This window comes from Amblyomma americanum, chromosome 6 (assembly GCF_052857255.1).
Source record: "Amblyomma americanum isolate KBUSLIRL-KWMA chromosome 6, ASM5285725v1, whole genome shotgun sequence".
Lineage (NCBI taxonomy): Eukaryota > Metazoa > Arthropoda > Arachnida > Ixodida > Ixodidae > Amblyomma > Amblyomma americanum.
The window spans coordinates 101279552-101423730 of record NC_135502.1 but is presented as its reverse complement, the minus strand read 5'-3'; the positions used below and the strand labels follow the sequence as shown (position 1 = coordinate 101423730).

The following is a 144179-nucleotide window of genomic DNA, read 5'->3' as shown; positions in this document are numbered from 1 at the left end:
AGGTCGTACACTTTAGCAGGTCTTCAATACAGTCTTTATCTGCTGACCTGCACAAAATACCACCCCTGCCGAACTGCCGGACATCGGTAATGCGCATGAAGTTCTTCGATGTTGACTGAAGAGCCGCTTGTACTGCCTCCGGGTTGTTCAGTCGGATCGCACCTACATCGGAAGGCACTAGAGCGACCGGTATGCTCGAAACTCCACTGCGGAAAAAGAGATCAATTGGGAGCTGGCCTTGAGGAAGAGATGCCGACCAAGGGGAATACCCCCGGCCGGGAGAAGAAGTAGACATTAAGCTCTCGTCCCGAGCCCAATCACCCCAGAAAAGGAGCAAGCAGGCACAGACAAAAAGAAGGAGAAATTCAGCAAGCTAGTGCAACACCGCCAGGTACTTAGCCGCTGCCCCGCAGCCTGGGTTGCTGGGAGCCTGCAACAGCTTTCCCTGCTTCGTTCTTCTCACAGGTGCACCTGTGAGGGTATTACATTTTGTTCCTCGAGACAAGCGGCGCGTTCTGTTCGCTTTCATCTACTAAACCTAACAGCTAACGCTCGTTACTTCGTCTTTCAGACGTGGCGGCCTTTTTATGATTACAGGAAAGGTGTGCCCGGTAGTTAAATGGTTATGGTGTTCAAGATTAGGGTAAAAGAAATTCGTGGAAAAGAGAAAAAAAGAAAAAAAGGAAAGGTGAAAAGTGAAATCAACCATACACAACTCTCGCGCTCTCAGAAACACACCGGACCATCAAAGCGTGTCTCAAACCCATGTAAATAAGATAAATTAATCCGGCTTTTCTCCCGCGAGCAGTCGAGAGCGCATCCCTCCAGGGCCCACCGACATGCCCAGGCACAGGGCGGCTCCCTGCCGTGGTCCTGAGAGATTTTACCGCAGTGAACGATTCTAACTATGCCATTAAACTTTAAAATTGCGATGATGAAGAAAATTTAGCATTTTGTAATGAGGCATCTAAGCATGATACGCTGCTGACATTGCTTCCATCTGAGATCGGGTCGTCGTTGGCAGCCGATGCAATTGTAAAGCCTATGTCAACTTAACCAATATTCCAAACTTATTGACAAGACGTGGAAAAAAATCGGCTGTGTTGACGGCCGGCGGGGCCAATATATTCCCACTCGCGTTTTATTTTATTGGGTTCGTACTTATGAAAAAAAGCAAACCTTCATGTGAAGCCCATATAGAAGAGCTGATAACCAAGCGCATCCTACTGTCATGCAGAGAACTTGATCAAGGAACAAAAATTATTTTTGCGCGACTTCATGAAGAACGCATCCTAATCCACCATAGCTGATATTAAAATTTGATTGTTCCATTCTGTTGTCAGACAAGGCACATATGTCCTCCATTTAGCTAAGTCGAACGATAGTGCCTCTGTGGCCTATGGGTAGCGTGTGACTCAAGATCCAAGCAGCATGGGTTGAGTTGCCATGTCACCCCAATTTTGTTTTCAGGGAAAAAATAGTGTACTTCACATTCCCAGATGTCATAATCATGTTTGAGTAATGTTGCCACCTTGTATCCACAATTTATGGCATTTTTTAACGCGAGAGCGTTAAGGAGCTCGTGTTGCAGAAAAACCGGTGTCATCGGTGCCGGACGTGAGCGAAAAATTCCTCCTCTTTCCCGTAAGCGAAAAATCTCTCCTCCTCCTCCTCGCAATGCACGCCACTGCACCAACAGATGGCGCGCGACGGCAGCGCCTCCAGGTCGTCTCGTTCGAGCGCAGTGGGGCCTTGCGGGCACGCAGGAATCACGCGGTAAGCGGCGAACAACGCAGCGCACATCCAAAACGCGTTCACCACGAAGCTTGCGGCTTGCTGCCCGTGCAATCGGCGCGGAAGCTATGCTGGCGCTCGTGGCATCGGGTTTATCGAGAACGATGTGCCGACGAACTACGTCTGCAACTTGAGTACCGCGCGTTTCGACAAGGCGCCTGGCAGCGCTTCTACATGGTTTGCCGCTCCACGCGTCCGTTTCATCATATGTAGCAGTGCGTTTCGTCTAATTTGCAAGGCGTCCAGGCGATGACGTTCCGTGGACTCCCTGGCAGTGCTGCAGCACGCTGTTGAGTTCCACTCTTAAAGGCGAAACTTAAGCGTCCACCAATATTTGGTTTTAATGACATTTCAAATCCCCCACTCCACGTTTGACATCAATACCTTTTGGATCAATCCGTAAACTTCTAGCACGCCGGCGACGACGCTTTCTTCGCTGAACCGAGTCTATAATAATAACGCGTTATTACTACTACTGCAAACAGAATCGCGAGATATACACTCACGAATGAAATGTAACGATACTTCTTCCGCCTATACGGCATCCATAATGCTGCATTACATTAAGACTAAATGAATGTGCAGCTTTCTCAGCAAAAATTTTAAAAATTGAAATATTATAAGACACTTCCGGAAATATCAAAGTTAACGGTCCATTATTGTGATATGTAGCAGAAATATTAAGTAGCACTTTTACAGTGCTTCCATCAATCGCATCGAACAGTTACGAATGCCATAGAAAACCAATGCGGAACTCTTTTGATGATAACCAAATCGTGAATATAGAAAAGAAATGCAAGACTGCTGACTGGTGATCTGCGGGTTATTATATGAAAAAAATTGCGTTCATAAAAGGTTTCTCACTAAAAAATGCTTTTTTCTATAATTGCTGGATATGATGGAAATTTCAGAGCGAGACATCAAAAGTAGTCGCAGCCTAGGCCAGTGATCGTTTCAGCGGATCTTATATTCTTCGTCATAAGGCCCCGCGGATGGTGCTATAATGCTATTTGCGTCGCTTTCTCCACTGCTGGCGTCAGGGGCGACGTATTCGTCTGCAGCGTCCGTCACAAGTGCTCCGCTGATGTTTCTGGGAACTGGAGGCCGCGGAGGCACCGGAGGACCCGGTGGTGCCGGAGGTTGAGGTCCAGGAGGATCCGTCCGGAGGTGCAGGAGGTGCCGGAGGACCCGGAGGTGCAGGAGGTGCCGGAGGTGCCGGAGGACCCGGAGGTGCAGGAGGTGCCGGAGGTGCCGGAGGCTCCGGAGGTGCAGGAGGTGCCGGAGGCTCCGGAGGTGCTGGAGGTGCAGGAGGCTCTGGAGGCGGCGCAGGCTCAGTAGGTTCTGGAGCCTCCGAAACCTCTGTAGGTGATGTCGCTGCTCCTCCCTCAGGTCCTGGAGGCTTTGCAGGGGTTGGTTTCGGTGGTTCTGTCGTGTATTCCAACGTTCTGTTGAACTTGTAGAAGATCGCCGCCGTAGTTCCAAGGAGGGCCAGGAATACGAAGGACAGAATCAGCAGTGAGAATGGCAATCCACGACCCTGCGGTATAACCATCCCGAGATATTCATCGTGCATAAATCTATAAAACTTATATGTTATGACTAGATCTTAATGAGATTTTAGTCCTCTCGAAACTGTGTTCTTGTCATCTGCAAAACAACTTACAACTAACTGAAAATTGGTGTTCTAATTAGTTAATGTCTTTAAATGCTAATAAGATAATTCTTGTAACATTTCATTGTAGTCAGTCGTATCAATCATAAAATTACAGCATATGCGGGGGCGCAATAGCAAACGCACTATCATACAAATACCTAGGAACCAGCCTCACACACGACTTGACTTGTACCTCCCGTGCACATTATGAATATAACTAATGATGTTAACCGTGTATTACAGACTATAGACTTTAGTTAGGCCGAAACTTCAATAAGCATCTGCCATCTGAGACCCACATCAAGTCGACTTACCAAAGCCTTGGAATGCGTACAGAACTGCGCTGTGCGTTTCATATATTCCGATTATTCTTGCCTCACCAGCGTTAAAGCACTAAAATCTCGCGCCCACCTCCCCTGCCGCGAATGGCGCCGAAAGATTGAGTTTTTCTTCATCCTAAATTCTACTAATCACCCCTGAGCACTTCCGTCATCACTCCAGCCCACCGTTATTCACGCCGTATTAACCCCACGAAAGCCGTGAATCCTCCTCGAGTATCCACCTCTGCCCATCTCAAGTCATTATTCCGCCAGACTGCCAGAGTGGAACAACCTTTGAATGGAAACTGTACTACATAACACCCCTGACCACTTCAAAGCATGAATCGAAGAACTAATTACTTAATACGTATGTCAGCCGACCCATAATGTAATTCCGCCTGGCGGGCATTTGAGAAAATAAATACAAAAATGCTGAGTCACGGAAGTTGCTTGTCCAGTCTCTGTCTACTTTGTGAACATACCAAAACTGAATTATTTATCGCCAAATCTAGGTATAAAGTCCACACACCATGTATGACGTGAAGTTTCAGGTTTGCAGGCCTGCTGAAAAAAGAAAATGAAGGAAATTGTTGCACCCCAAGAACCTGTCTTATTAGCTTCGGCTGGAGTCATTGATTGTTTACACCTTACGTACGCGTATAAGCCTGCCGCTTTACTAGTGTTTTTTTCAGAGAGATGACAGATAACGTAGCGGAGCACGGCGCTTCGTGCGGAAAGTGCATACTGAAAGGCCAAACGCAGCCCAGTAATAGCTGGTAACCTATGCGGTATAAGCAGATATTACAGAGCATTTTGCGTGCTGTTGAGACGAATCTTTGTTCGGCTGGTTGGGGTGGCATGTTAGTGGAGAAAAAAAATAAATAATTTTTTTTAAATAAATAGTTTCTTTTCAATTTATATGAAATAGAAAAAGCATGAGCAGAGGAAACCTGCCTTCATTTTCTGTAAACTTCGCTTTGGTCGTGACGTGGACCCCGACGATAGCAACCAACAGGAGGTGAACACACATACAAGCCATCACAGGTACAGCTAGATCTGGACGCGGCGATGTCACTGGACACCCTGCTGCCGCCCCATGTGGACTAGGCATGCGGCAGGGACTATGGCTCTTGAATTCTTCGCACTGCCACGGCAAACCTTATTCGCGAGACAGGTGGTGAGTGTCGGTGATACAAGTGGCATCATTCACATGCTTATACCACTACCAGTGTTAAGTCATCGCTCAGGGCCTGTGCCAGCGAGAGTAGCAACAAATGGCAGAGCACGAATAAAAATAAAAAAATCGATGAAACGTAACAAAATGCAGCCCCTTGCAGCTCCGGTTGCTATATATGTGGCGTGCGGGGTACATGTATGCCCCAGCCCGAAAGGAAGCCAACAAGACTAACCTGTCGGGCAGGCTGGGGTCGGAAGAGCTCCTCTACCTCGTCCTCGTCGTCTTCGTATACCTTGGCGGGAGCGACTTGCCCCGGAGGCACGACAATGCCCACCGCAGTCGGCCCGCGTTGAGGGTCGGCGCCGAAGTCGGTAGCAGCGGTGAGCGGAGCGGCCGACGCTGCCGTCATCCTGGTGTCTTTCTTCTTCCTCCTTTTTGCTGCACGCCGTCGGGGTGCCTAGGCTGGACGGCGCTATATTTATTTTTATTATTCATACATGCATATACCTGGAATCGTCCATGCGACATTATTGCAGGGCGTTTACGACAATGGTGTGTCATATAACACCAACAAAGTGACCAGTAGGCGCAGTTCATAAAATTGATACGCTGAGTACAACAAAACTCGCTGATCAGACATCTCACATGATGCCAAGAAGAATACGGTGGAAGAAACATTGATTATTCTGTCATCCGTGAGATTGCGCGCTAACTTACTGCAAACCTAATGAAGGAATCGGCAAAGCATTCGTGCGTCACGTAATCTTTCAAATTGCTCTTGCATGAATGCTTCGCGGAAGAATACAGTGAAGGACCTTCAGATAAATATTCTTGGCAATGCCCGTGTCGCTAATAAATTCAATATGAAAAAATTTCAATCTGAGCGGCTTCCTTCTTTTATAAAGATGGTGCCATCCGGAATGGCTTTTAATCCTTGTTAAGCTGAAACCAAAATTACAGCTCTTAGAGACAAAACCGCCAGCAGTTTTTTGTGTTGTAGTTTCTTGATTACCCCGTCATATGTTCTCTTTATATTGAACATGCATATTCAAGATTAGGGCATATATTAGTGACACAGAGGCCTTCATTGATGGTCAGTCGAATAGATCTAAAGTTACTTTTTTGAGAAATTTATTACAACAGTACCTTGGCTAGTTAAGTATACTGCAGTCTTGTTCCACGCTCAGTCGGACCAAAAATATACGCTTCAGCACAGGCACTTAAAATTATCAATATGGACAAGGAAGTAGCCAGTAAAATGGTATTGCGGGAGAACAGGATGTCACTTTCCTGCTTACCTTACATAAACTATATTTGCGCTTAGGCGCATTTTCCTCGTATCAGACCATGGCCCCTCAAAATGAACATCAATTTGCAAAATGTTAACGGCCATTCGACGACGGATGCATCTATATATAACACAGGCGGCGGCATAAATCCGCGCATTAGACGAGATTTCTTCGGCTAGATCATTGATTTACATCGATAATATCAGCGGCCCTAGAAACGACCAAATTGGCACAGCCCAAGTCACATCAACAAAGGAGCAGAATGCGGACCTAACTATGGAAAAAAGCTTTCTATTCGACAAGTGGTCCTGTAAGCAGTGCAAAATAGCGAAAAGTAGGCCAGGAATTGACAACTGGCACAGTAAAAGATCACGGGCAACGGTATCGAACGCCTTCTAAAAGTCCGGAAATACTGAATGAAATTGTAAACTTTCTTGATTGGAAACCAAATTGTCATCTAAAAAACGAATGACAATCCGGACCTAACAGCCCGCTCGTCTTGCGCGATAAACTTGGTGCCTTCTAGGTGATTTATCGCAGTAGTATGAATTATATGTTTCAGTGATCTGCAGCACGCACTAGCCACAAAGATGGGAAGATAATATTCGCGGACTGTTTAGGGGCAGAGTTGTGAATCGGTGAAGAATTGCACACTGCCGTTATGAGGGTAGCTGATCTTCCTATAGCAATTTGTTAGGTGATATGTCAACAAGATATTTTAAGTTTGCTCTGCGTTATCTATAAACACGCTTAAAAATCCTGTATGGCCCTCAGTATACAACAGAGGACACAATGAGGCGCTCAAGTCTACAAAATACTACGCGTTATGAGGTCACTTTATCAATTTCATCAAATAGAGTAGTTCGCACCTGAGAAATGAAGGGAATGTGAAGCTGATCTTTCCTGTGACTTCACACGTGACTGTAACTCCTGCTCAGTTGAATTGCAAAGTCAGTCTTTCGCCGCTCCGTTTCTCTGGGCGTTCCTTCATCTCCGTTCCACTTGACACGGCGCATGCGCACAGCTATTGCAGCTCGGTTTCGCCGGCGACGCGCCGCGCTGCCGGCAGCAGCGCTGCTCCGCACCACGTTACTAGAGACGTGCCTGGTCACCTGACCAACCACGCCGCCGCGCCGCCGGCAGCTGCTCCGCACCAAGTGACCAACCACGTGACAGCGTGGCGGCGCCGCCAAGCTGAAAGCTCGAAATCCTATCGTAATGTAGCTATCGCTACAGAAATACATTTTCTTTCTAAGATGCTGGGAATTTATTCAATCACGCTCAGATTTCGAGGCGAGCTCGCAACACACAAGACACGAATGTTTGCTCTTTCAAACATGATATTTATTACGATGAAGCAACGCGTTAATTCTTGGCGAATAATGGTGAACCTAGTGTGTGCGGTTCCTTGCAACTGAAGAATATGTGTGTCTTTAGAAAGGGAGGAATCTGTAATGAACCTCACAAAAGAACGCACGATGAGACAATGCATTCGCAATGAAGGCATGTAAGCGGCCTTAAGTGCCCTCTGTAATTTTATTGATTATAACCCGTACTAGCTTACGGCACCACGATTTATTTTTTCTGCGTTTCCCTCTAATCATTTTAATCACAAGGCGACTAACACAAGGAACATGCTTAGACATCAACATTTTCGAGTGGCCTAGTAACCACAAAAGAGCAAAACTCTTTAAACCAAGGTGGAAACGAGGACGCGTCATGTTATTAAAAACCACACTATAACACAAAAGACCCTGCGCGGTTTTGGGTTTAGAGAGAATAATACAGATAACCTCTTAATCACTAATCTAAGCAACTGTACTAGTGACTGAAATAACAAGCGCGGCAGTATGCAAAGCACAAAATCAAGAATAATAGCGCATGTGTGGCTCAATACCGTAGGTGAAGTCGCAAACTGGTGACGCCCATAAGCGCATAAAAGGTTCCGTGCGATATGGACTCGCTGGCTGAAGCTGGTAATATACTAGGTGTTTCAGCAACGGTGAACGAAAATTTTTTTAATACGCTTTTCAGGCATGTAGGCGGCTTCTGCGGCACAATAATACCTGTGTTGCCGGAAATCAGGAAACATGTAAATTATGTTAACTAGCTAGCCGCTTAACTAATTTGTGATAACAAACTTTTTAAGTACAACAACTAAGCTTCTGGTTGCAATTAGAGACTTGTAGCTAGTCGTTAGTAATAGCCATATCACTTTAGAATTTCTAAAACACGATCACCCTCTGTGGCTCGACAAAATTTGGCTTTCCCGACTACTCACGTGCACCGGATGAGTTGCTTTTTTCTGGGCTCTTCTTTTTCATTCACACTTTTATATCAGTTACCAACAACTTGCATCACTCGCTCTTCCAAGCGAAGTAATGCCTCCTGCTCCCATTTAATGCGGCGAGTTTGCTATTTTCGTTGAAGCTCACTCCGAGTTGCGGTGACTTTATTTTAACTATGCAATAATGTAAATTTTGCTTTCAAAATTCCGCTTTAGTTTTTAGCTTAGTGTTTAAGGCTAGATTCCCAGTCGCATTTCGGGCTTGATGCCATAGGAAAGGCCGTCCCCTGGCAGCCGGATAGGTCCTCCAAGCTCGCCGACCAGGCTCAGCTGCGCAACACTCTTGGTAAGAGGAAGAAAGCCATTCCCACAGCGATGCCGGCCAAATGCCCGTGCGCCCACATAAACGGCATGAGCAGCTGCAAAGTGCCCGCTTCCGTCGCGGCGCCAACCAGAACCGGGCATGGTAGTAGGAACCACAAGAACGGGTAGGTAATGGGAGCGTTCGGTTCATCGTCGTCCAGGGCGTCTGTGTACTTGGCGAGTGAAACCTGTCACGAAGGATAAACACCGAAGAGGTAAGTCTTCCAAAGAGTGCTACGCTGAGTAGACTGAGTGTACCGAATGGCGCCGTGCGCAGATATTCAGTGGTTTAAGGACGCATGGACCCGACTTAACGTTACAGTAAATTACATTAAACGCCTTGTGGAGTCGTCGCCCTGGTGGCACATATGCTCACATCACTACGAATAATATGCAGTATCACTGAAAATGAATGTACGAAATACATCGGCAGCCGTTGAAATTCGCATGGCCGGCTGTGGCCACATGATGCCTGCATGATTTGAAAGGTCCCAAACACACGAAAACAGGCTACTCTTAGCTTATACATTTGTGGAAACAAAATATTCATGTTTCTGCACAGCATCATCATTGCTAATTACCCACCACAGAAGCCACGAAGGAACTAAAAGCGAAACAAACTCGCGAGAAACATGTTAATGCTGTCGTAATTGAAAAGAAAGTGTTTTGTTAGACGGGAAATAATGAAGACTGGCTGCCTGAGTTTGACGCGTGATTGGCTCTGAAGGATCTAAGACAGGCCACGCCTCAATCCAGGATGCACCAGCATTGAGAAAGCCGACAAAGTTCGCACATTCTATTGAACATACCTCCAGGAACGTCGTGCGCACGTGGCATGTGCTCCTGAAAATTACCAAAGCAAATTTCTTCGGAGCGCATGATGAAAAGGCGATTTATTGTTCACTCGTAGCATACTATAAGAGACAAAATCTTAATTACAAAAATCCCTCACGCATGGCCTAACAGTCTGAAGGAATAATGGTAATTTCACGTAGACCGTGCTAGCACAAATTCAGCGTCAAGAGAGCGGAAAGCTCGAAGACGTGGTGTAAAATTTTTATAATGCCAGTTATCTGCTTAAATGTACAGAGTAGATTAAAATTTAGGATATAAATTTTTGGTTCTCTAGCGATCGCGAATGCAAGAATATTCTTGCACATTACTAAATGAACCCCACAATTAACTGCCCTTTAGAAGAGCCAGAACAACTCTGCAAAACAAAATGGCACCCGGGGATGCCTGTTTTCGTGGCAGTTTGCCACGGTCGCATTTCTGCCGTATATACTGTCGAGAAAAAAGGTGAAACTTTTTCTGTGCCAAGCTAACTTCTTTTGCAGCAATAAGCAAAGGTACTTTTGGATGAAAGAGTCTTATGTAAAACAAGCGGCTGCATGGTTCTCTTGTCTTGTGGAGCCATTTGGCGCTTGCACAAAGCTGGAGCACCGCGAACTGAAATGAACGGAATGACATTCCTCTGGATGAAAACGGCCACTTCCTCATATCTCTGGACAGTATGCAGTGTTGGGAAGTTGCGCGGCAATCAAGTCTGTCCAAAGCTCTTCAGTTATAGACAAATTTTGCTCTCGACAGTACGACATTTATTGTTGAATACTTGCACGTTACGCCGTGCTTTTCTTACCGCGGTTGAGGCGCAAGATTTCTTTTTTGTTGCATCGTAATATTCAAAACTTGCTAATTCTTGGACACTAAGCAAACCGGCGAGAGGCCATTTGAGCCTTGTATTTCTACATGTTCGACACTAATAGCAATCCTAGTCCTGGGCTATGCAGAAAGACCCGGCAATTATCGAGGGTACACATTACAAGCGCGCGGTCTTTGGCGAACAATGCACGGTTGGATTATGAGGTTTCACCAAACAAATGGACGGAGGCTCTAAGGTACGTGGCAGTTCAGAGCTGTAGATAATTTCGACCACCTAGGGATCTTTATTCTGCACTGACATTGCACACTACACGGGCCTCTAGCATTTCGCCTGCATCGAAATGCGACGTCCGCGAGCCGGGGTCGAACCCGCGTCTTTTTGGTCAGCAATCGAGCATCAAAACCATTGAGCCACCACGGCGTCTCGTACAAATGCACCATCAGTTGAGTTGTTTGCTCTGTAAAGTTCGTTTTTCAGCAACTGTTTCACTCAGAGCTTCTCGAGGTGTGTCACCACGAGCCAATCCAAAATTCTAACGTATCATTTAACGTCTTCTGTGAGTGCGCACCATTGAAGGTCTTTTTTTAGAATGCACATCTCCCAATTACCATGTCAGCCGGGCTTTAAATACGGTTCCTACCAAATCATCTATGCTACCCCATCGTCGCAATGTGCCCTTCCAGGGCAATAAACCCAAATCTAAAAGGCATTTTCTACTGCACTTTGCTGAAAAATGTCAATACTAAATAAGCCACCCAATTTTGCCCAAGACAAAATCTACTGCAACCATGGTACATCCCTGCACTACACGAACACATGCTACAAGAATACTTCGCGCTGAAAAAAAAAAGCGTCACTTACATCTAATTTTATTAAGGCGTCTGAAAAAACGGCATGCACCTCGGGAATTCAGTAATACAAAACAAATGGGAAAGCTCTTATGCAACTGCAACAGTATCTTCAATTTCTTACCGCTAAGTGTAAAGCTGTCTACGTAGCTGCAGAAAAAAAATTAAATCAGAACACTGAAGAGAGAAATATCTGCACTGCTTATCCGGACGTGTGCACAGTACTGCACTCCATAAACGCTATATATTTGTTAACAGGAGCCACCATACAAAAAACAAAACTGCGAAAACACAAGAAAATGTAATGAAAAACTGCTCGTCGTCTGTTACGTCGGTATTAGTGACTACGTAAGAACTAAACAAATGCATCTGTTGGAACGAGCCCCTGGTGGTAAAAAAAAATAAACGTGCCTCATATTAAAGGCTTCACCAAATCTGACACAGCTAACTGGGAGCTAAGCCGTTTGCTGCATGTCAGGTCGAAGTAAGCAACAAACTGCACTTGGCTGAGGTGATTCTTGAAGAATAAAATACACGTAGATGTCAAGAACGCTACTTCGTAGTTAATTTTTGCACCCTTGCACCTGATATACGCATCTCACATACTGAATACTCATGACACAAGACAAGCCCGTATGTAAAGTATGTAGACAAGTGGTTCAGATACAGCACATGTTGGTTTTGTGGTTATAACTTGATAAAGTAAGAAAAGCCATTTTTTTACGAAGATAACGTTCTCTTCCAATCTTGCTTGCTCTTGGCAGGAAATGAACCTCTTCAATTCTCGTGCCTCTCTGCGTTGTTAAAGGAAGCGAACATCGTAAATAAAATAAATGGTTTTCGAAACACTTAATTGTGTCCGTTTCCACAAAAAGAAACATTATTTATCGTACGTTTGGCTCATGAAATCATTAGCCGCTTTTGCTCCATAAAACCCAACCCAGAACCACCATTTCGAACGCAGCCTTCATATACTCAGTGATACCACAATGCGTCTGTGGTATTGCTGAAATAATTGTGCTGTTGAGTGATGTACAAACCAGTACAAGCCACAAGGAAGCCCACAGGAGAAAATGATAAAAAAGAAGCGTACATTTCACACTGGCACTGACTGCGTCGCTACTATATGTTTCAATGTACACGGGTATGTGGGTTTTGCGAAAAAATTAGGTATTCAAATGCTTTCTTATTGCCATCCAATTTTTCCGGTAGTCATGTGTTTGTTCATTTTACCTATTTAAAAAGGAGAAAGAGAAGGCAGATTCTTGTCACTCTTACCTAATAATGCATGAAAAAAATAGACTATAATTATAGCGTATATCTTTCTACGCTGTAGGCTTCTCTACTAGAGGCTTAGTCTGTTAAGACAGCAAGAAGTTGTGGTTTCGAAGGATAGAAAAAGCTAATTGTAATCTTTTGATAAAAACGCATTTTCATCAGCCGAAGGAAAACAGAATGGCGAACAAAAGAAACCCAGATGAGCGTTTAATTGTACTTGTCCCTGCAGCTGCCCTTAAGAATGTTTTAAAATACATAGAAAGTACAGGGCTCGCACTATGCCCTGGAAACCCGCCACGATGCTGAAAGCAAAGTACAGAGGAAAACACCTTCGTATCGAAAAGAGGCGTCAGAGTGAAGATCAGAAGGGCTGAAAACTTCGAGCCTCACCCGAAGAGACGGAGTTAAAAAAACATGAACACTCAAATATTTTCCAACATCGAGGATTGGGACCTCTGTGTCCAGAGACACGACGCCGGACCTCCCGTTTGTGAAGAACGACGAGAAGGCCGGTATCTCCTGGCACAACCTGGGGTGTGAGCTCGGTAGCGACCACTACATCGTAGAGGTCATCATACCAGAGGAGATCAAGGCCTCGCAGGACACCAAAAAACAGAAGCTTGCGGAAGCGCAACAGACTGCCCAGCTGGAGCGGCAGCTGGAGCGGCTCTCTATGACCGAGGCTGGTAGGCGTATACTTCATTACTTGGGCTTCACGCCCAGGTTGAAAAAGGCCACTAGTGACGTTCCTGTTCCTGACGGGACCCGATGCCGGATTCGGGTAGACCTCATCCCGAGAAACATGAACCCTGAGTTTAATAAGGAGCGAAGAGCGGCGAGGGCCAAATTCCTCATCGACTTTCATGCCAAGGATGCGCACGCCAGGTTCGTGGATGCGGCTGAATACCAGGGAGACCACACGGCGTTCGTAGCTACTGTCATCGATGCGTCATCAGGCGCCACGAGGGCAGCGGCAAGCTTACGGGTCCCAGAGGCATGTCAGGCGGAGGAGGTAGCCATTGCCTTGGCCATTGCCGACCCCGGATGCCAAACGGTGCTGTGTGATTCCCGAAGTGCAGTGCGGAATTATGCCAAGGGCAAAGTGTGCGGTGAGGCTGTGCGCGTTCTGTGCTCGACTGACCTACAACGGGAAGAGAGGTATGTCAGACTCAGGTGGTTCCCGACGCATGCGGGCAACGATGCGTCGGAGAAGCACGCTAACCATAACGAGACGGCACATGCAGTGGCGCGAGCGCTAACAAACCGCGCCGCTGCAACCGACCGTCCGACGTGGTGCAGTGCCAAAGACCACATGACAACATTCAATCAACTTACGCAGTTTTACCGCCTCGCTCGAAGGACTTTCCCACCCCCACACCCGGGACTGAGCCGAGCGGAGGCGGTGCTGTTTAGACTACTACAAACTGGTTCTTTACCAACCCCGGTGTTAATGACTCATCTATACCCAAACTTATATGAAAGTGATGTGTGTCGCGTGTGCCAGCGGGAGAGGGCAACTCTGACGCACATCCTATGGGACTGCACAAAATTCCCCGACGAGGCTTCTAAAAGCATAACGATTCCGCCTCGACTCGCGGCTGCGGCGGAATGCTCTGACCGTGACGTGCAAACCTGGGCCGTCCAGCAGGTCTCGGCGGCTCTTGAGCGACAAAGGCCTCAGATCCTCAGCTGAGTTGCCGCCTGGGCCCCCGTCACGGCGCCATTAGGTCATGATGCCATTAGGCCATGACGTAAATAAAGTTGTTCCTCCTCCTCCTCCTCCAACATCCTTCACCCCCGGTGCACCAGGGGAAGGCGAGGCCAGCATATATCAATACCCCGCGTATGCTACACGAGATTCACTGTGAATCGCGCTTACGACGTTGTTTACGTGGCAGTTCTCACCTTCATTGCAAGCAGGACGGCGGTGGGGCCAGTGAAGCACTTGTACCCCATCTCGAAGGGAAACACGCCGTCCACATCGAACACGCCCAGAGAAGCCGAGGCCAGCAAGCCTGCTGTCACACAGTAGAGCAGCCCAGTGGCGACGGTGAGCAGCAATACGTGAAGGGCGAACCGCGCCGAGCCCAGGTGCCTCTCGAAGCGGCAGCCCAGGCACAGCAGGGAACAGACAACGTAGGTGGCGTGCATAAAGCTTTGCGTGTGCAGTGGTGACAGGAAAAGGAGCTTCCAGTTGCCCCTGGGAGGCACGTAAGATCGGTAAGGCCGGAAGTATTCAGGAAAATTCAAGTCCACCCATAGAGAAGCAGAATCTGCTTTTCCCAAAGAGCCTAATCGGAAGGCTTGTCCAACATTCTTGGAAAAAAATTTTATATTAACAAATTGTAAGTTACTGTTATGAAAACAGTGAAGGTAATGGTTCATTCTTCCAATGTGTAGCAAAATCGGCCTCTGAAAGTTTTTTCATCGCTCGCCTCGAGCAATTAAGATTGCCTTAGAAAACCAATGGGCAAGGGTTCTGACGATATCAAAAGCGTTACTAGCAAAAAATGGGAGCCTGCCGATGGGAGATTTGCTGTTATATTGAGTCTTGTAATTAAATCTTAGAATATATACAAAAATATGTTCATAAACGGTTTCCCGCTCAAAAATGCTTTTGTAAAGAATTGTTGGGTATGTGTTGCATTATCATGCGCGCTTTTCAAATAAGAGAGCTTACCAGAGGCAACCTTCAATACATGTTATTTTATTAAGGTGTAAGCACTAATCCGATGGCTACCAACCCCAAGCAAAATCGTCAGTTGTCTGTTCGCATTGTGTATTCGCCAAGCTTGAGCGCTACGTCCCGCGGCAATGGCCGCTCTTTGTCGTCTTCTACTCCGAAAAAAAAAACGGTGCTTGCGCACTGATTCCAATGTAGTAAACATTCTGTGTAGATTTTGTGTTGCTTGACCATGAATAATTAAGTAAGCCAAAAGTCCCAACACGTCCAGAGCAGTTTAAACCTTCAAAGTGATCGCTTGTTATTTATTATTGTTAGCTCCGAAGATGTACTGCTGCCGGAGTTTGAAGACCATTTTTTATAAACTATCTGGCTCCGTAAGGAGGTAATTCATCAAAGTTAATTGCGCTCTCTTTTCGACTTTATCCTTTCATGGTCTGTACCTTTGCTGGAAGATTTGAGGCGCTAGGCAGATCTAGCATTAATCATTGACGTTACGCGCAGTGAACAAAAATCTTGTTGTTTACACGGCTCCAAAAGGTCCCTATTCCGTGCACTACTTCACACTTCCAGTGTGAAAAGTCCCTGCATTATCCCTTTTTATTTTATACAATTCTCAATATTTCGTTGACGTTGTTCGCAATCAGGCCACAGTGCAGGTATTTCCCAAAATACTCATTTCGCGCATCAGTTTTTGCTTTTCCCGGCTCCACTACTCAATTGTACTTGAACCAGGGGTGACCGGTGAGAAAAGTTAGCCGCCATCGCCATATGAGGCTACATTTTAAAGGAAGTAGTTAATAAGGATCCAGTTTACAATTTCAATCAATCCGCACCAAAATATTCAAGTGCATAAATTACGAGCAGAGACGGGCAACGCGCACATAGCTTTTAATATTCAGGTTATTTTCAGTCCAAGATAAACTATTCTCTTCGCAAATTGCTTGACTGATATAACTACTCTGCACTCGACATCATGTATATAGAAAGAATGAAGTGGCGGTTTCTAAGCTGCATAGCTAGGCCACCTAACGAAAGCTCCCTGAACCTATAACGTGCCATTTATGTAACCAGCCCAGGGTATCGCATAGTGCTGAGGCAGCACTGCCGGGAGAACGGCATCATCGAATACAGAGCTGCATTTACGTCCAGCGCAAAGGAAAGGGTAGACACGCAATATAAACGCGAAACTTTGTTCGTTCTTAATTCTTCTAATCATTCTTGTTTGTTTGTTTCCCTGCCTGCCTGCCTGCCTGCCTGCCTGCCTGCCTGCCTGCCTGCCTGCCTGCCTGCCTGCCTGCCTGCCTGCCTGCCCGCCTGCCTGCCCGTCTCCCGCCCGCCCGCCCGCCTGCCCGCCTGCCTGCGTGCGTGCGTGCGTGCGTGCCTGCGTGCCTGCGTGCCTGCCTGCCTGCCTGCCTGCCTGCCTGCCTGCCTGCCTGCCTGCCTGCCTGCCTGCCTGCCTGCCTGCCTGTTTGCCTGCCTGCCTGCCTGCCTGTCTGCCTGCCTGCCTGCCTGCCTGCCTGCGTGCCTGCCTGCCTGCGTGGCTGCTTGCTTGCCTGCTTGCTTGCCTGCTTGCTTGCCTGCTTGCTTGCTTGCTTGTTTGTTTGTTTCTTTGTACATACTGCACATCCCATTTGGAATTGTAGCAATAGGCGCATAGCTGGGGTAACAAGATAGCGGCCTATAATCCACAAAAACATTCAACTGGTGAGCATGTCAAAGAAAATCACCAAATGCTAATGCGCAAATAAAACAAAGCTACGGCGCAAACAATGAAATAGAACATGAAATAAGGATACTATTGTTAGCATTACCAAAATAACAAAATCTAGAAAATAATGATACATATTAAAATATTCACACAGGGAGTATAAAATAACTCCACGCACACTGAAAGGGCGTGAACATTTCATATGGATAGGTTTTGTAACGCTGCATAGATGGAATCAAAATTTAAGCATGCAAGAAAAATTGGTTTACGCATCAATTTGTGACCCAAAATATAACGAGGTTTATCTCCAATGATCGCGGCAGCACGCTGCTGCTTTCACACTGATCGGTATTCTCGTAGGTTATTTCCGCGCATTATCTCGGCAGTTCTTTGTCCACGTTACATTGAGCGCGGCAGAGGGCCGCTCACGATCGCCGAGCACACTTGTTGGTACCGGCACAGACAACTTGTTCGGTTCCTTTTCTCGGCGCGTCAGCCTAGTAAAGAGTCTGAATTCTGCGCCAGTCTACTCATTAATGGTTCTTAGCGTTGTTACTGCCACGTAACAATATACAGTACTGCATAAGAGGGGACCAGAAATGGTACCACATTATTTTTGTTCCATAAATGCTCGGTAGTCAACCTCAATGTCCGCAGCACCATCTATATGATACATTTTTCAACATGTGCCCCGCGTCCTAAGCGTAGGACACTGCTTTTCGGCGCAGTAACACTAAAGTTTATTGTGTAAAAGCTTGCGCTCGCTAGCAAAACTTCAAGACGCTCAAAACTTTTCCCTCACAAGGGTCGCGCTGTGCACGCTCATTTTTTTTTTGTACGTTGTGTGCAACCTTTCTCTGGCGGCTATTTTTCAAATTCTGCAAAAAAGAATGTTTGCGTTTTGTCATTAGAAATTCATGGCGAATGTTGAGAAATGCGTTCTTAAAGTCGATGTAAAATATTTGAAGCTTCACCATACACAACAGGCAGTGAATTTTGTAATATCCTACTTTGTAGAGCGCCTTTAAAGCCGATGCTGAGAAAAATAATTCTATTAATAAAATCACAATTCTGAATTCTAAAGTGAAATCAACATTTTATATAATAAATTTTTCATTTGAAGTTTCTGCATATATGGGTTAGCAGCAGTAAGTTACCCAGCCAATTTTTAATGTCTGAAGTGAGGAAAATTTCTCTGATTACTACAATTTAAAATGCAGAGAGAAATCCTCAACCTGCTATTTGCTCTCAGGGACAATTCTTTAAACAAAATTCTCCAAAAAAAATAAAATTGCCCGAGTTTAATATCGCAGCCATGCATGCAAAACGGACATTTACGGCATGCAATGTTGTCGTTGCTGGACACGATGCGAGCAGATTAGCCTGAAAAAGCGCAAAACACAGCAACGTACTCTTTTAGAACCAAGCCGGCGCTGAGGCAAGGACCGTGCAGCGCAGCTTGCCAAGATGCGGGCAACACGTCGGCGCGAAGTATGAGGATCATCGCGGAAAGCAGCGCCGCCACAGGAGTCAGGGATGTGTCGGATGGGCCACGCGGAAATCCGAGGATGCATCCCTTTATGACCAGACTGATGGCGGCGAAGCCAAGCCAGTCGGTGCTCGTCTTGAGATTGCTGGCCAAGTACTTGTCTATGACCAGGAACCATTCATGCCAATCAGACATGACGCAGCTCGCGTGTACCTAGCAATGCTCACTGTGCTGGCCTGCCAGGGGACGAAGCGAGCCGCTCTTCTTGTGCCCTAAGCGGAGTTAGCAGAAGGCCCCGATGTGACACCTCGTTCTCTTCTTCTTCTAGCAGTGTCTGTCCCATTTTTTCGTATTATACGTTCTTCTGGTGCATATCCATCAAGCGGGCAAGCTGTATCATGCGAAAATTAAAGTGATGTCTCTCTCTATGGCCAGTTCTCTAGTCGGTTGTCAATAACTCCATGGCATAATTAGAAGATGTGCTTTTGAGCTCAGCTTCAGCTAACTCTGAATTATCTCCAACGAAACAGGGCAACGTGCGCTACTATGGAGTATAGAATACATGGTGAGACCCTCAGTCCGGGGTCCCATTGGCATGACCTGCTGCCCGAGCTCGGCGAACCACCCGGACCTGATTCACCTCACGCGAGCTAGAAGGGCAGTCTCCCAGGTCTCAAATGTGGGATGGCATATTGGGGGAAGGGGAGGAGGGAGATTGGGAAAGGCTGTACGTGCCCGGATGGTGTGAAACAAGCACCGAGATGCGCCACAACGCAGGCTCAGTGCAGAATATTCAGGGAGGAAGAATCGATAAAAATGGCTAAGTGAGGGCATGTGTAAGCCTACTGTTGCTGCCAGGTCACAGCATCCTAGTGGAAGAGATATTTAGTGCGCTAGAAATTAAAGTGGCCATTCCTCGCATATCGGCGCTGTGTTCGTCCGTTTGTCTGAACCCGGTCTTGTGGCAGGCTGCTTACCTGCCCATCGGGGGGTGGGCAACCTGCCCACCGTCTCAGGCTGGAGCCCATTTAATCGTGATAGGTTGATAGGTAAGAGCAACCTGGGTCACAACCCAGCCCCAAGCAACCAAAGTCCCACCGAGTGCACCAGCTGCCATAGCCCCGGCCTTGTGCCACTGCGCCAGTGTTAACCTGCCCACCGGATGGCTTACTTGCCAAGGCGTAGCCGGTGGTAGCCAGGCGAGAACCTGGGCGCTAATTAGCCGGCACCACCCCTAAGCGCGCGGAAGGAGCAAATAGCAGTTACAGGAGGAGAGCGTGTGTCGAATGATACTTGCACAGTAGCTAAACGGAAGAAGTGGGTGGGGTGCAGGGGCGTAGCCAGGGGGGATGGGGGGGGGGGGAGGGGCTTGTTGTGCTTCAGCCCTCCCCCCCCTCCCGAAATTTTTTCGAACTGTCACGCACCGCTGACCAAAACAACCACCGGCGCCGGAAGGCATTCTGGATTTTGCCACATACAGTGTCTTTTTCAGACTAGAAAAAACAATTTGGCGCGAACGTTGGACTCGGGTTGGATTTCGTGGCAACTCCCATGCACCTGGAGTCATGCAACGCAAGGGGCCCCATCCCAGTACAAACTTTCCTGGGTCAATCAATGGCTCGCTGATGCGTCTAAAATTTCGGTTCAAGTACTCGCAATACATGACCGCTGACGACTGCTGCTGCTCTGTACACTTGAACGAAGGACAGCGTCATTGAGGTTTTTGCCTGGCCGCTGCACATGTACAAAAATGTAAAGGTTTTTGAACGACAAACATTGATTAAAATATGTGTCCTCTACTTGCTAATGTCATGGCCTTTACGTTTTTCATATCAGCGGCATGCTCTGATTTGCTAGTTCCGAACCGATATAGTTCTAGACTTTGTGTGATATTTTCTTTACTTAATAAATACGCAAAAGCATGGAAGCATTGGGACCAGTTATGTCTGCCACGAGTGCATGATAAGGGAATAGTTCGTACGAAATGACTGCAAGACATAAAACTGAGCAGAGGACAAGATAAGAAGAAAAGCAAACAGGATGAGCTCGCCCTGTTTCCTCCTCTGATGTGTCTTGTCCCCTGCTCAGTTCTATGTTTTCTAATCATGTCTGCCACAATTCTTAAGACGTACGAATACATTCTTTTACTTTAAAAAATGCATAGTTCACTTGTATAGAGAGTGCGTAGCGTTATCAAATGCCCAGTGGCATTGTCAATGGCAATGCAGTTATTATTGTTGCGTTTGATCCTTCCACAAATTCTATGAAGAGGCCCCGCTGCAAAGTGACCCCCCCCCCCCCCCCCCCACTCCGAACAAAATTTCTGGCTACGCCACTGTTGGGGTGGTATTTAGAGGGTAGCCAGGAACAAAAATGAACTCCTGTGTTCTGCCTATTAGGCAAGTCGAATATGTGTTTGGCAGCTGCCTGCGCACTGTGTCTAACCTGATTGGTCCAAATTCTGTGCACATTAGCCGTCGCAATATACTAAAGGAGAGAAGTAATGCGCTGTGGAAATTTCGGCGCTCTCGGAGGCCCCGTAACGGAAGTAACACTGCTTGCTATTAACCAATCCGTGCATTAATAAGTAATTAAAGCATGCGAAAAGACGCACACTGGAAAACTAAGAAAGGGGAATATAGGAAAGAGGCTGGTTCCTAGCCACCCTCTTTCCTTTATTCCTTCTTCTTTTTCTCAGTTTTCCTGTGAGCGTCTTTTTACTGGTTTAGTTTATTAATGCAATGCACCAACTAGCCCCACAACGTGTTTTACTCGATTACCAATCTGCGCCTGAATGGTATTGAGGCCAGGTTGTAACACTTGATATGTGAACACATTTTTATGTGCGAGCAGTTGTGCGCGCAATGAATAAAAGCTGGTGAAAGAATGCCAGAGTTTAGAAGTTTTCAAAGGTTTTATACGCGATCACGAACCAAGCACGCTAAGAACTTGGCTGTGATTTCGTTTATCAACATTGTAATGTCGCTTTATCACTATTTGCGACGCGAGACACGAGAAAAGTTTTTGTGCCATCATCTTTGAGACTGCTCTCGAGTAGCTTTGCCGACTGAAGCAGTCTTCATCGCATCTCTCAGCGTGTCAGTTGCGGGCGTAGTTCGTTAAGAAGTCCAGTAAGTGTTAGGCGTCTACCAACCCTCAGCGTATGTCCTGCGCCACAGCAGTGCCCATGCAAAAGCGCGAGCGAAGGTTTCTTGAAGAGAGAAAGCTGCAGGCGCTCCTCGTCTGCGCTAAGCGTTCCCCGCAGCTTCGGCGCCCTTTGGGGCCAATTACCATCCGGTGCTTTTGTCACCTCAACCATACCGGCAACTCTAGCCACGCCTTTTCCGTACCGACGCCCTACTCATCGGGATTACTGCGACGCTGTAGTTCATCGCTCCCTTTCGAGTTCTCTTTTCTGCGGACTAGGCAACGGTTTTCGGCCGGTTCGTCGAATCTGAAAGAAGATACGCACGCCTCTTCTTCCCAACCAGGCTCGGACCTTACGGTACATGATATCTGGTGCCCTCTTCAGAGCGGTATCTTTTGCTACAACCTGCTTCTCTCTTCTCGCTTCTACTAATCTGCCCGGTGCCAGCCTGCCACCCCCTAGACAGTCCGAGTGAGTGAGTGAGTGAGTGAGTGAGTGAGTGAGTGAGTGAGTGAGTGAGTGAGTGAGTGAGTGAGTGAGTGAGTGAGTGAGTGAGTGAGTGAGTGAGTGAGTGAGTGAGTGAGTGAGTGAGTGAGTGAGTGAGTGAGTGAGTGAGTGAGTGAGTGAGCGAGCGACACTTATTACAGTAAAGGGTAAGTTCATGCCGCGGGACTGGGAGTGAGGCCCTCAGTCCAGAGCCCCAACAGCCCTCGACTTTGCTTCAGCCCGGCGAAAGAGCAGACGCTGGTCCTGCAGGCCGGGTACGCGAAAAGCGCTCTCCCGGTCCGCTGGGTTTCGCATTGCTATACGAGAGGCCGCTTGACGGAGTTGGCAGGCGTACACGGGGTGGCACAGGGTTGCGAGAGTTTCGATAGGGGGGTCACATAGAAATGCGCGCACATACGCGCACGCACACCAGCGTGTGTTTGCTTCCTACTGGGGGTTATGCGACTATGCGCAGGACAGTTGCCGTCCTTACACGCATAACAAATAATTTGTATGGGGAGTGAGCGGTGACACGAAGCGCATATCAAGCAGCAAAAATAAAAGCACAAATGCATTGCACTATGCTAATATCAACTAGAGATTAGAACAACCTTAAAAATTTATGTTAAGACGGAATACATTTAATGCGATAGCACTAGGAAAGCCATGAAGGCGAAAACTGTCCTGCGGCATCGGCGTGTGAGTGAAGCCTCCAGCTACTAGGTAGTGTATAGGTGGATTTGCCTCTCTCCACCTGCCTGCCACCTGTCAACCGTACAGTTCTCTTTCTGCCCTTCTCACCGTCTCCACTGGCAGGGAAGATGAGGCGAACACCAGACATTAAATGACTCAGCAGAAGCGAAAATGACTACGAAAAATATAACTGTGATAACAGCAGGCCTACGTGCAAAGTATGCATCCTTCTAATGAGGTCTGCGAGAGCTAGGGCTTCTCGCATTGCTGGGGAAGAAAAACAGGGGTCTCACAAGATCCACCGGTGGCTGTTAGAATTAGCCAACTGTCACTGCGCTTGTGGCTGCATTAACACTCGCCGCGGTCTAACAGTGCAATAGATTTAGCATAGTTGCGCAGTCGGAGTTAGAACATAATAAGAATCGGAGTACTTTGGGGAGTGAAAGAAAACTAATTCATACCTGGAATTTGAATACAATCAAATCTTAATTCAATATAGCGCCGAGTTAAAGAAGCATGCTATAGTAATTTATCCGCAACAAACAAATTGATCGCCACTAAATTTTTTCTCCTGGTATCAGCCATACCTGCAGAGAATATGCGAAAGAAGGAACTTATAGACGTTTGAACAGAATAAAAAATGCTAATAAACTAAAGTGAGCTTACGAATTGTTATATGAAATTGTGTCATTTTGTTTACTGGAGTACAACCACATGCAGTCAGGACGAAGTAGAACTTGCGACCGTTGGTTTTTTTTAACGAACATTATCCACTACGCGGTAATACAGGACGTACTACGTCCGCCTCTATGCACGAGGTGAACACTTGCACGGTTCAGTTACATAAATGGCCCCGAAAGCTGCGAGAGTAAACTGAATGACGTAAGCCACCGGTATCGCCCTCCTTCCTTGGATGACATTAACTAAGCAGGCAGCATGTCCGGCGAGCAATTTCGCGTATTCGGAGTGCTGTCATACTGAGCGGGGGCACTAGCAGGCTTACGTTACGTCAACCAGTTTACGCGCTCAGCCGGGGAGCAGCGGTCAGCGCTGAAGATAGCAGGGCCGTCGCTCGGCTGCAAGCCCGCGCCCGCGGCCGGCACAGCCGTTCGGTTTCCTTTGGCAAAGGAGCTACGTGAGCGTGCCCTTGAGCAGCAAATCGTGAGGCAGTGCGTGGGGCGCCGATGAGCCAGGTGGCGATCGTCGGAGATCAAAACTAGTCAGGAACACGCTGAGGTCGTCCCAAGGTAACCTCGGCTAATGGAACAGTGCTGCCTGATTGCGTTCTTCACCACGAGGATCGATGGGGAACGAGAGGTAGTGCGCATGACGTGAACATCAGCCACCGCAGAATGACGAAGTAGATTCTTGCGACCGCGGACGCCATAAATAACCTGCTTCGAAGGTTTCAAACAGTGAAGACAGCGAAGCGTTGGGTTCTCAGCTCGTTTCTCTCTTCAGCGCAGTGTAAGTGAGGGTTCAGCCATGCTTCCGGTTCTATTATTTCGTTGGCGTCGTCTTGTATTTACTATGTCCGTGATGAGGGAATTGCTGGCTGGGATGGAATTTGGCGGAAGACCAAAGAACGTCCTCGTCAAGTCTACAAAAGAGTTGGTGCTTGTTTTAATTTGCTTACTTTGTTTTTGTGTGCGCCCATGAAAATGAAAAATAAAATATAACTAGTTCCATTATTTTTGGAAGTAATTCTCATTTAATGCCATTGGATCATGCAAGCAGTAATTGGTAATGTAATTAATTTACATTCCCGTGATTCTCAGGAGAGTAATCAGTATTGTAAGTTCATTTTCAAACGTCAATTTTACCAGGTTTGGCGTAGACCTGCCGTAGCTTGCATGTAAAGCGTATTGCCACACTGTCAGCCATTAACTGGCGCTTCCATTAGGTATGATAGCACACGCACCCGTCTTCCTCCCCTGCTCGAGCGAGGGTTTGCTGAGTGTGCCTTTGTGCTAGTCCTGGTGTGCACCTCTGCCCTCCTTCAAACGCTTTCGGTGACAATATCACACAACAGTTAGAAAGGCTCCCCAGTTTACGCGAATTAATACTCGTGTTTTTCTCAGTTCTTTAGGTGGCTTTCGCTTGTTTCGACAAAAAGAAACTTAAAAAGAACAGCGCGCACGAGTTGAACGGCGCGAAGGAAGAAACACGACGGAGCTCGTGACGCGAGCCTTTCTAATCAGTTCAGCCATCTTGTTCTTTGTGTACGGCCGCTGCATTTTGTGTCTCCGCTAGCCTTGCAAAAGTCATCTGTGGCTACACTGACCTTCGATTTTTCGGCGCTAGAACTTCCTTGGTCGTCGCTTCACCTAGCGTCGCCGTCTTGTCTCCAGCTGAGGTGAGCATAACGCTGTTTCTGCCCTTTGTAGGTATTAGACTTGTCGATTCAGGGCGTCTAGACGGCAAGGCCAACAATATCAGACCATGCTTACTGGCGCTAGAATGTTTTCACTTCTAAAGAATCGTGTTCGGCCTGAACTTGCAGCAGCCGAGTGGAATATATGAAGCGAGAAATGGGACGGTGGTTGGCTACGCGCTCGTAGAATGAGCACCAGGGATATTCGTGAATCAATGAGGGCCTGCCTTGAGAGCTTTAGGCAGTCAGCCATGCAGTTTTATTTTTTATATTTTGTCCTATATGTGTTTTCTGCAGTGACGACAAAAGAAATGGAAGCGCCAGAAGAACGGGCCACAAACACGGGGGGAGCTCGATAGCAGCTCACCATTCGTTTCATGCCTCCGCAGGATATTCTGTGCGAGGTCATCAACGTTACCCGAAAATTAATGAAAAGTCCTAAAATTTTAAGACAAAGTCACAGACCTGAGCTCTTTGTGGGAGAAAAATATTCTCTAATGTGCAAGGCACAAAGTTAGCGAGAATAAAAGATTTATCCCGGCTTTCCAATTTCCTATACTTTAAACATCTCTTAATTTGAGCATCATGCGTACGCAAGGTGCGATATTTATGGAAGAACTACGCCGGTTCCAGTAGCAGTTGCGTGCCAAAGAGGTCCAAACTGAAGCCCCTGCGGTATAAGTGATGACGTTCTGAAACTGAATTTGTTGCGTTGGAACATTCGCCTGTGCTCTTTTATTGTAACCGTGTCAGCTAAATTTTAATTTCATTCACAACGAATATTTCGCTTGTGTTGCTTGCCATAGAACTGCAGATCTTTACTCTAAACACTTTATAGCTTCCACAACATAGGAGTGCGCTTATGGCGAGAAAATGAATGCTTTAAAAGCGCCCGCTCTGTTTCTAACCATGTTTTCAAAGTTAGTTACACAGTGGACCACGCCGTCAAAGCGGCTCTGAAGCCAGCGTACGCGAGGGTGTTTATAAGCATTGGGTGACTAAGAAATAACGAAGAATTTTACTTTTACATATATAGCAAACAGCATAGATAATATAGCAGTTCGTCTTCGCTTTGCTGCCCTAGTAAACAACCTGAAATTAAACAGGAAGCCAATCTTTAGATATACTGCAAGCTGTCGGAAATCCGCGAGTGCGTTCTAACTCATTCCACAACCACCGATGCCTTATGGGCGCAATCTGCGCTCCCTCGTTCGTGTTAATATTAGCAAGTGTCTATGAAACATTGCATGTTGCCTGCATTCGTTTACCTGCTGTCAGTCTGATTGGTAGAGCACGGCAATTTTGCGGCCATAACTTTCGGGTGTTGGCCCTTAAGCACAGGTTTTGGCGGCTTCTCTACTGTCTAGGGTCACTTCCAGCTATCCTTGACTGCAGCTTCAAAGCCGAGGCTGAAGATCATCGTTGCTATACCAGCAGCCATCGTCTGAAGCAACATCACAATGGGTGAGCATATTGAAGCCTTAGCTGTTTCTTGTTATTAATCCGTATCGTTTTAATTTCTGTGCTCAGACCTTTTGCTTAGGACGAAGCAGGGAGGGCATAGAGATATAATAAGCAATACAAAAGCTATCAGTTCTGGGTAAAACACATGCACGACAAATAAAATTGAAAATTATTCGTATACAGTATCTAAAATACATAATGATGTGTTTTCAGAAAGTGACCAACGGCTATCACACACTCAGTCAGGGCATTCCAGTCGGTAACCGTCCTAAAGAAGAAAACTTAAAAGCCTTGGTTATCTCGAGGTATGGCGCTAAGCTATGATCGTGGTGATGACGAGTTCTATGCATATCGAAAAACTTTACATACTAGGTGGGAGAAATGCCTTGTTTGCCATGAATTATTTGATCAAGAAAAGATAGGCGGAGAATCTTAAGTCGTACAGGAAGAGCCATGATGTAATTTGCCGTCAGTAATAAAGATAGAGAATCAGTTACTTTGTACTTTTTGTATTAAACCGTGCGGCGATGTGCGAGTTTGATTTGCGCGTTCGATGTGGTCTTTCCATTTAAGTTGCGAGTTAAACACCAAGATATTTGTAACTTGGTACTACTTTAACTGAACCGTTGTTAATAAAATAGCTGAAATGAAACAGATTTTTTCTTTTTGGTCATACGTAACAACACTTATTTCTGGGCATTTATTTCCATGCCACTTTTATCACACCAGGCTAGGGCACTGAGCAGAGCATCGTCTAGATGTTGCTGGTCGGAAACAGAAGGTATTGGTGTATAGACAAGCGTCATGTTTGTAAACAAAGATCGACAGCCACGCGGGGTGTAGGCAAAAACGCAGCGCGCCTACACTGCGCCAAGCGACGCTGCCTTCGAAACCAACTGGTGTATGCGAATATTTCAAAGCCTGCACGTCGCTTGTAGTTAAAAACATTTTTGTTGATACTCGAAGAGTAGTTCTGCAATTTTTAGTCTGTTCGCCGCTCCTAGTTGGCGACAAGTAACAGCGCAGCGCTACGGCGGGTAAAAGTGCATGAGGTATGGGGAGGAACTAACCTGTAGCAACACAGCAAAGTGGGCGAGTTGGTATTGCATCTTACAGTGCAACTAACACGAAGGACCAGGAAAAGAAGAATACACCTGTTTTTCGATTAAAACATTAATCGGTTTTACGATTAAAACAGACAGTTGTAAGTCAGCGCGTGTCGGTGTTTCTTTTTTTTGCTGGTCCTTCGTGTTAGTTGCGCTGTTTTGTACCTTAAGGAACTAACCGTCCACTACTCTCGACTTATGGGTCGATAAAGCATATTCGATTGCTAGTGCAAGACAGGACGACGTGTTGCTGAACGCGAATCAGCGTTCTCACACGTCGAACCTTGTAATGTGCTTCTATATTTTCACTGAGCCGCTTCACTAGGGAGACCTTGGAAATCAATGAACACTTTAGCTGCTTTGAATAAGGCAAATGCGATCCGAGAGCTCCACGAGCGCATGCACAGACATTTCCTTCGAGCTCCAGACGAAATTTACGCTGACTCTCCTAAGCTATAACATTTTGCGTCTTATTTTAGAATTTAATAATGTGTGCACATTCTGCTTGATCGGAGTGGCTTTTGGCGTGGAATTTGCTGTGTTCGCCAGTTTCAGAACGACCTACAATGTGAAAATTCAAATAATTTGGGAAATAACACTGCGCGACTTTGTCGAGATCCTAGCCTCGTTGGACCGGTGTTGAAACGACACATTGTCGAAACTCGCGAAAATGAAAACAGAGAAAGAACCGTCGTGCGTGCTGCTACCCCGGTCCGGTGCTTCTTCAAGAGCGGCACGGTGTGAACGCTGAAGGCGAATGGCGGCAGCTTTTTATGTTTTTTTTTGCGCGTGAAGTGATGCTCGGGACGTTGTCCGGATGATAAGCATCTGAAAATGATCCCCAGCGTTCTACTTACGATCCCAAGCACACGGAATATCGCGCCTAAACTTATACTGAGAGCACGACAGAAAGAGATCAAGTTGCAGGCGTTACTTAATTTTTCCACTGTTCAGCACACGACCGAACATCAATGATGCGAAGTCCAAGACACGAACCGACTTATTAGATTTGAATGCAGTAGCTCAATATAATAACCCAAGGGGCGAAATGAGCTCAGCGGTAATAATTAGTCGCCAAGCCGATCCGTCGCCAAACTTGTACGTTTTCCTCCTCGGCCCCTGCCCGTTGCTTTCGCGCCTATCTCACTGCAATAAACTTGCGGAAAGTTATGCCGCTTCCTTACTTCTGCATTGCGGATCAATCAGCCGCACCACAATTTGTCGGCACGCTGTGAATTGTGCCAAAAGACACGCAAGCGTGGCTCGCCCAGTGCGGAAGGTCCCGCTTTTTGACTACACAACGAAGGTCACTGCTGACGCCAGCGCCGCCGCATCTCTTTTAAGTCACGGTCTGACGCTTGTCTATACAACGTATAGTCATCAGCAAAGAAACCAGTTTGAGAGCCGGATTAATAAAGAGAAGTAAATTATTTATATAAATCAAGGAAGATAGGGTGCCAAGCACACTTCCATTGGGGACCCCGAAAGTTACAGGGAGTAGTCCTCTTTTGTAGATCAGCTGCAATACAGACAACGAGGAATGGAGGTACACGCATTTGTTTTAATTTGACAAGAAGCTTATTATGCGCCACCTTGTCAAAGGGTTTGGTGAAATCTAATATTAAACATATATTTGTTCAGATTTGTCCAAAGCTGCACTGAAATTGTAAATGTCTGTTACCAGTACAGTATTAGCAGAGAACCCCTTCCTGAAGCCGGGTTTACCAGAGTTAAGTGCATGATTTGAATGTTATGTTGCAGGAATATAATTCTTCATTATATTTTTGCTAAGTTTGCAACAGCAATAGGTTAGAGAGATTGGACATTAGTTGTTTATACAGAAACGGCCGCCGTTCTGGTGAATATTAATGATTTTAACTTTGAGCCAGTTATTCAGAAAAGAGCAAGAAGGAAAAGATGCACGAAAATTTTTTTATATAAAACGAGACAATCACTGTGTATATCGGCGAAAATGCATTAGTAATGCCTTTCAGGCTTGGTGAATACTGAATTCTATCGAGGTAGCATTTAAATGACACCCTCAACCGAAGTAACGTCAACGGGTTCAAACTAATGAGAAACAAACTCGTCAAAATTTTTCGTATTCCTCAGTTGAGAACCAAGAGTAAAAATAATCATTAAAACATGCGACAATACTCTTTCGGCCTTCAGTGGCAGTCCCATTCATGAAAATTTGGTCTGTCACCATATCTTATTTTTAGAAATAAGCTTGCATAATTTTTTATCGGCTGTAAAATCGCACCTTCAACATCATGTTTATCAAGATTGCTATGCCACCACCGCGGCTGCCCCCATCTCGCCTGAGGAGTTTGCAAGAGGGAGGAAAATTAGTCATAAATGACGGCTATATCCGTAGCCCCACCCCTTATGTAATACCCCTGAATTGGGGTCTTTAAGGAAATAAACTGAACTGAACTGAACTGAGATGACGGCAGAGCGAAGCCAATATACAGTTAGGACAGGTATGTGTGGACTATGGATCATTCGTGAGAATTAGAGCAAATATGTTTTATTCACTATACTTTGGGCATTCAGGCTAAGAATAATGAAGCGCCGACAACTCGGAAGCGTGGGAACTGGGCGTCAGTTGGTTTTCAGTGTAGGATGGGAGATGATTTTGGCACTGTGAATCGATGCGTCATTCCAGACAAACGTCTCCTTATTTACTATTAGTCTGTCGCGAACTAATTTCACTTTATGGTGCCATCATTCTGCCTTCGAGCCGACTACCATGGCAGCTTACGTTTCCGTAATATATCTAAGGAGTAGTCGCTCTGAATGTAAATGTCAGTGCCTTTTAATTTCCCAACATTTTTAATCACAGCTTTCTTTTTTTAAAAATCGTTGAAATGAATTACAATGGCCTCTTTTTTTGGTTGCTTTACGAAGCTGATTCACACGACTTAAATAGGAAGAGATGTCAAGGTGTTTGTGCAATACGTCATTAAGATTTTTTTTGTTTTAGCTCTTCTGTTCCTTCGGCGTTTTCTGAACAATATTATGTTTGCGCGCCTGTTAGTGTATTCTAAACCCAGCAAATTTCGGTTCTGTGTGTGCAGAAACACTCGAGCGGAATTCGAGTGCTGCTTCAGTGGGGCGGTTGCTTTAAGGCTGATGCGAAAATCGACAGTTTTTTCAGCGCACCTCCTTCGTTCGTGGATTGACAGGCGTCTGCCCGGTGTAACGGAGTGCGAGGGTAGAGCGGGAGGCGCTCTTTCCCGCTGGCGCGTCCCAGTGCAGGGCCCGGTCCTCCTCTTTTCGCGATCTTTTCGCGACCGCCTATAGAGGAGATCATTGCCGCCGACGAGAAGACTGACGTTTGCGTCGCTGAAGCACGAGCTCTTCGCTGCCGCCGATAGGACCATGCCGTTCGCACCGCTGATGCAGGAGCTCATCGACGCCGATGAGAAGACTGACGTTTGTGTCGCTGAAGCACGAGCTCTTCGCTGCCGCCGATTGGACCATGCCGTTTCCACCGCTGATGCAGGAGGTCATCGACGCCGACGAGAAGACTGACGTTCGCGTCGCTGAAGCACGAGCTCTTCGCCGCCGCCGAGAGGACCATGCCGTTCGCACCGCTGATGCAGGAGGTCATTGACGCTGATGAGAAGACTGACGTTTGTGTCGCTGAAGCACGAGCTCTTCGCTGCCGCCGATTGGACCATGCCGTTTCCACCGCTGATGCAGGAGGTCATCGACGCCGACGAGAAGACTGACGTTTGTGTCGCTGAAGCACGAGCTCTTTGTTGCCGCCGATAGGACCATGCCGTTCGCACCGCTGATGCAGGAGGTCATCGACGCCGATGAGAAGACTGACGTTTGTGTCGCTGAATCACGAGCTCTTCGCTGCCGCCGATAGGACCATGCCGTTCGCACCGCTGATGCAGGAGGTCATCGACGCCAATGAGAAGACTGACGTTTGTGTCGCTGAAGCACGAGCTTTTCGCTGCCGCAGATAGGACCATGCCGTTCGCACCGCTGATGCAGGAGGTCATCGACGCCGATGAGAAGACTGACGTTTGTGTCGCTGAAGCACGAGCTCTTCGCTGCCGCCGATAGGACCATGCCGTTCGCCCCGCTGATGCAGGAGGTCATCGACGACGATGAGAAGACTGACGTTCCCGTCGCTGAAGCACGAGATGTCCGCTGCCGCCGATAGGACCATGCCGTTCGCACCGCTGATGCAGGAGGTCATCGACGCCGATGAGAAGACAGACGTTTGTGTCGCTGAACCACGAGCTCTTCGCTGCCGCCGCTAGGACCATGCCGTTCGCACCGCTGATGCAGGAGGTCATCGACGCCGATGAGAAGACTGACGTTTGTGTCGCTGAAGCACGAGCTCTTCGCTGCCGCCGATGGGACCATGCCGTTCGCACCGCTGATGCAGGAGGTCATCGATGCCGATGAGAAGACTGACGTTTGTGTCGCTGAAGCACGAGCTCTTCGCTGCCGCCGATAGGACCATGCCGTTCGCACCGCTGATGCAGGAGGTCATCGACGCCGACGAGAAGACTGACGTTCCCGTCGCTGAAGCGCGAGCTCTTCGCTGCCGCCGATAGGACCATGCCGTTCGCACCACTGATGCAGGAAGTCATCGACGCCGATGAGAAGACTGACGTTTGTGTCGCTGAAGCACGAGCTCTTCGCTGCTGCCGATAGGACCTTGCCGTTCGCACCGCTGATGCAGGAGGTCATCGACGCCAATGAGAAGACTGACGTTTGTGTCGCTGAAGCACGAGCTCTTCGCTGCCGCCGATAGGACCATGCCGTTGGCACCGCTGATGCAGGAGGTCATCGACGCCGATGAGAAGACTGACGTTTGTGTCGCTGAAGCACGAGGTCTTCGCTGCCGCCGATAGGACCATGCCGTTCGCACCGCTGATGCAGGAGGTCATCGACGCCGATGAGAAGACTGACGTTTGTGTCGCTGAAGCACGAGCTCTTCGCTGCCGCCGATAGGACCATGCCGTTCGCACCGCTGATGCAGGAGCTCATCGACGCCGATGAGAAGACTGACGTTTGTGTCGCTGAAGCACGAGCTCTTCGCTGCCGCCGATAGGACCATGCCGTTCGCACCGCTGATGCAGGAGGTCATCGACGCCGACGAGAAGACTGACGTTTGTGTCGCTGAAGCACGAGCTCTTCGCTGCCGCCGATAGGACCATGCCGTTCGCACCGCTGATGCAGGAGGTCATCGACGCCGACGAGAAGACTGACATTCGCGTCGCTGAAGCACGAGCTCTTCGCTGCCGCCGATTGGACCATGCCGTTTCCACCGCTGATGCAGGAGGTCATCGACGCCGACGAGAAGACTGACGTTTGTGTCGCTGAAGCACGAGCTCTTTGTTGCCGCCGATAGGACCATGCCGTTCGCACCGCTGATGCAGGAGGTCATCGACGCCGATGAGAAGACTGACGTTTGTGTCGCTGAAGCACGAGCTCTTCGCTGCCGCCGATAGGACCATGCCGTTCGCACCGCTGATGCAGGAGGTCATCGACGCCAATGAGAAGACTGACGTTTGGGTCGCTGAAGCACGAGCTTTTCGCTGCCGCAGATAGGACCATGCCGTTCGCACCGCTGATGCAGGAGGTCATCGACGCCGATGAGAAGACTGACGTTTGTGTCGCTGAAGCACGAGCTCTTCGCTGCCGCCGATAGGACCATGCCGTTCGCCCCGCTGATGCAGGAGGTCATCGACGACGATGAGAAGACTGACGTTTGTGTCGCTGAAGCACGAGATGTCCGCTGCCGCCGATAGGACCATGCCGTTCGCACCGCTGATGCAGGAGGTCATCGACGCCGATGAGAAGACAGACGTTTGTGTCGCTGAACCACGAGCTCTTCGCTGCCGCCGCTAGGACCATGCCGTTCGCACCGCTGATGCAGGAGGTCATCGACGCCGATGAGAAGACTGACGTTTGTGTCGCTGAAGCACGAGCTCTTCGCTGCCGCCGATGGGACCATGCCGTTCGCACCGCTGATGCAGGAGGTCATCGATGCCGATGAGAAGACTGACGTTTGTGTCGCTGAAGCACGAGCTCTTCGCTGCCGCCGATAGGACCATGCCGTTCGCACCGCTGATGCAGGAGGTCATCGACGCCGACGAGAAGACTGACGTTCCCGTCGCTGAAGCGCGAGCTCTTCGCTGCCGCCGATAGGACCATGCCGTTCGCACCACTGATGCAGGAAGTCATCGACGCCGATGAGAAGACTGACGTTTGTGTCGCTGAAGCACGAGCTCTTCGCTGCTGCCGATAGGACCTTGCCGTTCGCACCGCTGATGCAGGAGGTCATCGACGCCAATGAGAAGACTGACGTTTGTGTCGCTGAAGCACGAGCTCTTCGCTGCCGCCGATAGGACCATGCCGTTGGCACCGCTGATGCAGGAGGTCATCGACGCCGATGAGAAGACTGACGTTTGTGTCGCTGAAGCACGAGGTCTTCGCTGCCGCCGATAGGACCATGCCGTTCGCACCGCTGATGCAGGAGGTCATCGACGCCGATGAGAAGACTGACGTTTGTGTCGCTGAAGCACGAGCTCTTCGCTGCCGCCGATAGGACCATGCCGTTCGCACCGCTGATGCAGGAGGTCATCGACGCCGACGAGAAGACTGACGTTTGTGTCGCTGAAGCACGAGCTCTTCGCTGCCGCCGATAGGACCATGCCGTTCGCACCGCTGATGCAGGAGGTCATCGACGCCGACGAGAAGACTGACATTCGCGTCGCTGAAGCACGAGCTCTTCGCTGCCGCCGAAAGGACCATGCCATTCGCACCGCTGATGCAGGAGGTCATCGACGCCGACGAGAAGACTGACATTCGCGTCGCTGAAGCACGAGCTCTTCGCTGCCGCCGATAGGACCATGCCGTTCGCACCGCTGATGCAGGAGGTCATCGACGCCGACGAGAAGACTGACGTTCGCGTCGCTGAAGCACGAGCTCTTCGCCGCCGCCGAGAGGACCATGCCGTTCGCGCCGCCGATTCGCGCCGCTGAAGCACGAGCTCTTCGCCGCGGCCGAGAGGACCATGCCGTTCGCACGGCCGATGCAGGAGATCGTCGCCGCCGGAAAGTATACTGACGTTCGCACCGCCGAAGCACGAGCTCTTCGCCGCCGCCAATTCAGGAGATCGTCGCCGCCGACGAGAAGACTTACGTTCGTACCACTGAACCATAAGCTAATCCCCGCTGCCGAGAGGACCCTTCCGTTCGCGCCGCCGATGCAGGAGATCATCGCCGTCGACGAGAAGAGTCTTACGCCCGCGCCGCCGAAGCAAAGCTCGTTGCCGCCGCCAAGAGGAACCTGTTGTGTGCGCCGCCTAAGCAGGCAGATGTGCGCTGAAATTTCGCATTAGGGGTATCGTCATCGTCCTTAGAATTTTTTTTCATCTTCAGCTATTCGGTCAAAGAACTAACAGCATTATGTAGATAATCGTTCATAAATTTAAGATCTAACACGTATTTGTTCTATGCACTTTTGGCTTTGGAAAACCTTTTGAAACATGGCTTGAACCTGGGACCCGGGTTACTTTCAGTGTCTCCGCACAAGCGGTGTTTACAAATATATAGACACATATTCTAAGCAAGCAAGATGCAGTGGGCCCGGCAGGACTAATAGTAAAGGGTCATTACTTCGATAAAAATAACTGACACTGACCTGGTCAAGCAAAAACCGAGGCATGCTTAGTGTCAAGTTTCTCGCCTACTGAGGATGAAGCGATGCGCGTCTTTTATAGCAGTGAGTGAGTGAGTAAGAACTTTATTTTCCACCGATGTAGGAGACCCCCTACTCCCCATCCCCGGCACGCAGGCCTGGAGAACGGGGGCCGGGGTCTCCGCGACTAAAGACAGGCGAAGCGACAGTGTTTCTTCGCGGCTTTAGCCGCCAGGCGGATGGCTTGCTGCTGGTGGGCGAGGGACTCGCTTCGCAGCATCAGTTCCCAGGCTTCTCTACTTCTTATGTTCTCCTTGGCGCCCGGGGAACCAGGGCATTGCCAGATTATGTGGTCTAAAGTACCCCTCTCTCCACATGTCGCGCATTTATCGTCGGCTCTTTCCTCCACTTGCGTGTGGTAGAGCCAGACGGGGTTCGGGAAGTTCCCAGCTTGCAGGCGCCGCCATGCGACTGCCTCCCTGTTTGTTAGCGCTCGGTCCGGTGGTGGCAGGGACCGTCTACCAAGTCTATAGTGCTCTATGATCTCTTTGTATGTCTGCAGCCTCTCGTCCATCCCTTCGCAACCAGGCGGCTCTGCGGCTGCCCGGAAGTAGAGTGCTCGGGCTAGCTCGTGCGCCGCCTCGTTGCCGGGGACGGATTCGTGCGCGGGGGTCCAAATTATTCGAACTCGTCTATCGAGTTTTCCCTTTTCCAAGATTTTGACTGCCTCCTTCGAGACCCTCCCTTTTCCAAAGTTCCAGACTGCTGTTTTGCTGTCGCTAATGATCGTACTGGCTTCCGTGCCAACGCAAGCGAGCGCTATTGCAACTTCTTCGGCCGTGTCTATGTTTCGACTTCTAACGGAAGCGGCGGCGACGGGTACGCCGCGGCCGTCAACGACCGCAGCCACCGCCGCCCCCAACTTTCCGCTAGCCGCGTCCACGTAGGCGACTCCTTTCGGCCCTATTTTGTCCGCGTTTTTTGCGAGAGTCTCGGCCCTCTTCCGTCTCCTCTCCCCGTTGTATGTGGGGTGCATGTTTTTAGGTAGCGGGGGCACTGTTATGTGTTCGCGGCATCCTCGTGGAATGTCCGCGTGTTGGCATGTCCCCCTGTCTGACTGCAGCCCCACCCAGCCAAGGATGGTTCTGCCCGTGGTAGATTTGCTTAATCTTTCCAGTTGTGCCATGCGCACAGCCTCCGCTAGCTCCGTCCAATTATTGTGCACACCCATTTCGAGGAGGCGTTCAGTAGAGGTCGAGATGGGGAGTCCCAGAGCCCTCTTCACGCATCGTCTGATGAGTGCGTCTATTTTCTGCTTTTCGTCCGATCTGATGTTTAGGAATGGTGTGGCGTAGCATATGCGGCTAGTGATCTAAGCAGAAGCCGTCGATGACGTCACAAGTCGAACTATGTGGCCAGCATACGGCTTACCCCGGGCTGGTGCGTCATGTTCAGATGCCGGCAAGCCGAGAGGTGACAGCCATGAAAGGCAGTCAATTAATGCACGTGTTGCTGTTTATACCAGCGAAGTCGAATAGACGAGCCTGGACAAGCAAGAACGGAGGCATGCTTACTCCCATGTTTCGGCGCGGTCCACCATGCCCACTGAAGAGGGCCTTGACGGTGTCGTCGTCGTTGACGTCGAGCTGACCACGAGCTGACCACGTGCTGTCAGTCGTCACAACAAAGCATCTCTGAAACCTCGTCCTAGCAGGGGTGCTGTGGGGCACCGGTCAACAGTTACAGAGGAGAGCGGGCTGGAGCCACTGCCGAAGGCTTTGGTCGCCCAGGTTGCCGCAGTCCCCCAATCCTTTATTTGTTCACTCCCACTTGTCCCATCTACTTCTATGCTCCCGCCGTTTCACCCATAATAAAACATTGTTTTCCGGAATTCCTACTTTTTACCGCGGCAACTAACGCTTAGTATTCGGGTTACGGGTTCGCAACCGCCCTATGAGATTTTTTTCTGATTTGGGGGGGGGGGGGGGGGAGGGACAGGGTGGAAAGGGATGTCTGTGGGAGTGGGGGAGTGGGGTGATATCAGTGCCTGTAGACTAGTTGCATTTCTTCAAATATCTTGCGAAGTGCGCTATTACAAAATATCTTCTAGAACGCAACACAACCTGGAATGGGCTGAAATCAATATTAATGCCACTTCACACTTGTCTCTCGTAGCAGATGCAGGGTCGAACGTCTACCTCGTCACGACAAGCTCGCAGGATCTATCCCGATTATCTGGTAAGTACGGAGGGCTTAGGTTTAACAAAGATGGACATAAAGCCCTTCAGTCCCCATCGCGTAGAAAGCTCTTCTCAAGGGGGATGTTGAGGTTGCGATGCTAATTATAAGCGGTAAAATTATCTAGACACCGCTTTCACATTACCTTTGACACGTTAGTCTTCACGCGTTAGACCCCAATGACTGTCGCTAATCTCATGCTAGCATTGCAATGGCAGACCGAAGTGACAAGAGGAGCAAAACACTGTCGACCACTCAAGTCGTTAGCTTCCGTGCCACCTTCGTATTTTTCTGTTCTTAAATCACAGTCGCTGCCAATTGAAGACAGGGCGGAAAGTACTGGTTAATTTCCCCTGCGCATCACAATACAAAAACAGAATTTAAATAAAAGGAGAATTTAATTTATGGCTACAGTTAGCTTTGTCCTGTTGTACAAAAATGACGCTCTTGCAGGCCATTCTGCATGTGGATTACGCCTTTTTAAATTAAAGTGCTTTAAACGCTATCCAGCTCACTTCACTCATGCAGATTTTCTTGTTTTTCAGCCTCAAAAACACAGTAAGATTCCCCAAATCTTGGTGGCTAGAAGCAGAATGCATGCCCTGCCAGCGGGAACCACTAAAAATATTGCTTTTTTGATAACTATTGAAAAACATGTTTGAGCGCCGCAACGGGCATGACCATCTGGTAATCTCCCCGTTTTGTTCCAAATTGGCCGCTGAACTGTAATGCCTCGGAACCCTTGGGCGGTTTCCAACTTGTATTATCAGCCCTAGAGATGACTGCACTAACACGCATTTCTTTGCAACCAGGCGCCCAAAACCCTTCCGCAGCTTAAGCCGCTTTATTAGCGCAGTTCAAGTCCTTCGAGGGATAGGAGCCTTAACGTGAGCCCTAGCGCCTCCGTGCTGCGTTGTTCATGTATACGTGGCACCAAAGACGTAAATAAGAAGTCACTGAATATCAATGACGGAAATTGGTTGTGTACCAGTGAACGCTTATTTCACTCCGTTGTACAAAACGTTACGGAAAAAAATGTCAAGCGATAACACCTGGAGCTGACAGCACTTAGTTGCTTTAAAACTTCGTTGCCTTAAGAACACAATACACTTATACCAAGCGAAATCAGTCACTGCTAGAAAAGCTTAAAAAAGCATCAGCTAAAAAAGGATCAATTTCACGGGGGTCGTGTTCACGAGGCTGTTTACTCATATATACGAATGGTGATTGGTTGCCTGGTGATTTAGCTTGGGTAGGTATGGAATAAACCAAGTGTCACTGGGTTGCATACTCCGCACAGCTGCACAATAAAATCTAAATGACCTACTGTGCAGAGAGCACTGCCAAGTGCTCCCACGATTAGTTCTCGTCAAGCAACCTCCCACTATCCGGTGCAGTTCAAAGAAACTCGTTGCTCCGACAAAATTGTTGGTGGCTTCTACCATAACCTTCTTTTATAATACTTCAATTTATCGTTACTTGCAGCTTCTCATCTCGCTAAACACTCTGTTTCTCTCTGCACATTCTTATCATAACCAGTCTCTAATGTGACGGTCTTTTTTTAGCAAAGACAGTGGGGTGAAATGGGACACTAACTCTAAATCATTGCTTTATTTTTAAGCTGACAGTTGTCCCGAAATAAAAAAGAACCGAATTATCTAGAGCCGCCCTTATATCCCGCTCAGCAGATATGAAGCTTCCAGGTGAGGCGGAACTGAGGAAAAAAATGATGAAATTAGAACATTTTAAAATGGCCCATTTTTCTGCAGCCCATGAGGCAAAATGTTTCAGTGCTTCAGTAAAATGGGACGCCCTTCTGAAACTAAATTAAATTAAATCAGCACAATCTTTCGGAGACTATCGGCGCGACAAACACTGGATGCTTACAGAATCCGGAACTCTTTTGGTCAATGACCTGCTACCGACAATAGTGAGATAAAACTCAAGCACGGAGCGGCAAATACCCTTCAAAAGAGGCCCCCTAGCCAATTTTCAGCTACACTCAAAATTATTGTTGTGAAATTCAGCAATGATGACGTGTGATTTGTGCTTCTTTTTGTGCATTATAGGCTTTTCTGTGCTTTGTTTTTTTTTTTTGCAAAATTCTCCTCCTGCCGCAATGGTGGCTCAGTGGTTATGTCGCTCGCCTGCTGGCCCGAAAGTCGCGAGTTAGATCCCGGCCGCGGCGGTCGAATTTCGATGGAGGCGGAATTCTAGAGGTCCGTGTATTGTGTCACGTCAGTGCACGTTAAAGAATAACAGGTGGTCGAAATTCCCGGAGCCCTTCACTACGCCGTCCCTCATATCCTCAGTCGCATTGGGACGCTAAACCCCATAAACCACACCAAATGCCCCTCCTTGTTCGGCCAAAGTATTGGCCTGCAGTATTACTAAATAAATAAATGGCATTGACCGATTGCCATGACGCCACAGATAATCCCATTTCCCGTAGGTACTCGCCTGTCATCTGCGATTCCACACTAGGGGATTAACCGCGACGAAATGAAAACTGGTCGACGCCATTGGCCGGAGTGCCTTCTGTGACGGACATTCGCAGCTGCGTTGTTGTTTTATTCGGCAGTGGGCATTGGTAGCCAGGTTTTGCGCGTGGAGTGGTTGCACTACTTTTGAAAATATCAGGTTTTCTTTACAAACTTTTTCTGCCTTATGGTAACGGCTGCTACTCGTTTGCCTCCTCCCTGTTTAAAGGACGGGCCACTTGGCTCGATTCCTAGTGCATGAACACGAACTTTTGGACGTGACTGTGTATCACACTCAAGAGAGCTTGTTCCTTTGTCAGAGTACTGTACGAACAGCAGTTATGGGTTACTTAAATTTTGGCGGCGAAAGTATGTGCATTTTATTTTCCTCATATTCCGTCGCGATCTTCAATGTTCTGTGGCGTTCTGTTCACGGATACCCAAACGCTTGGCGCTGCTTGACGAGCTCTAGCGCTTTCCTCACGTCTTCAATGCGTCACTCTGCAAGAAGCACAACTTTTTTTACGTTAATATCACCGTAATGAGCGATAACACAAGGAAAGAGCTTTGGATGAAGCAATAAAACCATTTTCGTTACTTCAGCCCGTAAAGAACACGGAAATGAGGCGCCTTGCCACATGTGTAGCCGGTGGTGGTGGTAGTGTTTTTTTTTATTAAAATAATAGTAAAAAGGAAGGAAAAGATTTTAGCTAGCCCCGGCATTTGCCATCGATACTGAAGCACCTGAGCTGGGGCAGCGGAAATAAAGGATAGCAGGCAGAATGGAGAAATTAAATGAAAGATGTGAGGGGACAGGAAGAGAAGATAGGGTAGAAGTAATATATACAAACTATTTACATAATAAAGAATGTGTCCAGGTTGTGCGCGTGATTAGTTCATTTTAGAGGAATTAGAACACTCGGGCACAGCACTGTGTTGGCTACAACTAGATTGGGGCGTCCAGTTATTAATCGTTCAAGGTATGTGTAGCCGGATGCTGAAATAATTTCCTCTTGAAAACGCGAGGGCCCAACTTTCTTAAAGTTTGCATGAGATAAGATCAATAACCAGCTGTAATAAATAATTGTTTAAGTTAATCGAGCACGCCTGACCGAATGAGCTGCAAGATTTACGAAACTATGGCGTGCAGAATTGCGCAGTCTTCCGGCTATTACCGCGTTCGCAAATGTTTCACTTGGCAATTTTTTTCTTGCATGGTAAAAATGATGGCTCATACCAGCTAAATGTCCAGCCAGCATGTTGAAATATTAAAATATAAGGGGAAAACGCAACAAAATGTCGCGTTTAGCCTCACCTTCCCCGACCATAGCACGCCAGGCTGTGCGTAATTCAGACGACCGGTGCAGGGACTTTGACTACACTGGGACAGTCGCGGGGATAGTGTTGTGCCTGATCGCCGTTGGAGTTATCGGGTTCACCGCCTTCCTGGTTATTCAAGAGTCACAGAACGGTAAGCACGTTGCCACAACCATATATTGCAGACCGCAGGCTGCGTTGCCCTAACAGGAACCTTCGAGCGCCGCATCGCATAGAGGTACCAACACGGCCATTTGCACATGTATAGCTCATTACAAGCGAGAGATTAAACTATTCGATTTCTTTTCTACAGTGTGAAGGAGGATGTAGCGTGGTTGGGAAATTTACTGGTGCAGCCGTACGGTATTTCTATTATTAGGCATACAAGTGAAGGGAAAAGAGGTCATGGCAGACGTGACGGAAGCTAACAGCCCCCGAGCATACGGGACACATTTTTTTTGCAATCATTAGGTTTTCATTAATGGCGGGTTAATAAAAGCAGAAGAAAACGTCTGCCACTATGGACGAGGGGGCGCTGGTGAACACACTCAAGGTTTGCTAGCACTGCACATAAATGCCCCAGAAAGCAACAGTTTGGACAGCCGTCGCAGTAGCTCAGTTGGTACCGGACGCGAAATTCGGAGGTCATGGGTTCAGATCCACCGGCAGCATGTGGTATTTAGGTGAGTTAGATGACCAGCTGTCAGCGTGCAGAACGTTCCGCTTATACCGTTAATTTTATTATTTTATGGGATACATATACCCTCACGTCGACGTCGAGTGAGGGGCTGTGATTGTCCATGGTAAGAACCGCGGCCATTTAGTCCTTAGATGCATCAGTTTTCAGCAACATTCACAAGACGCAACCTTGAGGTGAACGACACCACCTCTAGGTAAGATTGGTCTCTTAGCTTTGTTTATAGGACGACAGGGTGACAGACGCAAGCAACAAACAGCCGCTCTCTCTAAACTTCTTCAAAGACGGAAAGCTAGAAAGAGGAACTGGAAAGCTTCCAGCCCTCTATACTGAGCACTGCGGCCGCAAGTACATCGACATACATTTTGGGGGGTATTGAGCAGAGAAGGAAAGAGAAAAGTGGGCATCGTTATTGCAAGGGAAGGGAAAAGAGGGGCTTGTGGGTAGCATAAGATGCCATATGTCGCATAAGAGGGCTATCGTGCAGCTTCCGCCCTCACCATTTGATCACGTTTTACGTGGCCCCCACGATAAAACAATGTACTACGTCCCGCCGCTATGCACAAGGACGGCGCAGGTGAACGCACTCAAGTTTAGGCTACACTAAACATAAATACACCAAAAATCAGAACATTGGAGACCCGTCGCCACAGCTAGGTTGGTAAAGCACCGAACGCGAAATTTGGAGGTCCTGGGTTCGGATACCACCGGCGGCATGTCGTCGTTCTTTCTTCTGTTTTATCATCAATTATCTTTAAATATTTGCCCTATCAGTGTAGAAACTAAAAAAGTTCTTTGGACCCACTTAGATATATCTTAACTGCGGGAAGACGAAAACCGTTTGCGACTCACTGCACCGATTTGAATTTGAGCGGTGACGTCACGCTGCGCATGCGCAGTTGTTGCTGGGCGGTGGATCACACCACCCGCAACAGTGGGCAGTTTGCTTACAGCCCAGTTGGCAGGTTGTGATGACGTGACAAGGTCACGGGACCTAGGGTGTAACGGACGGACAAGGTCAGGTGACCTAGGATGTAACGGGCGGACATGGTCACGTGACCTAGGATGTAACGGACGGACACCGCGAGGTCACGTGACCAGACGGACGGTCACCGCGAGTATGAGCCATTAAAGGCTTTCACCTTAAAAAATCGCCTATGTTCCCTGGTTTCAATGGCTGCTGCCTTCCGTGATGTATTTGTTGGGGTAGTGGCTCTTATTCATGGGACGCATGTAGTTTATGGCTTTTACGGCTGCCGACTTCGCAGGCGACAGTGGCGGTGAAGAGTTTGAAAGCGGAATAATTGAAGGGGGCCGTGACAGCGCCAGCGACGGTGAGGGCCTTCCGCCCGCTAGGAGGAGCCGGACTACGTTGCGTGGACGAGACATAAACGGTGCGTCAATCTCCTGCCACCCGGCAGCTATGTTACGCCTGCAACATTCGTTCGAAGCTAGCAGTCGCTGCGATAAATGCACTGGCCATTGGGGAAGCCGAGGCTAAAACTCTGCGACGGTTGGTCGAATTCAGCTGCGGTTCGCTTAGAAAAAAAAAGTGCGCTACGCCTGGCGGCTTCTCGCGACACTGGCCAGTATGTTGATTAATAAACCTGAGAAATCAGTTGCTGTACACATCAAGTTGAGAGAAGACATTCTTCAGTGCACTCTGTCTTACGATCCTCAAACTTACTCATTCCTCTAGGGGAGTATAAATATGGTCACCGTGGGCATTGTTTGAGCCTTCCCAGTAGTTGTTTTCAACGCAGCTGTTCGTTTTCTTTAAATGCACATGTGCAATCTGCCGTGAAAATTCCGAAGTTTTACGCTTGTGCCGGGCTTCTGTCCGCAATGCCAGTAGTTAAAACGCGCCTTTAATGATCATTGAAAGGATAAAGAACATGTAAGCGACTAGAAGCTGAAGAAAAGGCATGTTATTTTCTTAAGCGATTTACGCTTAGGAAATTCGTCATACATACAGCAATTCATGACATGTGATGTGGGCGAATGAGGCGAAGCTCAGTGCGTGCACTCAGCGCTCCAATAAAATTGCTAGAAGAAACGAGGCTACGGGCATATGCTTACCTTTGCGTTAGGCATTAAAGTGTTTTGGCTCCTCTGCCGGCAGTTAAATTGCGTATGAAGGATCATCGGTTAGGTCAAAACAACATAGTGTATGGGCTAATCGGTATAGGCTTCAGCATTGCTAAAGGCTATCAACTTTACGACAAAGTCGGCACTGGTCCAGAAGTTTGAGAGCTCACTTGTCTTATCAAAGCTTTTCAAGTAAGCTTCCATAAGTAAAATACGCTTTAATAATCCTTGGAAATCGTTCAGGGGTTGTAGATATGTGACACCACAAATAACTTTCATAATACGCTGCATTGGAAGGTGATCATACACTTCCCTCAATTCATTCATTTCAAACTTGAAAAGAGATCTATAATCTCATGCCCGTCGAAAATTTTTTAATAAGAATTTTTGCGCAGGTGGATAGTCTCGAAGACAGCCCCCGCTCCTCTCCCAAACTTGCTGCGCGCCTGCAAATCCCTATTGAAAAGTGTGTACAGCTTTGAATAGGAGACAAATAGGATCATGACACATTTCGTTTAACATTATAGGATGAAGCTCCCAAAGCGATTCAGCCTTTGAGTGGCTCCTTAGTCGAGGGCTCCGTATAGCTACCATTACTAGTGGTTAATTACCGTGCACTTGCATCACACAGTGCATGCAAGTAGTGGCTTCGAACCCGCCCACTACGGTAGCACTTCGATGGAGGAAAAATGTGAAAATTCCGTGTACTGTGCATTGTTAGTGCCCGTTAAACCCCAGGTGGTCGAAATAATCCGGAGCTCTCCACTACGGCGTCCCTCATAGACTGAGACGCTTTGGGACGTCCATCCCATAAAGCCAAACCAAATGAGCCATAATCCTATTTGCTGACCCGTTCAAAGCTATATACATTTTTCAGTAGGGAAGCCTGGCGTACCACTGCATATACAGTTTTTCACCTAAGACGGCACAATTTTTAAAAATGGGCTTTTGGAGTTAGAAGAGCCCTTTTTTCAGTATAGTATTAGCACATCAGAATATAGCTAGATGTGCTAGCTAGCAGGCTGGACAAGTAATGCTGAATAGTTAACTTTTTAACTATTGCTGTTAGGCTCGTTAATTTCTGAGAGGCGTGTAGCCCACTGTAATTGTTATCCATTCAGCTCTAAGAATGTTTAAAAAAGTAATTGCCCTAGGCGCTGTGACCCAACAATCTTTGCTAAATCGCGCCAAATTGCACGAGTTTTCGAGAAGCTTGCGGGCAAAGCAACCTCTCCTGTACACATAGCTAGTCGAAATAGCCAAACTTTGTGGGGCCACAGCGCTAAGGTAACCGCGCTTTCGAAATTCTAAAAACTGATACAAATAATTGTTACGTGGGCTACACTACTCTCAATAATTAACAAGCCTAAGAGTAATACTTAAAAGATTAACTGTTGGATATTAGTTAACCAGCCTGCTAGTTAGCACGTCTTAGCTGTAATCTCATGTACTGCATCGCTGACAATGCTATCCCGGAAAAAGCGCTCTTGTAACTCAAAAAGCCTATTTTTAAAAATTGTGTTAAGTCCTCGGTGAAAAACGGTGTATACTTTCCCATCCACTAATAGTGAGTGCTTAATGAAGATACGAAAAATACAATAGGAAAACAGCATCCGCGTAGCTTGAGTCTTATATGCATAGGATGCAACTGTCGAGAGCGCAAGAATACAAACCTATACATATACCGAAACGAAAAACCTCACATTTCTGATGAAATTACGAGTGAAAAGCCGACCTGTAGTAGTATAGTCAGAAAAATCGTGTGACGTGGCCCGTCCTCAACTTTCCTGATGATAATAATAATAATCGGTTTTGAGGGGAAAGGAAATGATGCAGTATCTGTCTCATATATCGTTGGACACCTGAACCGCGCCGTAAGGGAAGGGTTAAGGAGGGAGTGAAAGAAGAAAGGAAGAGAGAGGTGCCGTAGTGGAGGGCTCCGGAATAATTTAGACCACCTGGGGATCTTTTTAACGTGCACTGACATCGCACAGCACACGGGCGCCTTAGCGTTTTTCCTCCATAAAAACGCAGCCGCCGCGGTTGGGTTCGAACCCGGAAACTCCGGATCAGTAGTCGAGCGCCATAACCACTGAGCCACCGCGGCGGGGCTTTCCTGATGTCGATGATGCGATGGTGGTGGTGGTGGCCATGCCGTATAAAACACCTGCTTATTATAGTCAAATTTGCGCTGAAAGCAACGTAGCTGTTTGCGCTTCGCCCACGTGCCGCCAATTGGCCAGTTATGATCACGTGATTATACCCCGTCATTGATGGTCCCCTCGCTTCTGCGGCGGCCTGCAAGCGTGTTTTATTCAGTAGTTTTCTCTTCGGTCTTCGGTATCCTGTTGTTTGCATAAAACGCGCACGCAGTGGTGCGTCTGGTTCGAAGAGTGTGCTGGGGTGTTGTGCCTTCGGGCACAGCAGCAGGAGAGAGCATACGTGCCTCATTTGCGACCTAGAGCGGGAGGGTTCTGTGCGGGCGTAGCACTCGGCGCGAGGGCATGTCACATGCCGAATTTGAAACAAGCGGCTAACCCTCACGGAAATTTGTCACACAGAAAATTGCAAGCAACAAGTGCAAACATGAAGCAGACCAAGTCTGGAAAACGTGAGCTCTGACTTGTGCAAAGCTAATACAAGAATACTGAACAAAAATTAACAGGGACACCTAGTTCCATTTTATTCTCGCAATGAGCAGCATTAGCAGCGTTTGATGCCTATACCAGTGACGCCGTCACTTCCAATCCAGTCACTTCTTTCCAGCCAATCGGGTAATTGCGGTTCCAGTAAGACATTTTCTTCGCAATGAGGCTTCTTAGTTTCTCGCATTCAAAAGAGTTACTATGGAATAACATTGAAGAGTAAGCGTAGAAAACGTTACAAAAACAAATAATAGAAGGCTAGCTACACATAATTAAATATAATGAAAAATAATTTATGACAGCTCGGAAGGCGGAGGCTCAGCTGCGAGTAACAGCACTGGAGCAAGTGTTAACTGCCATCGTTATTTTTCTTGTTACTTTGAATTATAGGAGTTTATTACAAGGGTTAACTCCCTGTGGGACTCAAGCTTTGTCGAAAATGTCAGAGAGCATACTGGGATACTGGGATCTTCCGTCAGTTCATGACTGGAAGCTCCCCTCGGCTCGGCCGATTAATCGTACTTTGGGTACAGCTTTCAGCTATAGACGACCATTTCCTTGGCTACGCACAACACATCTGCACGCTGAGGATTTTTCTAAAGGCTCTACTTGCCAAAGTGTTTCCTTTGCTGCCAAGACGCAGCCCTCCCCGTCTCCTCCACTCTCTGGGAGTAGTCGGGAGTGGGTTTGTTCGGTCGGCCATCTAACCACGCAGTTAAAGCAGTAACGTTAAAGCGTAATCGTCCTTGGTGCCATGCCGCTAAACCCTACGAGCACCAAGCTGGTGTCAGACAGCACGGATGGAAGAAAAGGCGGTCAGGAAACAGTAAACGTGAAGAGTATGTTTTCTAGGCGTCACATTTCTAAGCGGACCTATATTTGCAAAACGTTTCGCCACAGTTGTCGTTTGAACGCGGCATGACAGCCGTAAAAGTAGTTTACCAGCTCCCACAAACATTCATTTGCGAGCCAATTCAGAAGAACGTTTCGGTGGTACCTGGCATCGTCAAATGCGTTATAATTATCGACGCAAGAAGGGCGTGTAATGTGAGACCCAGCTTGTTTCCTGAGTTCTGATCGCACGCCTAGAGAGACTGAAAGCGACTGGCTACGCAGCTCTCGTGGGGCACTTTGAAGCCGTCGTAAATACCAGGACATTCACACATTATTTCATGTGCAAAAGCGATCAACATGGTGGCTGAGGAAAAGCCAACATACTTTTTTTTCCCATAGTAAACAACGCGTTCGAAACGCTGGTCTAGCTGTGGCAACAATAGCTGCATGTTGCCACGCGTACCGCCGGCTGGTTACGATACTTTCAGAGTTCTAGAGACTTTACTGGACATTGCCAGCCAATGCCATCGGTAAGTCATCAGGAGTGTGTAAGGAAGGAGGTTCTCATGTCCGTTAAAATGGAAGAAGTTCGTTAAGAGAGTTTAATCCAGTTTATTCCAGGTTATTGGAGATGACTCGCACCCAAAATGGCGGCCGGCGGTCTCTCTTTCGATGGCTTGTCGGACTTAGCTTGTTTTCGCACTTTGGGCTGTCTTTTTGTTTCTCGCAGAACGGACATTTTCGTTGAATAAGAAAATACCGAAGGCGGTTAGATTCGTAAATATGATGATTGTGTTTATATACATTTTTTACTCGCCGCAAAATATCACTAATAAGATGGACACTGCCATCACATGGAATAGCGCCGATATTTCGTACGATATAAACCTTCTGAAGCACCCCCAGTCTTCTCACCTCCGCCCCCCCCCCCTTTCTTTTTGCTGTGTCTGTCGTAGCGTGCGAGCAGCTGCGCGACGTTTGACATATTGTGACGAAGAAGAAAGAGCTGGCAATGCCCGCTGGCCTAGCGCGGAAGTGGCAGTTCTGCGGGCGGAGCGCTCGAGCTAGGCCAGCAGCCATTAAATCATCTCTTGTCCATCGTTAATCTTGCCTCATTCTTCGGCTGGCCGCCGCGTAACAATATTATATACCGTAAACAAACGTATTGGAAGGGATGAGCTTTGCATTAAAAACTCCCGCTGGAATTTTTGACAGCTCAGTTCCATGTGGCTGTTGTTGAGCGCAGCGCGAAGTAAAGACCCTCGTCCAGCATTTCTGGGCTCGCTTATGTCATTTAATTTTATGCAGCCGAGAAAACAATTCGGGTTCCTGAGTTTCCTGAGTGCACAGCATTTTGTGTTATTTATACCGTCTACGTTCACAGTCCCAACAAGCGGAACTGTAAAGCGATCAAGTGCATATGACACGTTCTCTTGCCCACCAACACTGGTTTTGTTTCCTTCTCCACAGATGGCGTGAGGCCACTCCCACCCAGTCGGACTCCACGCAGAAAGACCCGTACGACGACTAGGCGATCCCGCACTATAACGAAGCGAACACGCACTATAACGAAGCGAACGCGCACTACAACAAAGCGAACACGCACTACAACAAAGCGAACGCGCACTACAACAACACGAACGACCACTACCACAAAGGCCCCTCTTACCGGTATTCAGATTGTCACCGAATATATGAACACAGCGCTAAACTGGAGCTACGATCCGTGCGAAGATTTCTACGGCTTTGTGTGCCACACATTCCAAGGGCCCGGGAACGCCTTTTGGCAGGTGAGCAGTTTCTCGACTAACTTTCCTCGGAAATGCACGCTCTTTCTAGCTGCTGCCAGTCATAAATTCTGATCGAATCCCGTCTCCGCCGAGGCCCTCACAACCAGATAACACAGCAGTGTGTTATGTGCGTCTCACACCATGACACCAACTAGACCGAGAAATGCCATTCTCTTGTAGCGTGTTTCCTCCTCAGCAAGAACCGTTCTGAATGCTCGCTATGTAGTTCGATAATTCATCACATAAAATAATCCGTAGTGTTTTACAATTATCACAGAGTATATATATATTGCCACACTGCGAGCGCCGCCATGCGGCCGAGCGGCATGACTGGGCTCGTGTGGGAGCGAAGAAGAGGACGTTCCCGTTCGAACGCGCGCTGCTGGGTTTTCTGGCCTTCGGATTAACAAAAGCCCTTTTTTTTCGTGCCGCCCTACGTTTGTCGGCGACATTTTGGTGGAGCCGCTGGGTATCGTTCCATGAACGCTCACCCCGAGGGCAACTCTGACGCGGATCAGCGACGTTTGGACACAACACCCGTCCATAAAGCGAGCCGCCGCCTGCGAGGCCTACAACCCGAGTTCGGCCAACTGACAGCGCCGGTAAGGGCCATCACATCCACCGCGGCTAGCCAGACAAGTCAGCACTCCGGGAGTGCCCCGCCATTTGTCCTTCACGCACCTCGATCGCCGCCACCGTTCCACGGGGACAGGTTCGAGGACGTCGAAGACTGGTTGGCCAGCTTTGACCGAGTGGCGAGTTTCAATGAGTGGGACGGCGAGCGCAAGCTGCGCAACGTCTACTTTGCGCTGCAGGACTCGGCCGAAACGTGGTTTGAGAACCACGAAGCTTCCTTTACCACCTGGGAGGCTTTTCGTCGAGAGCTGCTAGCGACATTTACCAGCAGCGAAAGAAAAGAGAAAGCGGAAATCGCCCTGCGCTCGAGATCACAGCAGCCGAACGAGGGCGTCGCGATGTTCATCGAGGACATGACGCAACTGTTCAACCGGGCCGACCCTGCTATGCCCGAAGCCCAGAAGGTACGACACTTAATGCGTGGCGTAAAAGAGCAGCTGTTTGCCGGACTGGTCCGTGACCCGCCACGAACAGTGTCCGAGGCAATGGGTATCGAGCGCTCTTTACAGGAACGGGGCGCCCACTTCGGACGTCAGGCTACTGTAGGAGCCTCTTCCCAGTCCCAGTACACGCCTACGTCGCTGCCCGCCGAGGACCTTCGGGAACTTGTAAGAAGCCTGGTGCGCGAGGAACTGGCGAAACTTCGCTTTGAAGCTCCACAGGTCAGCGTCGCTGCCATTACGGACGTGGTCCGCGAAGAAATCCGACGAGTTGTGCAGCCACCCCCAGCTCCACACCTGGCGCCCTCCGTTATGACGTACAGCGAGGCGCTACGAAGTCCCGGGCCAGCGATGCGAGCTTTTTCCCCCATCGCTCCTGTGCAATACCTGCAGGAGCCAATCGCAACAGCACCCTCCGTGCGGCAGGAGTTCAGGCCCCCCGTGAGCAAAGCGCACGTTTGGCGTACGCCAAACAATCGGCCGCTCTGTTACCACTGCGGAGAGCCTGGCCATATCCTTCGCCACTGCCCCTACCGCAGGATGGGTTTAAGGGGGTTTTCACCTGACTCACCTCGACCACGCTACGGTGAAAGACCACGGGATATCGAACAGTACTTGGCTGAAAACGTGCAATCTTCGACCTCGCAGCGACGCCAGTCCCGATCGCCATCCCCAAGGCGGTTCTCTTCGCCCGGCCGCCCGTCATCCTCTGGCCAGTTCAGAGGTACGTCCCCACGCCGGGAAAACTGAAGACGGCGTCCTCTGGGGGTAGGACCGCCGCTGCCGCAGACAGTGAACAGCCTCCATCCGACGATTTTATGCGACGACCCCACCCGCCGACCTTAAAGACGATCCCACCGCCGACCTCACCGACAACCTCAGCGACGACCCCATCGACGACGGCACCAAAAACCTCGCCGACAAATTGTCAAACAATTGTTTCCGCCGCCGAAATTCTTGTTGCCGCCGATGGCTATGACGTATCTGCACTCGTCGATACCGGAGCCGACTTTTCTGTCATGAGTAGTAACCTAGCCGCAACCCTCAGAAAGGTTCTAACACCTTGGCATGGGCCGCAGATACGCACAGCTGGTTGCCATGTGGTAACGCCGGTTGGCGTCTGCACCAGCCGTATAAAGATCCGCGGTGCAACTTTCACAGGCTCCTTCGCCGTGCTACGAGAGTGCTCTAAAGAACTGATTCTCGGCATGGACTTCCTTAAAGAGTATGGGGCGGTCATCAACCTGCATGAGCAATTGGTATCGTTTTCGACACAGCGAGCCGTTGATACCGACCCCGAGCCGCACAGAGCACCATTACACATCTCTGATGACCACACAACGATACCGCCGAGAGCAAGCAAGTTTGTCACAGTCCAGTGTGATACCAGCTCCGGTACTCGGGGCATTGCCGAAGCGAATATGTCGCTGCTACTGTCTCGGCAAGTTTGCGTTGCTCGCGCCCTTGTCGACCTTGTTCACGCGCGTACCACGCTCTTAGTGACAAACTTTAGTTGTGAACCCCAACATTTGACGAAAAACACGGTGATTGCCCATTTTGAAGAACTTGGCGAACATGCCGGCCAATGTGCCTTATCAACAACGGCTCCCGAAATAGCCGAACAGGACACTGCAACAGCCATTAGGACCGACGTGAACCCTGACCTTCTGACCAATCAGAAACGCCGCGTGGAAAGCCTTATTGACTCTTTCCGCGACTGTTTTGCATCAACATCCAAGGTTCGCCAGACGCCAATAACTAAGCACCGTATTATCGTCGACAGTGACCAGAGACCGCTATGTCAGCGTCCTTATCGTGTTTCGTCGAAGGAGCGCGATGCTATCCGCCGCCAAGTTGCCGAAATGCTCCACGACGACGTCATACAACCATCGACGAGCCCCTGGGCGTCACCTGTTGTCCTCGTCGCAAAGAAGGACGGCAGCCTACGGTTCTGTGTAGATTATAGACGCCTCAATAACGTTACCAAAAAAGATGTCTATCCACTGCCGCGCATTGATGACTCATTAGACCGCCTCCGCCATGCTACCTACTTTTCGTCACTCGACCTTCGTAGCGGTTATTGGCAAATCGAGGTCGACGAATGTGACCGAGAAAAGACCGCCTTCGTTACTCCTGACGGACTGTACGAATTTAAGGTGCTTCCTTTCGGCTTGTGTTCAGCCCCTGCGACGTTCCAACGTATGATGGACACCGTATTAACTGACCTGAAGTGGCAGTCCTGCCTTGTCTATCTCGAAGACGTCGTGATTTTCTCCGACACGTTCGAGGAGCACCTGAAACGTTTGCGTGCCGTCTTCGAAGCAATTCGTTCTGCGGGTCTGTCTCTCAAGCCTGAAAAGTGCCACTTCGCATTTCAGGAGCTCAAGTTTCTTGGCCACATTGTGAGCGCTCAGGGCGTTAGCCCCGACCCAGAAAAGACCGCCGCCATTGCTGCATTTCCCCAGCCAACAGATAAACGAAGCTTGCGGCGTTTCCTGGGGCTTTGCGCCTATTATCGAAGGTTCGTTCAAAACTTCTCCAAGCTCGCAGAGCCGCTGACTCGCCTGACAAAAGTCTCTGAACCCTTTTTCTGGGGCCAAGATTAGGAAAAAGCTTTCATAGAGCTTAAGGCCCGCCTCCAATCTACGCCTATCCTTGCCCACTTCGACGAGCAGGCCGACACGGAACTGCACACAGATGCCAGCAATGTGGGCCTCGGTGCGGTGATTGTGCAGTGGCAAGACGGTGTGGAACGCGTGATCGCATACGCAATTCGCACTTTGTCCCGTTCCGAAGTGAATTATTCCACAACGGAAAAGGAGTGTCTCGCTGTTGTGTGGGCAATCACAAAATTTCGCCCATACCTGTACGGCCGCCCGTTTCGAGTCGTCAGCGATCATCACTCCTTGTGCTGGCTTGCGAACCTCAAAGATCCATCGGGGCGACTTGCACGGTGGAGCCTTCGGTTGCAAGAGTTCGACGTCACCATCGTGTATAAGTCGGGTCGGCAACATAGCGATGCAGACTGTATCTCCCGAGCTCCTCTTCCGTGCCCACCAGATGAGTCCGACGACGATTCTGCTTTCCTCGGCGCTGTCACCACATCCGACCTTGCCCACCACCAGAGGGCCGACTGCGAACTGCTGCCTCTAATCGAGTACCTCGAAGGAACCGCTCCGTCTCCGCCCAGACTCTTCTCTCGCGGACTTTTGTCGTATTGCTTAATAGATGGAGTCCTCTACAAGAAAAACTACGGCCCGACCGAAACTGCGTATCTCCTCGTTGTCCCAACCGCACTTCGTCAGGAAGTTCTCGCTGCATGCCACGACGACATTTCTTCTGGCCACCTCGGTTTTTCCAGAACATTGGGACGCCTCCGCCACAAGTACTATTGGCCACGGCTTGCTGCGGTCGTCCAACGCTACGTTCGAACCTGCCGTGAGTGTCAACGACGGAAGGTACCACCGACAAAACCGGCCGGTCTTCTGAAGCCAATTGATCCACCGCAAATCCCATTCCAACAAGTCGGCATGGACTTACTGGGCCCATTCCCGGTATCCTCCATGGGAAACCGGTATATTGTTGTTGCCACGGACTACCTAAGCCGCTATTGTGAAACCAAGGCTCTTCCCCGTGGCACCGCGGCTGAAATTGCACAGTTCTTTGTTCACCACATCGTGCTTCGCCACGGCGCCCCCGTGGTTGTATTAACTGACCGGGGAACCGCGTTTACGTCGGCTCTTACACACGAGGTCCTCCGGCTTAGTGGCACCAGTCATAGAAAAACTACTGCTTACCATCCTCAAACGAATGGACTTACTGAGAGGCTGAACAAGACCATCACAGATATGATGTCTATGTATGTCGACGCTGACCATCGCAACTGGGACGAAATACTTCCCTACATCACGTTTGCGTACAACACCGCCCTCCAAGAAACGACGCGCTTCACCCCCTTCCGTTTGGTGTATGGCCGAGATGCCCTGACCATGCTTGACGCCATGCTGCTCCCGGATTGTACCCCCTCGTCTGCCCCAGGCGCTGACCAATTCGTTCGCGATGCAGAAGCCGCTCGCCACCTTGCTCGACAACGCATTCGCCACCAGCAGACAACTGACGCCCGGCGTTACAACCTCCGCCACAGGGAGGTGATTTACCAACCCGGCGAGCACGTCTGGGTATGGAGCCCTATACGTGTGCGCGGTCGCTCTGAAAAGCTTCTGCGGCGCTACTTCGGTCCCTACGAGGTGCTACGTCAACTCAGCGATGTGAACTATGAAGTGTACCCGCAAGGAGTTGTCCGGTCTTCTCGCCCGCCCAAGTCTGAAGTCGTCCACGTGTCCCGCATGAAACCGTATTACGCCCGTTAGCCCCTCCCGGAGTTCACATTCAGTGCTGCCGCCACACGCCATCGCACTTTCGGTGCCTCCCCACTCTTTATCCCCCTTGCCGGAGGCATCGAGGCGATGCCTCTTGAGAGGAGGGGGGCAATGCCACACTGCGAGCGCCGCCATGCGGCCGAGCGGCATGACTGGGCTCGTGTGGGAGCGAAGAAGAGGACGTTCCCGTTCGAACGCGCGCTGCTGGGTTTTCTGGCCTTCGGATTAACAAAAGCCCTTTTTTTTCGTGCCGCCCTACGTTTGTCGGCGACAATATTGTTTTAATTTTTTTAGGCCTTAGTTTTTTGGTGCCATTTGCGTCTGCTGTCCATAAAAGGAGGGTCTGCTTAAGTCATATTTTTATATATACACATACTTATCCAATTGTTGTGTAAATAAAAATATTCAAGCAAAACTAACGAATAATAAAACATTCAGTTAAACAGAGGTGGTGCAAACTTCATTTTTTCGTACACGTGTACCTCCCTGAGCACTATAATAATGCACACCCATAATGGTAAAGTATATAATCGAATATAGGAGAAAGCAATCACCGCATGCACTATGCATCAACACAGAAAACTCACGCAGGTATCAGTTCTACTGTCTACACCGCCGAAAAAATTGGCTGTGGTTCAGCTCTGGTTAAACGTAGAGTGACGCGATAGCTACAGCTCGCTGGGTGGAACTTGGTCATTCCAATTGCAAAGTCAGTCTTTCGCCGCTCCGTTTCTCTGGGCATTCCTTCTTCATCTTCGTCCCACTTGACACGGCGCATGCGCACAGCTGTGGCAGCTCGGTTTCGCCGGCGCGCCACGCCGCAGGCAGCAGCAGCTGCTCCGCACCATGTGGCTGGTCACGCGACCAACCACGTGGCGGTGCCACCGCCACGCTGAAGGATCGAAATGCTACCGTAATGTCGCTTTCACTAAAAAAAATGAGGCTAAGAAAAGAGCTCTTACTAATTGCTTGCAACAAGATATTTGGCACCGATCGCTTGAGAATATGGTGGCGGTTGTTTTTGCTACCACACAAGCCGAACAGTGTCCACCGATTGGACCTAACCTTTTCCCTCGTGACCTTTTCTCACTGCATTTCCTAAAAAGCTTTCCAAAATATGCCGTCCACCGTAAAAGCTATTATGGTCAAAGTGAAAGAAACTTACTCACACCGCAGGGTAAGAGTCTCTCTCCTCTATACAGGGTGTTTCACCTAAGACGAAGCAATTTTTTAAAACAGGCTTTTTGAGTTAGAGCACCGGTTTTTTTCGACATGGCGTTGTCAGCACTGTGGTACATTGGAATACAGCTAAGACGTGCTAACTAGCAGGCGGGTAATTAATAATAAATAGTTAACTTTTTAACTATTACTTCAGGGCTCCTTAATTATTTAATTGCGCGTAGCCCACCGTAAGTAATATCCATATGGACGCTGTGGCCCAAGAAGTTTTGGCTAGGTCTCGCCAAAAAACATACATGCGCTTTGGAAGAGCTTGCAGGCAAAGTTACCTCTCCAGTGGCCTTAACTGGTCGACATAGCCCAAATTTGTACAGCCACAGCGTCGAGGGTAACCGCGATTTCGAAATTCAAAAAACTGATATGGATATTACTAAAGGTGGGTTACAAGCCTCCAAACCATTAAGGAGCCTAACAGTACTAAATAAAAACTAACTATTTAATATTAGTTAAAACAGCCGGCTAGTTACCGCGTCTTAGCTGTGTTCTAATGTACTACATTAATGTTCATTAATATACTACGCCGGCAGTGCTATGTCGAAAAAAGCGCTCTTATATTTCAGAAATCCTGTTTCTAAAAATTGTGTAAAGGCTTATGTGAAACACCGTGTAAAATTCACATGTGTTTCATGCTTGGGAGTATTTTTTTCTTTGGATCCTCCTTCGAGGCTACACGTCAGTTGTTCGAAATGAAACTGACAGCAAACCTGTGTTCTGGAAGGTAGTAGCAACGAAAAAAAACGTTCAGGATGTCGTAAAAAGGTTTTTCATGACAATGAGCGATTTCTTACGAATCAAAAGTTCGGATTACCAAAGTTACTGCGTAGATGTTTTACCTCAGGATGTTCCCAAGGATGCCAAATTAAAAATTATGGCGTGTTTTCTTTTCCTTCTCAACGTTCAGTGCTAGGGATGTCTACGCCTTCATGAACATGCATGTTTTTATGGCGTATGTTTCATTAAATGTGTGTGCCAAGGAAAGCATATTCAGATCAAAAATAGCAATATCGCGATGAAGTTTGACAAACTTTGGCTGTATTTTGCCGCTAAGAGGAGGAAGTTGGTTTCGAGAACGCTACCAACTTGGAATGCTGTTTGTCTCGGCAACCTTTCACAAATATTTATTCGAAAATGTGATACACGGGAGCCATTGAGTAATCTGACTTGCAGCGACACTTATGCTGAACAACTGACGCTTCTCACAAACGCCGTGAAAGAATGATGTGCGTTGTAATTATGCGCATTGTCAGAGGTGTATATACATCTCAAAAATAGGACTTGTGGCCGGACTCTCTTAGCTGGTTCTTCTTTTGTAGGATACACTACGGTAGCATTTCGAGCCTTCAGCGTGGCGGCGGCACGTGACGGTGGCGGCGCAGCCACCATCACGTGGTTGGTCACGTGACCAGCCACGTGGTGCGGAGCAGTTGAAACCGAACTGCAAGAGCTGTGCACATGCTCCGTGTCAAGTCGGACGAGGATGAAGAAAGAACGCCCAGTGAAACGAAGCGGCGAAAGACTGAATTTGCAAACTTTGCAATTCAACTGAGCAATTTCCACTCGGCCAGGTGTAGCTATCGCGTCACTCCAGGCTTAGCCAGAGCTAAACCACCGCCAATTTTTTTTCTCGGAGGTTCATAAGGTACGCTTGTGAGATTACAATAGACTGAAAGCATGTAATCGTTTTTGAATAATAACTAAGTTTTTGAAAATGACTTCTTCGGGATCTGGTTTCTACAAGCGGGGCTCTCCAACATACGATAATAGATCGAAACGATCGTTATAATAAAGGTTAGAACCTAATGCGGTTAAAACTTGAGCCAGTATTGAAATATTGTTTAGAAGCGTTGCATTTTCGGCCAGTTGGAATTCACTCAAAATGCCGACGTTTTGCACCTATGTGTGTCTCTTTTCATGTCCTGTCTCGTGTGTGTGCACTCATTTATTTCGAAACATAATGGCCATGTCTCCTAGCCATGTTGAATGCCGGAATAAAACACTCCGCAATAGATCTCTCACTGCGTGTGCATACAATGTTCATGTCCTAATGTATTTTATATTTTTTAAAGCTTCACTGCGAAAAACAAAGGTACAGAACTTGTGGAAACATGGTTTTATGGCAAATAAAATAATGAGTCGATTTCAAGCTTTTACTGCACTTGATTACAACCAATTTTGAATCCAGGTGATGAATGCGAATATATGTGCACGTTCTTTGCTGTCTCCGGTCAAGGGAGTTGATTTTTTATTTAAGTAGCAGACTTATCTGTATACTGACCTGTATACAACGGTGTTAAGGGCAATTGGCACGTGAATGTTGTCACCTCTGTTCTGTAGAGCACCGTCTATCTAGTTAGCTGTCTATCTAGTTCTGAACAAGGCAACCAGGGATCGTACTTCGACGGAGGTCAGAATTTACGCCGATTAAATACACGAAACACGATTTTCCTTGTAAGCGCCTGTCACTTTTAAACACTTCAAGAGCGAGAGGCGTGTGCGGTAGCAAAGGGAAAGGCAATAGCCTATCGTCCCAGCAAAAAAAAAAAAAGAACACCACCTAGACTGAAGACATAGCTCCGCACCATGAGATGCCCTCACTGCTCATACTTTTCTTCTTATCCTTCCAGCTGCAATATCGCATAGAAAAAGAGAACCGTGAAGAGCTCTTGAGGACTGGATTCCCTCCCAGTGGTCAGAATGCTGCTCAAAAGGGTGCAGCCATGTTCAAGGCGTGCATTCGCTTGGGCTCCAGTCCCAACAACTCTCAGGTACGAGTATTTAACACATGAACTACTGCATTGCGCTGTCCCGAAGGGCTTCCAGCTTTCAGAAGAGGCTGAGAATTGTAGGAAAATAAAAGCGCTCCAGCTTCAGAATACCTAATTGCGTTACGGGATTCCAGGCATCGCTCAACTTAACTTGCTTTGCCACCATGAGACGAAAGACAAGATAGGGACGGCAATATTTTTTGCTAAAAAAAAAGGCAGCACACTGCCTGGCGAAGATTCGTGAACGTCTTCATCTGCGCAGTGCAGCGCCAGGTAATACGTCTAGGTTCCTTCCTTTTCACTTCATTGCATTTTCGTTTACGGCGTGACTCATACGCGCATACATGCGTGCGGACACCGTGGCTGATAACTCGACGACGTCAAAGGGGGGTAATCGTGCGGTGAAACGTAGATCTCGCGCAATTTGTCTATTTGTTTCGACAAGCGCGGCACTAAACAATGGAAAGCGAAGGCTCATTCTTCTTGACTGGAGCTATCAATTAATTAAAAATTGCGCTTTTGTCCATCAAATAGGCGTACATTTTTAAAACTGTGAACTGGTTTTGAATATATGTTAGGCGACGCGTTTTGCCTTCGCTGCCTCTTAGGAGTACGAGATGTCATCGCAATATCGTCGGAACGGAATATTGTCACGTAACAGTGAAGGCAGTCCGGCCTGCAGGAAGAGAGCGAAAATGGTTCGGAAACGAAACTCCTTATTAGGCGGACTTGTGCGCGCACTCAAAGAACTGAATGACTCGGCGTAGCAACAAGCGTGCTCGGCGGTCGTCGAGCAGTATGGCCGCTGCTCTCGGCCGTGCTCAATTTAAGGCTGATAGCGAACTTTCGAGATAAAGCTTGCAAAGTAACTACAACATTCTGTACCAACGTAAAATCGGCTCCACCTGGATGCGATCAATCGAGATAAATCTGGTCGCGTCTTGCATCACAAACAAAGAGGTAATGTGCTATGCCGGCAGCTTTGAAGAATGAACAAACACTTCAAAGATTCACGACAATAGTATATCAAGATATCACAACTCACTCCATATCCGCAGTATTCCTTATACAAGAAAACGCTACTAAAGTTCAAACGCCGTAGGCCGCAAGGCTTAGCTTCGTTATCTAGGAGCCTCCCTTAACTACTGTCAACGTTCATCAGGCAGCTTTATTAGCTGTAGTGTTCAGCGCCTGGCCGGAATTATTCTGGTCGCAATAAAAAGCTTTGTAGCCTACCTAACTGTCGGGGGCAGATGTAAGCCTGAAAAGCGTTGCACGAAATGTTCTGGACTGGAAAAGTCCGCGCCCGGGTAGTGTCCAGGTTTTTTTTAATGCGATATTTCTAGAGGTCCTGTGTACTAGAAAAGCCAAAATTTGTCCATCCGTGTTTAAAAAAAGGCAGGTAACCCACCGGACACGTGGGGCTGGTAACGACCTACCCACCGAGTTGCCGATGGCAGGTGGCGATGAAATTGTATGAAGTAAATTGACCTAGTTTCAGCGTGCCACCGTAACATCGCGCATCAGCTCAATAGTCGAGACGCAGACAGCGTGTCGAAGAACTGGATGCACAAAACTGATCCTTTCGGGATGTCGGAACGAGCTGCCTGGGTCTCACAAGCCGCACCGGTGGCTTAACCGCTGCACAACTGCGCCTGTAGTGGTGTGAGGACTGCCCGCACTATAAGAATCTATGAAAAATGAGTATATGCGCGGGAGATGTCTCTAATGCGCTCTCTTGTACACTTAAGGATAGGCTTGACGTTGTGCAAGATTTTGCTGCTAAGCATGCGCCTCCTTGACACTCATGTGCTCTACGAGCTAGACCGCGTGAATGATCTTGGCTCCACTCAAAAGTTCTTTGCACTCTAAAAGGTGTAATAAACGTGTCCTAGGGCTAACACTCTGTAGGTTTTTCATAAAAACATTTATGGTGTACATGAAAAATGTTAGAGAGCTCAAGAAGATACTAACTCCACAAAAATGTTCGTGACACCCTTAACGACGGGTTGGTGAAGACGATCAAACGGCGTTCGCCATGAGACAAGGGAGTTACACCTTTAAGGGTGTAAAAACTTTCACAGTGTGCTTCAGGAGCCTCCGCCCTGGGCATCCTTCTTTAGCTGCACTATGCGCGCTGTCTCCTTCGCCTCTATATTGCGGGGGCATGCTCATAGTCTCTCGCTGTGGCATAGTGAGGTGGCATAGTGCTCCTCCATTCTTCGGTTGCCTGAAGAAACATTCAGGACGCGAAACGAGCGGATGAACAACGATCGGAAGACGATGATTTGAAGCACAACGCGAAAGCTTGCCACTCACAACACTTAACGCAGCAGGCTGTCTAGAGCAATGCGAAACGAGGCTGGCTCGTTTTCACAGCCGCTGCTTCAAATCTCTCTGGGTGTTGCAATTTGCCAAAGCTTTTCCGGGTAGATATCATTCAAGCGAAAAGCTTCGCACTTATACGAATAATTTCTGCTGTATGTATCGCCTCGTATTGTTGGACCGCGATTTCTAGATATTGGTCACCTCAGGTTGCATAGAGTGGGAGTTAGTATTACAATTTTATTGAGAATAAGTCTTACATTTTGCATGTGCGGGGTAGGACGAACGTATACAAAACCTTAAAGATGGCCACAACGATTATAATCACATATCTCCCTCCCTTTTGTCTCAAACATTTACTTGATATTGCCGGGATAAGAAAATTTGGACATTTGGCCAAAAGAAAAGAAGGGCCATTAAGGGCGTACATAAGAAGACTTGATATCAAAACCAAATAGTGTAGCAGTTGTGCCTGCTGAACATTTTCCCGTGCAGTTCTGTGCAAGACTTTTGTTAACGGCATGGTGCTAACTAGGAACACATACTAACTAGGAACACATCGAAGTCTGGCATCCGGATGGCACGGTGGGCGCTTGGCCGCCAAGAAGAGCTATTCCTTTCTTTTTTTTAAGTTTCCAACTTTCTGTTCGCCGTCGCAAGCGCAACTCAAGCAATCACTTCTCACGTTTCCCTCTGTGCTTTTCGCATTTTCAAAAACAAGCTTTGCTCTGCTTTGGCTGACTACATAAGCCGTGCTCCTTCCGGTCGACATATTATTTTCATTGGGCACACGGCAAAAGTAGCGAAAATCGCAACTAGCATTGAATGCTTCCTGTAGCAGGAAGAAGCTTCCTTTTTCGGGTGCACAGGTGCAGGCTGAGCCTACTCGCTTTATACCTGACGCATTAGAGAAATACAGAGGCATGGATTCAAGACTACTTGCTCTTACGTGGTTTTCTTGCTAACTCATGCGCAGGTAGAATCCCTCAAGCCGTTCTTTCGTGCCCTGGACTTAGACATCTCGAACATGCCTTTCGACCCGGACTTCGACGTTGTGGACCGGATGGTGCAGCTGACCTTGGTGTATGGACTGCCAGCAATAATGTATCTCAACTACTTCAACGGCTCAGAATTTTTTCTGGTGGTGCGTAAGCTTCCAGTCTTTTACGAAAGCTGTTTTAACTTTTTTTTAAAGCGAAATTTATTGCCCCAGGGCATCAATGATGGGTGAAGGTGTGATGAATGATGTAGTAGAGATGAAATGAATGGAAAAAGATTAGCTGATTTGATGAAGTCCAGTAGAGAACGATGGTACGGTCCCTGCGTCCAGGCAATGTATGAAGCAGGGTTGCTTCGTGAAAGACCTGCTACCCTGCTTCATGCATTGCCTGGACGCAGGGACCGTACCATCGTTCTCTACTGGACTTCATGAAATCAGCTAACCTTTTTCCATTCATTTATTCTCTACTACATCATTTAACTTTGTTTTAACCTTGGCCTCTGTGAACAGGCTCCACGTGCAGAAATCCGCGCTCCTGATTTGTTCCAAAGTCCCAAGTTGACTGAATGTAACGGTACACGCGGACATTAGGTAGACTCGGCCCGGTTGCTTGTTTGAAATGGCGAATAAGATTAAAATTTATTCAGCGGTTCGACGCACGTTCATCTCGTCAGGCATTAGTTGAAAAAAACTGTTACTCACCAGGTCAAAATCAAAGTTACGTTGCGGAATCTGTACTGGCTGCTTGTTTACTGGATGAATGACGACTAGAGCAAACTACTTGTCAAGTTGTGCTCTTTCCAGCGTTTTGCCAGCTGATGCCATGACCGTTCTCGTGCCCTTGCTAGCAAATTGTACTGGAAGCCAGTATCTAGCATCGAAGATCGCGTTTATGGACCTTGATTCTTCTCTTGAATTTTCCTCTTTCGCTGATGTAGACTGGGCGCAGTTTTTTTCTATCGAACTGGAGCCAATACTGCAACCAAGACTGCGACAACACAGCAATTTTCTTCAAAAAGCGTAACTTGATTGCGTGTCTTGAACTCGAGTTATCATTCATTCATACGACGTCTGATGCAATTAACCCGACGCAAGAGCGATACCACCCATCTGCATGCAAATATTACGCCATAGACTGCGTATTTAAATTTTGACTGCTTGTCCTATTAGCCACATTGTAAACAAGGCATCCACACGGGTTCCGAACGTCATTACTGCTTTGGTTTGGGCTGTGACTGTTATGCCTTTTCTGGAAGTTGAAAACTTATGTTTTCACCCGTAACCTACTGGTATATTGGACGAATCCACATACAGCGTAAGGATGCTCCAGGTATATATTATTCCTCAAAATGGCTTCGCATGTCCAAACGGAGTCGCTTTCTTTCAAGCAAACTCTTCGTAATTTCTGCGTTGCCGTGTGCGTTCATTGCAGTGTGTGCATTGCAATTTTGCTTTTTTTATTCTTTACATCACGAGGAACGAGTGATAGGTATCCACACTTAATGAGCGCGTTTAGTGATTCAACCATTCCTAAGCCTAACAAGAGGAGCATACGTTTTGTTAAGGTAGCAGCGAGGGTACGCAGCTACACTCTTCTTCGAAAGTTCTGCTGATCGTTGGCACTGATGCGTTGGAGAATGCAACGAAGAGGTTTATGTTGTCACATTCGTGAATAGCATTATAAAACTATGCTAAAGAACGACAGCTATAATGAGGTCGATATTGCTTGTTCTCGGGCTCTTTAATGAACCTCAGAATGCTGAATCCTTGAGGCGTTCGAGTACTCCAGGGCACCTATGAAACGCAGCAATGAGTTTAGTCGGTTCCGGCATAAGTAGAAGGCGGAGAAGGCGGCGCCTGCTTAATGTACTATCGCGTTTCTTGCACGCAATATTTGTTACGTTGAAAATTCGAGGTACCAGAGAAGCGTCAATCTCGATCGTTTTGTATGTACAGCTTGAAGGCGGTCATCAGAAAAAAAATGGCTGTGGCTTACCTCTGGTTAACCCTAGTTGAATTGCGAAAGCTTCGTTTCCTCAAGGCGGAAATTTGGGCGAGTTGGTAAGTGTTCATTTTCGCTCTCAGCGCAACACAAACGGGACACAATACGAAGGACTATCACAAACTATCACAAAAAAAAACTTCGTTTCCTCGGCACGTCGTCTACGCAGCGTCTCATTCCGACGCTCTCGAGAACTCAAACCGGTCTCTTCCGCAGTTGAAGAGTCACTCCGGGACGTGACACGACTTCTTCTAGCCGCACCTTCGTTACGACGCTTTTCGAGTCGTGCAGCGCGTTCTTCTGCCGTCTCTTGAGCGCGTTGTCTCTTCCTCGCTTCGTGCTGTCGTTGTTGCCTCTCTCTCGCGCTCTCCATAACGTCTAGGATCCACTGAGGCGAAGCACATATACAGTATTGTGCATTTTTATCGCTGACACTTTAAAAAATTTCCCCGCCTCAACCGCTGGCTCGTTTGCGGTAAAACTGCACACAGAGATTGCGTATTATGGTAACTTTTGTATCGTAGGAAGTTTGACAATGGTACTTACTGAGTTGAGCCGTGCATGATGCGAAAACATAATCGTCTACGTAGAGATCGGCAACCAAAACCCGCCGACGACGCTTTTTCGCTGAAGGGCGGCAGTGGCGCCATCTGTTTGCGGTAGCGCAAAGCGTCAGGACAAGGCCGTCGAGGAGAGCGTTGCAAGGAGCGCGGGCCGTTTGATTATGCCGTTCCTGTCGTTTCGTCTGCTTCTACTGAAGCGCTTACAACATTTTCGACTAATTAAGCGGAAAAATATCAGAACAAATGATTTAACGAGGCTTTACCTTTTAAAGAATATTGTTTGCAATGCTCGCCTCGGCGGCCTTGTCGGGACGGTTTCCACTGCCCAAAACAGATGGTGCCACTGCCGGTTCTCAGCGAAAAAGCGTCGTCTGCGGGTTTTGGCTCGCCGACCTCTCGTAGACGCTTACGTTTTCGCATCATGTGCGCCTGAACTAAGTAAGTACCATTGTCAAACTTGCTACGATACAAAAGTTACCATAATACGCAAGCTCTGTGTGCAGTTTCACCGCAAACGAGCCAGCGGTTGAGGCGGGGAAATTTTTGAAAGTGTCAGCGATAAAAACGCTCAATACTGTATATACCCCCTCCCCGCGAAGCGACACCTCCTCTCCCTCTACCCCAGTGGAGCACATCTGGTGGAGCGAGCGGCGACGGCAGCGGCGTCGACAGCAGCTCCATCTGTTGGAGCGCGGCTGCGGTGTTGCTAGGCAACTGCGGCTCAAGGTCGTTCATGGGACACGCCTTACGGCTGAAGTGCGACCACGCGACGAGCCGAGCTGGCTGCCTGGCTGGCGCAACAAAAAGCACTGCTTGGATAGCAAAGACGATTAAGAGCAAAAAAGGAAAATTTGCAGCATGGATGCTTGTTACACCATTTCCATTTCCTTAGCCCCAGTAGGAAAAGCGTCCTGATTATCGACCACGAGCGAAACGCCGCTTGCGTGACGGAAAGAAGCCCAGCAGCGTAAACATTTTGTTTTCAATGAAAGATGCTGGGTTTTGACTCACTCTGATCGTGAACAAACGGCATAGCCTACACTGTTTGGTCGTTCATGTTCCAGGCACCTCATTTATTGCGCACTTAACGCATGCGACGCTGCAAACCATTAAATGGGAAGAAAACGTGAAAACTACAATGAATCGGTGTCTCATGCCCCGGATGCACACACAGGATTAATGGTACTCCTTGGTTAGGTGCGAAGTAGCAGTCGGAACCGGCTAGAGACTAACAAACCAAGTTCCTGCTCACTGTTGTACTTTACTGTAAACTTATCGCACGAGCAAACGGTTCCTGTTGTGGTTTCATCAAGACAGGGACGTTATTGGGAGACCTGAAGTCCGTTGACTACCCAGCTGACAAGTAGCACCTTCATTGATTTGTACGGTGTGGTACGGAGGGTTCTAACGTCCCGGAGGTGCACACGGGACGTCAGGAACGCCGTAGTCAAGTGCTCCGGAGTTCGATCATCCAGGATTCATCATTGTCCACTGGCATGCCACAATATCCGGCATTTTTCGCAAGCACCGCTACCAAATCGCGGCCGCTTGGGCCGAGTGTCGACCACACAAACATGGCGCCGTGGCGCCGTGGTGCGTGCCTTCAGCTACTGACCACCAGAAATTGGCCGTGGTTGTATCTCCAATTTGTTTAATGCTTGACAACTGTTTGGATTCAGAAGCTGTGCGCACTATGAAACGAATGAGATCAGGCATAAGTGCTGAGAACTATGAAACGAGTGAGATCAGGCATAAGTGCTGAGAGTTGGTTGTGTCCGATCCCGCTCAATACGCCACGGCCCAGACAAAAAAAAATTTCAGGGAGGTGCAAAATCATGTATACCATTTCGGCTCGAAGGCAGTTTATTTCCTATTTTGATCACAACCGTCTTTAACTACAACATATATCTGCGAGTTACATTACGGCAGCCGCTTCGCCTCTTCAGCATGGTCGCACTTTAGCCGTGGTTCCACCTCGTCCGTGGTCGCAGCGCTCGGCGTCATCTGGCGCCGTCCCTCCACCGTTGCACTCGCCGTGGATATATCGTGGAGCAGACGCCGCTCGCCTCGCCAGTTGTGCGCATGCGTAGTAGAGGGAGAGGGTCCCTCGTAGTGTGTATACACATACGGTTCGGCGGAGCGGTAGGCGAGCCGCAGCGTTTGTTCGGCGTCGCGTCAGCGTCTCGTCTACCGGCGTCGTCGCTCGGAGCACGCAGGAGGGCATACGAACTGGCGTCTTCAGATGGGCGTGGAGACACATCGTCGGCAAAGCCTCTCAATTATTCCCTGTCCGTAGATAATCGTCCCATTCAGCGGCGACGGGAACCTTAGGCGGGTGCAAGGGGGACAATAGCAAGAGCACAGAAGGGACGCTGCTGCCTTCGCAGAAACGGGCCGCGGCTTTGGGCCAACCAATCCCCACCTACAAGGTATTTCCGGCGCCGACGCCGAGATCTGGCATCGCCAAATATCTGCGTCTCCCTGCGTCGCCTCGCTCCAAGCGCCGAAATTTCGCCTCTGGCGACGCCAGCAGCCGACACGCTGACGCAACACCGAAGAAACGCTGCCTTGTGCATCCGCCGTTATGGAGTACGATGAGTAGGCTAGGATGAAAGAAGCCAGACTTCGGCGTCGGAACGAAACAAGGACAAGACGGCGCATCGAAGAGACCGAAGAAGAGCGTGTCAAACGTCTCGATAAGCGTCGTGATGACGACGCAGCTAGAAGAGCTCGCTTAGCCTCCGACAGTGAATCCGCGACGGTAGAAGAAGACGCGCCGAGTTTGGCGTCTCTGAAGGAAGCTAGACTTCAGCGTTGGAACGAAACCAGCATAGACAAAGATTAGCCAAGTAAATCATCAGTAGCATTACATCGCTTAACCACAGCTAAACCTAAACGTAGTCATTGCCTGTAGCTCTCGCTACCTACCAGGTTTAACCATAGCTAAACCACAGCCAATTTTTTTATATATATTTACAGATCTTCATTTCAAGAAATTCGCAGTGGCTTAGCTCGGCTATGCCAGGATATACGTAGCGAAATGTAAGGCATAGCTTGGTTAGTCTTGGTTAATCTTGATTGCAAGTCCAGGTTAGCCTGGTTGTCTGGCTAGTTCGTCACGTGGTTCGTCACGCGGTTGGCCACATGACCAGTCACGTCGTTCGTCACGTGCTGCGGTGCGACCACGGTGGGAATACGAGCACGGCGAAACTGCGAGTTCCTGGCCAATGCAGCTTTCTCTACAAAACCGTTAGAGATACATGACTGCGGTCCGTGCATGTGGAATGTGCTGCAAGGCAGGCATTATGCATATCACAAAGCCCACTTAATGACTATTAAGTATCTACAGTCAACTAATTATATTTAAACTTTTGATTGCAGGGCGCATGAATACATTGCGAAACTTGAGGCCATGAAAATTGAAGACGAGAGGAGTTTTAAATTTTCTGTGTCGGCACTGTGGCCGTAAATATCGAGCGTAAATATAAGCTTTCGAGAGCTCGTATAGTTGGCTTTTCTTTGTTGCACATTTTAAATTAGCGTTTCTGCGCTTGGTATTGTCGGTGAAATCACGCTAACTGCTTCTACATCATAAATTTCACGAGCTGCATGTTTATTTGCCGCTTTAGAAGTACAAAGTACAAGCGATGCCATTTCGTCAATACGGAACGCGGAAATGCGACTAAATACGCTATCAAAGGCACATTTTTCACCTTCGATATTTCGAACCCCACAGCAGGTACAGAAAATTTGAAACTAGGCTGGTCTTCTATGTTGTCAGTCCCGAATTTCATTGTATAACTTTGCGTCTTTCAAGAAAAAAAATTAAAAACTTTATCAGTCAAATTTATTAAATTATTTCCACATTACTTGAGCTCTATCACGTGCATAATGACCCCCTTGCTGTAAATTTACCTACACAGACTAGACCACCGTATCTATAACAATCTTAAAAATAAAAATTTGTGAAGATTACAAAGACAAACCAGATGTATGTGATTATTTGAAAGAAATACATACGAATATAGCATGAATCAATACACCATTTAAAATAAATACGTCTTAAGTCTCGAAAAGAAAACGAATATGGCTAGGTCTATTTTCTAGATCGTGTCCCGTCAGCGTATGCTTGTGGCTACATAGTTCATTCAATGAAATGTGAGTTCCAATCCGATTGTGGCATTCGCATTTTGACTGAGACATTAGGCAAAAAATTTCACGTATTGACGTTTCATTAAGGTAACGCGGATTTATTCCTACAGTCTTTCCCGTTGATAATCACTAGTTTGACGCGTGCAAATAAGCCGAAACATCACCAAGTTTGAAAACAAAAATTTACCTTGATAACCAAAGTTTTAGAAGACAAAAGCGAGCCTTTTCCTGCCATGAGAAATGTTTCCTATTGGTTGGTTTAGTGCAATGCAGGCTAACATTATTTAAACACTTTAACAGGTTTAGTAGACTAACACTGGTTAACAATAACTCGTAACAGTGGATCAATTTCCAGTAAAGAAAATAAACTCATGGTCGATTCTTTTTTGCCTTTAACACGGGTCCATTACTAAAACTTAGTGGAATGGCTGAGGCAACTCAACACCGCTTCATGATAGGTACTCGATACTCTGCACATATATGTAGCAACATATTGTACCCTGCTGCTCACAGCACCACAATTTTTCGCACGTTTTCCTCGCGATGTGCGTCATTTTGCGCCGCTATAGAGCGCTCCTGCTTCAGCTTGAGAAAACTCTTAACACGCTAGAGTGGCTAGGATTTGTCTTATCATCATTTCAATGTGCGTCTTGCATGTCACAACACAGCGACTTTCTGACGCTTTTCCTGAACGACGCAAATAGAACATCTAAAAGAACAGTATGGTAGTCCACATTATACAATGTGTTCACCAAAGACTTTACATAGGCTTTAAAAATATACTTTTTTGTGTTAGCAGAGCGCTTTTCCGACAGAACAAGGTCAGGGGTGTAGTACACCAGAATACAGTTATGAAGTTCTTAAGCAGGCTGGTTAACTAATATTGAATAGTTAACTTTTTACTGTTACTGTTAGGCTCCGTAATTATTGAGCGGCGTGCGGCATACCGTCAGAAATGTCCATATTTTTTTATAATTTAAAAAACACGGTCACCCTCGGCTCTCTGACCCCATAAATATAGACTGTTTCCAATGAGTTTCGTGCGCTGGAGAGGTTGCTTTGCCTGCAAGCTTCTCGAAAGCTCGTGTATTTTGGCACGATGTGGCCAAATTTTCTTGGTCCACACCGCCGAGGGTAACCGCGTTTTCGAAACTCTAACAATTCAGATGTACTACAGCGCTGACAATGATAACCCAAAAAAAATGCTCTTCTAAATCAAAAAGCCTATTTTTAAAAATTGTTTAGTCTTACAAGAAACGCCCTGTATAATGTTTGAGGTGGTCGCTCTGTCGTCGATGTGACTAAAATAGTGTGGCGTCATAGTCGTCTTGTAGGCCTGTGAGGCGAAACGACGTTTTTAACCGTGGCGCGTGGGAAAGATATGGACACTGGTGCCGTACTTCAATGAGTCAATGAACCAAATCAATAAAATCTATGAATCTTTAAAGCAATCAATGAATCAAATCAGTTTTATTCACGCGGTTAGTAAAAAATACATGCGAATCATTTGGGCCCTTAGCCTTCTCTGTAAGACTTGGGCCCAAGCAAAAAATGCTGAAATAATTGTAGCGAGACAACTCAGTATTATACACCAGATTCATGTACAACAGTTATGCATAGTTATGTAAAAAGGAAAGCGATATACTCAACAAATTATACAATAGCGTCGAGAACAAAAAAAAATGATATGCATTCAACAAAAACACTGTCTAATAATGGAGTCGATTATTGATTACTTCGGAAATTTGAATATTCCGGCGATTGAATACGAAACTATAATTAAATTAGCAGGCGGTTGATTCCAAATTATAGCAGTGGCACAGGCAATAGTTCTTTTACCCCACACATTGTTAACAACTGGATGGTTAAAACAACAATTAAAATAAGTTGGACGATATCGGTAAATGAAGACAGATGGTGACAGTAGCACGGTATAGTTTAGTATGTTTGTAGCCGCTCAAGCAAGTTTGAAATCCCGCGTAGCAAAGAAGGGTATAATGCCTAAGTCACAAAAAACGAAGCGGATCTCTCCGTGTGTTTACTATCTGTTTTTATACGAAGGGCTCTTTTTTCGTTACACGACCATTTGGTTTAAGTGCTTGTTATACGTAAGTCCGCAATACTCTAGACGTTAAGTCATATTGTTTAGAAAAAGGCAATGATACAAAAATTTCAATGTGCAAAGCGAAAATAACTTTCTAGCTTTCATCAGGAGAAAGCAAGCCCGTCTCGATTTACGGCTTACACAAATTATGTGAGGAATGGAATTTAAAGCTCAATCTTGAGTTACACCAGAATATACCTGTTGACCGAAGCGTTCGAGGGGGTTTGTTTCTCTTCCTAACTCAGTTAAGCTGTTTGAGTTTCTATATGAACTGGAGAAAACAATGTATTTAGTCTTTGAGGTGTGTAGTGTTAATTTATTTTGTCCAAACCACTGGCAAATCAGAGAAAATCACTCATAGCGTGCATTTAGATTATATTAAGTTCCTGACTAGAGAAGAGAATGGCTCCATAATCCGCATACATAATAGTCTGCAGAAAACATTACGCATAGGAGTGTCCACCCTTGTATCTCGAGCTGCGTAATTCCACCTATGTGAAACACCTTGGGTATCTACATTGTCGACACTAAGCAGCTCCGTGACGTACTGTGTAACGATTGTAGATAATTCTTGTTTTGAAGTCGTTGTTAGAGTTACGATGATGCCCTCAGAGCGTGTCCTCTGAAGAGCTCCTGTTGGAACAGAGAGAAAAACCGTTCGTTGAAAAGCACAGAGTTTAGCCAGCAGGAAAATTTAGGATTGCACTTAAGTCTGCTCATGAGCGAAAATGTGAAATCCTTTCCCTGTCCTCTCTTTCTCGCTCCATTTTTCATCTTTCTCCTTTATTTTCGATATTTTTATTTTTGTCTTTTATTCTTATTTTTGTTCCCTGTATTTTTTGTTGTGTTTTTCGTTTCCTTTCATTATTTTTATTTTATTTTCTTGTTCGTTTATTTTTCTGTTTTTTTTTGTTTCAAATTCATTTTAATTTCCTTTCGCCTGATTGACAAGTGAAGCAGGCATTTCTACACGTTTCCTACGGACAGGTCTTGCGCGCACACATCGAGACAAGAAAGGCTTTCGCCTTAAAATTCACTCACATGCTGCTGTGCGTAGGGAAGTGAATTGGGGGTAGAAACACAGAAGGAAAAGGCGCGAGGAATGAAATAAAGAAATGAAATGTAAAAATCTACTGATAAAAATTTAAAAAAAATGTGCATTGAATTTTGGCAGGGGTATATGAACGAGCCGCTATGAATATTAATTGGGGAAATGCAAGAGTCCATAGTGGTGAGATCTACGGAGTTAAATATTTGAGCTTGTCGACGCAGTAGACCAACATCGTCTAAATGGGCAAAGAAAACGTTCATTGCATGTATCTGATGTGGCTCCATACAGTGTTCATAGTGCGCACGTTCTAAGCAATATTCCTGGCATTCAAACAGAATATACCGCACCGTTTCTATAAAGCCGCAGTTGTCGCACTGCGGTCTGCCTACCTGTCCTTAACGGTACAGCCGGCTGTTTGCGAATGCGGCGCTCAGATTGGGACGATGTTTTCCGGATGGCGTACAAGAGTGGGTGGTAGTCAGTCTATATTTGAGACGTTGATCGATTGAGTGGAGAAATCGGTGACAATGTGAAGGCGAGGTCCAGAGCCGATTCTTTTCTTCTTGGGCAGATACTCTGGCCAATTGGAAGGCATCTGATTTTGTGAAGAAAATCCTGGTGTACTTTTGATGCTGTACACTCCTGCAATGTGCTTGATCTGTATGTTTTTTCGTTGCCTAGAATACCACAGCCATCTAACTTAGAGCAACGCGGACGCCTGCAGCTAAATGTTTTTCTTCCTGCTATATCCCAGATGCGCTTCTTCCCACTGGACGAAACGTGGATTATAAACAATTACAACGCTTTTAGGGACTATCAGCTCCAAGCGGAGTTCTATGCGAGCCTGATCAATCTCTACGACCCGAACCTCGACTCCGCTACACTGAGCACGCATATTGTGGAAGCCGAAAGAGACGGTGAGTATTTCCGTAATAGCCAGTAACAAGCTGCCTCATCCCATCACTTCCCTCAGAGCGAGATAGACCGCCTTCCAGCCAATGGCGTCGGCCTATTCTCATGACACTGCTATAGTGTGACAAAGCCTCTAATGGTAGATGAAAGAGGATAATCCCTTCTCTTTGTGGTCCGCAATAGACCCATCTCCCATTGTGGCATCGCTCCTTGCATTGTCAAGCTAGCGGGTTTATGAGAATAGGGCCTACGCCATTGGCTGGAAGGGGATCTTTTGACAGAAAAAAAGTGGCTGCATTCTTGAGTTGTACCCGACTATAACGCTAGAGAATTTGTGGAGACACTAAATCATCGCCTTAAGGGCATGGCGCAGAAGTTACTGCGTTAATGCCCTTATGTGCAGAATTGGTCATTCACTGCTTAACATTCATATATCCCTGGGAGTCGTCCTACCGACGATGAAACGGACGACGGCGGATTATATCTACACCGGGAACCCTAACGCAGTCACTTTATTATTTTTACCTACACCATGAAATTCGTGTGACGAACGTATGCTTCGAGCCACGTCTAAAATACCGCATTATCAGCATCCGCGTGAATAGGAAATAACGCGCAAACGCTAATATAGTTTGATTTTCGATGATCACAACTCCCATCACGTTTAATGGGGCTCAAAGGCAACTGGAACATCTGGCCAGCGACGAAAAAAAAAATCAATGCAAGGCAATGAGCAGACGTTCTCAGCGACACTATACACTTAACTCAAGCCGGTACTCGCTTAGAACGCTTTGTCATGTTCAGTTCGGATAGTGCCGCCTTTAGGAGACAATATTGCGCGACAGCGTTAAGCTCCTTTTCAGCGAAGAAGCCGACGTATTTGTTGGCGTTTGCATGTCCAGAATATCCCGATTACTCGAGAGCGTCGTACCCAAGCACGGTGAGCTGCGGAATTAAAATATACAAAACTTCAGTTAAATTTTTATTAGAAGGTTGTAGCATGCCTGAATGCCATTATGACAGGTAAGAATGAAAAGTAAACTAAATATTCTCAAATCAAAATTGTGCTAATTAGTTCGCAATTGAGCCCATCATACGCGCAATTCCCCTGCCCTCCAGGTACGTTTGTACAACCTGATTAAAGGAGACCCTTTGTTTCTTGTGGTATGTGGCGTGGTCTAGAATGCGTTCCGGTGAATGCCAATGAGTGCGTGTAATTAGAAAGCGTTGTACCACATAAGGTTGAGGTTAACTGTGCGCGTTATTTGAATTAAATTGGGCGAAAATTTGTTAGGAAACTATGTTGATTTTTATACTAAGATAGGAATCAGAAGGCCCAGTGTCACCGCGTGCCCACCGGTGATACTACGGGTGTAAGCTTTCTCCGAGCGTAGTTCTCTGCGGCTTCTGTGGCGTCAGATGCTTCGTAAATGGATCTTTCACCCGGCGTTGTGTACATGAAAATACCGTGTCCCATAGCGCACATTGGCCGAAGCTGCCCACGCTTCGTAAAATTATACCACAGTCATCATTATTCTCATCATCATCAACATCATAAAGAATGAGGAGGGAAATGAGTGCCACTTTTTCGGCACAAGATTATTTCTGATGAAGATCGGTGCTTAGGGCAACGCGGAAACGCTGTTCGATCCAAATGCAGGAAACAACGGTGGAGAACGGCTCAATTGATTGCTGCGCGTAAATTGTTTACGGTTGCCCTCTAGCTTTCTCAGCTACCACAGTAGCTATCAGTGCTGTATATAAAGAGACTCATGCGCCCTGTCTTGTCAAGTGAGCCAAGAAAAAGATTGGAGATAAAAGGGGTACGACGACCAGCACTGAGCCTTATACGTTGCCGTGCTCCCTCCGTGAGGCCATCCGCGCTGTCCTTGCTGCACTGTTCGATAAATTAGTGACGTCAGCGGCGTCTATGTTGTATGCCGAAGGTTAGGGGGAAAAGATGGTCGTTCTATTTCGCGTATCTCACCGTGTCCGTTGCCTTCGCGCTGAAAGAAACAAAAACGCTGCCTTTGGTGAGGTTTCAGTGCGCTAGCAATAACGATTCTAATCTCTAAAACCCGTTGTCTGTTTGTCTGAAGCCAGCTCGACGAGCAGAAACAAAAACTGACAATACCGCAATTGCGCCGCACCTGGGTTTCGGACCCGCGGCAGCGTGAACAGATCGCCTTCGCTGGCCACTTCACGAACGCAATGCCGCAAACCGATGACTCCTCGTGTTTAGCTGCCAGTCTCTCTCGCGCTGTGCACTGCATGTCGTCGTCTCCATCCGTGCGCAACGGAGCCACAAAGCACCGCTATCGCAGGGTCCTCTTAAGGTGCGTTAGGCCGTTCTAATATTTTATAGGGCGCTAGCAGTGAAGTGCCCAGTCGCAGATTTCCTTTGCCTGAAGCGTGACCTTGAAACCGAGAACTGGTTAGGGGGCTCGGCTACTGATCCGGAGTTCCCGGGTTCGAACCCGACCGCGGCGGCTGCGTTTTTATGGAGGAAAAACGCTAAGGCGCCCGTGTGCTGTGCGATGTCAGTGCACGTTAAAGATCCCCAGGTGGTGGAAATTATTCCGGAGCCCTCCACTACGGCACCTCTCTCTTCCTTTCTTCTTTCACTTCCTCGTTTATCCCTTCCCCTACGGCGCTGTTCAGGTGTCCAACGATATATGAGACAGATACTGCGCCATTTCCTTTCCACTTAAAAACCAATTATTAAAACCAACCAACAATCCGCTGTCGTGGATAATTGATTGTGGCACTCGACTGCTGACCCGAATGACGGGGGTTTGATCCCGGTGGGCCGGTCGCATTTCGATGGAGGAAAAATTCTGGAGGACCGTGCAATGTGCACATTAAAGAACCCAGGTGGTCTAAGTTTTCCGGAGCCCTCTACTACGGCGTCCCTCATAACCTGAGTCACTTTGGGACGTTAAGCCCCCATAAGCCTTACCAAACCGTGCCTCGAACCGAAAGCGAACTAAAATACGACGTGCTGGCGCATGTTATTCGCATTTGGCCAAGTAAGCTAAATCAGCTGTTATATTTTCTCTCAGCGGCTCTGCACCGCCAAAGTGCGACACGCTATACCGGAGGAGCCCGATAAAATTGGTGGCTCAGAGCTTTGGTTGGGTGACCTGTCCCGCATTCCAACCTCAACTTCATTTTTTTTCCCAGTTCTATAAGTTAGGGTCATGAAATTACCACGGATCGACCAATTTGGGAGCTAGTACTGTAGACAAGTTCAAGTGACACTAGCCTGTGTTGTAGGAACCATGTATGAGATTCGAGTACATCTACTAAATTGCATGCTTCTTTCTTTTGAGTTCATTAAGGAATTCATTTTGGTTTGATAAAGCTTGAAATTGTGTTCCTAACAACTTGTTTTTTTAACACGTTGTTTGAGCTGCTCAGGACGCCCAGCTTTTCTCATAGGTCAACCACCCCCCCTCTTAAAATTGGGAATGGAATGCGGAAATTAAATTGCAAACCCTCGCAACGACTATATTTGGCAAGTTTCTGCGCCATGGTGCTCATTCGTTTCTACAGACTGCAGTCATTAGTGAAAATGTTAAAGCTTTAAAAGCTCGGGGCAAAATTGAGCAATTTTCTGAAACGGTGTAACAACAAAGTGCCAAAAAATGATTTTTTTTTTGGAGTAAGTAAGAGAATATTTGGTTGTGGCATGGAGCATCAAAGAACGAGAATCAAACCTTGTGTTTAAGGACATAGCTCGGTCTTGCCCCTCTATTACTGCGTGGGGACTACCGCCTCTCATTCTGCGCCATCTTCGTACAATTCTCCAGTTTCTTAGTAGTAGACAGTTTTAGCTGTGCGTATGCAAGTGCTTGCGTGCGCAAAGCGCTACGGCGCTGAGTGCGTTACGCTGTACGCTCCGAAGTATAGTCAGAGTCGCTCAATACTTCTATTGAGGGACTCTGGTATAGTTTTAGTTGGCCGTGCCGTAGCGTCCCTCATGCGCATGCGTAAGAAGTAGCGCCATCTAGTGACAAGACGTCAAAGCACATCAACCCTTGGTTGATGAAAATTTCATCCGTGATTACTGATAACAATAGGGTGAGCCTTTTTTGTTACATAAAGAAAAAGTATGAAAACCAAAGAAAATGTAAGAACTGACTAAAAGCTACAAAACTGCTGCGCCAGGTGTCGTTACTACGAGGAAAACACACTGCATTTACTTAGGCCTAGGAGCTTGAAAATCGCCAAATTATCTGAAAAGCATGCAGGGGCTTGTTATCGCTTATACCGCTACGTGTGGGCAAGAGTAGGCGAAATAAAAACTAACCGCAAGCTATTGCGTCGGAGAATCCAGTAGCGACATGTATTTATTTCGAAGCGGGCGAGAAGGGCGCCGCCATCTTGTCAACGCTAACCACGCAAGCCACGCAAGCGCCGCAACGCAAAGCCCGCTGGCTAGCATACGTACGCAAGACGCAGGGCTTGCGCTTGCGTTGTGCGCATGCGCACTACCATCACCGCAAACTCCTTGCGTACGCTAAGCCGTTGCGTGCGCACTGCTAAAGCTCTATTATCACGGTTAGCGTCCCTGTACCGTAGGACGGCAGTGGACGAATGAAGCAGAGTACGCTCATGCGCACAGAGAGCTTGCTAGTTGCACCATCGTCTTCTCGGCTGTTCTGCTGACGTGACACAACCCCCGCTGTTCGTCTGCTCGCGCTAGCATCACACTAAAAGCATATTCTGCTTACGATGTAGACCGCATCAGACCACGTGAGCTTTTGTCATATTGCTTTCTTACTTTTCTTTTTTTCTAACACATAAAAGTACTTCTAAATAGAAATTTGCAGGTTGCAAATTGTGGTGTTTATCGTCCCGAAACAAGACATGGGCTATTTGGAATGCCGTGGTGGAGCGCCCATGATTTATTCTTACTCTCTAGAGCTTCTGTGCTACTATGTCCCTTTGTGTTTGTTGCGCTTTAAATGTTAACACTAAGTACCAGCCACCCGTTTCACGCAGAATGTTCGAAATGGTGTCCAGTGACTTGGCATGTTCCTGAGGATAAAATTACTAATTGAGATGAAGTCTAACGTATGTGTGGGATTCGCAACGACGACCTCTCCGTCCCAAGCCGTGCATTCCTAGGACGTTCAGACGGCCATTACGGCCGAACCGTTTGTCGCAGGGAGTTTCGGGTGGTGTCAAACGATTCGTCGTGTTCTGATGCACACGTTTATAAAATTTATTGAGTGATACATCCAGAAAACATACCGGATATAGTAAATACAATAGCTGTAAATCGCAATAGCAGTGCGAACCACTATAGTAGTGCAATAGTACAATAGTAGTGCAATAGTAGTGCAACTATTAGAGTAGTGCAAAGTAGTGCAATGGTAGGGCAATAGTAGTGTGCCTAAGACTGAGGTATGTTCGCGGAAACGTAACATCCGCGGATATTTGCGTTTGGTCTCCTCCCTGTTTTGCTGAGCACACCGAAGTAAACACTTGAAGCTCCCGTAGCTAACGCAACTATTAGAGTAGTGCAAAGTAGTGCAATGGTAGGGCAATAGTAGTGTGCCTAAGACTGAGGTATGTTCGCGGAAACGTAACATCCGCGGATATTTGGGTTTGGTCTCCTCCCTGTTTTGCTGAGCACACCGAAGTAAACACTTGAAGCTCCCGTAGCTAACGCTCTTAAGTAGAACACAGAGGCAGTGTTGGCGGAGTCACTTTTTTCCCAGACCAGCCTCTGACTCGTTTCCAGCTCGGCTGCTTTGCAAAAGTCTATTGCTTGTGAAAGGCTCATTTTTTTTCTCTCTGATAACTTGAGCTCTGAGCTTCTTATCCCTTGTTCCACACACTAGCTGGCCTCGAATGAGTGAGACTCTTCGCTTTTCAAAATTGCAAGCTTCTGTTTTTATCTGTACATACGGCAAAAATTGCCTGAACATTTCTCCTCTTGCTGGACTTGGGAACGAAAAACGTGCTTCTCAAACGTTTCGTTCCGCGGCCGTGTGCAGTAGTTTTCGAATTTCTGACGATGACTGCGTAGTCCTCCTGTTGCGTTGACGTGAGGCGAAATGTGTGAACACGTCGATTGCCTCTTGACCGGCGAAGTGCAGAAATACGGCAGCCATTTCCGCACTCGTAGGTTCCTTGCCTGTTGCCGGGAAATATAGGCCGATGAGCTGCTTGAATTTCTTCTAGTTCTCCGCTACGTTGCCCGACAGGCAGAAGGGTTTCCATGGTGCGTTGTTCCAGCGTTGCTGCCACGACGCACCATTCACACGTGTCGGCTTGGTCGGGTCTACGCCCAGCTCAGGCTGTACCGCACTTCTGGCGCCATTATTGGAATAACAATTCGGTGACATCGTGTCTGACACGGGAAAAACCACTTTATTGTGTTGTTTTTGCGACTGAAGGAAGGATGAAAAGGAAAGTGCACGGGCCTGCACACTAACTCGAGCTGAGCCACAATCGCTGCTACGTGCAGACAGAGGAGAGTGGAAAGACCTAAGAGAAAAGATTGAAAGAACAGGCGCGCGTCGCAACTACCGCGTCCGCCGAAGCGGCGACGCTGGCTAGAACAGATACCCTAGTGCCCCCCCCCCCTTCCCGCCTTTCTGAACGATTTTATAGCGTTGCGCTTCCATTTATACTCTATGGGTCTGAACAGTGTAGGCAGATGAACGCAGCGTAACTCGCTACATATCGACACATCCCTTATGATAATATTCCACGGCATATATTGCTGTAATTCCTTATTAAACTTTTCTATATAGTATATACACGTTTTATAGACTCCATTGCCTTTCTATGAACTTTTCTTTTTGTCTATTCTTAGTCTGTAGGATTTGTATTGATTATAGATTATTCTTTAGGATTTGTCTCTAGAGAATCTGTAAACAGAAGTCTACGGGTAGTGTATACTCTGTCTAAAGAAATTTTTGTAACCGATATATATTTGATATATCATAGAAGAGATGTATTGAAGCGATACGATATATAGTTTAGGAAGTGGTGCTGTTTCTCCCGACTTGCGCAACGTCTCAGGCACTGCACGCTTTCTTTGGTTGCAGTTCGACTATCTCTGCAGAAAACCAATGAAAGCATTACGACGACGGTGGCCGGGTTGTCAAAATATACAAAATATACCGTTTCTCAAGGTACGTCATGATTTCCTTACGCACACAGTTATATTTCATCCTAAGTTCTTTCTATGTGTCGGCACTTGAAAGGAGCTTCCTAAACAGGCTAAGGGTTATAAGTTGAAATTTGTTTGCCTACATCACCAGCCGAACTTTCTGGTCCCTCTAATACACTGGATTAAATAGAGTTACAAAACAAAGAGAACCAATCAGGTCCGAGTTTCAGCTCTGGGGCCGCAACGCCCGCCCTCCGGTAGTGTTCCGTCTTTCCTTTAGAGATTGCTGCGAATCACTATTGCCCACACAAACTTGCCGCTACATACACAACTTTTGTCCGTAAAATTTCGAGACATTTATTTTTTCTCTAGAAATGATTCCCTAAAACAAATGTTGGTGCGTATGTGTAACATCATCTTTTCGGGTTAACCTGAGCTATTCATGTTAATCGCAGTGGCAGCCGCTAGATGGCACCACATGTAGAAAAATATCTTGCCCAAGTCGTCTGCGCATTCTACTGTAAGCGAATGGGGAGAGATGGACGCCCACCTCGAACAGCGTGTAAGCACAAAATTCTATGTGAAGCTTGGCAAGACAGCCACACAGACGTCTCAGCTCCTTCGTGACACCTGAGGCAGCGAGACATTTTCGCGGGCGCGAGTTTTCGAGTGGCCAAAAAGGTACGTTTCGGGGAGAACGTGGGTGGACGACGGCGCAAGGCAGGGGCGCCCTTCAACCTCACGGAATGAAAAAAATGTGGCTGTGATCAGGGAAATACTACAGAAGGACTGCACCATTACAGTCCGCATGCTATCAGATGCTCTCGACATTCGTAAGACAACATACGACCAATTTTTGCGTGAAAACATGGGGAAACGAAAGCTGAACGCCAGACTTGTGCCGCACTCCCTCACACAGGACCAGAACGACACGCGGGCATCAGTGAGCGCTGATTTGCTCTCCGAGGCAGAGAAGGATGCTGCATTCGTCGACGGCATCATTGCTGAAGACGAAACATGGTGTTTTCAATACAATCCTCAAACATATTGGCAGAGCGCCGAATGGCGGTGCACAAGCTTTCCACCGTCGAGAAAGGTGCTGCGACAGACGACAAAAACAAACACGATGTTGATAGTTTTTCGATGCCAGAGGTGTCATACACCACAAGCTCCTCCCACAAGGTCAGATGGTAAATCATGAGTTTTATATCCGTGTGCTCCAACACAAATGTGATCCACCGCGACGCCGTCACCCTGACTTATGGGCATCTGGACAATGGAGCCTTTTCCACGATAACGCAAGGCCGCACACTGCTCTAAGCGTGACAAAATTTCACGCCAAGCACAGCATTACTGTACTTCTCTAGCGGCAATACTCGCCTGAACTCTCCCCATGCGATTTTTTCCTGTTTCCTCGTGTGAAGAGAGCCCTAAATGATCGCTGGATGGGGAGCGTGGAGGCCATTCAAGACGCCACTACAATGGAGCTGACAGCCCTGCAAAAAGATTCTTTTTCCAACTGTTTCCAAGACCTCAAGAAGCGTTGGAAGCTGTGTATAGACTGCGAGGGAGACGGTTTGGAAGGGGTGTTACACAAATTATTTCAATGTTAAACGCATTTTTCGATGTTAAACTCATTTCCTCCAGCCCAAGGCGGGCTGGAGGAAACCGCTCGTTTCTTGTCCTCAGGCGACATTGCGTCATGCGTCGAGCGTAATACACACCCCTTGGCGCAGTTTTGAAATGCGCAATATCGGGAAACTTGACCTACATTCCTCCTCTCTGACAACTAGCAAAAACATATTTCGCGCTTGCAGCTGAACCCGCTTATATTGATCGAACTCGAAGAGAATAGCGAAATACTGCGAGCATTCGATACCTAAATATGGCAGCATAAAAGCTTTTATGTAGCGTAAAACGCTAATGCATTGCGTGTGTTTGCGTACGTGCATGTGCGTCTACTTCTTTAACATATATATATATATATATATATATATATATATATATATATATATATATATATATATATATATATATATATATGCTTTAGTACTTAGAATAATCTGTCGCTTACAGAGAATTACTTATAAAGCAGCAGAAAAAATCATGCCGCTGGTGTGATCCGAACCCTCGCCGTTAGATGACGATCTACGTCAAATTCGCGGTAATACAGGACGTGCTACGTTCGCCGCTATGGACGGGGGTGGCCCTGGTGACGACTCTCAAGCTTCGTTTAACGCAATAAACATAAATGCCAACGAGAGCAGCAGATTGCAAAGCCGTCGCCATTGCTCAGTGGGCAGAGCGCCGGACGCGATATTCGGAGGTCGTTGGTTCGAATGCCACCGGCGACATGGTTGTTTTCTCTGCTGCTTTGTAAGTAATTTTCTTCAATGACAATTAATCGAAGTATCAAAGCAAAAAAATTAAAAGAAAACAATTTAACATTCCCCTGGACACCATGGTTTCGGTGACTGTTGGCTTCCTTCACATCTCAAACGAGCCCCTCATTTTCGTTTACCTTGTCTGCTAATAGCTTAACGAGGGTCTCGGTTCTGGCAGTCTTGATGCCATAAGTAGCATAAGAGGGCTCTCGCACAGTTTCCACCCTCGCCGTTGAGATGACGTTCTACGTCACATTCGCGGTAATACAGGACGTGCTACGTTCGCCGCTATGGACGAGGGTGGCGCTGGTGAACACTCTCAAGGTTCGCTTACACGCAATAAACGTGAATAACCACGAGAGCAGCAGATTGGACAGCCGTCGCCGTAGCTTAGTTGGTAGAGCACCGGACGCGATATTCGGAGGTCGTGGGTTCGGATGCCACTGGCGGCATGGTTGTTTCTTCTGCTTTATAAGCAATTTTCTTTAAACAAATTGATTGGCACTACAAATTTTAAGAAATTGAAACATCCCGTTATGCACCTTGGTTTCGGTGACTGTTGGCTTCCTCCATATGCTTGACAAACGAGCCCCTCATTTCATTGCCCTTCTCTGCTATATATATATATATATATATATATATATATATATATATATATATATATATATATATATATATATATATATATATATATATATATATATATATATATATATATATATATATATACACAGTCCTGAAGAAGACCGCACCGCGGTCGAAACGTTGATAAATAAAAGTGTCTTTGTAGAAGTGCCCACTTCTCTTAAATCTATATATACATACACGCCGCCCGCGGCGGTCGAATTTCGATGGAGGCGAAATTCTAGAGGCCCTAGTACTGTGCGATGTCAGTGCACGTTAAAGAACCCCAGGTAGTCGAAATTTCCGGAGCCCTTCACTACGGCGTCCCTCATAGCCTGAACCGCTTTGGGACATTAAACCCAATAAACCAATAAACCAAACCAACTCTATACACACACACACACACACACACACACACACACACACACACACACATATAATATATATATATATATATATATATATATATATATATATATATATATATATATATATATATATATATATATATATATATATATATATATATATATACAAACTCATGAAGGGAACGAACAGTCACCGAAACCAAGGTGCATAAGGAAATTTTTTTTATTTGTTGTGCTTATCAGTGGGATGTTATAGTACTTAGATTAATAAATTGCTTAAAGAAAATTACTTATAAAGCAGCAGAAAAAAAAACGATGCCGTCCGGTGTGATCCGAACCCACGACCTCCGAATATCGCGTCCGGTGCTCTTACCAACTGAGCTACGGCGACGGCTGTCCAATCTGCTGCTCTCGTCGGTTCATTTGGTGTAAGCGAACCTTGAGGGTGATCCCCAACGCCACCCATGACCATAGCGGCGGACGTAGCACGGCGCTGGTGAACTTCTTAAATATAGCTTGAAACATTCGGGCGTCAATGAGAAGTTTTTGAAGCTCCAGAAATATTGTCCAACCCCAGACATTCCCAACGAGGTAGACTCGGCGTCGCCGTTTTAATTCGGGAAAAACGAAAGCCCGCTGAGTTTTAAAAAAATTCACGTGAGAGCGCGCTCCGCGCACCCGAACGCGCCGCTATTACAGCGCTCTCATTCGTGCTTTGTAAAAAACATCGCTCGCTTCTTGCCCTTCGTGCTGCACACAACAGAGCTTCGCGTGGTGGTTGGTTCCAAGATAAGCGCCAGTGGATTCTGCCGGCAGTTGAAACATAGCCTGTTCCCGTTTCTTCGGCGATAACTGCGCTCTCACGCTAGCAGATTCTAGAATGAGACGCCAGCCGCCGCCGGTAACTTCAGGGCCGAGCAAAGATAGAAGCCCATTCTCGTAAGCGAAGGGAAGGCGTGGCGCCGGCAACGTTTTTTACAAATCAAGGATGAGAGCGCTGTAACCGCGGCGCATTCGGGCGTACGGAGCGCGCTGTCACGTGGTATTTTTTGAACTCCTCGGGCTTTCGTCTTTCCCGAATAAAAACGTCCACGCCAAGGCTATCTCGTTGGAAGTGCCTGGCTGGGCATTATTTATAGAGCTCCACAACTTTCCTACTGACGCCCGGGACGTTTCAAGCTATATTTAAAGAAATAATTAATTTAGCTCGAATAATTTTCAAGTAAAATGAGCAAAAAGTTTGTACTGAAACTCTAGGTAAACCCTAACAGCATCCACGTGATTTAAGTTCCGCAGAAACCTTAAGTTTTTTTAATATCTCGGTCCAAGTTAGCTGGGACACCCTGTGTATAACATGGCGCTCGGCTGCTGACTCGCAAGACGCGGGTTCGATCCCGGCCGCGGCGGTCGAATTTCGATGAAGTCAAAATTCTAGAGGCGCGTGTGCTGTGCGATGTAAGTGCACGGGAAAGCACAGGTGGTCGAAATTTCAGGAGCCCTTCACTACAGCGTTCCTCATAGCCTGAGTGTCGCTTTGAGATGTTAACCATAAACAACCGATATATATATATATATATATATATATATATATATATATATATATATATATATATATATATATATATATATATATATATATATATATATATATATATATATATACTTATATATATATATACTTATTAAGGGAGCTAACAGTCACCGCAACCAAGGTGCATTAGGGGAATGTTTTTTTTTATATGTTGTGCTTATCAGTGGGATATTATAGTACTTAAATTAATAAATCGATTAAAGAAAATTACTTATAAAGCAGCAGAAAAAACAACCATGCCGGTGGTGGGATCCGAGCCCACGACCTCCGAATATCGCGTCCGGTGCTCTTACCAACTGAGCTACGGCGACGGCTGTCCAATCTGCTGCTCTCGTGGGTATCTATGTTCATTGGGTGTAAGCGAACCTTGAGAGTGTTCACCAGCACCACCCTCGACCATTGCGGCGGACGTAGCACGTCCTGTAATACCGCGAGTGTGACGTCGAACGTCATCTAACGGCGAGGGCGGAAACTGTGCGGAAGCCCTCTTAAGCTACCTATGGCATCAAGACTGCCAGAACCGAGACCCTCGTTAAGCTATTAGCAGATAAGTTAAATGAAATGAGGGGCCCGTTTGACAAACTTATTAAGGGAGCTAACAGTCACCGCAACCAAGGTGCATTAGCGGAATGTTTTTTTTTATATGTTGTGCTTATCAGTGGGATATTATAGTACTTAGATTAATAAATCGATTAAAGAAAATTACTTATAAAACAGCAGAAAAAACAACCATGCCGCCGGTGGGATCCGAACCCACGACCTCCGAATATCGCTTCTGGCAGTCTTGATGCCATAGGTAGCTTAAGAGGGCTTTCGCACAGTTTCCGCCCTCGCCGTTAGATGACGTTCCACGTCACACTCGCGGTATTACAGGACGTGCTACGTCCGCCGCTATGGTCGAGGGTGGCGCTGGTGAACACTCTCAAGGTTCGCTTACACCCAATGAACCTAAATACCCACGAGAGCAGCAGATTGGACAGCCGTCGCCGTAGCTCAGTTGGTAAGAGCACCGGACGCGATATTCGGAGGTCGTGGGTTCGGATCCCACCACCGGCATGGTTGTTTTTTCTGCTGCTTTATAAGTAATTTTCTTTAATCGATTTAATCTAAGTACTATAATATCCCACTGATAAGCACAACATATAAAAAAAAACATTCCCCTAATGCACCTTGGTTGCGGTGACTGTTAGCTCCCTTAATAAGTTTGTCAAACGGGTTTAACTTATCTGCGTATATATATATATATATATATATATATATATATATATATATATATATATATATATATATATATATATATATATATATATATAGTGTGTGTGTAATCCTTCGCAGTGTGCACGCTGACCTACCGTTGCCGCCACAGCGTACCGCTCGCTGACTGTCGCTAGGCCCAAACTGCATCGCATCAATGGAGCAGCAGGCTGTGCAACGGAACTATTCGCTGGCTATCACAAGATGGATAATTCTGTCACCGGTACACTATTTACGTATATATTTAGGGAAGAGATAGACCGCAAAAATTCGAACACGGGCATACGTAGTCAGGAAATGAGACGAGCCCTGTATTCCCCCTCCCCCCCTACGTCCGTGTTTTTCCGCGTCCGTGTCTTCCCTATACATGCACCAACAAGCCCAGCTAAAGCACTTGTCACATCTATATTTATGTACTCTTTGGCGACTCTTAACTGCCATAGGCATTTTACCGTTGTACGCTCAATGCAAAAGCACAGAGTAACGAAAGAAAGAAGAAAATAATAACAAAAACGCAATTAAAATGATAGCAACAGCAATGAAGCCGGTAGAAACAGGCAACAGCCAGACGGTATTATTTCCAATCATCCCAGCAGGTTTCGCTTGAAAGAGTTAAAATCTCGGTGAAATATTTCCGCAACACATGGAACAATCGACTTATACGCGCAAATTATTTGCACAATTGGGCTTATTTTAAAGGGTTGCATGTCAAGCACACATAATCGTCAAATGGATGGTCCACGCAATTTCGATCCGGAGTTCCCGGGATCGAACCTGACCGCGGCGGCTGCGTTTTTATGGAGGAAAAACGCTAAGGCGCCCGTGCGCTGTGCTATCTCAGTGCACGTTAAATATCCCCAGGTGTTCGAAATTATTCCGAAGCCCTCCACTATGACACCACTTCCTTTCTTCTTTCACTCCCTCCTTTATCCCTTCCCTTACGTCCCGGTTCAGGTGTCCAACGATATATGAGACAGATACTGCGCCATTTCCTTTCCTCAAAAACCAAGTTTTGTTGTTATTATTATTGGTGGACACCACCGCCACGTGCCTTATAGCGCGATTGCAGTGTCCACTGACCCAAGAAGCCAGTCTTTCCTCAAACCCAACGGAATCGAATCCCTCCGTACCCGCCGTGGAGGCTCAGTGGTTCCCGCGTGGCTACTGAGCTAGAGTTCTCGGGTTCGAAACCGGCCGCGGCGGCCGCGTTTCGATTAAGACTGAACGTAAAAGGCACCCGTGTGCTGTGCGATGTCAGTGCACATCCAAGATTTTCAGGGGGTCGAAATTATTCCGGAGTCCTTTACTACGGCACCTCTTTTTCACTTCCTTTCACTCCCACCTTCGTCCCTTCCCTTACAACATGGTTCGGGTGTCCACCGAGATTTGAGACAATTGCTGTGACGTTTTCTTTCCGCAAAAAAAACAAACGGTTTTAAATGTAAATCCTGCATTGGTTTAAGCAAAACAATGGCGCATAGCTGCCTCAGTTTGTGGGTGGACACCACCGCCATTCCACAGCTCGAATGAGGTACCCACTGACCCAGTGAGCCCGTTATGCGCCTTTGCTTTCTTCAAAACAATGCAACGAAGAGTTTACGCTGACCCGCCGCGGTAGCTGAGCGGTTAGGGCACTCAGCTGCTGAGACGGGGTTTTACGGGTTCGAAACTGGCCGCGGAAGTAGCGTTCCGACAGAAGCGAAATGCAAAGGCGCCCGTGTGCTGTGCGACGTCAATGCACGTTATGATCGCTAGGTGGTCTAAGTTATTCTGGAGCACTCCACTACCGCACCTCCTTTTTTCCTGCTTTCACTCCCACCCCCTCCTCTCCCTTATGGCGCGCTTTTGGTCTCCACCGTGATGGGAGACAATTATGGCGCGATTTCTAACCCGCAAAAATTTTTTTCACTTTTAAACTGCGAATAAGACGACACTGGGAGCTACACTATTTGCTTCGTACAAACGAACCATGAATGCTGAGTAGTGTGCCGGGTACGTATTTAACTCAAGACCGCGAGCAGAAGGACTAGCATGCCCCTGAGCCATAGGCGCCAAAATAGGCCTGTGAGGTCCATTTTCCAACCAATTTACACCGAAATGTGCAGCCGCCTGTGAAACGCAAAATGGGTGTTCCAATCAATATCTCTCAGCCACTATTGCCACTCGGCTTTAGCAAATCAAGGCGCTAAGTCGGGAAGCTTAGAGCTTATATTTTGGAGCGAGAGCTCCAGGCACTATGTTTCGCCAAGGTCATCGGGTGTTGCAGTTTGACCTTCAGCTGAAGAAGCGCCGGGGGTGTGGCCGTGACGTCAGGCCACGTGATTCACCGCAGCTGCAGCCGCTGCGCCACTGCTCCGACCGCGGTTCGCCAACAGCCGCTTCGCCAGATGTGGTCATGTGATTATGGACGTGACTCGGTGTTCGCTTAAGGCGGCGATACCGTTCCCGCATGCAGTTTCACCGTGGATGACAGCGCGGCTGACAATGTGCCTGAAATGACTGCGAGGTGTCTCAAGCGTAAACCAAGCGTACCCTAGTGCACTGAAGCTTTCGCTCTAGCTTGGTTTAGGAGAGTTAAACGACTACCATTTTTTCTTTTTTTTTATAGCGGAAGTTGTACCGGCGTTCTAGGAAGCATTTATGGGATGCAACAGCAGCCGCGTAATGTGTTACGCGTTATTAAGGTCGACATCTTGGAAGCAGTAACGGCGCGTCGACAGCGCCTGATTATCTGTTGAGCGAATTGCAGGAATCTTCCTCGGAACGCTCCGGAACACTATAAGGCAAGGTTTGGAACTCTACCAAGCGCGTCATCGGACCGAAAAAGCCCGACCGTCCGCTGCAGTGACGTAGTACAAACTTGGACACGTGAGAAGCCAGCATCGACCGAAGCGACATCCGGCACTGCCCACTACGGATACAAAAGGTGCACCGGAGGCACCGTTCTAGCATTCCTGGCAGCAGTAGCGGCGCGTCGACAAGGGCTGGTTATCTGTTCTGCGAATCGCAGAAACCTCCATCGGAGTGCTGCGGAACACCAAGGCAAGCTTTCGAATTCTACCGAAGGCATCATCGAACTGAAAATCCCGACCGTCCGCTGCAGTGACGTATGTACAAACTTGGACACGTGAGAAACCAGCATCGACCGAAGCGACATCCGGCACTGCCCACTACGGATACAAAAGGTGCACCGGAGGCACCGTTCTAGCATTCCTGGCAGCAGTAGCGGCGCGTCGACAAGGGCTGGTTATCTGTTCTGCGAATTGCAGAAACCTCCATCAGAGTGCTGAGGAACACGAAGGCAAGCTTTCGAATTCTACCGAAGGCATCACCGAACTGAAAAGCCCGACCGTCCGCTGCAGTGACGTAGTACAAACTTGGACACGTGAGAAGCCAGCACCGACCGAAGCGACATCCGGCACTGCCCACAACGGATACAAAAGGTGCACCGGAGGCGCCGTTCTAGCATTCCTGGTTGCAGTAGCAAACGCGTCGACAAGGGCTGGTTATCTGTTCTGCGAATTGTAGAAACCTCCATCGGAGTGCTGCGGAACACCAAGGCAAGCTTTCGAATTCTACCGAAGGCATCACCGAACTGAAAAGCCCGACCGTCCCCTGCAGTGACGTAGTACAAACTTGGACACGTGAGAAGCCAGCACCGACCGAAGCGACATCCAGCGCTGCCCACTACGGATATAAAAGGTGCCCTGGAGACACCGTTCTAGCATTCCTGGTTGCAGTAGCGGCGCGTCGACAAGGGCTGGTTATCTGTTCTGCGAATTGTAGAAACCTCCATCGGAGTGCTGCGGAACACCAAGGCAAGCTTTCGAATTCTACCGAAGGCATCACCGAACTGAAAAGCCCGACCGTCCGCTGCAGTGACGTAGTACAAACTTGGACACGTGAGAAGCCAGCACCGACCGAAGCGACATCCGGCACTGCCCACTACGGATACAAAAGGTGCACCGGAGGCGCCGTTCTAGCATTCCTGGTTGCAGTAGCAAACGCGTCGACAAGGGCTGGTTATCTGTTCTGCGAATTGTAGAAACCTCCATCGGAGTGCTGCGGAACACCAAGGCAAGCTTTCGAATTCTACCGAAGGCATCACCGAACTGAAAAGCCCGACCGTCCCCTGCAGTGACGTAGTACAAACTTGGACACGTGAGAAGCCAGCACCGACCGAAGCGACATCCAGCGCTGCCCACTACGGATATAAAAGGTGCCCTGGAGACACCGTTCTAGCATTCCTGGTTGCAGTAGCGGCGCGTCGACAAGGGCTGGTTATCTGTTCTGCGAATTGCAGAAACCTCCATCAGAGTGCTGAGGAACACCAAGGCAAGCTTTCGAATTCTACCGAAGGCATCACCGAGCTGAAAAGCCCGACCGTCCCCTGCAGTGACGTAGTACAAACTTGGACACGTGAGAAGCCAGCACCGACCGAAGCGACATCCAGCGCTGCCCACTACGGATATAAAAGGTGCACCGGAGACACCGTTCTAGCATTCCTGGTTGCAGTAGCGGCGCGTCGACAAGGGCTGGTTATCTGTTCTGCGAATTGTAGAAACCTCCATCGGAGTGCTGCGGAACACCAAGGCAAGCTTTCGAATTCTACCGAAGGCATCACCGAACTGAAAAGCCCGACCGTCCGCTGCAGTGACGTAGTACAAACTTGGACACGTGAAAAGCCAGCACCGACCGAAGCGACATCCGGCACTGCCCACTACGGATACAAAAGGTGCACCGGAGGCACCGTTCTAGCATTCCTGGTTGCAGTAGCAAACGCGTCGACAAGGGCTGGTTATCTGTTCTGCGAATTGTAGAAACCTCCATCGGAGTGCTGCGGAACACCAAGGCAAGCTTTCGAATTCTACCGAAGGCATCACCGAACTGAAAAGCCCGACCGTCCCCTGCAGTGACGTAGTACAATCTTGGACACGTGAGAAGCCAGCACCGACCGAAGCGACATCCAGCACTGCCCACTACGGATACAAAAGGTGCACCGGAGGCACCGTTCTCGCATTCCTGGCAGCAGTAGAGGCGCGTCGACAAGGGCTGGTTATCTGTTCTGCGAATTGTAGAAACCTCCATCGGAGTGCTGCGGAACACCAAGGCAAGCTTTCGAACTCTACCGAAGGCATCTTCGAACTGAAAAGCCCGACCGTCCCCTGCAGTGACGTAGTACAAACGTGGACTTGTGAGAAGCCAGCACCGACCGAAGCGACATGCGGCACTGCCCACTACGGATACAAAAGGTGCACCGGAGGCACCGTTCTAGCATTCCTGGCAGCAGTAGCGGCGCGTCGACAAGGGCTGGTTATCTGTTCTGCGAATTGCAGAAACCTCCATCGGAGTGCTGCGGAACACCAAGGCAAGCTTTCGAATTCTACCGAAGGCATCACCGAACTGAAAAGCCCGACCGTCCCCTGCAGTGACGTAGTACAAACTTGGACACGTGAGAAGCCAGCACCGACCGAAGCGACATCCAGCGCTGCCCACTACGGATATAAAAGGTGCACCGGAGACACCGTTCTAGCATTCCTGGTTGCAGTAGCGGCGCGTCGACAAGGGCTGGTTATCTGTTCTGCGAATTGCAGAAACCTCCATCGGAGTGCTGCGGAACACCAAGGCAAGCTTTCGAATTCTACCGAAGGCATCATCGAACTGAAAAGCCCGACCGTCCCCTGCAGTTACGTAGTACAAACTTGGACACGTGAGAAGCCAGCACCGACCGAAGCGACATCCAGCACTGCCCACTACGGATACAAAAGGTGCACCGGAGGCACCGTTCTAGCATTCCTGGCAGCAGTAGCGGCGCGTCGACAAGGGCTGGTTATCTGTTCTGCGAATTGCAGAAACCTCCATCGGAGTGCTGCGGAACACCAAGGCAAGCTTTCGAATTCTACCGAAGGCATCATCGAACTTAAAAGCCCGACCATCCGCTGCAGTGACATAGTACAAACTTGGACACGTGAGAAGCCAGCACCGACCGAAGCGACATCCAGCACTGCCCACTACGGATACAAAAGGTGCACCGGAGGCACCATTCTAGCATTCCTGGCAGCAGTAGCGGCGCGTCGACAAGGGCTGGTTATCTGTTCTGCGAATTGCAGAAACCTCCATCGGAGTGCTGCGGAACACCAAGGCAAGCTTTCGAATTCTACCGCAGGCATCATCGAACTTAAAAGCCCGACCATCCGATGCAGTGACATAGTACAAACTTGGACACGTGAGAAGCCAGTACCGACCGAAGCGACATCCGGCACTGCCCACTACGGATACAAAAGGTGCACCGGAGGCACCGTTCTAGCATTCCTGGCAGCAGTAGCGGCGCGTCGACAAAGGCTGGTTATCTGTTCTGCGAATTGCAGAAACCTCCATCAGAGTGCTGAGGAACACCAAGGCAAGCTTTCGAATTCTACCGAAGGCATCATCGAACTGAAAAGCCCGACCGTCCGATGCAGTGACGTAGTACAAACTTGGACACGTGAGAAGCCAGCACCGACCGAAGCGACATCCGGCACTGCCCACTACGGATACAAAAGGTGCACCGGAGGCGCCGTTCTAGCATTCCTGGTTGCAGTAGCGGCGCGTCGACAAGGGCTGGTTATCTGTTCTGCGAATTGCAGAAACCTCGATCGGAGTGCTGCGGAACACCAAGGCAAGCTTTCGAATTCTACCGAAGGCATCATCGAACTGAAAAGCCCGACCGTCCGCTGCAGTGACGTAGTACAAACGTGGACACGTGAGAAGCCAGCATCGACCGAAGCGACATCCGGCACTGCCCACTACGGATACAAAAGGTGCACCGGAGGCACCGTTCTAGCATTCCTGGCAGCAGTAGCGGCGCGTCGACAAGGGCTGGTTATCTGTTCTGCGAATTGCAGAAACCTCCATCGGAGTGCTGCGGAACACCAAGGCAAGCTTTCGAATTCTACCGAAGGCATCACCGAACTTAAAAGCCCGACCGTCCCCTGCAGTGACGTAGTACAAACTTGGACACGTGAGAAGCCAGCACCGACCGAAGCGACATCCGGCACTGCCCACTACGGATACAAAAGGTGCACCGGAGGCACCGTTCTAGCATTCCTGGCAGCAGTAGCGGCGCGTCGACAAGGGCTGGTTATCTGTTCTGCGAATTGCAGAAGCCTCCATCAGAGTGCTGAGGAACACGAAATCAAGGTTTCGAATTCTACCGAAGGCATCATCGAACTGAAAAGCCCGACCGTCCCTGCAGTGACGTAGTACAAACGTGGACTTGCGAGAAGCCAGCACCGACCGAAGCGACATGCGGCACTGCCCACTACGGATACAAAAGGTGCACCGGAGGCACCGTTCTAGCATTCCTGGCAGCAGTAGCGGCGCGTCGACAAGGGCTGGTTATCTGTTCTGCGAATTGCAGAAACCTCCATCGGAGTGCTGCGGAACACCAAGGCAAGCTTTCGAATTCTACCGAAGGCATCACCGAACTTAAAAGCCCGACCATCCGCTGCAGTGACATAGTACAAACTTGGACACGTGAGAAGCCAGCACCGACCGAAGCGACATCCGGCACTGCCCACTACGGATACGAAAGGTGCACCGGAGGCACCGTTCTAGCATTCCTGGCAGCAGTAGCGGCGCGTCGACAAAGGCTGGTTATCTGTTCTGCGAATTGCAGAAACCTCCATCAGAGTGCTGAGGAACACCAAGGCAAGCTTTCGAATTCTACCGAAGGCATCATAGAACTGAAAAGCCCGACCGTCCGCTGCAGTGACGTAGTACAAACTTGGACACGTGAGAAGCCAGCACCGACCGAAGCGACATCCGGCACTGCCCACTACGGATACAAAAGGTGCACCGGAGGCGCCGTTCTAGCATTCCTGGCAGCAGTAGCGGTGCGTCGACAAGGGATGGTTATCTGTTCTGCGAATTCCAGAAACCTCCATCGGAGTCCTACGGAACACCAAGGCAAGCTTTCGAATTCTACCGAAGGCATCATCGAACTGAAAAGCCCGACCGTCCGCTGCAGTGACGTAGTACAAACTTGGACACGTGAGAAGCCAGCACCGACCGAAGCGACATCCGGCACTGCCCACTACGGATACAAAAGGTGCACCGGAGGCGCCGTTCTAGCATTCCTGGCAGCAGTAGCGGTGCGTCGACAAGGGATGGTTATCTGTTCTGCGAATTCCAGAAACCTCCATCGGAGTCCTACGGAACACCAAGGCAAGCTTTCGAATTCTACCGAAGGCATCATCGAACTGAAAAGCCCGACCGTCCGCTGCAGTGACGTAGTACAAACTTGGACACGTGAGAAGCCAGCACCGAACGAAGCGACATCCGGCACTGCCCACTACGGATACAAAAGGTGCACCGGAGACACCGTTCTAGCATTCCTGGTTGCAGTAGCGGCGCGTCGACAAGGGCTGGTTATCTGTTCTGCGAATTGCAGAAACCTCCATCAGAGTGCTGAGGAACACCAAGGCAAGCTTTCGAATTCTACCGAAGGCATCAAAGAACTGAAAAGCCCGACCGTCCGCTGCAGTGACGTAGTACAAACTTGGACACGTGAGAAGCCAGCATCGACCGAAGCGACATCCGGCACTGCCCACTACGGATACAAAAGGTGCACCGGAGGCACCGTTCTAGCATTCCTGGCAGCAGTAGCGGCGCGTCGACAAGGGCTGGTTATCTGTTCTGCGAATTGCAGAAACCTCCATCGGAGTGCTGCGGAACACCAAGGCAAGCTTTCGAATTCTACCGAAGGCATCATCGAACTGAAAAGCCCGACCGTCCGCTGCAGTGACGTAGTACAAACTTGGACACGTGAGAAGCCAGCACCGACCGAAGCGACATCCGGCACTGCCCACTACGGATACAAGAGGTGCACCGGAGGCGCCGTTCTAGCATTCCTGGCAGCAGTAGCGGCGCGTCGACAAGGGATGGTTATCTGTTCTGCGAATTCCAGAAACCTCCATCGGAGTCCTACGGAACACCAAGGCAAGCTTTCGAATTCTACCGAAGGCATCATCGAACTGAAAAGCCCGACCGTCCGCTGCAGTGACGTAGTACAAACTTGGACACGTGAGAAGCCAGCACCGAACGAAGCGACATCCGGCACTGCCCACTACGGATACAAAAGGTGCACCGGAGGCACCATTCTAGCATTCCTGGCAGCAGTAGCGGCGCGTCGACAAGGGCTGGTTATCTGTTCTGCGAATTGCAGAAACCTCCATCGGAGTGCTGCGGAACACCAAGGCAAGCTTTCGAATTTTACCGAAGGCATCATCGAACTGAAAAGCCCGACCGTCCGCTGCAGTGACGTAGTACAAACTTGAATACGTGAGAAGCCAGCACCGACCGAAGCGACATCCGGCACTGCCCACTACGGATACAAAAGGTGCACCGGAGGCACCGTTCGAGCATTCCTGGTTGCAGTAGCGGCGCGTCGACAAGGGCTGATTAACTGTTCTGGAAATTGCAAGTTAGTTCGAATTGATTTTTTATAAGATTTACTTAGTTGCCCCAATTACTGCCGCTGCTGCTGCTACCATCAGTGTTTCTATTCTTATTAGTTCGTTTTCTTTCTCTTTTGTTGCGGTGACTTTCTTGCAAGTATGCCAGCTTCAGAGGGGGGTGATTGTCCTGCTTGTAATGAGAGTTGTGACGATGATCTGATGTGCGGAGAGTGCTCTTGCGTTACCTCTATGGTAACTACTCTGGAATAGCAGAATCCGCCTCCAAACCGATGGGGGAATCGTGGCGGAATGCCTTGCGCATTTGCGCTGCCAAACATGCAAGGCAGCGAAGACGAGGGCCAGCAAAAGCAGCAAAACAAAAAAGGAACAAAATCCAGTCATTGCGCTTGCGCTTCAAAGTATAAACGAAAAACTTGAAAGCCTCATGTTACTGAAGGGCACTGTAGAAAAGATTGAGCATGCAGTACAAGTCATATCTGCTAAATATGACGAAGCTCTGGCGCACATGAGCAAACAGGACAAGGATATAAGTGAGCTAAAAAATTATTTGATGTCATTGAATCTCAAGAGATCAGAAAAAGAATAGATAACTCAAGAATTAAAGGGGCCCGAATGGCAAAGTCAAAATAAAGACGTTGCTCTGCACAGGATTCCAGCTTCGAAAGATAAGATACTTGGCATCATTATATATTTTGTGCTTTGATGGATGAGTTTCCAAGCAAGAAAGCAGAACTCAACCAGTGGAAAAAGCGTTGCTACATGCAAGAAGACTTGACCAAAAGAAACGGGGCTTTGCTTGAGGCAACAATAAATTGAGCTAAAGACCTCAATTTTAGATATGTCTGGCATAAGAACGGGGAAAGTTTTTCTCTGCCAGAAATATGGAGCAACAGCCCATTACGTGAGATGCAAGGATGACCTAGCGCAAATGGTATAGGCTCTTAATCTTTAATTTATGAGCTTATAGTCAGCGTCATCACAATGTCAGAAAATTATTACATTGCACCGTCGAACTTTGGAGCAGTCTGTGGAATGTCATACGTAATTGCTTTCAAACTGTTTCATCTGAATGTCCAGTGAGCACGAAAAAAACTTTCCAATTTTAAATCTGTTCAGTAGGCTTTATATTGGTTTTGATGTAGTTATATTAACTGAGACCTGATATAATGATGAAGCTAATGCTCTAAAATTATCTTCTTACAACACTTATTTATTAAACCGAATCCCCTATCGTGGAGGAGGAGTGTCCTTGATAGTGAAGGAACACCTTGCTTTTGACCAAGTGCCAAATTCTACTTTACTTGTATGCATGACGATTATGGAGTTTTTTGTTTGGTAGTTGAAAAATATTTAATATGCGTAGTATATCGTCCGCCGACTGGGAATGAGCAAAACGTTTTTGTATTCTTAGAATCTTTGCTGACATTTGCAATTAAAAATAAGCTACCCGTAATAATTGGCGGTGATTTCAACATTAATATTGTCACGACTCGGTAGAACCCCGAGAAGAGCTGAAGATAAAAACGGTTTACTCGTCAACCAGAAAGTCCCTGCGCGTTTAAACTTCTTCCTCTTCCAGCGTCCAGCTCCTAGCTTCCAGACCCTTTACTTCGTCGCGAGGTTCATACATTACATGTCTGTGACGAAGATTGTAGCGTCGTGCATCATACTCCTGCTGAGTTCTGATGCGCAAACACGCTAGTTGGCGAGCTTCCTCTGTGCGCTGTGTGAATTGCTCGGCGTGCTGATAGATTCCGTCGTATTCTAGGCCTTGCCCCGGAGTACAACCATCTGCCGGGCGACTCTTCAAAACGTCAAAGTTTGCCATGTCTCCCAAGCCATGGCACCTTCCACCCCTAAACCGGTGACTCTTCACAGCACCAAGGTGCCAGAGTGCTTCCGCGGGAACGCGTTTGAAGATGTGGAAGGCTGGCTCGACCAGTTTGAACGAGTGGCCAATTTCAACCAGTGGAGCGCGGGCCAGAAGTTTGCAACGTTTATTTTGCTCTTCAGGATAATGCTAGAACTTGGTATGAAAACCACGAGGCCAACTTGTCCACATGGAATGACTTCCGCCGTCAGTTGGTGGACACTTTTTCAGTACTGATCGACGAGAGAATGCGCTGCGCCTGCTTGAAGTGCGCGTCCAGAAGCCTAATGAAAGCGTTGCTATGTTTGCGGAAGACATGGCTCGACTTTTTCGCCGTGCCGACCCCGATATGACAGAGCAAATGAAGCTACGCCATCTCATGCATGGCGTCAAGGAGCAGGTGTTTGCCGGCTTGGTGCGCAACCCACCTCGAACCGTAAGTCAGTTCGTCAAGAACGCTACAGCTATAGAGCGAGCCCTCCAAGAACGATGCCGCCAGTAGGACCGACCTTTCAACGGTGTTCCAACGACTGCGGCGGCGCTCACTGCACCCGATAGGACCACTCTTCGAGAACTCATTCGGGAAATTGTTCTTGAGGAGCTGCAGTGAATTACTGCTACGAGCGGTCAGTCACCAGAGGCCGTCGCATCAACCGTAAGGAAAGAGCTCCGTTACGCCCTCTAACCGTCGGCATCATACCACGAGTCTCACCCAGTTGACAATGCGGCAGCCATTTGCGAACCATACCACGCGCCACAATCCTACAGCAACACGGCTGTCTTTACTGCACCTTACTAAGAGCCGCAACCCGCGAGCTATGCGGCAGTACTTCGTCGCCCGCCGCCAGACCACGCTCTACCGAGCTCACCGAGCCGTCAGCAGACGCGATTCTTACGGGGTCCTCAGTGGGCACCTCCCGGCCGCTCTCAACAGCGCCGAACTGACATGCGGCGCTCTTATGACAGCCGACCACTCTGCTTCTTCTGCAGACAACCTGGCCATGTGTATCGGTACTGCCGCGACCGCCAAGAGGGGCAGGCTTTTCCACCTGCTTCTGCTCGCCGCCATTTCGACGCTGGCCCTGCCCAAATCGAGGACCCGCAGCTCAGCAGGGAAGCCAACTCACCGGGTTTCAGCTGCCGCTCCCAATCTCCAAAGCGTTATTATTCGCCGACGAGTCGTAGCGATGCTGATGTCAGCGGACGGCGGACCCCGAGCCGTCGCCGGAGAAACTAACAGCCGCAACCTCGCGAGGGGAAGTTGCAACCAGTCGAAGAGTTTCAAAGCCCTCACTACTGTCGCAACTGCGACCGGCACCCTTGACTCTGATGCCGCTGTTCCCACTGACCCTGCCACAAAACCACCGAAAATACCACCTACATTACCGCCGAACATGCCGCACCTGATGAGCAGCCTCGGCGACGAAACTGACAGCGCCGACCTGATCCAGCACCTCCACCAGTGGCACGAGTGGGTAGAAACTCGAGGAGGGCTGGAGATAATAACGGTTTACTGGTCAACCAGAAAGAGTCAATATTTTACGAGTTTTCAGAGACAGCTATGGATATGTTTAAACTACAAATTTCGTGTGTTGATTGGAGTGTTGTGCTTAATGAGACAGACGATGAAAGTGCTTTTACTATATTTTTGCTTCTATTTTTAGAAATGTACAATCAGTGTTTTCCTTTTGAAATATTTTCGAAGTCAAAGATCAGTGTTTTCCTATTGAAATATTTTTTCGAAGTCAATGAAGATACGCAAGCCATGGGTGACAAGGGAACTTTTGCGACAGATGAAAACAAGGGATAAACTAAATGCTAAATTTCTAGCTACACATGACCCAGATGTATTAAAAACTTCTAAAATATTTCGAAACAAACTGGGAAAAGAATTACATAGGCGAGAAATGATTACTTTTGCAAGTTTTTTGCACCTCAGCAGGCAACACAGATGAAATTTGGAAAAAAATTAAACGCACTCGTATGTCGCCTCACTAATCTAACCGTTGTTACGAAGATCGAGCGTAAAAAGGAAGAGATCTCAGGGGAATATTTTGCGGGCGAGTTCAATAGATATTTAGTCAGTCTTAATCCAGACAGTCCTACTGATGGCACAGTCAGTTACATTAAAGTAGCACATCAGGAATCCCCCTCTTTAGCACTGTAATAGAGGCTGAAGTTGTTCCAGTATTTCAAGGACTAAACAAATGTAAAAGCAGCGATGCAGATGGCATAAAAATCCAACCTGTGAAACATCTAAAATTATTTCACCTTGCTTGGCCTACGTATTTATCCTGTGCTTATTGCAGGGAGTGTTTCCGAAACGATTACAGCTTGCGAAAGTCAGTGTTGTATAAGAAAAGTGATGAGAACGACATTGGTAATTATAGGCCTGTGTCCATACTTCCAGTTTTCTCTAAGGGATTAGAAAAAGTCATTCTCGTCAAAATGAATAACTTTTGCGATAAACACGAAATACTGTACAAGGTCACAGTTTGGCTTCCGTAAACATCGGTCAACAGAGCACGCTTTACTGGAACAAAAAGAATTCATTTCAAATGCTTTTGAGCAAAAAGAATTATCCTTGGGCGTGTTTGTAGACTTTACAAAAGCATGCGACTTTCTATACCCTTCTCTCTTAGAAAATTAGTAGCATATGTAATACGAGGGATTTTTCTACCGCTGTTAAAATTTTATTTAAATAATTATCAGCAGTATGTTTACCTCAACGGATTCTCGTCTGCTGTAAAACCAATAACAACAGAAGTACCTCAGGGAAGTATCCTTAACATTAAATATATAATTTATGCAGATGATACGGCTATGCTTTTCTCTGCTGCATATCCTAAAAATATGATCACTGAAGCAAACAACTCATTAGCACGGCTACATGATTGGGAAAAGGTTAACGCATTAAAAATAAACACGTCCAAGACAAAGGCCATATTTTTCTTCCCAAAAATAAGAACGTTTTTATTAATAAAGCTTTGTTTTTAGGTATCTCAAAAAATAGATACACTAACGCTTTCAAGACCTTTGGTGTAGTTTTTAATGAAAATCTGTCATGGGATGATCACGTGGAACATGTTGTTTCCAAGATATCAAGCACCGTAGGAGTTATATACATTCATAAAAGTTATTGCTATTTAAGATGAAGATCTTACTTTTCAGTGGTTTATTTGGCTCTCACATTAATTATGCTCACTTAGTCTGGCGGAGTACTACTGGTACAAGTTTTTAAAAAGTCCTTACATTGCAGAAACGAATGTTGGGACACGTTGTTAATGTTCCGCGGGATCACCCGAGCTTGCCTTAATATGAAAAATTAGGGATTATAAAAATTACTCAGCTCTACCCTTACCGCCTGTGCTTAACTTATAAAAAAGATGTCAAACAAAACATAAACTTCCTTTCTTCCATAGCTTCCTTATCAAAGAACACCTTCGCATGGTACACTTTGTGGAAGCAATTATGTATTTTGTATAGAGGGGGGGGGGGGAACTAGTCAAGCGGTCCAGCTTTTTTCCCGAACCTCCCCCATCACATTGATGGAAATAAAGGCTATTATTATTATTATTACTTTACCTCCACACCACAGTGCGACTGCGCACTGACCCAGTGAGACATGCGGTTTTCCTTTCTAAATAACCGACGAAGGGTCGGGACTGCGAATAAGAAAACACTGGGAAGTAGACTAATTTGCTTCGTGCAAGCAGGCCCTGGAGTCCATGAACTGCACTGGGAAAGCGACTGAACCAAAGACCCCAAGTCGAAGAAAGCCAAGCATGCACATCATGGTAGAAACGCCAAAACAGGATGGTGATACAACCAGCCGGGCAATCAGCACGAGAAACGTCCAAACGGACCTGTCACTCCAGACCTCTCGGCCGCTAATGCGACTCAGCTTTCGCTGCTTGATACTCCAAGCCGATTAGATTAGATGTGTTATTTTGTAGCGAGAGCTACACTGGGCTGCCTGCCGAGCATTTCGCGGTATATGAGAAAGGCCAGTTCTGCGCATGCGCCGTTACCATAGCAACCGGAGAGGAGCAAGGTGCTGCGTACGCTTCGCCGTCGCCGCGGCCGCGCGCCCGCTCCGCTGTAAGAGCCGAGCGTGACGTCATGCGGGTGAGTAGTAGTGCGCATGCGCCGATACCATGGTTTCCAGAGAGACCCCACAACTGCGCCGCGTTCTTCGTCGCCGCCTCGCCACACGCCGTTCAATCACCCGAACCGCACATCGCATGCGCAGCATATAGTGAAAAAAAGAGGGAAATGTAATGGGCGTCTGTATCAAAACGTTCGACATGAATGCAGAGAAGGAGAGTCCAGCCGCTGCTAAACGGTGGTATAGACAAGTCAAGATTAGCTCTTTCGATCCTGAGGTTGTCGCCTGGCAGTTGGCTACTCAACAAAGAGAGAATGAGCGTCAGAAAGCGAAAAGAGCAGCGGAGACGCCCGAACAGAAAGAGGAACGGCTTACCAAGCGGAGATGCCAGACTGCCGAGCGTAATGGACGGCGCATAGCCGACGAGATGGAGCCTATGGAAAGTGTCAGTCAGCGGGAACCAACCGAAGAGGATGTGAACGCCCGTCGTGTGACTGATCACACCATTCGAGTTTCCGAAAAACAAGCTCAGTCAGGGAAACGTACCTCTCACTACGTATATCTTGGCATAGCCGAGCTAAGCCGCTGCCCATTTTTTTTCATATTTCGCGAGCTTTTCTTTTTTCCACGCAGGAGAAGCACGAAGTAAAACCATAACTGATGGATTAGAGGTTTTCTGAGAGTTCAAAATTGGTGCTGAAATTTTCTCCCCTAACAGATCAGCTGGAAGGGCAATATTTAATTTCTTTAGGTTACTCAGTTGAACAAAAATATAACTGCTCTGATATAAAGTGCACACCGAGGCCGACAACATGGTTGAAGTTGCATTCACCAGGCGTGGCCCTGTATATCTTTAAACCTTTGCTAAAGTTGCTCGGACACCTGGTATACCAAGCTGAGGTGCATAACAAGGGAGTCAGTTTCGCCTATACCTTCTGGTGCGATCGTTTCTTGTCATGCTGCTTTAGTGCTAACTTTCATTGGCTAACTTTCTCAATGAAAGCAGCTCCAAACGAAATATTTATTCAGTAACTTGCATCTAAGCAAAACCAGGCTATAAATACGCAGTATCGTAGCTATAGTCATTTGATTTCGTTGCTCTTGACAGAAGCTGCGACATTTCCTATTTTTTGCCCCTGTGCCTCTCGCAATCGCTGTTCAGAGGGCAGAGATATTCGATCAAACCAACGAGACACGACTGTCATAAACCACCTGCCCGAAATTAATTTGTCTCAAATGCCGTCAATTTTATTGCTCGTAACTATTGTCAATCACGTATCAAGCAATCCAATGTCTTTTTTTGCTGGTTCCTATTTGAATATGGGAGCCATGCGTTGCTATATACCACGCCCAAAAACGTGGAGGCGCAGCTTTTTTTGCATCTACGCAGTGGGCCTTCACCATGCAGTATATTGAGCGACTAGTGAACTGTTGCTATCACTGCGCTAATTAGGGGCGCAACGTGCGGTAGTCCCCCCCCCCCCCAAAAAAAGATAAAAGGTTCTGTTCGCTTATTTCTTTCAGCTCATTGGGTGCAGATGATTACGACTCACTCAAACCACATATACAACGCCTCGACTAAGATAATAGTGCTTGATAATGCGACGGACATCGTGGATCTGCTCATGGACACCAGCGCTATATACCGCGGCGATTCTCGGCTCCTCGTAGCTTGGAGCGTTTTACACCGGCTTCTTTCCCTGTCCCACGGTGCGGAGATTATCCGGGCGTCTACGGCACTGTATCCCAGAGATCCAGACCCCGTCCATGCGTACTGTTACAATGTACTTCTCAGCAGCATGGAACTGGCCATCACAAAGAAATACATCGGAAAATGTAAGTGATAATTTTTCTCTCTTGTTACAATATTCGAAGGCTAAAGGGCATGTTAAAGGCATGCCGTGTTAGACTTGTTCATGCATCGCTTTTGCACTTAGACCTCAGAGTCAGAGAGGCAGGGAGGATTATTTCTTTAGTACGACACGTCTCCGGCTAGTCGATCGCCAAGTTTCCTAATCAGGCTACATGTATATCCACGGTTTTCACATTTTAGGCAGGTTAGTTTTCAAAAAGATTCATTATGAATCTCCCCGCAGGGGGGCGTCTGCAACTTGCAGGCGTTTGTGAGTGGCGACATCACGGGTTCCCGAGCGTCCGCAGGGACATCACCGCAAAGGGATGATGGTGAACAGTGCATCACCACGGACCCGAGCACCCGCACATAGCCGTGCGTGGCATCGCCGTGTCCGGGAAAAGGGGATCCTGGTGGTTGAGCAGATGCCGAGCGTTTGGACCCTTAAGGCCCCTCGGCGGAGGCAACACATCACTTAGGCCCCAGCTTCCTGCAGACGGCACCTCCGGCCTGACCCGACCGGGAGGAATCGGCAGTCGCCTTTTTCTATCCTCCCCTCTGTCTTTCACTTTCCTATCTCTGTCTCACAACTCTCCCATATTCTACTCACTTCTTGGTTTTTCCTTTTATCCTGGCGGCGAGGGTTAACCTTGTGTGATCAACTACCCTGAGTTGTGTCATATTTGGTTATAGTTGAGGAGTAAAGATGGCGTGGACAGGACTTGCTTTCAAGTTCCTGTCCCGTCCCCTTGTTGGACTCCGTAGTGGGTGGCTGGCACCATGACCAAAAAACTAACTTTTTTTATGGCTCTCCCCTTATCTGAACCTGATCGCTCTCTAAAAAGAGGGCGGAACGAAGCAGCTGATTTTTTCTCAAAAAAGAGACAAACATTTTCAAAGTTCCACGTAATCCCCAGTAAAAGTGATAGAATACAGGCAAGAATAATATCCCCATTCCTTGTGTCAAAATGCTTAACCGATACCTTGGGCCCTGGCTACAATGTCTCAAAAATGTCCAGCGGCGACTTACTTCTTGAACTGCTCGGCAGCGTCCAGTGTTCCAAACACTTAAACATTGCGTCTATAGGGGACATCTCTGTCTCTGTAACCCTCCACCGATCTCTAAACACAGCCCGAAGTGCAGTCTCTGAATCTGACTTTATCCATCTCACAGAAGCTGAAATGTTTGAAGGGCTCACCGACCAGAATGTAATCGACGTTCACCGAATCAAGATACGCAGGTATAAAAAAGAAATAGATACCAAGCACATATTCGTCACATTTAAGACTAGTACCTTGCCCGAAGCGTTCGAATTTGGATACTTGAAAGTCAACGTCAGACATTATATACCCAATCCCCGCCGATGTTTCAACTGTAAAAGGTTTGGCCACGGCTCACAAAGTTGCCGCGGACGCAAAACCTGCGCGAAATGCGCTTCAAGAGACCACCAATGTGACGCTGCACTGCGCTACGCAAATTGCGAAGGAGGCCATGCACCGTACTCCAGGGCATGTCCGTCCTGGAAAAAAGAAAAAGAAATAATTACCATAAAGACAAAAGAAAACATTTCATTCAAAGAAGCAAGGAGGCGTTTTGCGCTTACCAACACATTCTCTTTCACAGCAAAACCCAACTTCGCTGATGTGGTGCGCGGGGGCATAGCACCACACAGCACTACGACACCTGCCGAGGCCGCTTCCACAGAGCCGATGGCAGGGCCATCCACGCCCCAGGCAAGGACAGCGAAGGATGCTCTGCCACCCTCAAAGCAGGGAGCGCCGGTCCATGGGTCGGCATCCCGCAGTACCTCCTCCCGTCGGGAGAGGCCTGGAACTAATACAACCGCGGCCCCTCCGCGGTCCTCCAGCACCTCGGTTGAGGTGATGGATACAACACCCACTCCGCCTCCATTACAGAGGCAGAGCAGCTTTCTTGAGCGGAAAAAGACAGGCCCCTCATAACGGACCCACCACATAAGTAAACCCTGCTTCCTCTCAAAAATATTGCTATTGCTTTTATAATTCAGTGGAATTGCAGAGGACTTATGCCGATTCACAGTGACATAACACATATTTTAAGGTCACTGTTACCCACAGTTTTATGTCTTCAGGAGACCAGTCTTGGTCCACAACATGTGCATATCAAAACGACTCTCGGTAGGCGTCGCGATTGTTGTTCAACGCGGCGTCCCTGCTCAAGAAATCAAGATAAAACAAAACTTTAGGCGGTAGCTGTCAGCGTTGTCAGCTACAAAACACTAACAATCTTTTCCGTGTACATTCCTCTACGCTTTACTTCAAGAGCCCATGACCTACAAGAACTGATAGATGGACTTCCAGAGCCATATCTGGATGTTGGGAATTTTAACGCTCACTCCCCTTTTTGGGTAAGCGAGCGCTGCGACTCTAGCGGGGAAAACAACCGAAGATTTTATTCTTACAAACAATATATGTATTTTAAACACATAAAAGGCCACATACTGCTCTCCAACCTCGGGCAATATGAGCTGTTTATATTTATCTTTTAGTTCTCTATCTGTTTTTAACGATTTTAAATGGGACGTTATCGACAACCTATAAGGCATCGATCACCTTCCTTTATTAATCAGTTTGACATCTGCGCCAGAAATCATCCCATCTAAACCGCGATGTTGGAAGCTGCATTTAGCAGACTGGGAAATTTTTACAGCACAAGCCAATTTGGAAGATATAGTTTTAGAAAACCTCACCATCGACGAGATAAACGAAATGTTCGCGAATTGTGTAATTAATGCTGCACACTTAGCTATTCCTCAGTCTTCAGGAGTGGTGCGGCAAAAACACAGTGTGGTGGACAAAGAAATGCAAGGAAGCAAAAAAACAACAAAATAGAGCTTGATGCAAATTTCGCAGGTGCCCTACACATGAGAACCTCGTACGTTTTAAAAAGGCAACAGCAAAAGCTCGGTACGTCTGTCGCAGTGCCGAGAAAGCTTCATGGCAGAGTTACATTTTATCTATAAGCTCTCAAATAACATCAAAGAAAATGTGGGAACACGTTCGGAAATTAAATGGCAACTTCTCACCATTCACGATTCCTCTTTTGACAATACCTGGCATGCCAACAAGCATAGGGGAACAGGCAGACATTTTGGGGGAACACTTCGCTTCAGTTTCTAGTTCATCTCACTATACGCAGTCCTTCCTGAAATACAAAAGTATTGCCGAAAAAAAAGACTTGCTCTGCTGCTGCTCTGCTGCTGCTCTGCTGCTGCTCTGCTGCTGCTCTGCTGCTGCTGCTGCTCTGCTGCTGCTGCCAACAAGTGGAGGTGCAAACCAACAATACAACGATTTAACCACTCTCCAAGAAATCAATGTTGTACTGTCTGCCGGCGAAAAAACTGCTCCAGGACCCGACCATATACACTCTCAAATGCTTGCCCATCTTTTCCAGCCTGCCGTTGAGGCACTCTTGAATTTCTTTAACAAAATATTCACAAAACAAAAATACCTAAAGAGTGGAAGAAAGCCGTCATTGCTATAGGCCGATAGCCCTAACAAGTTTTCTCGCGAAATCTTTCGAAAGTGTCCTTAATATAAGATTAACATTTGTCCTTGAATCCCGCGAACTTCTTGATGTCCATCAATGCAGTTATAAAAAGGGATGCTCAACAACAGACCATTTAGTTCGCCTCGAAAATACAATAAGAGAAGCTTTTATACACAAACAGCACTGTCTTGCCGTTTTCTTCGATATGGAGAAAGCGTATGATACAACCTGGATGTTTGGGATCCTCCGCGTCCTAGCAGACCTAGGTATCCGCGGTAGGATGTTAAACTGCCTCACTGACTTCATTTCAGACCGTTCATTTCAAGTACGCCTGGGATCAACCCTGTCCAGGTGCTTCGTTCAAGAGAACGGGGTTCCTTAGGGGTGTATTTTAAGCACGACATTGTTTATTATAAAAATGAATTCGATAAGTAAAATAATCCCAAAGTCCATCCTGTATTGAGTGTGCGTGGACGATCTTCAAAGAGCCTGCACATCCTCAAACGTAGCAACATGCGAGAGACAAATACAGTTGACAATGAATAAACTAGTGACATGGGAAGATCAGAATGGTTTCCAGTTCTCCACACATAAAACAGTAGCCATCCTTTTATCGCGGAAACGAGGCATAAAAGCCGACGCATTTATACATCTGAACGGAACACAGGTACCCTTCAAAAATGAGCATAAATTTCTAGGGATAACTTTTGACAAAAAAACTCAACTTCCCGCCTCATGTAAACGCACTGAAGAAGAAAGCCTCCCGATCCCTAAATATACTCAAAGTACTGTCACGTAAACGTTGGGGTGCTGACAGAACATGTCTTTTACAAATTTATCGCTCAGTGGTGCGCTCCACCATGGACTATGGATTTATTGTTTATGGGCAGCGATAACTTCGTACCTGAAACGACTAGATCAAATACATAATTTAGGTTTGCGTCCTCCCTCTTGTGCTTACAGAACGCCACCCATAAATAGTCTATATGTAGAAATCAACGAACCGTCACTTACCGATAGAAGAACCATGCTCACATGTTCATACATTTTAAAAATCCGTTCACTGCCCAAACACCTTTGTTACCCAATAGTCACAAAGTGCCCATCTACAACACTGTTTAACAACAAACCGCTCACCGCTGTGCCAAAACCTCGGCGTACTGGATACATTACCTGACATTGCTCGGAGACGAGATCCACTGCCTCCATGGTACAATTTTCCTGCAATCTGTGTTCTCACTCTTACGCAGTTCCATAAAAAAAAAACTCCGCAGCAACATAAAGTACAAGAAGTCCTTTCACTCGTACAAAAATACAGAAGTTTTACGCAGTTTTATACATATGGTTCAAAAACAGACGTTTACGTAGGGAGCGCAGTGGTACGAGAGAAGTCGGAGAAAACAGTACGACTTCCACAGTGCTCATACATCTTCACTGCAGAATGTTACGCAGTCTGGGCGGCCGTAGAAAAAAATAGAAAACAAGAACCTTACCAACAGTATTATTTGCACAGACTCCCTCAGTATACTTAGAGCTTTGCACTCCGGAAATGCAGTCACCCCGATTCTTGGTGACATCATACACAAGACGCCAAAACAGCCACAGCTCGAGGACAAAACATAAAATTCTGCTGGGTTCCCAGTCATGTTGGAATAAGAGGCAACGAGAGGGCGGATTTCTGCGCTGCTAAAGCTCGTGGCAAGGAAATAAAGTAAATATACTTCTTAAGGGTTGCATAAACTTAGTACAGTGTAAATTGAAAGAAAAATGGCAGTCGGAATGGAACGGCGAAGAGAGTAATAAACTACACTTGGTAAAGCCAGTTTTAGGTGAATTTAAATCATGCGTGCACCAGGAGCGTTTTAAGGAAGTGATTTTATGCCGTCTCCGGATAGGTCACACGCACCTTGCACACAACTTCCTGCTAACAAAACAAGACAAACCTATTTCCAAATGCGAAGATATATCTTACGGTTAATCACATTTTATTTTCATGTGTGCAACTGAAAACACTAAGAAAAAAGTATTTTGCTCAATTTTATAATGAATGCATTCCTTTTCATCCAGCGCTGTTCTTAAGTGATAATGTCATTGTTAACATACATTCCGTTTTAAGCTTTTAAAAAGAAGCAGGGGTACTTGAATACTGTAAACCTTGAACCACTGGTTTGCTTTAGTACAGGATGCACCTCAGCCACTTTCTCATTCCTGAGATGAAGGCTGAGGCTTTTTATTTCATTGGATGAGAACCTCAGGGTCCTTGCCCAGCCTAGAATCGCTGCTGAGGCTACCTGACCTGCTCTGCGGCTTTTACCATTACCTATTTCCAGATTTCTTCTTCCCTGTTATTACAAGGCAGTTCAATATTTTTAGGCTATCTACACCATCGAAAATTTTTCATATTCCTTAACATTCTACAGACAGCCAATTGTATACCTTGAGCTTGACGCATGGTGGCCCTAGCTGCCTATGTTCCATAAAACCCAACACAACAAAACACACACTCATTATGAGTCACATTAAGATTCACAATTTCTGCCATGAGAAATACTTTGAACAAGGCGACGTGATAATATTATGCAAATAGTGCGCTACATTGTCTCACCGCTGAATGGAAGGCAAAAGCATCAGCTAAATCATTCTCCCGGTGAGTTCTTCTAGAAAACCAGTGACGGTGCTAAATTGTCAAGCGATTTGATTTTCTTTTTTGTGTGGAACATTCCGCAGCAGTAGCTAGCATGAATCCTCGTTCGCACTTGAAATAAATATGCTGCGATATGGACAAACAGTTAGGCTTTATGTTTCTTGTTCTTATTATGGTGGTTTCAATAGAAAAAAGAAACGCCGACCAATGGTTAGGGTCAAATGAATACATACGTTTCGAGATGTGACGCCTGGGTCGCTGAAATCAGCTCCCTGAATAATACCCGTGCAGAAAAAAAATGAGCAAGGGCCAAGAGATCAGTACTAGTGCGCTACCCAGCGTTTCGACAGACATTTACCACTAATCCCCCCCCCCCCCCATCGTTATAATGTGCTCTCCTGCCTTGCATTATATATCATCTTTTACCCCAGACTCCGTGAGTCGCAGAGCTCTCTTGAATGTCTTCCAGAAAGTCAGAACTTTTTCCTTGTAGCAGAACATGACCGCCACCCTGAGATCAACCTCAGCCGTCATCGCCCTTCTGTTTTCGCATGTCTTCGTGCTTGTTTACGCTCAGATTTTTTTCTTCTTGTAACTATGATGTGCTATAGTGCGTCACATATAACTGATCAGGACACCGAGCTTTTCTTTACCGTTCGTATGATTGTTAAGTCGAAGTGCTGCTTTCTAAAGCTGGTCAGCTGAACACTGAAATTAGGAAAAAAAATCCAGGAAAGAGCTGCTATTAGTGGTACACATTGGCCATCAGATCATGTAGAACAATGGTCAAAAATATGCAGTCTATGAAGCGAGTGATCATTGCCAACCTCGAGCCGCTCAGGGGAGCTCTTCCAGAAAAAAAACTAAAGAGTCAGTACTCGCTGTTCGTGGACATGGGAGAAAACTGGAGCCCCGGTTCATCTCCGTACACCTCCCTGGAGGAGTAAAACTCTAGTTTGGGCGAGTTGGTTCATGTTGAAAGAAAAACCGGTAATGGCGCAAGAAACGGGGACCTTGTGTGCCTTCTGTGTCCCCGTCTCTTGCGCCATTACCAGTTTTTCTCCCTGGAGGCTCGTGCCTTTTTCACATAATCTGAGCACGCGAATTGGATATGCACGGAGCGGTTACTTGGAAAAGCTTATTCCACATTTCTTTAATTAAATAAACAAAACTATTAACGGTAAAGAACTATACTAGCTGAGCGCTTATTTCTGTTTCTGTTCATGCGGACGTCTCCTCCCCTCTTCATGACACCCCTGCCATTTGCCAACGGATACGCCGCCGCTTCGCAGACGTCCCGGTTTCTACGCTGGTGTCGGCCAAACGAATGTTGCAGAACATTATTGACGCCCTTAAACGCAAACTAGAGGCCGCTGCTTGGTTCAAGGACCCCCTCAAGACCCTGGCTTTGCGAAAAACCAGAAACCTTCGCCGCGTCCTGGGATTCCCGAAGCAGTACTACAACAAGTCCGAGGTGGAAGCGCTCTTTGGTGAGCATCGAACAATCAAGTCAAACGTGCGCAAGGACTCTGTGATGGCTTTTTATAAGATCACTGCTGAACAAGTTACACGACTTTATACTTCGAGAAAGTGATTCACTGAATCGCCTCTTTACTGATGCACAATCATGGAGAAAATTTACGGGATGCGATTAGCGAGCAAAAATAAATTCCGGCGTACCTTAACAGGGCCACAGGTCAGTAAAAGTTAGCGTTTGGAGCACGTATGCTCCCTCACTATTTTTTGCTTTTAATTAGCCTCCTTAGGCCGACCTCACAGAAATAATTCTGTTTTTCAGTGAGCTCCCATCCCGTAAACTTTAGCCATGACTGTACGCTTTCACTGATTCATCATATCGTCATAATCAGCATGACTACCTCCCATGTCTGTCCAATTCACCCACCTAACACTCTGCCGCCCCCGCCTATAATTTTTTCTTTCCATAGCTCTGCGTGTTGTCCTTAACTTAAGCTGAACTCTTTTTGTTAGCCTCCACGTTTCTGCCCCGTAGGTGAGTACCGGGAAGATAAAAGTTTTGTATACGTTTCTCTTGAAGGATACCGGTAAACTGACATTCGTGTTATGAGAGAACATGCCTTATACGCTCTATACAATTCTCATTCTTCTAGTTATTTCCCTCTCATTATCTGTATCAGCGGCTACTATCTGCCCTAAGTTTTTACCACTTCTAGCACCTCGCTACCAATTGTGAACTGCTGTTTCCTGATTAGGCCGTTAGGTTTCATTGATTAGTCCCGGACTATTCTAACTGATCTTTTTTATTACCAATGCGCGTCGGTCGCTCAAAGAGGTTTGAAATTTCAGGGCATCGATAAGCTGATTATAAGAGCGCAGTGCAGTGCGGTACGGCTGCCACCGTCACAATTAACACCGTCGTCCAGCGCAAACGTTGACTAATCATTCACGCCACTTGGTTTTAAATTTGGTAACAGAGCTATTTCTGCAAAAAAAAAAGTGGTTTGCATGCAATCCAGAAGCGCATTTTTTACACACAAATTCAGAGAATTGTGCTAAATCTCCAACTGATTGTTTGTTTGATTGACTGAGACATTCATTCAGTCGTCATCCTTTTCTGGGCACGTATGCAGTGGACTTCCCGGACGTGGGCGCAGATTTCGTGACGGCCTTTCTCAAGATGAAGCAACTGCTGGCGTATCGCAAGTTGACAGGGGAATACACCGAAATCTTCAATATTTCAGTGCCCAACGCTAAATACGACTTTGACAAAAACCTCATCAGGGTCCATGCTGGCCTCCTCCATCCGCCCTTCTTCACGCTCGGCGGTCCGGCCGCGATGAACTACGGAGCCGTCGGCCAGGTACGCACGCTGTCCACCTGCCCGGAGGGCAACAGCTACGTCCAACATGAAAAGTGGACGAACGTGTTATATAAGCCATTTTGAGGGAAATTAACACAGACGTAATTAACGATGCGACTCAGATATTGAGCCTGCTTCCCCCTATTTCTTAAGTGCACTTCATTTTCTCACCACGGCTGCGTGCAAGGTCATACTTATAACAGAACGTGTGGCTTTTGTGTACACCCTGCACACTCTTTAATATTAAACAGGAGTGCAATATTTTTTTCATCCGGAGCGGTATTTGGTCATTTCGAAGTACGGAAGGAATTAAATAACACGTTACTGATTCGTTCTGGATCTTATTACGGGCACATAATGAGTTGAACTGCTCACTAATGTGAGCCGCCATGTTTTTACTTTTTTAAGTAAATCAATTAAACTGATGTATTTAAGCACAGCTGCTTTACCAACCTTTTTAATTGCAAAAGGCGAACACACATGAATGGGCACGAAATAATTACAACTAAACCAAAAACCTTATCTGTCTCGACTTTACAGCTCATGCGCGTTGCGTAAGAAGATATATGAAATTTTTTCAGGTATCCACGGAAAGACATTTAAAGTAAGACATGTTGTTGGGCTAGTCGGTTCAGTGAATGCAAAAAAAGAAACTGCGCGAAGACGACGAGACAAGAAGAGACACAAAGACGCACACAGAAAGCGCTTTCTGTGTGCGCCTTTGTGCCTCTTCACCCATGGTCTTCGCGCTGTTTTTTCGTCAGGCAGATAGACTGACATCACTTTAAGAAAGCTGAATTAACGCGCACAGATTTCACGTAGATGGACCCAGGGCGCGGATTACGGAACTCCCTACGATGCAAAAAACGGAGAGCGCACAGCGCTTGCCGCCGCACCGACAAAGCGCTCGTCCGTACGCCTCGCAGTTCGCCGGCAAGTCCGCCGCACAACGACTTCACTTTCTCCTTATCCAGTCGAAATAAGCGACGGTACAGCTCGTCCGGCAAGTCATACGCGTCCTCGTACACCGTCCTTCGTCGTTGCTGGCGTCGACGTTGCCGCCTCCGCCACCAATAGATAGCAGACCCCGCCGCCACCATTTTCCCTCTAAAACTCTGTAAATTGACCCTTCGCGCTCGCAAAAAAACTCTAAAACCGCAGGCATAATTAGATGTGCAACGTCATGTGTTTTTTCTCGTCCGTGACGCCATTGCAACTTCCCGTGACGCAACTTTTCAAAATGGCGCCGGCGACCAATAGGAGCGGGCATTTTAGAGCGCCCTCAATTGTAGAGCGGTCGGAGCGAGTTCCGTAATCCGGGCCCAGGTCACTGAGAAAGCTTTTCGAGCTACAGATACAAAATATTTCTTTGGCGTTAAGATGGTCCATGCCTAGAACTAAGAAATGTATTTCAATAATTTTGAATGACAACGAAAAGCGAAACTTTCGCTTAGATCCCAAGATGATATGGAAGCGTTTTACTCTTAAGCACATCAGAACTTTCCGCCTCAGGTGTCATTATGTGTACGAGAAGCGGAAAATAGTGCCCAAGAAAATATGCACAAGTAAAAATGAGTCCGACGCAAAGGAAAAATGACTATTTTCGGCCGCCACGATGCCTCAGTAAGATGGGTCAGTAGCTGCTGACCCAAAAAACGGGGGTTCGACCCCGGCCGTGGCGGTCGAATTTTGATGGAGGCGAACTTCTAGAGGTCCGTGTACTGTACGATGTCAATACACGTTAAAGAACCCCCGGTGGTCTATTGGATTGAAAAACGTTTATTATCAGCATTGAGCCCTAGTGGGCACTATACTAAATGGCTTCTATCCCATGGCTCTCAGCGACCTTGTGAGCCCACTCAGTTTGGTTTGGTTTTGGGGGTTTAACGTCCCATATGACTCGGGCTATGAGGGACGCCGTAGAGAAGGGCTCCGGCAGGGCATTTACCAGATCGGCGCATCTACAGCAACGATCGGCTACACGTGCGGGGAGAGGGTTTTTTTTTAACGTTAAATGATATCGCACAGTACACGGGTCTCCGGAATTTTGCCTCCATAAAATCTCGACCACCGCGGCCGGGATCGAACCCGCGTCTTTCAGGCCTGCAGTCGAGCGCCATAGCCACCGCGGCGGCTGAGCCAACTCAGTGGCCCGGACTACGTCAACGGGTCTGAGCTGGCCAGTATAGCCTCCCACCGCTCTGGAGGAGCGACTGGTAGTAGGTCCCCCGGTGGCGGCACCTTTTTGCAGCTAGAATGTGGTCGTATCCGGCAATCTCGCCGCATTCTTTGCAAGTCGGATTGTAATGCGTTGGATACATCAGTGCTAGTCTCGACGGGGTAAAGAAGGCTCGCGTCTGGAGCCGACGCCACGTTACCTCCCATGGCTTTTGTCGAGCTTTTTTCCTGGTGGATGATAGATCATCCTTTCCAGCTTGAACTGATTGTTGTAGTGGTGAAAGGATATCAATGCATCTCTCGTGAAATTTGGGGACTCAGCCCGTCTTACTGCTCGGCTGACGTAACCTAGAGCTATACCGTGAGCCAGCTCGTTTCCCCTGTTCACCGACTGTGCTGGCACCCGTATTAGTTCCACCTCTCTTTGGTCGCCGTCTTGATGTCTTACGATTCGTTCTGCCTCCTGGGAGATCATATCCGGAGCACCTCTACGGCACCTCTTACTCTTATTCTTCTTTAATTCCCACCTTCTTCCCTTCTCTTACGGCGTGGTTCGGGTGTCCACCCAGTTATGTGATACAATTACCGCGCCATTTCGTCTCCTTAGAAAGCCATTTTTCATTTTCTGACGATTTTGCGTGGTTAGGCCAAACGCAAATTAGGTGAGCTAGCACTTCCTTTTCATTTTGGTTTCACTTCGAAGCTTTGTTTTCAAGCTCAAGCAGACAAAGATCGGCAAAATCGATCTCTGGGCACCTTAGTGCTAGCGCAGTGAAACTAGAGTGAACACTTAAGCTCCGCCTAAAGGTATGGCGCAAGAGCGTTCATGGGTCAATGCCCATATATGCGGATTTGGTCGTTGTCTACTTTACGTTCATCTGACAGTCCTTTTACCGCGTCTGGCGCAGTGGTGCAGAGGCCAAGGTATGCGCCACGGCCTTGTGATGGCAGTTGCTGCCACCGGTGTGGCTTGTGAGACTTAGGTTGCTTTTCCCGAGCGACATTTTGCGACCGGTCTCTTAACTCCCACCTGCGAAGGTGGGGAGTTTGCTCCCAATCCGGTGGGCAGGTTGCTGGCGTCGCAAAGTCACGTGATCTATGTGGTCCACGTGGGTTGCTTTTTATAGATTGTAGTGAATTTTTCTCTCACTGCCAACGCCGCCAACGACGACGCCACCTTTTCTGCGGTATGGGACCCTTAGCACTGCCGCGTTAAAAGGGGCTGGGAGTGGGGGGGGGGGGGGGATTTCAAGAGAGCCAAAGAGGTGTTTGAAGGGAACGTGGGGTGTTGTAGTGAAACACTACAGGCCTAGAGGTGTCAGAAAGATGAGGCTAGAAATGCGGTTATCAACCGTTTAGCTCCTTACCGCAGAGCGAAGGCGATTTAATCAGAGGGGGTGTTTTCTATTCTGAGCAGTTTATAAAAACTAGTTAGAGCTGGCGAAATGGATGCAGCTCTTCGGAAAACGAGATCTCTTAAAGAATAAGACTTTTAAAAAATTGTAATTGAATACAGCATTTAATTTGCAATATATCGGTAGTCTTTCTTGTAATACTGAAGCGACTGGAATGTTCTATGCTTCCATTTTTTTTTAACTGAATATGGTTTTTCACTCGGTCAAATGTTAATTACCGCCTTTAGGCAGCATACCGTACTTAGGTCATGCATAGTAGATGTAAATCGTCTTACTCGCGCAAAGAATTTTTGTCAGACGACAATTTAATAACTTTTTTTCCTGACTTCAAGCAGAGTTCATCCTTCCCTGATATCATCGTGAGCTGAACAATGATATTTGCAGTTCCTCGGGCACGAGGTCATGCACGCCTTCGACGTCCTTGGTATCACTGAAGACCACCGGGGTAATAAGATCACAAAGAACGTGACGAACACGATGGTGGAATACGAAAGAAGGGTCCTATGTCTTCGACGCTCGTATCAAAAGGTAAGTACAGTTCTCGTGCCTAGTTGCTGTGCCAGCCGCGTAAGCTAAGCACAGTGCCTCAAAGATACAGCTTGAGGATATAATTGGATCAGTCTTGTACACGTTACAGAAAATAAGTAACCGATTACAATCGCAATTACTCCATCTGAAATATAACTTATTACAGTTGTCAATTACCACCCCAGAAAAGCAACTAAATAATTACAGAACAGTAACTGATTACTACTGAGGTAATTTTTTTCATTTTCACTTGCATGGTCATCGATGTCAAAGCATCGATGGCAAATTCGTTCACCTAATTAGTGCTTGTTATCCAAGCGCATTTATTTCCAGAATTTGTAAAAGCCTGCGCCACAAAATAGCAGACAGAAATGCGAAGCACCAAGCAGAACAGCCAGGTTATTTCGTATTTCCACGGGCGCAATATTAAGAAGACGGGAAACAGATACCCATTGAACGTGGGTTTCTCTGCCCTGTACAAGCTTGACATGGTCTTTGCAATGCTTGGTGATCAAAAGCACGAATCATGCTCTGGGAAGCACGTCACCAAGTACACAAATTACAGAAGCAAACTTATCTATCAGTTACCTGCAAACGTGTTTACAATGGGCAAGCGGTAAGATGCTGTAAAGATGGCGCCTATGAACACAACTTGAACGTAAAAGATACATCCGGCGGTTTCTTCTCATAGCATTGTAACAGCTATGGTTGCAAACCGATCCTCGACGAAGCCAAGTATCTTGCATACGCCAGAGGCAAATTGGAGCAAGAGATTATCCAAGCATTTTTATTTCTAGAGCTGCGATTTCTGAACGGACACCTGTAGACTGTTCCTTTTTTGTGGAAGGTGATTCCTGCAGTCTTTTCTGCTAGTTTTGTATGTCTTGATTAGACTTTGACTGGGGTCGCTTCTTTTTTCATTTTTGTCGCTGTTTTGCTACGAATGGTTTTAACTGTCTACACTGGTTCCGTGTTTTCGCCTTCTTTCTTTTTCTCTTTTGACCAGCTTGGGTAATGGATATACCATTCTGCGTTTATAAACAATGGTTTGTTGTTTTTTAATCCAGGTTATAAGCTGATTTTTTGTTGACTTTCCTGCTTTTTGCTGTGTATAAGTGTGAAACGTGCTGTTAGCAAGCAATGACTGCACGGAGAAATATCGGGTTTATCGCATACTCGTGTGATAGATATTGTGCATGAGTGATGGTTTTACCTATAAAATGTGCCCCTTTGAAGCTTAATGAATCAGTTAGTAATCAGCGCCCATCTTGTTCTTCTCACTGCCCACGCAGTCTTCGCGCTATTTCTAACGGTTCAAGTAAATAGCAGTTTTTTATTACAATCAATTAGCGACGTACTGCAAGAAGCATCCATAGATGGCACCAGCTACACCAGGAATGAATACCGCGGAAAGCGCAACACGTCAGGCAGCAATGCGCCCCTTCGTGAGCGACCGAACTACTTGTCGCAATCACATCGTCACTGGCGCTTCGCCCGGTAGCCTTTTTTGCACAGAAGTAATTGAATACCAGTAATATGCTACAGAAAAACGGTAATCCAATTACGCTAAACGTTACCACGTGAAAAAATTAATCAATTTATTTCAAATTTAACACAAAAATGCAATTATTTACAAGTAATCGATTACAAGTAATCAATTGCGTACAACTCATAATTGCAAACAATGTCTCAAGGTGATTTTCATTACGCAAAAAAACTCACTATGATACCATAACGAAAAAACTTGCGTCATGTTTTGAGAGCTCAATTTCGCATCATTGTAATTATATTCTTAGCCATAAGAGAAGCATCATTTTGTTGTAGGCACTAGACAGACTCTGTGAGTAGCCGAGACACAGGTTGGCTGCGCTCTTGTGTGACGCCTGGTGCAAGGCTTGCTGTGGTGCTTCTCGCTGCTCAAGCTCATGCTAGTGTTCGATCGCCTTGCTGGATGAGTAATCCTGTTCTCCAACTTAACGGGCTGTCAGAAGTAACGCGGTTTCAACATTGAGCCTACCCGGGCTCATTCACATCACAAAAGATTCACGCCGCACAAAAAAGACTAAGACAGACATACGACACATGACAAAGCGCCGTACTTCAACTAGTTTATTTTCACGCGAAGCATCTGTATAGTGCAGCGCAAAAGCGCGCGCAGAAAAACACAAGCGTAGAGTTGACACAGCGGGTCCCTCCCTGATAACGACGATGAACTACGTGCAGCACTAGGCAACTTCACAAAACTAAACACAAACACATTTAGTATACTCGTGAAAGGGTAGCCTTGGAGCAATTGATAATGTGTCGTTATGCCCAAGAAATGACACCTTGTCACTGAAAGTACTTAAGGCGTGCGGGCGCAATTTCCTTTAAGCTTTGCTATTTCCCCGGTCTCAATTTTCCTTGTGGTCTTTTCTGCACACCTGCGCAGAACTGTGCTCTGCTCAAGTGAAGGACCTTGTTCCTTGCACTAACTGCAGTCACGGCAATGTATGCCTAGGTGTCGAGAGGCAACCGTGTCGTTGTAGTTGCGCTCCCTGAGCCTCTCAGTCAGACATCTGCTTGTCTGGTCAACGTTGACACGTAAGCTCACGTTTAATGTGTCACACCTAGCAGAAAAATGTCTGATGCACTTAAGATGTTTTGGTCTGTCCGAATGTTGGAAGGGTGGCATGATATAGAAGTGCAAGATGCCGGGCTAGTTGGTAATCCATGATGAAAAAACAGCGCAAGGAACGAGACGAAAACAGCGCCCGTGTCTGTGTCTTTTTCCTTCGTGTTTTCGTCTCGTTCCTTGCGCTGTTTTTTCATCATGGCATGATATACTTCGCATTATTATGTTTATGTGACCGTGATAAAGGGGGAAACTGCGTGTCATCCGCTGTATTTTATCTACTTTGTCCATTAGATAAATCCGGTGCGGTGGCCCTACGATATTTCATACTCAAGTATTTGATAAACGGCGGCTTTACATGCCGTTAATTTTACATGAGACAGGGCTGTAGTCTCTTTTCGACGCAAGAAATCAAGCTGCCTGAATGCGTTTGCACGTGTATTATCAATGTAAGCGCCCGTCTTTGCGTGGACGAGAAGGTCACACCCAGTCAAGTTGTAGGCAGCAACTTTTGGCCCTGAAGACGGTCCAGTATTCTGGTAAATAAAGAATTTAATTGAACTGAATTGAATTGCGTTCAGCTTAAGAAATATTTAAGTGTCGGAACATGTTACAGCTGTGCCTGCTAGATTATGTATGAATATGTCCGTCATATTCTTATGAGAAAAGCTGAAGCTTGTGGTTTTGCTGATATCGAACCTCATTTAGCATTTTTCGCACCAATTTGCAACGCTATTTAATGACAGGTTTAGTGTTATTTGAGAGCCCAGGGACCGAAGAGTACTATTTGTCTCTGGACGATGAAATAAGAACATGTTTATTGAGGAAGGAAACATGTTTATCTGGACTTGTTGGCATATCTTCAGCAGAAGTAACTCAGCGGTAGCATTATTCCCAGCGTGACTTGGAATATGAATGGACCCCGCCTCTTCCAGGGCGCAACAAATGTACAATGGCCGCTCTGCTTGAACGCCCATACACAGGATATCGTCCAAACTCTGATGACCTTGGGCTAGCAGCTAAGAGCAGCGTATCATTATCGCGTGGCCTGGTGGTTTAGCGCTTTTCAACGGGGCAGTTACTTGTAGGGTCAACCTATAGTCAAACTGCCTACAACATCTAAACAGTGTGTGTGTCTGCTCCTTCTTTAGAGCCAGTGGTGCCATGGGCACTGCGTTGATGCTCCAAATAAATATATCATATTTGGGTCTCACATCGAGAACGATGGCTTTAATCCTTACGAACCATGACGGATCTAATCTGCGCGTAATCTGCGCGTGCAGGCGGAGTCTGAAGACCGAGCAAGGTCTTTAAGCCACGAAATAGACTCGGAAGGTCTCGCTGACTACGCGGGCTTGCTGCTGGCGTTTTATGCGTTCTTCCATCTCCCTGCCAGCAACCGCTCAGCGAGGGTTCCAGGCGTCAGGCTCAATGCGCTGCAGACTTTCTTTGTCGCGCACTGTTTAAAATGGTGCCAAGAAGACAAATTTAGCAGGGTTCGATCACGCAAGAGCCTATACTGGAACCTACGATCCCGATGCATCGTGCCATTGCAAAATATGCCCCAGTTCGCCTATGCGTTCTCTTGCAAGGCAAGTTACATGAATCCCAGAAGGAAGTGTCCCTTTTGGTAGAGCGGCTGAGTAGGCGAGATAAAAACTTTTTTTGTGCAATATTTTCATGCACGGTGATCATTTCCTTGTGTCTGATTTAACCTCGGTTTTTTGTTGACACTTGCATCCTTTCCCTTTTAATTGAATGTAATGCTGTTTGGCCTGCATCTTCCCTTCCGGTTTTACAAGCAATTGTAAGGTTTACTGTTTCATATTTTTGAAGCGTCATCGTTTTCAACCCGATTGTTTATAGCATTTTCTACTAAGCGTTTGTTTTGCATTTGTAGTTTTGAATGTCTCCAGAAACGCACGCTGGTCAAGCCTTATATCAAACGCTTTGTCAGGGTTCCCATCATTGTTTAGCTCTGATGAAGCGCTCAATGTCGCCTGTTTTTCCATGCCAATTGTCTAATCACCCTAATGAAGAATGCCAATACATGGCTCGAAGAATTATCGACGTGGTTGCAGCATAGCCAGTTACGACTCAATACAGACAAAACCAACTACATTATCTTTCGGGCTAAAAATAAGGCGATTGACACTAAACTTAAACTAGTCTTCGAGGGGCAAACATTAAACCGTGTTAGCGCTCAGAAATTTCTGGGTGTACATTTCCACGAAAACTTGAACTGGACACACCACATAAACTATTTGACTATGGACCTCGCGAAAACTATTGGAATGCTAAATAGATTTAAGTTTATGCTCCCAGCGTGGTTCAAACGCCAGCTTTATTATACCATGATTAATTCAAGACTGCAATACTGCATACTAGTTTGGGGCACCACTACCACTGGTAATTTGGAACGTCTTCATATTCTTCAAAAGAAATGCATCCGATTCATAAAAAATGCAGCGTTGCGAGAACACACAGCTCCACTGTTCGTAAAAAATGAAATACTTGCAATTACAAGTATATTTCGACAGCGCTTGGCACTGAACATATTCACTCACATAAAAAGTAACCTAAATTTATTTCTTGGGAAGTACCGACGTCAAGAATGCGGCTATAGCTTTAGGGCAAATTCATTTGTTAAGAAAAAAGTCAGAACTTCCTATGGTACACAATCGTTAGACTACCAGATTCCTGTCCTTTTAAATTTGTTTTCAGAGCTTATTGACATCGCAGTGAATGTACAGTCACCGTATACTTATAAAGCACGGATAAAAAAAGTACTCCTGGTAGAAAAAAAATGACCTGTCTCCTTGTTATCTCATTTAGGTTTGAGTTTCGTTTGTATTGCTGTGTTCCTTGTTAGATTCTTGAAATATGTCGATACAAATGTTGCTTCTTCAGGCTTTTGACTCTGTAATAATTTTCTGGTTAGGAGCTAATCTTTTGTTGAGATAAATACTTATGCAACTGCGGTTCTTACCTTCTGACACAATAATAACAGGTTGTGATGTAAGCTTTTTTTTTTGTGAAGAAAATTTCTCTTGTTTTCTGTAGTACTTACGGTTTTAATTTCATATAATGCTTGTTCACAATGCTTCTGTTTTCTACACGTAATGAATGGTACAATATATTTTTTACAACGGCTTTTGTAGCATAGAGAGTGCAATGTATCTCGCCAGGAGGCGAGGCCTTGTCAGGCGTAGATGAAACGCCTTTTGCCTCGTCTTCCTTGGTAGAATAATCCTCTTTTAAACTCTCTTGCTCATGATGTATACTTGCTTTCTACCAGAAATAAAGTGAATTTGAAGGCTACAATTGCGCAGCAGGGCGACTGACGTACAATATCCTTTTGAAGCAGCAGCACCGAAAGTAACTAAACGGGAAACAAGTGGTTGGGTGTCAATGAATCAAGTGCTATGGCAGATATAAACTGCCCACATAATTCGTTTATTGGTTTATTGGGATTAACGCCCCAAAGCGACTCAGGCTATGAGGGACGCCGTAGTGAGGGGCTCCGGAAATGTCGACCACCTGGGGTTCTTTAACGTGCACTGACATCGCACAGTACACGGGCCTCTAGAATTTGGCCTCCATCGAAATTCAATCGCCACGGCCGCGATCGAACCCTCGTCTTTCGGGTCAGCCGCCGAGCGCCATAACCACAAGACACCGCGGCGGCTAAAGTGCCCACATTATTTTCTGATCTTGATAATTGGAGAAAAAATTAATGGCAGTGACCAAAAGAAAGATGTCATGATCGTTCGGCTTCCAAGCGGGAGAACTATTTGCATTGAACGCTAAACAAGTACTGTCGCTTTAAATCCGGCCCATGACACAGAATTCGACAGAACATTTTTGGTGTTCGCTTTAGAACGCAGTCCTTGGTCCTTTCAGGCGAATATTATTTTCTACCGCTATATAATGTTGGTTTCTTTAGGTGCTATAGTGTAACATTCTTCTGCATTCAAAGGTTCAGTACAGTTTATCTGACCTTTGTTGTCGGCGACAGTATTAATTTACTAGTATTTAACGCACAAGCAGTCGTTGATAAGGGCAAAAAGCTTACAGCTGCGCATTCAGAAGGCAATACTATCGCCAATAAAATCAGTAACGGAAGTCAAATGATAGACGGAAGTGGAAGTTAATTACTAAACATGGTCTTCCTTATGTTATCGCTGCGTTCTTGCGCTAGGTTAAGCGAGGCGGCCAGGTATTATGTGGTCTACCTGTTGACGACCGCGACGAGATTATCACGTGACCGTGTACCGCAGCGGTGGCCAAGTGGTTGAGCATTCGCCTCGCATGCGTGAGGTGTGGGGTTCGATGCCCAGTGCCGCCGGGTACTCACCGGTGATACAATGGGTACAAGGTTTCCCCTCGCCTAGTGCTCGGCTTATTTAGGGAGCGATGCTTGGGAAATGGGTCTTTGACCCCACGATGAGAAAAGCCGCAGCCGTGGCCTAGTTGGTTGGGCGCCCGTCTCGGCTGCGGGAGGTGGTTGGTTCGAAACCCACCGTCGGACACCCACCGGTAAAAATGGGTACAAGCGGCCCCCGGCCTGGCGCCCGGCTTTCTTTAGGGGTGTTCGCTTGGGAGAGGCTCCGTAAACCCCGCTGCGCGCCCCTCGCGGGCTAAGCCCCAGTTTCGAACGACCTCGCAGCCTGCTAAAGGTGGTACTCCGGTCAACGTGTGATCAGCAAAGCAGCAGCAATAAGAGAAGGGCCACAAATGGGCTTCTGCCGCACGAGGCGGATTTAACGTTGTTGACGGCGGAACTTATCGCTGATCCATCAGAGCAACTGGGGTCAAGACCCTTTTCCCAAGCATCTCACCCAGAAGAGCCGAGCACCAGGCCGGGGGAAATCTTCTACCCATTAAAAACTGGTGGGTACCCGGTGGCACTGGGGATCGAACCCAGTACCTTCCGAATGCGAGGTGGATGCTCTACCACAAGGCCACGCTTCGGTTGTAAACTACCTTGCGTCATGGCGCTCTGGCCATAGATGCCCTTGCGCCATAAAAATCCATCATCATCATCAGATTACCATGCGACCGTCGTGGTAGCCAGAACATGGCCCGTTTTCGTTACGCTTGTAGTCGAGCGTCGCTACGCCTGGTGGAGAAACCTGCAACTCGAATTAACTGACCACAAAGCTGGTGATGACGGTGAACACCGCTACGTTAGCAGACTACTTTTGATGATGACGCGAAGCCTCCGAGTCTGCAGAGACGTTAAAAGCAGCAGAGTGATCCCTCTGAAGAGAGCTTAAAAGGTGCACCGTTACATCACGCCCTTGCTTCGTCACTTTGTTAATTTGCTCCCCTGAATGAGTGTAGCTCCTATTCGTCGGCCAGCTATATGCGGCGTGTATGTCAAGGACACTAACCATTTTCGGTTGGAAGCAAAAGCCAAATAGCTGCTCCGAGAACCCGCTAGAAGACAACTTGCTTAGAAGTGAAATTTTTGAAAGTCTGTGTGCAGTCGAGTCAAATCAGGTACATCGATTCTAGACCTTTCCGACGGCGTAGGGATTATTCCTAGTCGTGATGATAACATTTCGTAAGAAAACTGGTATTAGTGCGAAAGCTCTATTCCAATGCGTGAACTCCAAGCAAGTTCTGGCGATGTCTGTGCGGCTGCGAAGAGCTTGCGATGTTTGTACATTAGTGCCAAGTGAGGGAAATAAAAGCAAGTCAATTAAATATTCGTCACTGGGATTCGAACCGGCGGCTGCGCGAATAATTAGCATCGTTGGCCACTACGCGAGCGTACTAGCCTGTCGCTGCAGCCGAATACGCCTCGTCTTAAGCTGGAACATACGCTCGCGCAGGGCGTTACAGATAATCTTCGTCATTACCAAATACTGCTAACAAACTTATTTTCGCGCTTTGAGCTATGTGGCGGTAGTGACAGAGTGGTGCGCGCTGTATGCGTTTGCGTGCGTAAAGTTTTGGCAGAAACGCTGCACTAGAGCACTACACGTTGGCGTTGACAACATTGCTGCAGAAACATGGGAATAAAGCATGGGCCTCCGGCGTACATTGGATAAATTGACATTGATGATGAAAGAGTTTAACGACTCGCATAACTGGTTCGCTGGGTGAGTGGGCACCTCAATCGTGCTTCAAGTATGTGACCGTGGTGGTCACCTGCAGAAAACTGCACTTTCGCACATTATTTCATGCTTAGCAATCTGGCAAGCAATTTTTTTCCAGCTGTATAAAAGATTAGCACAATGACTTCACAGGGGTGCTGAAAAGCCCACCGCGCGGCTGGCGCGGCGCCGTGCTTTGCGAACACACCCGTCACTTTTGTTATTGGCGCGTTCGTAACCGCAGCGCCCAGCGTTGCTACCTGCCGCTCCTGTGACACGTCACTAGTGTTAATCTTTTTTAACCGTGACTGTACGTCACTAGTGCTAATATTTTTTACTCGAGACTACAACTAATGTACTTTTGTTAGTTTTAACTTCAAAACGAAATCTGTCATACTCTGACGAACGTTGAACAACTATTTGAAATCTAATGCGTTTTCACAACAGTTTTATCGAACATAATTCCAGGATTGACTGGCGCAGTTTCTTGCTAACTCACGTAATCTAAGTGAGTATAGTGCCCGTACTCTTATGGAGACCATCATCCAGATGATCGCGATGATGCGCTATAGTATTGAGCGCATGACTGCATCTGATCGCCTCATGCTTAGTTGCAACAGCCACCTGCTAAGGAATTGAAAGTCATTGCAGACATGCCTGCGTGCGGTGCCTAATAGAGTGGATCAAACGTTGTTCATATTTTGCAGAGAACAATGACCTCTCATTATCGGGGTAAGCGTGGCTCAGGACTCCATGATTTCTCGCCGTTGTTAAATTACTCTCTGAATAAATCTCTGAACGTATGCCTTCGTTAGCCAAATTAAAAACGACAGTAAATTTATTGCCATCATCATCATCGTGACTTGGGCAAAATCTGAATTGCGTGCGCTTAAACTTTGTGGCCGTTGTTTTGCACTGTTTACCATGGTTTTGTATCGTTTCTCATGGTTATATATGCTTTGTTATTCATGACATTTCTATGCGATTAAAGTCTTATATCAAATGTATTATGTGTGTTTGCATGGTATGGAAGGACCGCACCGGATACATGACACAAGGTTTGCAGTCGTTGTATGCATGCATACAGTGACGGCTGCCGTTCTGCAGAGAATGCGGCGTCGTCGGCAGTGCCGTGAGCGGAACAGCAGGCAGCCAGTCTGCCACTTTGGTCACGTGGCTTCGTGACGTCATCTCGACGCGCGCACACACACACACACAGACGCCAAATCTTCTGAACAACCATGACGTCGGTGGGATCCGAACCCACGACCTCCGAATATTGCGTCCAGTGCTCAACCAGCTGAGCTACGGCGACGGCTGTCCAATTTGCTGCTTTCGTGGGTATTTATGTTTTCCGTGTAAGCGAACCTTGAGAGTGTCCATGAGCGCCACCCTGTGCCCCTTGGTTTCGCGACTGTTGGCTTCCTTCATATGTTTGTCAAACGAGCCCCTCATTTAATTTGCCTTGTCTGCTATTAGCTGAACGAGGGTCTCGGTTCTAGCAGTCTTCATGCCATAGGTAGCATAAGGGGGTTCTCGCACAGTTTCCGCCCTCGCGGTATGACAGGACGTGCTACGTCCACCGCTATGGGCGAGGGTAGCGCTGGTGAACACTCTCAAGGTTCGCTTACACGCAAAACATAAATACCCACGAAAGCAGCACATTGGACAGCCGTCGCCGTTGCTCAGCTGTTTGAGCACCGAACGCGATATTCGGAGGTCGTGGGTTCGGATCCCACCGGCGTCATTGTTTTTTTTCCTGCTGCTTGATAAGTAATTCTGTTCAATCTAATTCATTGGCACTACACATTTAAACAAATAAAAACATTTCCCTGTGCCCCTTGGATTCGCGACTGTTGGCTTCCTTAATGTGTCTGTCAAACGAGCCCCTCATTTAAATTGCCTTGTCTGCTATATATATATGCATATATATATATAGCTTGCGGGAGTGTTTATGGATTGCGTGTAAGCGAACCTTGAGAGTGCTCACCAGTGACCCTCGCGCATAGAGGCGGACGTAGTTCGTTCTTTATTACCGCGAGTTCGACGGAGGTCGTGGGTTCAAATCCCACCGGCGGAATGCTTGCTTTTTTTTCTGCCTTATAATTGCATTTAGGCTACAGAATAATATAGAAGTATTATCTCGTATTGATCAGCACCTCAAATAAAAAAACAAATATTCCTCTATACACCTTTGTTTCGGTGGCTGTTGGCTTTCTTCATATGTTTGTTAAACGAGCCCCTCATTCCTCTTCCCTCGTCTGTTTATTATATATATATATATATATATATATATATATATATATATATATATATATATATATATATATATATATATATATATATATATATATATATATATATATATATATATATATATATATATGGGTTACGAAAGTAGGTGCCTTTGGCTTCCGCAGGGAAAAGGGTAATTTTTTTTTTATTCGAGAAGTGTGCCATGAGGCATAAGTTGAAAAAGGAAAGGGGGGAAGGAATGCACGGGATTGAAAGTTAAAAGAAGGAGTGAAGGGTAATTGAAGTAGGTAGGCACTATTACAATAGCATTTATTGTCGACACATTTATTGACCATTCTTTGTTTTCAATTCAATTTTTATGTAACGTGCATACGTGCCAAAAGAAGGGAATCTCATTTTGCTCTTGCAGAAACGCTGTACTTTTTTTGGAAAGACTTATCACGTGAGCTGGAAAACTTTGTTTCTGCAATTTCGGTAAATCACTTGGTTACATGCAAAGAAAAGCGTATCATGATTGCGTGAGTGTTTTCTTCCCTTGCAGGCAGCCTATGTACTGCTTGTACATTTTTCTCAGTTAGCTCTGGGATGTTGAGCTTGCGTGCGGCGTTATTTAGGTTCACGAGCAAGTTTTCGCCATAACTTTTCCAATACCTTGAACACCCAAGTTTTGTCGGCGGCTGTATTGGTCAAAGTCATTAATTTCCTTCCTCAACTTCAACTTCTTCCTTCATCAACTTCTTCGATTGATGTTTCTGTTTCTACTTTCTGCATTCTATCTTTTGACTCGGAGATTACCTGTCCCTGGGTAGTCACCAGTGTATATAGGGATCATACTTAGAGGACAAGAACTCTACTGTTTTTTCAATGTTTTTCAGTGTCTTCTGTTTTTTCAGTGTCTTCTGTAGAGAACAGGGCCTCTATTTTGTCAAGAAGTGGTAGGAGCGAGGCAATCCGCTTGTTCATAACAGTCAGCTTAGCTCCCACATCAGCACCTTGCTCAGGCTTAGTTTTCCCGGGGCTCTGACCCCTCCGAGATTAGAGGCTTTACAAGTAGGATACAGCCATGTTTTGTCAATCCCTGCTTTGGATTTTACCGCTGCCTCTCCCACTCCCGATCAATTACCAGCATGATAGGAAAATCCACACTAGGAACAAGTCAAGACAAGGGCGTCTTCCGTGATTGCTTCCTGGCATGCTAAGCAAATGTATTTCTCCACTTAAATAGCAAGGCAAAAACACACACACTAGCAGTAGGAGCAGCAGTGTGAAATATCTCAAGTGCACAAAAAGAAATCGCACGATACTAACCTGCAAAGCAGGGAACGAGAACTTAGCTATGCGTCGGCCTGCCACTGCCTACCGCTGCTACTGCGTGCAATAATGCCAGGCTTGACGGGGGGCCTCTTCTTATAGCAGCAGTCCGGTGACGTAATCGCTTATTGTCCGGCAGACTGATGTACTGTTGGGCAGGGCGGGGGTTCTTCCACGTGATGCTTGTTTCAGGCTGTTGATCAGATTGCAGATCTGCAAAGCAGAGGACGAGAGCTGTGTGTCGGCTAGCCACTGCCTAGCGCTGCTGCTGCGTACAATAAAGCCAGGTTTTACGGGGTGCCTCTTATAGCGGCATTCCGGGTACGTAGTTGCTGATTGTCTGGCAGACTGATGTGCTGTTGAGCAGGGCGGGGGTTCTTCCACGTTATGCTTGTTTCAGGCTGTTGATCAGATGGCGGATCTGCAAATCAGGGGACGAGAACTTAGCTGTGCCTCGACCAGCCACTGCCTACCGCTGCTGCTGCGTGGGATAGTGCCAGACTTGACGGGGTGTTTCTTCTTATAGCGACAGTCCGGTGACGTTGTCGCTGATTGTCCGGCAGACTGATGTGCTGTTGCGCCGGGCAGGGGTTCTTCCAAGTGATGCTTGTTTCAGGCTGTTGATCAGATTGCAAATCTGCAAAGCGGGGGACGAGAGCTGTGCGCCGGCCAGCCACTGCCTACCACTGCTGCTGCGTACAATAAAGCCAGGTTTGACGGTGTTCCTCTTCTTATAGCGGTAGTCCGGTTACGTAGTTGCTGATTGTCGGGCAGAATGATGTGCTGTTGGGCAGGGTGGAGCTTCTTCCATGTGATGCTTTTTTCAGGCTTTTGATCAGGTTTCAGATCTGCGAAGCAGGGGGTGAGATCTTAGCTGTGCGTCGGCTAGCCACTGCATACCGCTGCTGCTGCTTGCAACGCAGCAGCAGCGGCAGGCATTGAACGCTATTACGTTCTCAGTACTGAACGCACAACCTTGAACCTATTGCATGTCGTGAAATTTCTTCTGAACGTAATTTTCTGCGGTGTACATACAGCAACTGTCTGAATTCTTTCATCGTTTGTTGGGCTTTACAGCAAAGCTACGCTTTTCTTGCAATATATTTTTTTGCTTACAGCTACTCCCGATGGAATGATAGACAAAAACTTTTTATTTTTCCTTTCATGCGCGGATCCTGCACCCAGCACTTTGAATGCACCCTGAACGAAGAGATTGCCATATATGGTAATCTTTAAACAACTACCGGTGTGAAAAAAAACCCAGACACTTGGGCTTCATCACAGGAAATACGATATTAAAAGCTGTAATGCGGCCCTTCAACCCGCTCCTCCCACACTTCCCCATGTGAACGTCCATCCGGAGGCACACCCGACTCTCATACCCACAGAGGGTTATGGTCGTTGCCTTAATTCCCCTGGCACAAGACGTGGTTTAGAGAGCTCAGTCGGGCAGTTCGGTAGACCCTCAAGCTCCGAGCAGCAGAGGACGTGGGGAAAAGACCCCCCTATGGCAGGAGATTGGAGACTCTGAGCTTGCTGCAACTAGCTTTCAAACTACACAACTCAAAAGGAGAACTTTTGGTCTCGAGACTTTTGACCAAACCTGTACATGGCACCGTCTAACACCTCGACAATTTTCCTATTGTATAGCAGGGAAATATGGGAGTCTTCAGTGAAGGCATGAGGAGCGGAAGGGCATCTGTGGACGATGCAGCTGCCGTCCTCGCTTAGATGTTTGTTGTTTCTGCACGTGTGTCTGTCCTTTCTCCTTTCAAGTCTCTTCTAAGGACATGCATCTTCGTATAATGTTGGATGAATGCGGTGTAGGTGCTGGAGTAAGTGTTTGTATCCGTCTTAGGTGGTAAGAGTCCTCCGGGGAAAGTTTCATATGTGGCGGGGAGTAGAGACGCCTATTTGGGCGAAGGGTTTCTAGGTGCGTTGAAAAATGGGTTGAGAGAGAGTAGAGAGTAGAGTTAGTGTGCCCTGCTGAGTACGTATAATCTCGAGCTAGGACATCTGCCCTAATATTTCCATCGAGACCTGCATGTCCTGGGACCATGGTTATGGCATGATCATACTGGATATGGCCGCCCAGTACGTGTAGAGCCATGCGCGGGACACGTCTACTCGTATAGGCTCTACAGGCGACTTGGGGATCTGTAAAAATGTGGGTGCCGTGGTGCTGGGTGTCGCTGATTTTGACAGTGATGACCATTGCAATGACTTCTGCGGGCGCCGGATCTGGTACCGTGTAGGATGCTCCAAGATAAGGGGCAGTGGCACAATTGACAGCAGCGCAAGCATATCTATGGGGTTTTGCACAGAAAGCCACATCCACTACATGGCCGAGGTGTCTTGGCCGTATTGGCTACGGAGGCTGTGAAGACGGGCCTGACGGGGCGGGGCCTGTGACTCGTGGTTCATGTGGAGAGGGCTAAGGTCCGTGTAAAGGCGAGAGCGGACAGCATTGGGAAGAATTCTTGTCAGGGTCATTGCCCTCATGGCTTGCGGGTCGCCTATCCTTGAAAGGATGGCCCTCCACGCCGAGGTGGTGAGGAGACGAGCCTGTTGGGAGTTCAGAACAGCCTCCTGGATTTCCACAAACTTGTTGTGAACCCCGAGTACAAGCACTCTAGTGGTGGATGTACACATGGGGAGGCCCAGAGCTGTTTTAAAAAGGGTATACGGATAATGGTATCGATCCTCCTCTGGGTGGTTCGATCAATATTTTGGTATGAGAAACCATACTGAATTCGACTCATTGCAAGGGCCGTGACGAGGCGGATGGTGTCGTCCTCGCGCATGCCCTTGCGATATGTCCAGCGATATGTCGTACCATACGTGCGATATTGAGCACAGACGTGCGCAGAGTAGCCACGGTGTGGGTGGGCTTGCCTTCATGATGGACCCAGAGGCCAAGCACTCAGATGAGGGATTTTTCTTCTATTGGGCAGTTGTGGATTTCGAGCATAATTTGGCCGGGGGAACGATAGTGGGAATAATGAATACGGATGATTACCGATTTGTCTGGTGCACATTGCATACCACTAATCTCAACAAAATGCTCGACCACAGTGATGGCTGTTTGTAGGGCTTGCTCTTTGGCGGCAAGTGATCCTCGGGTTGACTAGATGGCGATATCATCCGCATAGATGGTATATCCGATGTCGGAGAGTAGAGAGAGTTTGTGGGCGAAAGGGACCATGGCTATATTGAATAATAGTGGTGATAGCACAGCACCTTGGGGAGTGCCCTTGTCAGGTGTTCAGAAGGGTAACGATCTAGTAGATCCGATGGCTATCGTGGCTGTGCGGGCAGTGAGGAAGGTGGAGATATATTGGAACATGCGAGATCCACAGTGAACTGCCACCTAAAAGGAGGCGAGCGGGTATCCTGGCACACTGTTGACATCCAAACAGCCTGTGGGTGGCTACAGCCGTCGGCCAGCCATTCGAAAATGTTTTGCTTCCTGTTCCGCTCTCAATTGCGGTGGCAAGCCAAATCCTATAGGGATTTTCTGAGGACCCACTGCGTTTCGACGTAATGACATGGAAGAGGGAATAGCTGTTTGCGGAAAGGTGCAAGCATGCTTACCTGACGACCAAATTTTTGTGGAACTCGGTGCTTTCGACGCTTCCGAGACATGGGGCATCATAGCCTTAGATGCTTATGCGCCCCAAAATCCAACACAATACAACACAGCTGCCGAGACAGAAGACTCCTGGCCAGGAAACAGTTTCTTCCCTTGGGGTCGTCCTCGGTTTCTAAGTGCCACCGCACTGCCGTACCGCACCGTTGAGGAATACGCGCCTACATCTAGCCATGATGACCAAATCGTCGAAAGCGTCTATGAAGACGTGGAATTGGCCGTGAGCAAAATTAAAAGCGCAGAACACTGTACTGAAATGTGACATCGATTGCAAGGTAGGAATGTAATGTGGCTGGAGACCAGACAGCAGGCGCATATGGCATAGGCTGTAGGAATAGCAGAGGCGAGATAGTAAAGTTCGAAGAGAAAAATAATTTACGGATCATGAATACCTTCTCCCGCAAACAAGAGAACGGGAAGTGGACAAGGAAGAGGCCCAGTGGTGTGTCTAACAGAAATAGACTTCATATGCGCTCACCCCGGAATCGTGCAGAATGTGGAGCTTCTCGAAAAGGTGCGTTGTAGCTGTCGCCGGATGGTAAGGTCTCGAATTATCATACACTTAAAGTCGGAACGGAAGAAACTAGTGAAGCGGAAGCTCATTGACGAGTTAAAGGTAAGAGAGAAAGTAAAGGAATTCAGGATATAGCTTCACAACCGATATTCGGTTTTAACTGAGGATGTGGACCTTAATGTTCAAGCTATGAATGATGATCTCGCAGCTATCATTAGAGAGTGTGCAGCAGAGGTAGGCAGCAGGATGCTTCGACAGAATACTGGCGAGCTCTCCTAGGAGACGAAAGATGTGATCAAGAAACGCAAAAACATGAAAGTATCAAGCCTCACATACAGAATAGAACTGGCAAAGCTATCGAAATTAATAAACGCAAGGTAATTGATGTACGGAAGTATATGGACAGAACGAGCATGCTCAAGAAACGGAGGTAGCCGTCCCTAATACTAGGCACAGAGTCATGGTTAAGCGATAGTATTCCTGACAATGAAATAGTTCCTGCTGCCTTTACATGCTACAGGAAAAACAGAAATGCAGATTTATTTTAGTAGATAGCTCAATGTCATTCAGTCAGATCATCGCTGATGTCGGTGAATGCGAAGTTGTCTTGCGCCAGTTCATGCTTCCCAACCGGCAAGTTCTGAGAGCTTGTAGCTGTTATCGTCCATCAGATACTTCTTTAGAAGTGTTTTCAAGCCTATATTACTACAAACAGATTCAATTATCAAAGGACGGGATTTTAACCTGCCAGATCTACTTATAGCAGGTAGTGACAGCTGATCTGGATCATGAGAGAGAAATAACGAAGGATAAGAATGGGGTGGAGGGCATATGGCAGGTTCTCTCGGTTCATGAATGGTAGTTTACCAATATCCCTCAAGAGAAGACTGTAGAATAGCTGTATTTTGTCGGTACTCATTTACGGGGCAGAAACGTGGAACGAAAAGGGTTCCGCTTAAGGACAACGCAGCGAGCCATGGAAAGAAAACTAATAAGTGTAACGTTAAGATACCGGAAGCGGGCAGACAGAGTGAGGGAATAAATGCAAGTTAATGACATTCTAGTCGAAATGAGGACAAAGAAATGGACTTGGGCAGGGCATGTAATGCGAAGGCATGATAATCGCTGGTACTGATGAGTAACAGAGTGGAATCCAAGAGAAGGCAAGCGTAGCAGAGGCGGCAGAAGGTTAGGTGGGCGCATGAGATTAAGAAGCTTGCAGGTATAGGGTGGGCGCAGCTGACAAATCACAGGGTTAATTGGAGATACATGGGAGAGGCCTTTGCCCTGCAGTGGGTGCAGTCAGCCTGAAGATAATGATTATTAATATTATGATGATGATGATGAACTGGAACGAAAAGTAGGAAAATATACAACTGCCATAGAGCCCATCTGAGTGGTATGAACAAAAATTCGAAAATATTTTTTTTCTTTATTCGAAGCAAAAACAAGAAACGAAGCTGTTTCCGAATTGAAAAATGTACTAAAACTGAAAATTTGCGAGGTAAGGACGTTATTTGGTCCATCAAGAATATTAACTTGTCGACAAAGCAGAAGTAAACCTTGGTCTACAAAACAGTTCATAAGTTTCACTCGTAAGAGATAGCGATGTTATTGTATGTTTAAAAACCCCGACTACTGATGCAATAACTTCAGGAACTAGCACGACGAGTAAAAATGGCTACACGCATGGCTAAAGATTCGTCTTCCGAATCATTTCGTTTCGGCTACAAGAAAACAGTAGGGAATTTTGGATACAAGTAAAAAGAAATGGAAGAGATAATCTTTCTATTCCGCCCCTTGTACCTGGCGATAGCTGTGTGACGAGGACGTCGATTAGGCAGAATAATTCACTGAGTACTTCAGCTCCGTTTTCACTCCGGCGGCTGAAACGAACAGACTATAGCAATATGCAGACAACTGATAATAAAAACATTGTCATCGGTACACGTTGGATTGAGGCATTATTGTAGCAATTGAAAGGTTCAAGAGGTGGGGGCCCTAATCGATTGGCAAATAGCTTTTACAAGCTGTATGCGCGCTCACTTGCACCGTTCACAAAGATAGCTTTTGGCAAGTGGCTGAGGGAGGCGTCTGCACCAAATGACTTCAGAAATGCAAGCATCGTGCTTGTAGGTCCGAGAAACTGTTTCAAACTAGCACCCTTCATCGTTGACGTGTGTTCGGTGTAATATATTAGAACATGTCTTGTATGCCAGTAACGTTGCGAGCAGAGCTGTGCACGGGCTCGGGCCGGCCCGTAAGCCCTTACCCGGCCCGGCCCGCGGGCCGGGCTCGGGCCATTTGGAGATTCCCTCACTCGGGCTTGGGCCGGGCCCGGACCAGGCTTTCTATGTTTTGGACGGGCCGGTCGGGCTCCGCGATCTCGACTGCGTAGCTTATGCGAAAGTATGCTTGTCGTCTCGCATGTAGGTACAGCAGGAAGTGCAATGTATTTATTCATCAAAAATGGAATCCACAGGAACGGGAGAAAAGTACACACGCTAACAAAAGGCAAACGAAAGCTAGCGGAGCCTCGGAATGCGTTTACGGTTCTACCAAGTACCGCTACAAGTAAGTCTACCAAGTATCACTACGGACATGTGGACAGACGATTTCCGTAAAGTGGCGTACACGACGGCTACGGCACATTACATTGACAGTGAGTGGCGCCTGCACTCGCACGTTCTTTTTACATGCAATTTTCCTCATGAACGCAAGACTGAGAAAAACTTTCGAAAATAGTTGCAACGGTGTTTCGCTAAACTGGGGATCGACAGGGACGCTCTACAGAAGGCTACTTTTGTTACTGACCAGGGTGGAAATATCATGTGTGCTCTCCAGTCCTACAGCAGAATGAACTGCTGCGCGAATCTCCTGAATACTGTTCTTCGGAATATCTTCTCTGAACATTTTATTGCATCTGAAGCCCCGTCTGTCGGCGAGACACTGGAAAATCTTAAATGACCCGCCAAATTCTTGAAACAAAGCGGCCTAGCTAGCCAAATCACTCATATACCGTCTGCCAGGAGGTTCCGACAAGGTGGAACTCAAAACTTTCTATGCTAAAATCTGTATTTGACCAAATTGCAGAAATTGAAGTACCTCTTGAGGAGAGGAACTCTCCTATGATTGAAAATGTGGATAAAACATTTTTGAAAGACCTAATTAAATTCTGGAGCCGTTTTCCGAAGCAACGACCGCTTTGGAGGCGGACAAAAGACCAACGTTGCCTCAAGCCCTATTGCACTTTGCCAAACTTGAAAGAATTCTTCGTGGGCAAGCCGAACCATCAAATGCCACAGAAATGACGAAGCTCCAGCAGCGTGCCCACTACTTTCTTCGGACGACGATCATCCTGATCATGGATCACAAGACGGCGACAACGTTGTGCCCGCTATTTCGACACCTTCGGATGGTTTCCGCCGAAGAGCGTGAGGAGGTATAAGAACGCGTAAGAGAGCTCGTCGCGTCGATACCACGGGTGTACTCGTGCACTCTGCAAGAACAGCCTCCCGCAAAAAAGCCGTGCATGGAGTTATTCAGCGAGTGGAGCGACGCAGCCAGCAACCAGACTGCTGAACGAGACGAGCTGACCGATTACTTAGCTGCCGAATCGACACCATGCTCGGAATCTGAACTGGCGCAGTTTTTCCTTTCTTCTTTCACTCCCTCCTTTATCCCTTCCCTTACGGCGCGGTTCAGGTGTCCAACGACATATGAGACAGATACTGCGCCATTTCCTTTCCCCAAAAACCAATTATATTATTATATATAGTTTTGGAAAAGCCAGGAAGCCACGTACCCAAAACTTGCTCTTCTTGCTAAGAAGCTATTAGGCATTCCGGCCACCAGTTCAAGCAGTGAACGAAACTTCAGCGCTGCAGGATTCATAATGCAGGAGCGCTTCACTTGCCTTAACCCTTCATCAATTGACCACTTGTTGTTTTTGCACAATAATATAGCATAGCAATTCTGTGCGTGCGCTGCATATGTATATATTCACGATTTTGTCATATGTAATGCAAGAGTTCAACATTAAAAGGTCATTTAAATAAACAGATTTTCCTGATATTGTTTCTTTTGTGTCGGCGTCGCTTTATTGCAGGTCGGGCCAGGCCCGGGCCGGGCCATAACCCTGCCTAAGGCCGAGCCGGGCCGGGCCGGGCCGGGCGAACTCAGGCTTCTTTAGCGCCGGGCCGGACCGGGCCGCTTGTGGTAGTGTAGGACCCGAGCCGGGCGCGGGCTCAGAATTGCGGCCCGTGTACAGCTCTACCTGTAGAGTGCGCTACAAGTCTCAATGCATGATGCGCTGTTTTCTAGGTGCCGCCACAGATGGCGCTGTGATCTCACAGTGGTAGTTTAAACGCCGCGAAATCTCGAAACGTGATGAGCAGTTGCTACCACAGATGGCGCTGTAATCTAAGTGTGATAACAGACGCCACAAAATCTCCAAACGCTCTCTTAAAAAGTTAAAACTGCGTTTGTTGTCAACAGCCCACAGCCTCACACGGCGGAAGTCACGTCCGGCGTCGTCAAAGGGTCGTGCTAGATCTTGTATTTTTGCTCTATGTAAATGGCATCACTTATGGTATTGCAACCCATACAAGGCTGTTTGGAGATGACTACAAGCTCAACCGCTTCTGAAATAGCTACATAACTCAGCTTGACTTCGATAAAGCATCTTTCTGGTGCACAAAATGGCGTATGAAGTTTACCGTGAACAAAACAGTACATAAGGTACACACAAAAATAGAAACCCACAAGTTCGAACCAAGACCCTAAATAATGTTTGCTTAAACCCCGTATTTGAGTATACGCTCATCAAGGTGGGTATTTTACTCCAGAGTTAAATTGACGTCGACATGTTGAATACACAATTGCGAAAGCGGAACGCGCATTGGGTTTTCTTCACCTCGATGCTCGAAACTTTCCATTGGCCACTTAGGATTTGCTTTATAAGGCCAATGTAAAATCGATTCTAGAATATGCAGGCACTGTTTGGAATCCCGAAAATACAAATTATAAACAAAAATTAGAGCACGCACAGAATAAGGCTGCTCGCTTTGTCACCGGAAATTACGAACGGAAGTTCAGAGCTGCAAGAAGGAAAAGAATAGACGAGGACCTGCAGGACAATAGACTAAAATTATGCCCGAAATTATTTCAGTCTTTGGCACTGACTGGTGCATACAGAAAAAGATACATAAAGCGGCTGTACAATGTCTCCGTGTGGACCATAATTTAAAAGTGCGCTTAGTTTTTGCCATACAAACTTCTTTATGAAGCTATCTTTACCCAAAGCAATATTAGAGAGGAACCATTTGCCTCACAACGTTGCCAGTGTTGTATTCAAGGATGTCTTCTTTTCAATGTTAAATGCTCACTGTGCTCTTGGCACTTTTTATCTCTCTTTTTTTTGGTGACGTTCATAGTTCTGATTGCGACTGTTCTGCGCATAACGTGTATTTCCTTGCAGTGTGACGAGAGTTAACCAGTTTTATAATTTAGTCGCCGCGGTGGCTGAGTGGTTACGGCGCTCGGCTTCCGGCCCGAAAGACACGGGTTCGATCCCGGCCGCGGCGGTCGAATTTCGATGGAGGTGAAATTCTAGAGGCCCGTGTACTGTGCGATGTCAGTGCACGTTAAAGAACCCCAGGTGGTCGAAATTTCCGCAGCCCTCCACTACGGCGTCTCTCATAGCCTGAGTCGCTTTTGGACGTTAAACCCCCATAAACCAAACGAAACCAGTTTTATACATGTGGTGTAAGCATTCTTTGTTACTTCCCCCGCCCTTTGCCACTGTAATGCCTCCAAGCGCTGTGGGCTCTGAATAAAGTGACAAATAGCCTAAAAGAGGTGAGCAGCAAACTAAGCATAGGCAAAAATCAGACCTAGGCGTTAAAAGACAAAGAGGGCAATGTCATTAGCACCATGGATAGATAGTTAAAGTATGCGAAGAGTTCTACACAGTGCGATACGGTATTCAATGTTCTCAGGACGCAAATGAGATAAACATTATCACACACCAATGGTGCACACCTCCAGAAACGAAAAAAGCTATTAAAGAAAGCCGAAGGAGCAATGCAAAGGGGGAAAGGAGCCGGTGATGATCGGATAACAGCGGATCTGTTGAAAGACGGCGGGGATATTGTGCGATAGAAACTAGCCACCCTGTATAAGCAATGTCCTATGACCTCGAGCGTGCCAGAATTTTGGAAGAATGCTGCCACAATCTTAATGTATAAGAAAAAAGATGTTAAGGACCTGAAAAAATTACAGACCGATCAGCCTACGGTCCGTTGCCTATAATGTATGTACTAAGGTAATCGCTAATAGAGGCAGGACAAGCTTGAACTTCAATCAACCAAATGGTCAGGCAGGCGTTCAGAAAGGATACACGACAAGAGACCATACTCACGCTCTCAGTCACGTGAAGAGAAATGTGCAAATCCCGGCCGTAGCGGCCGGGCTTGTACCCGCGTCTTCAGGCTCAGCAGCTGGGCTCCCCAGCCACTGAGCCATTGCGGCGCGTTCCAAGCGAATGTTACATTCCTATCACGCTTGTTGGTAGCCTCTTATCAATTGACTTAACCTAAAAGTGCACGTCATCTTGACGCAAGTTCCGGAGCTCGGAAAACACCTGATTTTTCTTGCTTTGTTGAGTAGTACTTGAGTTGGGCAACAGCAGTAACACTGCTTGCTTCATAAAGCTTGTTTGGTGTATCACGTGTTCAGTTATCAACTCCACTACCTGTAAAAAAATGCCACAAAATTCTCCTGTGATCGGGAATCGCATAAAAGAAGCCTTTACTGCGTACAATTAACCGCTTTAACTATGCGGCAAATCAACCAGAAACTAAAATAAAAAGTGTCAGGGAGAGACGACGCTCGGTGCGTGAGAATGCTGCGGAAGGGGGGAATTGAACAGGGCGGCTTGCAGCGAGAGGCCCGGAAAACCGGTTTTATGGCCGTCGATGGGAAAGGAGGCCCCGTTTGCGGCGTCGTGATTGCGCCAGACCACTGCAAAGGGAACACCGATATCAAGCAAAAAAAAAAACTGCAACGGTCGGCTGTCGTCCAGCCGCGCCAGCCGCTAAGAGGCTATGGTTTCGGAATGATTCAGATCTTGAGGAAAAGAAGGAGGGTGGATAGCGTGAATACCTGAAGTGATACCCTTGAGGTGATTTCGTTTTTATTTCTTTTTCCAGGCTCCATCCTTGCACCAACATATCTCTCGTAGTAGCTTCCTTGTTCTTGTACTCGCTGGACACCGTGGTGATTCTGAGATCCCTCCAGTAGCCAGGTAGTTTCCAAGGTGGCTGTCCTTTCTCATGATACAAACACTTACAAAGCAACTGATTCTGAGGCTCGTTCACACTTGGGACCTAGAATGCAACAAAGCAGAGCAGCTTGCATTTTAGCGCCAAGCAATTGCAACCCATGTAACGCATAATGTTGCTTCAACGTTGAGTGATTTTTACGAAGTGTTTTTGGAACGTTAAGTAAGAAACACCTTACGTTGATCTAACGTTAAAACAGGAACGTTGACTAAGTGTCATAAGAAATGTTTTGCCATGTTGCAGCCACATGATAAGGTAACGTTTAATAAACATGTTACGGCAGCATTTTCTTTCTGTGACAAATGCAACGTAATGAGGTAAACAGTAGAAAACATTATACACAGTTAGACAAAGGTTAGACAACATTTACAATTGAATTGCAAACGTGATACATTGCAAACGTGAAGACAGTACACAGGTTAAAAGCCAAACTTCCAGCTGCTGTTTGTTAAAGGAAACGAACCACTGAAAGAACAAAAATCATCGGCAAAGTAATCATTGAACGCAGTGCAATGCAGCAGTCACATCTTTGCTTCACAATCATTAATCAAAAACGCGTACTCCTTCATGGATAAGAAACGCAAAGGCACAATAAAATATTGCTCATTGCAATCTTTAATTCAGTAGGTACCTTTTACCACCCAGTCACGTCTGCTCTTCCTGCAGATAAATGAAATGCTGTCAAAAAGCAGCAAGCAGCCATAATTGCTTAAATGACAAGGATGATGTGCACCGTCAATGGCAGAACGCAGTGTTCCCTCAGGATCCTGAGTACGAAATAATAGCAGTTTTTTTAAGTACTGTGAAAGCATGAATTTTCTATCCTTCTTTTACTTAGCTTGCATTAATTGACACGACTCTTTCTGTACTCAGCAGCTTTGACAAACATGTGGGCCAACTTGCAGCCTCAGAATACTGTAGCACTTTGCTAACTTGCAAAAGATCAAGGCTCAGAATGAAAAAGCTAACAAAAAAATGAGGAGTTTCCTTATCCGCACTGAATTTTATATGGCACTAAGAATGTGACTAAGACATGGCATGAACATTGTTTTTTTCTGCTCAGTTACAAACTTTCTAGCCTGTGCTAACGTATCACTGCAGTGTATATAATTAAAAAATAACTGCACTGTACAACATGCTGCAAGACTTACGAAATACTCCGCCTATAAGGCTACCACATACATCCTACATGCAAAGAGTTTATATCGGCCAAAATAGCTAGCCAGCCAGGTGAGAAGACACCAAGCCTCTGACATCTAGAGATGTATACCTCCCATGTAATTAGAGTGATTGGAGATGCTCCTTTTTGATGACACTTCAGTTGCTGGGTATGGAAGGACCAGGTATGAAGGGGAACAACTAGACATCTCATTTTTAAGCAACGTCACTGTGGGCAATGTGCCATGGCTTTTCTTCTGTCCATAAAGGAGTTTCATTTTCCGTGTTCTATCTTCACATAACTGCTTGCGTGTGCTAATTATTGCTTGCCTGGAGGTGCTTTTCTGTGTTAAACTACAGTTTTAACTCTGGCCTCAGTCGTCGGCACCTTCTTAGTTTTTTGCTAGTGTTCCGCTTAAGTTGCGCACTAACTCGCGCAGATCTCTATTATTCTGCATTTCCAACTGTCTCCGTCTCCTTCATGTTCACCTCTGCACCCGAAGCCTTCAGGTCTGCTGTGTATAATGATCTTAATTAATCTGCCTATAACAAATGTATTCTTGTTAGTCACGCACTCCTCCCTGTAATGCCGATTGGTCCTGAGAGTAAAAAAATGAAATGAAAATGTAGTCTAAGCTAAGTCTGAGCAAGCACGCATTATGTTCAGTTTATTTTGCCATTTGACCAGTACAGAGGGTAGAGAAAAAGGCTGCTAAGTTGAGCTTGACATGCTTATCATCCCTACACTGGAAAACAGCAGGCGCCAAGACATACGCAACCACTAACAACAGAACATGTCGAGTGTGAAGAAATTCCGTAACGTTCCTCGCATTTATCACAGTGCATACTCGCTGCTGAGTAATTTATTACCACATTAGACATCCTGCAAGGAGAGTGCACAGTGATGTGTTTTATTTGCACATGGCACCACAGTACAATGACAATCATTAACCCTGTGCCAACGCAACAGCAAATAAATTTCTGCCCAATGACTGCACACCTTACATGCAATCATCAGGCGAGTATGGTCAACCCTCAAGATCAAAATAATAAAGAATGACATTTGAGCAGGCGCTCATTACCCCCACCCCGTCCCTAAAAATTGAAAAATGGTGTTAATCAGACAGCATGTTAGAACGATGCGGTCGTAATATTTGCGACAGATCAACTACGTGTAAAATTCAGATATGAATAATTAACGCCCATGCAAGCAGTTAGATGCGAGGCGCCAGGGCGTGGGCAAACTAATTATCTTCAGGTATCAACTGGCGTCAACTACTGCTCAACGAATACCACTCATGGCCACGTTCACATCCAAGAAGCTTGCATCAAACATTATAGACAGATGTTTATGTCATAATGCAGCAGCAGTTCATAGGTGATGTTGGCCAGTGGTGATCTTTTTTTCTTTTGGCGTGATAAACGGAATCATCCTACGAAACGTGCGTCAACTGTTCCTCGCCAGATTCTTGCTGTCCTACGAGGGAGAGCAGCTTTTCCGTCGGCTTCAAATCGACTCTTTTGAGCAGGGCCACTGGCATTGTAACGCACATTCTCAGAAGCACTATGCATCGACGCCGCATGGGATACCAAATTCGGTTGTACAATCCAATGCGGTGTACGGACCGCACATACACACACACTAACGAGAATACAACGCACGGGACTCACGCAGCGAACACAGATGAACAAAAACTGCTCCAAAGCACCTGTTCCCCATGCTGTTCCCTGTTCACTGCGTTCCGACTGTGGGATTGGCCAGCGCTTTGTCTTTGCTGTGGCTAAGCCGCAGCCGTGATGGTAACAGCGTTCATGCTACGAAAGGAAAAATTTTAATGTATCAAACCATTTAGGTTGTAAGCTAAAAAAGCTACCGTAAAATTAAATACATAACTTTGCTTAAAAACAAAACGTTGCGCGCCTTTGCGACGTCAGCAACGCGAGCATTGACGCAAATACGCGAATGGCACTATGAATTTGCTGTGCTTGCGCTTAGAGCGCAGCATACTTGTCGAAGTGAACGTTTTTCGGTGCGAACAGTTTGAGATTTAATCGACTGAAATTGCTCAAGGAAAGTCAGCGGCACTGTTTTTCTCGTTTCTGTGCATCGCGAGTGACTTTGGTGACAGCCATCTCCGGTTTGGCAAACTTGTGACAAGTTGAGCATTTTGTTCACAAACATGGAAAAAGTTTTTTTTCCCCTTATTTGACCGCGCAGTGTTCTTGTTTGTATTGTAACCCTGCGTTTCGTCGCATGTTATGTTCACGATAACATCAGTACAACCTGCATGTGCTTTC

At 47.2% G+C, this 144179-nt stretch overlaps 3 protein-coding genes and 1 long non-coding RNA gene across 4 annotated transcripts; 2 read left to right on the top strand and 2 right to left on the bottom strand.

Annotated features, from left to right (window-relative positions):
• Positions 1 to 2785: 2785 nt before the first annotated feature.
• LOC144095421 (uncharacterized) lies at positions 2786 to 5354 on the bottom strand. The gene is made up of 2 exons (XM_077629165.1): positions 5178 to 5354; positions 2786 to 3331 (listed from the first exon to the last, which is right to left on the bottom strand). Exons 1-2 carry the CDS (start codon positions 5352 to 5354, stop codon positions 2831 to 2833), a joined length of 678 nt encoding a protein of 225 aa, XP_077485291.1. The 3' UTR covers positions 2786 to 2830.
• A 3306-nt stretch (positions 5355 to 8660) lies between these two features.
• Positions 8661 to 18867, bottom strand: LOC144094882 (rhomboid-related protein 4-like). The gene is made up of 3 exons (XM_077628755.1): positions 18480 to 18867; positions 14579 to 14873; positions 8661 to 9072 (listed from the first exon to the last, which is right to left on the bottom strand). The coding sequence occupies exons 1-3, from the start codon at positions 18749 to 18751 to the stop codon at positions 8848 to 8850; spliced, it is 792 nt and encodes a 263-aa protein (XP_077484881.1). The 5' UTR covers positions 18752 to 18867; the 3' UTR covers positions 8661 to 8847.
• Positions 18868 to 25125: 6258 nt separating this feature from the next.
• On the top strand, positions 25126 to 37739 carry LOC144094881 (uncharacterized). The gene is made up of 3 exons (XR_013306611.1): positions 25126 to 25239; positions 26625 to 26721; positions 37677 to 37739. It is a non-coding gene; the product is annotated as an uncharacterized LOC144094881 (long non-coding RNA).
• A 3851-nt stretch (positions 37740 to 41590) lies between these two features.
• On the top strand, positions 41591 to 121221 carry LOC144094880 (neprilysin-1-like). Its single transcript, XM_077628754.1, has 12 exons — positions 41591 to 41690; positions 43502 to 43627; positions 49271 to 49590; positions 58909 to 59049; positions 62351 to 62518; positions 73001 to 73163; positions 80226 to 80312; positions 103472 to 103783; positions 111265 to 111462; positions 112582 to 112811; positions 116789 to 116932; positions 120830 to 121221. The coding sequence occupies exons 3-12, from the start codon at positions 49495 to 49497 to the stop codon at positions 121178 to 121180; spliced, it is 1890 nt and encodes a 629-aa protein (XP_077484880.1). The 5' UTR covers positions 41591 to 41690; positions 43502 to 43627; positions 49271 to 49494; the 3' UTR covers positions 121181 to 121221.
• Positions 121222 to 144179: the final 22958 nt, after the last annotated feature.

Coding starts and splice junctions, on each gene's coding strand:
- LOC144095421 (XM_077629165.1), bottom strand. CDS start 5,354: ATGACGGCAGCGTCGGCCGCTCCGCTCACCGCTGCTACCGACTTCGGC. Junction 3,332..5,177: donor GACCCCAGCCTGCCCGACAG/GTTAGTCTTGTT, acceptor GTTATACCGCAG/GGTCGTGGATTGCCATTCTC.
- LOC144094882 (XM_077628755.1), bottom strand. CDS start 18,751: ATGTCTGATTGGCATGAATGGTTCCTGGTCATAGACAAGTACTTGGCC. Junction 14,874..18,479: donor GCCGGCTTGGTTCTAAAAGA/GTACGTTGCTGT, acceptor CGTGCCTCCCAG/GGGCAACTGGAAGCTCCTTT. Junction 9,073..14,578: donor CCGTCCTGCTTGCAATGAAG/GTGAGAACTGCC, acceptor CCTTCGTGACAG/GTTTCACTCGCCAAGTACAC.
- LOC144094880 (XM_077628754.1), top strand. CDS start 49,495: ATGAACACAGCGCTAAACTGGAGCTACGATCCGTGCGAAGATTTCTAC. Junction 62,519..73,000: donor GCTCAGAATTTTTTCTGGTG/GTGCGTAAGCTT, acceptor GCTATATCCCAG/ATGCGCTTCTTCCCACTGGA. Junction 103,784..111,264: donor AAAGAAATACATCGGAAAAT/GTAAGTGATAAT, acceptor GCCGCTTCGCAG/ACGTCCCGGTTTCTACGCTG.